At 44.8% G+C, this 144,179-nt stretch overlaps 1 protein-coding gene and 1 pseudogene across 2 annotated transcripts; one reads left to right on the top strand and one right to left on the bottom strand.

Annotated features, from left to right (window-relative positions):
- Window positions 1–11,552: 11,552 nt before the first annotated feature.
- On the bottom strand, window positions 11,553–55,009 carry NUP160 (nucleoporin 160). 2 transcript variants are annotated; one of them, XM_012096416.3, is made up of 36 exons: window positions 54,896–55,006; window positions 54,509–54,620; window positions 49,568–49,778; window positions 48,796–49,018; window positions 46,632–46,710; window positions 46,209–46,323; window positions 45,372–45,530; window positions 38,649–38,726; window positions 38,278–38,375; window positions 35,874–35,958; window positions 34,311–34,379; window positions 32,635–32,718; window positions 32,168–32,338; window positions 31,129–31,228; window positions 30,686–30,851; window positions 29,918–30,045; window positions 29,665–29,825; window positions 27,781–27,914; window positions 26,842–26,912; window positions 25,814–25,973; window positions 25,115–25,184; window positions 24,432–24,530; window positions 23,594–23,713; window positions 23,029–23,124; window positions 22,838–22,932; window positions 22,644–22,740; window positions 22,448–22,553; window positions 19,511–19,671; window positions 18,203–18,263; window positions 17,295–17,405; window positions 16,998–17,121; window positions 16,216–16,317; window positions 15,428–15,569; window positions 14,162–14,287; window positions 13,328–13,432; window positions 11,553–12,643 (listed from the first exon to the last, which is right to left on the bottom strand). In XM_012096416.3, exons 1-36 carry the CDS (start codon window positions 54,993–54,995, stop codon window positions 12,554–12,556), a joined length of 4,209 nt encoding a protein of 1,402 aa, XP_011951806.2. In that variant the 5' UTR covers window positions 54,996–55,006; the 3' UTR covers window positions 11,553–12,553. The 2 variants fall into 2 exon arrangements, with proteins under 2 accessions (XP_011951806.2, XP_060255558.1); XM_060399575.1 differs by having other exon boundaries at window positions 11,553–13,432; window positions 54,896–55,009.
- A 43-nt stretch (window positions 55,010–55,052) lies between these two features.
- On the top strand, window positions 55,053–71,358 carry LOC132657838 (protein enabled homolog; annotated as a pseudogene).
- The last annotated feature ends 72,821 nt before the right edge of the window (window positions 71,359–144,179 follow it).

Here is a 144,179-nt window from a genome sequence, read left to right on the forward strand (position 1 = left end):
TGCACTGGATGTTCGTTGCACCTAAAAGGCTCTTCATTGAGGAGTGAGGGCTTAGTTGTGGTATGTGGAATTTTAGTTCCCTGACCAGCGATCGAACCTGTGCCCCCTGAATTGAGAGTATGGAGTTTTATCTGCTGGACTGCCGGGGAAGTCCCTGTCACCAATTTTCTGGTTTCTTTCTTTTTTTCTCATTTATTTCTTAGGAGAAACATTGAAATATGATAGTTGTACATAAGGAGTTTTGAAGTCAAACATTTGGATATAACACCTTCCAGATATAATTGCTAGACTTCTGTTAACATCCCTAAACTTGTTTTTGCAACTGTTAAAATGTGTTAGTAACAGTACCCATAGGGTTGTTAATCATAATTTTAAGCTCTTTGCATTGGGCCAGGAACAAAATAAGCAATTATTATATAGTAGCTATTATTATTAATTAATTAATTCTGTCTGCCCTGGGTCTTCCATGCTGCATGCGGGCTTTCTTTAGCTGTGACGAGTGGGGGGTTACTTTCTGGTTGCCGTGCATGGGCTTCTCATAGCAATGGAGAATGGGCTCTAGGGCATGTGGGCTTCAGTGGTTGTGGACAGGCAGGCCCGGTTGCCCCTTGGCGTGTGGGATCCTCCCAGACAAAGGATTGAATCCTCGCCCCCTGTGTGAGCAGGCAAACTCCCCACCACTGGACCAACAGGGAGGCCCTCTGGTAGCTATTGCTAACGTTAATGAGCATTTTGTTTATACAAAAATCCAGATCCTGTTACAAAACTAGCTAGAACCAAGTTGAGATTATGAACTAAACCACAATGCATAGAAATGTGAAAGGCTGTTTTCCTTGGGGGAAATTCCCAATTCTGGAGGTGGCTGTTACTGTTTTTAACTAGGGGTCTCAATGCTGTCTGTCCAGAGAACCATCTGGAACAGCAGCAATTTTTTCAAGGGAGAGGGTGATGGGGATGGTTTAGGATGATTCAAATGTAGTATGTTTTGCATTTCTATGAGAATCTGAATGCTGCCACTGATCTGACAGGGAGCAGAGCTCAGGTGGTAATAACCACAGGAAGCCGCGGCTGAAAATACAGATGACGCTTCTTTTACTCACTGGCCACTCACCTCTGGCTGTACGGCCCGGTTCCTCACAGTCCACAGACCCAGACAGGTCTGTGACCTAGAGGTTGGGGATCCCTGATCCAGAGAACACTAAAGCAACATAAGAATCTGAATCAGTGGTGGGAATGCAGGGCTTATATCAGTTTTCTTTTTAAAAGCTCTTTAGATAATTTTAATGCTTAGCCAGGGTTGAGAACCACTGATTTTAGAGACATATTTTGCTGTTTTGGGCCTCAGAGAAGGTATTCGGAAGGGGGGGAGGTGTGGTTTCCCTAGTGGCATAAAAAGCCCACCTGCCAATGAGAGATTTGGATTCAAGGCTTTGGTCAGGAAGAAGACACTCCAGTATTCTTGCCTGGAGAATCCCACGGACAGAGGAGCCTGGTGGGCTATAGCCGATAGGGTTGCAAGGAGTGGGACGCGACTGAAGCGACTTAGTACGCAGGCACTCATGAAGGTATCAGGATCTGAAATAGGGATGGGCAAACCATGGTTAAATCAGGTTTACTTTTTAAAGGCTTAAACAAACAATAATATGTAAAAAGAGACCTGTGTAGACAACAAACCCTAAAATACTTATTATCTGGCTTTTTACGGGAGGGTTTGACTATGTCTCCAAACAGAGTGAATAAACATAGAGCTACTCCTTTTAAAGAAAAATCAGGCCTGATCCTTGATCTCCAAGGGCCTAACCACCTCACGAAATACTGAGGATGTTTTGGTTGTGGTGATGATATTGTTTCAGTAAAATCAAATTATGAGGAGTTACATTTGACAAGTAAAATACCCATTTTAAAATATATTTAGTTATAATCACAGTTGGTGGGCGATGCCTTACTCTATATTTGATGTTATTTCTTTTTTATTAATAATTTTAAAAAATTTGGTCTGCACTGGGTCTTCACTGCTGCAGGTGGGCTTTTGTTGCTGTGAGCAGGGGCTACTCTTCATTGTAGAGTTTTCATTCCAGTGGCTTCTCTTGCTGCAGAGCACGGGCGCTAGGGCACACAGGCTTCAGCAGTTGTGGCTCGGTAGTTGTGGTGCACAGGCTTAATTGCTCCGTGGCCTGTGGGATCTTCCTGGAACAGGGATCAAACCCATGGCCCCTGCATTGGTAGATTCTTTCCACTGTGCCACCAGGGAAACGATTTAATTTTGAAAGCTGACCTTCCTAATCCACGTTAAAACTCTAGCTTTTGGAACTTCAACAAGAGGTATGCTGCAGAAAGGGACTGTCCATAGAAGTCCCAGCTTCAGTTCATTTCAGTTCAGTTCAGTCGCTCAGTCGTGTCTGACTCTTTGCGACCCCATGGCCTATAGCACACCAGGTGTCCATTACCAGCTCCCGGAGCATACGCAAACTCATGTCCATTGACTTGGTGATGCCATCCAACCATCTCATCCTCTGTCATCCCCTTCTACTCCCACCTTCAATCTTTCCCAGCATCAGGGTCTTTTCCAATGAGTCAGCTCTTCGTATCAGGTGGCCTAAGTATTGGAGTTTCAGCTTGCACATCAGTCCTTCCGATGAACACCCAGGACTGATCTCCTTTAGGATGGACTGGTTGGATCTCCTTGCAGACCAAAGGACTCTCAAGAGTCTTCTCCAACACCACAGTTCAAAAACATCAATCCTTTGGCGCTCAGCTTTCTTTTTAGTCCAATTCTCACATCCATACATGACTACTGGAAAAACGATAGCTTTGACTAGATGGATCTTTGTTGGCAAAATAATGTTTCTGCTTTTTAATATGCTGTCTAGGTTGGTCATAGCTTTTCTTCTAAGGAGGAAGCATCTATTAATTTGATGGCTGCAGTCACCATCTGCAGTGATTTTAGAGCCCCCCAAAATAAAGTCTGTCACTGTTTCCATTGTTTCCCCATCTATTTTCCATGAAGTGATGGGACCAGATGCCATAATCTTAGTTTTCTGAATGTTGAGCTTTAAGCCAACTTTTTCACTCTCCTCTTTCACTTTCATCAAGAGGCTCTTTAGTTCTTCACTTTCTGCCATAAGACTGGTGTCATCTGCATATCTGAGGTGATTGATATTTCTCTCAGCAATCTTGAATCCAGCTTGTGCTTCAGCCAGCTCAGTTTCAGAAGCATAGAATAAAGTTTTAGGGTTGTGTGTGTTTATTCATCCAAGTTTTATTATATAAAAAATTTTATAAATAGAAATCTTTATTAAATGGAGACCAGAAGGGGAAGCTTTCACACCCTGTGATGATATCCCAATAGGAAGAAGATTCCTCTTCTTTCCTGGTAAGAACTCAGCTAATGAAAAGCCCTGTGCTCTTTATTTACTATAGTTCTCCCAACTTCTTTAGAAAAGCAGCTACGGAGTCTTCCTGGTGGTCCAGTGGTTAAGACTCTGCTCTCCCAATGTAGTGGGCAAATGTTCCATCCCTCGTCAGGGAACTAGATCCTACATGGTGCAACTTAAGATCCCCTGTGTTGCAACTAAGACCCAGCACAGCCCCGCCCCCTCAAAAAAAGTGGCGACTTCCCTTGCCCTGAGGGAACTTGCGCATGACTTGCCAAAGCTGTAATATCCTGAATTGCCAATTCTCTGATGCTTCAGAATAAACTCATCTTTGCTGGAGAAATAACAGGGCAGAATATTTGTTTTAGGTCAACAATTCCAACCGGGCATGTCTTGAGCAATTCAGTTCTGAGGATTAGCCCTAGGAGCTGGCATCAGACACCACAGGCCCAAGGGCTCAGGCTCCCAGAAAGCAGTGTCAGTCACTCAGTCATGTCCAACTCTTTGCAACCCCATGGACTGTAGCCCGCAGGGTTCCTCTGTCCGTGGGATTCTCCAGGCAAGAATACTGGAGTGGGTTTCCCTGCCCTCCTCTAGAGGATCTTCCTGACCCAGGGACCGAACCCAGGTCTCTTGCATTGCAGGCAGATTCTTTACCGTCTGAGCCACCAGGGAAGCCTTGGTGTCCCCAGAGCTGCCTTTACATTAGAGGTCAGCTTCAAGGGAGACCCCCATGCCACTTACACTTCTGGTTGGCTACATAATGAGGTTTCCATAACCACCTTAAATTTTATAATTCTCCAGAACCATTCATGGAACTCAGGAAAGCACTCTACTTATGATTTCAGTTTTACTACAAAGGATACAAGGCAAGGTCTGGGAGGGAGCACAGAGTTCCCACACTGCCGCTCTGTGAAGTCAGCACATCTCCCTCCGAGCGCATCATCTTCTCAGTCCAGGACGTTCTGTTGTCTTGCTGTCCAGTTTTTACTTGATTACACAGGTGTGGTTGATCGGCTTACTGGCCACTGTGGCTCAACTTAATCTCCAGCCCTCTGGTCCAGTCTTCCCAGGAGGTTGTGAAAGTGAATGTCATTCAGTCGTGTCCAACTCTTTGTGACCCCATGGACTATACAGTCCATGGAATTCTCCAAGCCAAAATACTGGAGTGGGTAGCTGTTCCCTTCTTTAGGGGATCTTCCCAACCCAGGTAACCCACATTGGAGGCAGATTCTTTACCAGCTGAGCCACCAGGGAAGCCCTCATTTTACTTACAAGTGAGAAGTTAAGTGAAGAAGAACTAAAGAGCCTCTTGATGAAGGTGAAAGAGGAGAGTGAAACAGTTGGCTTAAAACTCAACATTCAGAAAACTAAGATTATGGCATCTGGTCCCATCACTTCATGGCAAATAGATGGGAAAACAATGGAAAGTGAGAGACTTTTAATTTGGGGGCTCCAAAATCACTGCAGATGGTGAGTGCAGCCATGAAATTAAAAGACGCTTGCTCCTTGGCAGAAAAGCTATGACCAACCTAGACGGTATATTAAAAGGTAGGGACAGTACTTTGCCGACAAAGGTCTGTCTAGTCAAAGCTATGATTACTATTTCCAGTAGTCGTGTATGGATGTGAGAGTTGGACTATAAAGAAAGCTGAGTGCCAAAGAATTGATGCTTTTGAACTGTGGTGTTGGAGAAGACTCTTGAGAGTCCCTTGGACAGCAAGGAGATCCAACCAGTCCATCCTAAAGGAGATCAGTTCTGAATATTCATTGGAAGGACTGATGCGGAAGCTGAAACTCCAATCCTTTGGCCACCTGATGCGAAGAACTGACTCATTTGAAAAGACCTTGATGCTGGGAAAGATTGAAGGTGAGGGGGAGAAGGGGACGACAGAGGATGAGATGGTTGGGTGGCATCACCGACTCAATGGACATGAGTTTGAGTAAGCTCCAGGGAGTTGGTGATGGACAGGGAGGCCTGGCATGCTGCAGTCCGTGGAGCTGCAAAGAGTCGGACAGGACTGAGCGACTGAACTGAACTGAACTGAGCGGTTACGGATGATCAAGGGCTGACTCTCCTCTAGCAGCTTCCTTTGCTTAAGCAAAAGGGAAAAAGGGAAAGGAACACTCTCATACAGAGGCGGATGTCACCAGAGTGAACCCCGCCATTCTGGATGAGGCCACTTGGAAATATTAGCAAGCCTGAGGGGCTCAGAGACCTGCGTTGCTTGGGACAGGACTCAGGTAGTCAACATCTAGGAGCAGAGTCAGGAAACCTGCATTCAAGTCCTATCTACACTGTGCGTTGGTAGCAGAAGCGAGAGCAAGATGCTTTAGTCTGCTGACTCTCGCTTTGTTTATAAACGTGATCGTGCCTATCTCAAAGGATGCCGGCAAGATTTTTTTTTTTTTTGGAAGATACATTCCTGATTTATTATCTCCATATTCAAAAAGAATTTCAAAGTAACAAAATATTTCTATCCACCATAGAATCCAGAATAGGGCTGGGCTCTGGGGACCAAATTCTTTGTTCACAGGGTGGGCAGAACCCTCTGCCTCGAAACAATCTTTTGAGCTAATTCGGAGAAGGTAATGGCACCCCACTCCAGTACTCTTGCCTGGAAAATCCCATGGACAGAGGAACCTGGTAGGCTGTAGTCCATGGGGTCGCTAAGAGTCGCACACGACTGAGCAACTTCACTTTTACTTTTCACTTTCATGCTTTGGAGAAGGAAATGGCAACCCACTCCGGTGTTCTTGCCTGGAGAATCCCAGGGACGGTGGAGCCTGATGGGCTGCCATTTATGGGGTCGCACAGAGTCGGAAATGGCTGAGGCAACTTAGCAGCAGACTTAGCAGCAGCTTTCAGCTCTGAGTCCTGGTCACAGTCTTGAAATCACAGAAGGTTAGAGACTGGAATTACTCAGCCAGATGGATGAGTTTCTGGTTCAGACACGAGGAGAGGGTTTCTTGGAAGTGATCAATGAAGCCTCTGCAGCAGAAACAGAAGACTAGGGCAGAAGGCATGGGGGCCAAACCAGAGGGGCCTGGCACTGGCGGGGGCAGGGGCGGCGGTGAGGAGCCCTCTCAACATTTCCTTGTTTTCATCCGTGTGTCTCCACTCCGTAGAACAGGGGCTGCGTTCAGTCAGTAACCCTGATGTAAGAATGTTCTTCACATAGTTTCTCATAGAATTTAAAGACAGGGCCCAGTAGGACCCTTGATTGGATCCAGGAGAGATCCCATGATGCCAGGAGCTACACGCTTTCGATTACTGAGGTGGTCTGGCCAAAGGTCCCAGCTCCTGGAAGGCACAGTCACGTTGTCTTACAGGGACAGCCTAGGGATGGATCTGTACGATGACACTGGATTGGGGCCTGCAGACTCCACACTGCTCAGGCCACGAATCATAGCCCTTGACACTGTGGTCAAACAACACAAAGCGGACGCCCTTCTTGATGTTGGTGAATGCGTGCATGATCTGAAAGGAGAAACTGCCTGTCCGTGGCCGGACGGGAAAACGTTTATGGAAGAAATAATGCAAGATGGCATAGTCGGCATCTAAAAGCTTGACGACTAGCTGATACATCCGGTCACTGCCTTGTTGCTCTGTCCAGCGGCGACAGACAGAAATCCAAATCTTTCCACTATCCAGGAGTTCCCGCCACAGACCCGCCTCCTCCAGGTCCAAAATTTCTCCCTTGTACCAACACCTGTAGGCAGGACTGTAGCTCATCTCCCCAGAAGTCTGCAGCCTGACCCCCAGGTCTTCCTCTTCCTCCGAGCCATCGCTACAGCTCAGCATCATACAGTCCCAGAGGTCTTCTTTGCCAGGGGGGGTTCGAGGTGAGCTTGCGTCCTATGGGTCTGCGCTCGCAGAAGCGGCCCAGGATGCAGGGCCCGGGGGCGTCAGCAGGGGGCAGGCAGGTGCGGATGACGGGCCATAGGTAGGGGTGTTTCCAGGGCAGGATGCTCGCCACAGGTCCCAGCCGTCCACCACGTCTCGCCAGTGCCGGCACACCGGGCGGCAGTGCCGGAGCAGCATGCTTGGAGGCAGGTAGCTCAGCACCTTTCGGAGCATCTCGAAGGGCAGTTGGTTCAGGCCCGGAGCCTCCTGTGGTTCGTGGTGCGGAGCTGGGACGGGGGCGAGCAGGCCCCAGGAGGTTGAGGCCCCCATGGTCTCCTCGCCAGGCCCTGCGGCTGCTGCTGCCTGCATCTCAGCCAGTGCTCCTCACCAGTGGGCCTTCACCTTGCCTCACCTATGCTGGCAAGATTAAATGAGATGTTTGCAAACGTCCTAAAACTGGACACACACGGCACTCAGCAGGCCTTCAGTGAATGGTACCAATTATACGCTTGCTTTAGTGTTAAGAGTATATGAAACACAGAAGTCTTTTCAAGTTCTAAATAAGCAGGAAGCTAGTGGGGATAATGAGCAAAATGAATGCAGAGCTGGCTAGAATCAGAGGAGGGGATATGTAGGAAGTTTAGGAACCACCCAAGCTACTCTTTGTGCCTAGCTTTGATGGAACCTTGTGTGTGGCAGTAGAAAGAAAACTAAAGAGATCCTTTTAATTTTATCTTGGTCAAAACATTTTCAAGAAAATTTTATTTTTTGTGCAAAATCATTGAAGGAAAAACTAGACTTTGTTGAAAGAAACGAGAAACAGTTTTTAGGCTACTGAACATCATCAAATAAGCATCATCTTTCAAAAGCCCATGGAAAGTGTTTGGCTTTCATTTTGGTCTCAGCTAGCAAAGGTGACTGCTCTCTGTTGCAGGCAACCTCAGAAAGAGCGCACACCATTGAGATGCACTGAGCAACTCTGACGCTGGCTTTAAGTATCTATTTTGCTGGAAGGGAGAAGGGAGGGAAGGATGAAGGAGCAAAGTATGGAGTCAGGGGTCACCTGAGCCATTTCCCATACCTCTTCCCCAGACTCCAAAGCCTGTGATTACATTGGAGCATCTGCTAAACATCAAAAGTGAGGAAGAGTTTCGAACATTTTTCTGCTCCCAAAAAAATACTTTCCTCTCCTGAATGATCCCTATAATAACCTTAACTTTCTCTTTTGCCACTTTATGGAAATTGTCTCCATGGCAAAACTAAATTGTGCAATTCAACTCATATATGTAAGACTTGTTTTTCTCTCTGCCTGGTTCCCCTGGAAACCTGAGTTGTATCTGCATGTCTGATTTTCACCCTACCCCCATCAACTGGCATTCAAACATGACTCCTCTCAAAAGTCACTAGCATGCACCGATGTTTCACATGTCTGAACTGGGCATTTTAACTGCATACACCTAGAAAGTAAATAATCTTACTTTCACTTGGATTCAGAGGATGAGGAGGAAACCGGTCTGTGTTTCCACCAAGGTAGCCAAAGAACATTCACACAGAGACAAAGCGAGGGGGACTGGCCAGAGTGGAGCCAGTATTTGTAGAGAAGATGCGAGGCTACCTTACAGAATCCATGGGTCAGTAAATGACTGGGGACTCACTGTAACAGCTTCAGAAAATAAATAATGTGCTCCATCACCACCTACGCTGAAAGGCTGGTTGTTGGGCTGAAAGGCAGGAGGTTGGGCTGGCCCAAAGTTTTAACCCTATATTCACCATCACAGGATGGATCTCCCCAGGGACTATCCCTATCTTGAAGCTAGGTAAGGGGTCCCATTCAGAGTCACCTTATTAGCATAACAAAGATTTCTTTCACTCAGGGTTTCACAAGGATTTGTGAGCTGTTTGCCAGGAATGGGGACAAACACCAAATATATTTTTTGTTATATCACATTATTTGACCTTATGTGTTCCATGGAAGTTCATTTAAATCACGAAGCCTCATTTACTCAAAGAAATACCTTTTAGTCTATAGAAACTGGTATAGGTCATGTGAGCAATAAATTGATCTTTTGATGACGGCATTCTAAGCAGATACAGGTATATTCTTGTGGCTTAGGGTTAATGATGAGCTACTGATTATATTAAAAGTAATACAGGACTATCTTCGTTTTCAGGTACAAAGAGCTCTAAAGAGTAAAATAAACTTTAGAACTTTCTATAATATATACTATGTTCGAGCAGAAAAAAAGAAGTATTAATCAGGTTGAGGTAAATTAGGTTGTTACCTAGAATGTGTTCACTGATGGACAGCTTTGTAGAACAAATGAGCTTTGTTAGAGCACAAAAAGAATGGTTAGTATGAAACTGTGTGCTATATATATATTCTATTATCAATAGAAATGATGCTAAAAAAAAAAATGATGCTTGCTTCTATTGTCACAGGCCGGAAAAGTGTAACCTTGTCACATTTTGTTAAAATTTTTTAAGAACTATGAAGTTTTCTTTCAAGAGTCACATGTTTAATGGTGTATACCATACTAAGTGGCTTCAGCCATGTTGACTCTTTGCGACCCTATGAACTGTAGCCCACCAGGCTCCTCTGTCTGTGGGATTCTCCAGGCAAGAATACTGGAGAGGGTTGCCATGTCTTTCTCCAGGGGATCTTCCTGACTGAGGCATTGAACCTACATCTCTTATGTCTCCTGCACTGAAAGGTGGGTTCTTTACCCCTGGTATTTAATGGTAGTTAAGTCTCTTTAGAAACCTATATACAGGTCAGGAAGCAACAGTTAGAATTGGACATGGAACAACAGACTGGTTCCAAATAGGAAAAGGAGTATGTCACGGCTGTATATGGTCACCTTGCTTATTGAACTTCTATGCAGAGTACATCATGAGAAACGCTGGACTGGAAGAAACACAAGCTGGAATCAAGATTGCCGGGAGAAATATCAATCACCTCAGATATGCAGATGACACCACCCTTATGGCAGAAAGTGAAGAGGAACTAAAAAGCCTCTTGATGAAAGTGAAAGTGGAGAGTGAAAAAGTTGGCTTAAAGTTCAACATTCAGAAAATTAAGATCATGGCATCTGGTCCCATCACTTCATGGCAAATAGATGGGGAAATAGTGTCAGACTTAATTTTTTGGGACTCCAAAATCACTGCAGATGGTGACTGCAACCATGAAATTAAGAGGCTTACTCCTTGGAAGGAAAGTTATGAGCAACCTAGATAGCATATTAAAAAGCAGAGACATTACTTTGCCAACAAAGGTCCGGCTAGTCAAGGCTATGGTTTTTCCAGGGGTCATGTATGGATGTGAGAGTTGGACTGTGAAGAAAGCTGAGCGCCGAAGAATTGATGCTTTTGAACTGTGGTGTTGGAGAAGACTCTTGAGAGTCCTTTGGACTGCAGGAGATCCAACCAGTCCATCCTAAAGGAGATCAGTCCTGGGTGTTCTTTGGAAGGAATGATGCTAAAGCTGAAACTCGAGTACTTTGGCCACCTCATGCGAAGAGCTGACTCATTGGAAGACTCTGATGCTGGGAGGGATTGGGGGCAGGAGGAGAAGGGGATGACAGAGGATGAGATAGCTGGATGGCATCACCGACTCGATGGATGTGAGTCTGAGTGAACTCCGGGAGTCGGTGATGGACAGGGAGGCCTTGCGTGCTGCCATTCATGGGGTCGCAAAGAGTCGGACATGACTGAGCAACTGAACTGAACTGAACTGAAGTACTAAAAGAGAAGGGAGTCCTTTTAAAAACAATTTATAACCAGAAAACTGTCAGAGTTGGAAGAAACAAGGAGAGATGATGCTATCAATACATCACATGGTCCAGAATGCAAAACTGTGGACTCAAAGTGATGTGAGAAGTGAAGTGACAGAATGCACGCACCTTCTCTCTGCTCTGGGTGGAAATCGAAGTGAGGAAGATGGAAGAAAATGGACAGAGGAGCTGGTCAGTGTCTTATGAACTGCTACCATGGAAACCACTGCCTTGCTCTTCTATGCAAATGAGCAGCTTTCTGGAATGGGGCCAGTCTTGAGCTACTTCTCCAGAAATGGCTACAATAGCGTTTGATAGTTTTCAGACTGCAGGTTATCATCCATTAGTCACTCATGAAAATATAGTAAGTGAGGAAGCTTTCTCTCGGTTACGTATGTCTATGCAGGTCAAAACATATTCTTTGCTACAACTGGCAGTCGCATGTTTTTGGAGCTGCATAAACTGCATCAAACACTTCGCACTAATCATGGCAGAGATGAAGTGGAAAGAGAACCAGACACCGCAACATCTGCAATAACAGCACCACAGGGAAACCCACGCTGTCATTTAAAATATATAATGTGAATATGATATTGACAGTATAAAAGGTAAATGCTTATGAAAAACTCAAGGAAGGTCAAAGGGCATATAAGCAAGTACTATACAGATAGTTTCCTTAAAAGATACATTTTAATATACAGAATAAAATTCAAGAGTTTATTTTTTCACGTTTCCCCCAATTGGTGGCCATGAATGCCTCTAAATCTGACCAGGAGAGTTTATATTTTGGTCCAATACATTATTAGACTACTTGTATGATCAAGTCCGGCTTGATTATCATAAATCATAGTGGTTAATGGAATTTACCTGGAAAATATTATTTTCATAGATGATAAATTTTCAAGTTTTTTCTTAGCTAAGAGTTTATTCCACTTTAGCCTCAGAATCAGATTCAAGACATCTTCCTCAACAGCTGGTCATCATGTTAGGGTTAATTTAGGAAAATTATTTACTACTTTATTGAAGATCATAAAAAAAAAAAATTTCACAATAAATAATGAAAAGAGTATGCAAAATCATTAGCCTCTGTCTGCAATACAGAAAATACATGTCAATTCTGGACCAAAATAATTTCATTGAAATACAAAAAGCGATAGGGAAGAATGGAAGGATTTTCACTGACTGCTTTTGGTGGTCAGCTACAGCAAACCAACAACCCTCAGCGATTTTGGAAAGTGAAGGTGGGGTTTAATTTGCAGATAAAGAATGTCTTCGGTAGTTTAAAAAAATATAAACTCTAAAAAAGCTTGTGAATCATATAAAAAAGCAGCTGTCTGAGACCAAGGTTGAAACCCAGAAATCTGTGTGTTAGCACCACCAGCAAGCACAGGTCCTGTGACTCATCTTCATCGACTTTTCTCTCTTGTGCAGAATGCAGGCCGGACTGTTGTACATGTCATTTATCGGTGTAAAAGCCAGCCCGGAGTACAGGTTTCCTGTAGGGTAAAGTCTCAAGCCTGAAGAGGCACCAAGCGGTTACAAAGCCTGGGCAACCGTCCAGGTCACAAGTTCCGACGATACAACAAATCCCGTGTTGCCTTATCAACTTTTTGCTGGTAGTCCTCCAATTTGTCAAGTATTTTCTGGGACAGCTGTAGGAGAAAAGAAGGGAATTGTTAGAGAATAGGTCAAGGATTGAGAAAGACTAAAGTTGTCACTCTAATGTCACCAACCAGATGTCCCCTGATAAAGCTGTCAGCCACTGTGCCTCATGTAATCACCACTCAGTGCAGGAGTCTGCTCCGTGGCTCCACCGCTAGAACTGGACTTTCCTATTACATACAATACTCCAAACCTGTTTTCCTAATGAATTTCTAACTATGCAAATCACACCAGTATTTTTAATAAAAGTTTTATTAGCTCTTGTCCCAGGACCAGAAAACTTCTATGTGATTTAACTAATCATTTCGGAAAGGGGTAGAATTCCCTGGTGGCTCAGACGGTGGAGAGTCTGCCTGCAATCTGGGAGACCCAGGTTTGATCCCTGAGTTGGGAAGATCCCCTGGAGAAGGAAATGGCAACCCGCTCCAGTATTCTTGCCTGGAAAATCCCATGGATGGAGGAGCCTGGAAGGCTACAGTCCATGGGGTTGCAAAGAGTCAGACACAGCTGAGCGACTTCACTTTCACTTTTTCATAGAGGGGCTGGGCAGCACATGAAGGGCAATGCATGGCTTCGGCCCCTCTCTTAATCCCTGAGAACCAGAAGAGCAGGCTTTGTAACTGCTCGCGCAAGGGCTTATGGAATCTAGGGTGCCTCAGGAGAGGGCCGCTCACCGCGATGCTGTGACTGTTGGCAGTGTTCTCTCCCAGAGCCTGGAGGAGCTGATCGATGGCGGAGTACGGCAGCCACACCGCTGGAGCCGTGGCGGACAGCGGGAACTGAAAGGGAAAATACGGATCGTTTGAAGAAAGTCTGAAAAGTGGACCTTTTCTCCTGGGCAGTTACTTCCACAGGATTCAGCAACATGAACACTTTTTTTTCCACAGCAAGGAATTGTGTGTGTATGCGTGCAAGTGCATCCATGCACACACACACGTGTGCACACAGGTGCCTGACTGGACCCCTCCTCCCCAACTCTTCAACTGGGGAACTAGTGCTTTTCTTAGTTAAGTCAAATGTATATTTTTAAATTCATGTCATCTTTTATCTGGAGAAGGCAATGGCACCCCACTCCAGTACTCTGGCCTGGAAAATCCCATGGATGGAGGAGCCTGGTGGGCTGCAGTCCATGGGGTCGCTAAGAGTTGGATACGACTGAGTGACTTCACTTTCACTTTTCGCTTTCATGCACTGGGAGAAGGAAATGGCAACCCACTCCAGTGTTCTTGCCTGGAGATTCCCAGGGACGGGGGAGCCTGGTGGGCTGCTGTCTATGGGGTCGCACAGGGTTGGATACGACTGAAGTGACTTAGCAGCAGCAGCATCTTTTATCTTAAAGCAGGCCTAAGGCCAACTAAGGATAAACACACTCAACTAAAGTTTTCTCTAAATTGTTAATGAATGATACTGTTTCCAGTCTGAAATTTAAATTCAAGTTATCTGGAAAAACCTTTGGAAAAAGCAAGTGTGATAATATAGAATTAAAGGAAACGTGGAGACAAGCCTACCTCAATCCCAAAGTACTGATGTCCTTTTCCCAGTACAGCGTCCACATATTCTGAAACCAACTCCACAGCTTCTTCTAAAAGGTCATAGTTTAAGTACAGACGGAGCAACTCAGCTGCATCAACTTTCTGTAAAAAGTCAGTGGTCAAAAACATGTAGCGGTTTCCATCTAACCGGGCACTGTCCAAAGGATGGTGAGTGTCCGATTCCCTGGCACTGATGCTTTTCTTTATAAATAGCCAAACACCATGGTTTGCTTATCTTGGCATGAGGGCTGGATTCCCAAGAGCCTAGTCACCTCCGGGCACCTTGCGAGGCCCTTCTTCACCTGTTCTTTGATCTAAGACACATTTTCATTCTCTCCTACTTTGTTTTGACAGTGGTAAAAGTCAACAAAGCTTCCCAGAAATGCTGAGCACCAGAGACAACATAGTCACATTAATTCTAAGAAACACATGAAGAATCACCAACTTTCAACGCTTGCATTATATTTGTAGTAAACTCAGGGTGAGAGAGAAATGAATACAGCCTCAGTTAGGAAGGTTCTCCTAATTACCCCAATTATGCTTTCTACATTCTGATTTGATCACCATCTTAACCATTACCAACTTAGCTGCCTTCTCTACTTTCTAACTTAAGAAAACAGATTAACTTTCTTGATTTTAAGCTTTGTATTCTTTTTTTTTTTTTCCTATTCTTCCCAGTGTATTTCAGAAATAGGAGTCCTCAAATTTAGGCATGCATCAAATCAAATTAGGACCTTAAAATGCGTATCCTGGATCTTAACTCCAGGCAATTTGATTCTAGAAGTCTTGGATAGAACCCAAGAATCAAATATTTCAAAGAAGCCTACCATCCAAATAATTTAATGCAGGCGGCCCGAGAACCCAGTTTTGACAAAACCCGAGAGAAACCCTGTTGCAGTATTTGAAAACTATTCCACCCACTGCTGTGATTTCTTGAGTAATGAATAGTAAATAGTGTCCCACATTAACTCTTTGTTCTAAAATAGATACTCATTGTTCACTGGGCACACCAGCACATACTAACTTAGTCACCAACCCAGAGAACTTTAAATCTCACACCCAGTACTTCAAAGGGACTGAAACAAGCTGTTTTTAAAGTTTTTAGCTAAGATTAAGAAGCAATAAGTATCTGTCAGTATATTTCCATAAATCATCACTCTTTTTCTTTTTAATCATCTCATAAAGTTATTCTGGACGATAAGGACCAGGTTCCTACTCTCTACAAGCTAAGGTACCACTTACCTTGTAACTGTTTATTAGCCAGTTAGGCAGAGGAACTCCATGAGATAAGAGCTTGTTTATTACACAGTGGTGATATAAGTTATTCTGGACTTTGTACCTTTCCAGGTAAGCTGATAATAGCCGCCAGGCTTCATCTGTAGCACTTGATGAAAAGAGAGGACTTATGAGTTCCAGATTCTTAATAGGTAATTACAGTACCATTCAAAACATGTATTTACAAGGAAAACAATCCTTAGACGTAACGAATCGACAATACAGCTACACGATAACTAACATTATCAGGGCCAATGTGACTTAGAGGTAGCATTAAAAAATAGATGACTTGGATTTTTGTATTTCCCAACAACCACATATGAACTCAACAATTTACTTTACTTATTTGTTCCAGAGTTCTAAAACAATGAAATTGGCTCAGACCCGTTTCCAACCCTGACCAAGCCTTAGAATCATGTAGAAGTTCTGATTTAGAAGATTAGGGTGATGTTTTGTAATCTGCATCTTGATAGTAATTCTGGTGTGAATTTAGGGGCTGAAAAATAGTATCAAAGGACTTCATCACTGTAAAATGCTATAATTCTAAAAAAGGACATCGTAATTGTAAAATGCTATAATTCTAAAGTGCTAAGCTGCATAATACAAATTATAAATGCAATTCGGGGAAGGGAAGGGTGCTGAGGGTTGTTAGAGAAGGATTCCAAAGACACTTGGAGCACACTCAGGCAGCCACTTATTGGGTGCACCGGGGAAGGATGTGGAGGTGAGCCCTTGCAGGGCTGGTAGGGCTATACCTAGACTCTTTAGTGGTGATGACTGACGAAAGCTGGTTGGCTGCTAGCCAGGCCCAGGCTTCTGCTTGCGCTGCCTCTCCTCCAAACTGCAATTTGATGCATCTGAAAGGAGAATGGTTCCACACATGGTAAATCAATTTGCTGAAATGCACATTATGTTGCTACTAAACCTGGAGATAGGATGACAACTTTAGCTCCAACCTATTACTGAATTCCCTGCTGGGATATTGGCTTTCCCTCTCCTCACAGTCACATAACTGGACGACCTGTAAGGCCATTAAGAAGTGTTCAGAGATCATTTACTTACAAGAGAAAACTGATGATGAACAATTCTGAAAGTTTATTTCGAACTCACAGACAACTTGACCAATATTTAGCTATGACGTAACATCAGTAAGAAGCACTTTTAAACAATGTGTGGGCCAAGAGATGCCCTAAAGGACTGAAGAGAACACACGTCTTGTCTAAGTGGACACACAGGCTACCTACTGTCATGCGGGCATGCGGGCTTGGCAATGCCAGATTTGATTTCTCGAAAGACGCTATAAACCAAGATTAACACCCCTTGCCCACACAAAAACCTCAGTCAACTACCAAAAAAAAAAATCCAGACGACACAAAAACTTCTTTAGAGTTGGCTTATAAGTTGGCTTGTGTGATCACTGCTTCATACTAAGCAACAGTGAAGTAAATAGAAAATTAAGAATATTTTAGAAATTTAAGACTAGGAAATCAGACTATGTTAGGAAGTTAAGACTATAGAAAAGCAATTTTATACATACTTGAAAGCAAGTCCTTCAAAGACTGGCGTTAAGGGAAGCTTGAAAGTCTGACACAGTGATACAGCAGTGTCAAAAAGGCCAGCCTGAACCAGGAGAGTGACCATCTCCTCTGCGGATGAACTTCCTGTGGAAGTGGAAACGAGCTATTTATTGCAACCACTGGACATGCCAGTGAACTGAACCCAAAGACCGTGCCCTTGGTGAATGCCCAGAATAACGACGACACACTCCACACCCACATGGCACACTATGTCTGCTGCCCGGGCCTGAAACGCACTGTTGGTGCCGAATGCCCACCTGCGACAGCAGCCGCCGAGGGGTCGTGCTGAGCCAGGGTGAGGCGAATGCGGGCCAAGGAGCACTCCTTCTCCAGATCTTCCAGTTCCAGGATTTCAATCTGTCTATTCGCTATAAGCCAAAGGAAAACACTGTCAATTCCCAGAGCACAAAGGAAGTGCCTGTTAGACAAACGCAACCCGTCAGCTTCCACTAAACACTAAGTCACTGTCCGTTTAATTTTAGGAAGATATGGTGAAAACAAGGGGCTCAATAAAACAAACAACCCTGCTTCACTCTAGAGCCGAGTCAAGTCAAAGCATTCTAATAACAGCTTCAGGGAGGCGCTTGCAAGGAATTAACTCTTACAACTGTGAAATACTGTCATCTTTATCAGTAAGGAACATGCCCAAAGTGAGAGGCAGGATTAAAGCCGAGTGTGTCCAACTCTAGAGCCCGGGCTCTTTAAGGAAGGGAATCGTGGTCCAAGACTCTGCTCCCACTGCGGGGGATGGGGGTTCAACCCCTGGTTGGAAAACTCAGAGACTACTTGCCTCGAGGCACCATCACGGAGAAAAGGAAAAAAAGAGAAGGGAAATCATGCCTCTATAGAGACACTAAAGGAACCTAATTTAAAAAAGTATACTAAGCTGACTTGAACACGACAAGCAACAAACACACACACACCCCTTTTTAAGGATTTTCATTTCACACACAGGCATACAAAGTTTTCGAAGGGCAGCCAGACAGAATACTGATAAGATATTTTACCATATGTTAACAAAGTAACTACCATACATATACAGTATACTATACTATGATTGTTCATACTATAATAAGTACCATATAAAAAACAAGTAAATATAAATACAACTAGTGTAACAATTAAGTGCCATTCAGTGAAAGTCAGCCTGAGATCCCCGACTCACTTGGGGCAGCTGTGCATTCTCCATCATGATTCCTTTTAGGGGATGCTCCAGGGCGGTCATACTGAAAAGACAAAGCAAGAGATTTAACTGTGAAAAATCAGTATTTTATTTTAACATCATTAACTGTGATCCAGGGCTTTCATGCTTAAATTTTCCCAGCGTAAATTATGTCTATTTCAACTAGCACAGCTCTTCTCACAAAGTTACTGGAACCTCTAGACAAAGAAACACGGCTCACTTAGCTAAAATTGTACTGAGTCCAAAGACACTGATTTGATGTCCATATAAACCATCTGACCTTCTTCGGTTTACAAAATTACATTCTTCACTCATAACCCTGGAAAACAGAACTATGCAGAAACTATACAAGTAACTGGGAGTACCCCAACAGCATGATAAAACAAATGACCCTCACTTATTAAATGACATACTTATTAAAACTCAAGGTTCACCTCCTTTAAAACAGTAACAATACATTAAATTAACAAAAATGAATGAAATAAAAACAGCTAGCATTTACTGAGCACTTTCTGCAGGCCAGGCACTGTCACTATTCTACGCAATCTTACATGGGTTATCTCATTTAATACCCAAATAATCCTGTAAGGTAGATATCATTATCATCATCATTCCTGTTTTATGCAAGAGGCTAACTGGACAATACAAGATACAGTAATTTGCCTGAAGTCAGGCTGTCTAATTCCAAAACCACTCTGTAATATTGTTTCAGATTATCTGATGATTTTGAACTGTGGTGTTGGTGAAGACTCTTGAGAGTCCCTTGGACTACAAGGAGATCAAACCAGTCAATCCTAAAGGAAACCAACCCTGAATATTCATTGGAAGGACTGATGGTGAAGTTGAAGCTCCAATACTTTGGCTACCTGATGCAAAGAGCTGACTCACTGAAAAGACCCTGATGCTGGGAAAGATTGAAGGTGAGAGGAGAAGGGGACGACAGAGGATGAGATGGTAGGATGACATCACCGACTCAATGGACATGAGTTTGAGCAAGCTCCGGGAGATAGTAAAGGACAGAGGAGCCAAGCATTCTGCAGTCCATGGGATCGCAAAGAGTCTGACATCACTTAGCAACTAAACAACCATACTTATTCCTACAGTAATTCTGAACTTGGAAACCAAAGGGGGTAGTAACATAAGACAAATGAATCACTGCAAAAAATAGATTAAGTTCACAAATATCCCAGAGGAAGTTTTAAATGAAATGAAGCAAAATGAGGTATTTTCAAAAGACCAAACAAAATAAGTTAAATTATCCCCAACTTCCGGCATACAAAATTTTCATACCACTGCACCAGATGCTGGCTGAACAATCCACGCGTATTCTGGGCGAATAAGTCGTAAGCAATTAATGGCAGCCAGATAACAGTTGCCTTGCTTCTCAAGTCCCCGGATAGTTCGAACCTCTCTGCCAAGACGCATTCCATACTCAAACATCACTGTGCCAGCTATGAGGCAATAACAGATACGAGGATTTCAAACATGTGTCTCTTTAGAGACACAGAGAAAATCTGTCACATTTACCAAATGTTAAAATTTAAGAAAAAAAATCAAGTTTAACTTAAAACAACAAAAAATCACATGTTGCCAAGAATGTGGACAAATTGGAACCCTTGTGTTGTGCTGGAGGGAATATAAATTGGTATAGCCACTAAGGAAAACAGTTCTTCAAAAAATCAGAATTAGTTTATAATTCACCAATTCTACTTTTGGGTGTATAAACCACCCCCTCCCCCTAAAAAAACCAACTGAAAGCAGAGTCTTAAAGAATTATTTGTATATCCCTGTTCATTGGAGTGTTATTCATAACAAACAAAAGATGGAAACACCCAAGGTTCCATCAAAATTGTTATCAATACATCCATACAATAGAGTATCGTAAATTCTGATGGATGCTACAAGATGGATGAATCTGAAGATGTTATGCTAAGTGAAATAGGCCAGTCATGAAAAGTCAAATGCTAGAGGATTCTGGTAGCCAAATCTGTTGACAGAGAGTGGAATGGTGGTTGCCAGGAGATGGGGAAGGAGGGAATGAGAAGCTGATGTTTAAGGAGTATAGTTTCCGTCTGGCAAGGTGAAAAGAATTCTGGAGACTGGCTACACGGTCAGGTGAAGGTGCTTAGCACTACTAAACATGTAAAACAGTTAAGATAGTAGTTTCTATTACATGTACTTTACAATCCCCAAGAAAGGCAGGAAAAAAAAAAAGTTCTGAAAACATCTAAAATGTTACTTTTCAAGTTTAGATACCACATACCCAGGTAGCACAGAACACTAGCTTGGAGAACTAGTTTCAACTCTGTGGTCACCTATCACCACCCAGGATCTGAGTGTCTGTTCAAGGTCATAAACTCTTTTTTTTTTTTTTTTTTCTGGCCGAGTCATACAGCACGTGGGATCTTTGCTCCCCGACCAGGGATTGAACATGCGTCCCCGTGTTGGAAGCTCGGAGTCTTAACCACTGGATTGCCATTGAAGACCCCCAAGATCATACTCTCATCATTGTTTTGAGACAGCATGGGACTCCAGAAACTAAACAGATTTTAAAATTCTCTTTCAGTTTTCAAACCAAATCAGACTGTTTTTCATCCCAACAAATACTTTTGAGTGCCTGGAATACGTAAGACGTTTTTGTCAGAAAAACAGCTTTGCTCCAGAAAGATCTGGACATTAGTCCAGCTAAACTGGTCTTAATCGGGTGGATGTAATGGATGCTGTCATTGTGAAAGCAGTGAGAGATCTTGAATCGTCTATACCACCTTTCTTGTATTAGTCAATGAACACGCAAACATGTTTTACCATTAGGAATATTAAGAACAGGCCTATGAACTATTTCCATCTATTCTTTCCAATAAGAATAGAAATCAATAAGAAAATCAATAAGAAAAAAAAAAAAATTCCTGAGTGAAAATAGTACAAAAATGCTAGTGGTTCCAAAGGGTAACCACAACGATTATCTTGTAAAATATGATCTTAAAACAGCCATGTAATCCTTTAATTTTAGCTGACCTGATAAAGATCTCATTGTCACCAAATAAATCCAAATTCAGAAACATTCTACAAAACTGATTGGCCTGTCCTCTTCAAACACCGACACTTGTCAGTGTCATCAAAGGCAAAGTAGGGCTGATAGAATGCTCTGGATTAAAGGAGACTAAACCGACAGGACAATTAAATCCAAGACATCATTCCAGATCAGGAGGTGAGGACACTATGAGGAAAATGTACTACCCGTGTTTGGCGATATTTAAACATGAACAGCACGTCGGAGAAGAGCACTACATCTACATTTAGTTCACAAAATCAGTTATTTTCTCAGTTTGCGATTATATAAGAAAATGTCCTTGAAAAGCATCTGAAGTGTCTATGCATTGAGTCATGATGTCTACAACTTACTCTCTAAAGGGTCAGCACAAGGAATAGAAAAGAAAGGCCAAAGGCTTCCCTTGTGACTCATCGCTAGAGAACCTGCCTGCCAATGAAGGAGACACAGGTTTGATCTCTGGTCTGGGAAGATCCCACAAGCCACGGAGCAGTTTGAAGCCTGTGCGCCACAGCTACTGAGCCTGTGCTCTAGCCGTGCTCCACAGCGAGAGGAGCCCAAACACCGCAGCCAGAGCGTATCTGCTGCTCACCGTAATTGTAGAAAATCGGAGGGCTCAGCACAGCAATAAATAAATAAATTAGTAAATCAACAACAACAAAAAGAAAGCAGAAAGGCCAAAGACAAAATTGTACAGTAACTTAAAAACCAGCCACAAAAATTCAACGTGCCTTTAGTGAAATAAAATTTCTTTTAAAATTAGAAGAAAGATACACATAGAACGCCATCTCAATGGAAATGCTTCAAGAACTTTCTAAAATGGGAGAAATATCTTTTTTTTTTTTGGCTGCACCGACCAGCTTATGGGGATCTTAGTTCCCTGAACAGGGATTGAACCCGGGACCTTTGCAGTAAAAGCATGGAGTCCTAATAACCACTGGACCGCCAGGGAATTCTGGCAGAGAAGTGTCTATCTTTAAGATTAACAGGTAATCTACAAAGAGGTGAAGAAAATCTTGAACTTAAACATAAGTTCCCCAAATGCTTGTAGAGAACACTTGTCCGCTGGTAAAAATAAGGTAAAAATTACATAAGTCAAACAGATAATACATTTTTGTAAAGCATGAAACAACTGATTAGGCTGCCTCCCACAAAGACGACATGCTTCAAGTGCTCACCCTTCCGGTAATTGTGACGATAGATGTGAAAGGCATACAGAAGCTCATAGTAATTGTGAGTCATAAGGTCCACAGCTCTTGCCCGTGATTCAATTATTCCCACCACCTAAAGGAGGGGAAGCAGTCAGATATCAACGTTAGCCGTCACGACAACTACCAGAACCACATCCAGCCATCAGTGGGTAAATAAGATGACCTCATTATGCAGATTCACATAGGGAAACTCCACGAGGTCCTGAAGTTGGGAACGTTCACAAAGAACTACCACCAGCTGCCGCAGGCAATCCAACTGCCTGGAAGGAAAGAAAGGGGTACGAGTGTACACTTTCCTTGTGGATTACACAGGGCTGGTAAAATGCCTCCTCTAAGTAAGACTGTGGGTTTGATTACCTGCTGGAATCAGGAATTTGGGTCAACGCTTCATAGGCTTGGCTATTGTGCCCTAAATCCAAATGATGTTTGAAGATGCACGTCCTTAAGGTGGCCTAAGTATCAAATGTCGGGGAAAAAAGAACAGAAATCAGAACACCATACCCATGAGGAAGCTCCAGGGTAATAAACAGGACACAGTTAGTCCTCACCTGACTTTTCCAGTCATCACCTGCTTCAGTTATTGCTGATGTGGCCAACTGAATAACCAGTTCAGGCAAACCTACGACATCCAGCAGACGCAAGACCTAGGGAGAAATATGAGGGCACTTCAGGTTGGATACAATTCACTTTATTTCATGTTTCAGCTTCCCCGGCGAGCCAGTGCCTAAGACTCCACCCGCCAACGCAGAAGACAGACTCGATCCCTGGCCCAGGAAGACCCCACATGCAGCTAAGCCACTGAGGCACAACCACAGCCCGCGCCCCTGCAGCCTGCGCGCTGCTACAAGAGGAGCCGCTGCGGTGGGAAGCCCGAGCACCGCAAGCACAGGGGCCCCTGCTCGACGCAGCTGGAGCGCCCTCGAGCAGCTAGAGACCCGGCGGGGTCGGAACTGCAAGACGCTGAGTGCAGCTCCTCGTGCTGCAGAGTAGGTCCTCGTCTACCTAGTTTATATATCAAGTGTATATGCTAACCCCACACTCATTTATCTGCCTCCCTGCCCCTGTTACATGTTTACCCAGTGTGGTGTAAGAAGGACCAAACCATGCCAGAACCTTGTCATAATATTGCAGCCGGGGGGTGGACACAATCTCTCCATCCTCTGAACGGATCAAGCGATCTAAGAATTCCTCTTTGCCCACTTCGGATGCTGCCTGGCAGAAACATTCCAGAGCCTGAAGGAATAGAAGGATACAAAATGACTTATAATAGATTGTTCCACTTCCAGATAATATGAGCCAAGAGTTCTTATACCGAGAAAAGCCGAAAAAAAGAAAGAAAATTATTTAAGTAAGTAAATGACTGCATTTACTGTTTGTTGTATCTAAATTCTCTGATGCATTATTTAATATTTTAATTTATCTAACTTTTTAATTTAATGTTGCTAATTACAAAGTAAACTTTAAGAGGATATTTGATGGATACCAGTGATATAGCAACTATAGCACCATGTTAATTTTTGTAGAATCTGAGTGGGGGATTTAGTATGAAAGTCTTTGGACTTTTATGTCTGAAAGTTTACATAACAGGATGTCAGGGAAAAAAATTAGAAATGTAAACTACCATAATGGGAAAAAAAAAACCAGCATAAAAAAACATGCTATAAAAACAATGTATCTGAGAAATATTTTCGTCACAAAAATGTATCCCTATAAGCACTGCACAGGGGCAGGAGGGTTTTAAAGTATTCTTCTTCATATTTTCCTGTGTCCTAAACAATCTGTAAAGTACATGAAGCTAAATGGTCCCCACGGGTAGATCATGCCCCTTGCTGGCACTGTTAGTCTTCTTTACCCTTATCTGGAGGATTCTAGGCCTCCAATCCCCTCCCTGAGATGGAAACTGAGTGTCCTCCTTGCTCTAAAGTCTGCTCATCTTTCAGATGCAGTTTACCTTCTGTCCCTCTCCCGTAACCAGGTAACATCGTCCCAGCATAAATCGGCAGGAACCAACGTTGACTTGACACCAGGGATGCAGCAACTGAATATAATCCTTAAAGGCAAAAAGGTGGTTTCTGATTAGAAGATAAATGTCCCTTAAGGAGATATTCATTTCCATGTTCTTCAGAGGGAGAGAAGATAGTGGTCATTCAACACAAAAGCTGTATTTCCAGAAAGCATCTGGAGGTTAAAAGCAAACCCTGTTAATCCATTCTTAAATTATTAATAAGTTCTTAGACACGCTAAGAAAGCAAACTGGACTCTAATAACACTATCACACGAAAACAAACACACTTTCCATCTTGGCAATCTTCCAACTTTTGGTATTTACTGGCTCAACTGACTAGATTCCAGTGAAGGATTTATATGAAGACAATGATACGTTTTCTTTCTATAAAGAGATCCCAATAGAGAGAATTAACAAAAAAGTACTTCATAAAACACTGTGTTAGGAATGATACTGCCAAGAATGAAGTAAAGAAAATCTCTCTGGTGTATGTTTCCATGTAATCCAGTGTAAATTAATGTGGGTCTTATCAGCCCAATTAAAATTCAAGAAACATTTACAAAGAAAAAAGTTCCAGAAATCCCCTTCTTTACAAAAATAACTGTCCTGAAATGTTCAACGGTACTCACCTGCAATTGTACATACTGACAATTTCCCATCAAACATTCTAGAAAGAGACAACCAGGATTGCTAGGCCATCTAGTCATTGGTTAAGGCAACTGTTTACTGTTTTGGTAAAGCTTAAATATACACACTGAGCACCCAAACTCCATGAAATGGCTTAATTTTTAAAAAGAAGGTAAATAGAAGGTGGTACAACACATGTTCTTCCTACACAACTATGTAGCTTTAATATTAAACACAGTGGAAAGGTTATACACTAGGAGCCTGGCCACCTGCATTAGAATGCAACCAGCTAAGAACTAAGGCATGTATCTCACCTCTTGGTGCTCACTTCTGATTTTAGCTAGGATATTGCCCAAGCATACTAGGCCAATGGATACTCAGTACCTAACACAGGGCTTGGCATACAAAGCCATTCAATAAATATTTGATAAATGTATGCTTTAAAAGCAACCTAGGTATTAACTGTATGTGCACCAATAAAATGTGGCTCAACCCCTGAGCAAAAAAAAAATTAAAAAAAAAAAAAAAAAAAAAAGGGATACCTGAAAATAACTATCATTTCTCGTTGGGATGGGGAGGGGGAGGGTGGTAAACATCCAACCTCATTAAAATTTTTCATTACACAGGCAGAATATTCCTGAATCTTAGACTATCTGGATAGAAAAAAACCCCTCTCAATTAGCTTTTAAATGAAAGGATACAAGAGCTGCAATAAATAATTGGTAACTGCAGTGATCATCTCTGGCCAGTTCAATCCAGTTTGGCTTAGAGGCGCCTTTGGTTGAGAGAACAGATGAGATATAATGTGTTTTCTTGCAACTTCTTGGAAGAATAATTCCACAATTGTCTGAGGGCTAGATACTTAAAAATAAAAAGTTTTAACAGTCACCAATTTGTGACAGTAGTATCAATTTTCAATTAAGACAGCCTACCAATTCATTTTACGCCTGTCACAAAGAACATTATTTAAAAACGTAAAACGCATCACTGGTATAATCAATGGCAATATAAATAAAAGCAATCTGTAAACTATGAAGTACTATACAAATACAATAAAAGAGCCACTAAATTAACATGACAGTCACGCCATTCCTCTCAAAGTGTTTCCAATAAACATAGTCCTAAGAGTCTAAATTTTATACCAAAACACAGAATAAACTCTCCAGAATGGTTCTCAAGCATGAGAGAGGACTCCTTTTGAATATCTGCTGATGGAGACAAGATTACAAAAGCTATACGAACTTAGTAAATTAAAAAAATGATTAACCACTGGGGGTACACACACACACACCACACACACACACACACACACCCACACCCACACACACAGCTTCCCAGGTGGCTCAGTGGTAGAGAATCTGCCTGCCAATACCAGAGAGATGGATTCAGTCCTTGGGTTGGGAAGATCCCCTGGAGAAGGGAATGACAACCTACCCTAATATTCTTGCCTGGGAAATCCCATGGACAGAGGAGCCTGGGGGGTCACAGAGAGTTGGACATGATTGGGGACACACGTGTGCATATATACAGGCAACACTCTTCATTTCTGTCTGATCTGATACTACTTGTCACAACCAGAGAGGTCTCAGGACACAGCTTGCTCACACCCTCTCAAACTGAAAGCACAGCCGAGGCACCTTTGCTAAAGCAAGGCGGCAAAAGACCACCTTAATGGACACTCAATAAATGCCAAACTTAAAATCAAATGCACACACAGTCCAATCCTTACCAAACTTATTTGTCGTTAAAGCACCAGAGTCAGTTAGTTCCAGTACTGATAAATGTTGAAGATTAGACTCCCTGTGAGGAAAGGGGGAAAAACCAAAAAAGCTCAATAAATTTTCCTATGCTAACATTACTTCAACCAGTTAGCTGATTAAAACGCTGTCAGTTTCACTAATAAACTGCACATGACTGCGCCACTGAGAGCACAGAAGTGTCTGGAAAGTGAGCTGTGGCTTAGATTATTTCCCATCATGTCACCCCGCGATCCTTCACGAAGCCAGGGCAAAAATTGCTTAGGCCTCCATGCCATGAAAAGACTTCCCTGTCCTTTTAAGCAAAGTGGCTTATCTAACTGAAGTGTCAGTCTGTTAGGCACACGTTAAATTTTCTTTCTTACTTTGGTTATAAAGAATCTCAGTCTACTCTTGATAATTAGCATATTTTCGTACGTGGCCTAACTTTCTCTGTGACCTCAACTTAAAAAAAAATTATTTATTTTTAACTGAAGGATAATTGCTTTACAATATTGTGCTGGCTTCTGCCACAGGTCAACATGAATCAACCACAGGCACAGAAATGTCCCCTCCCTCCCGGTTCTCCCTCCATCCCACCCTCCCAGGTTGTCACAGAGCACCAGGTTGAGCTCCGAGTCATACAGCAAAGTGACCTCATCTTCTTCTTTCGCTTTCCACAGGATTTGTCTCTACATTATCCATACACACATATAATAATAATACATATTTATTGCTTTCATTCTTCTTGTATCATTTTCATTCTTATAACTTGCCTCTAACCTTTAGATAATGGAGCTATCTGAAAGCTCTGAGCGTCACAGGCATATCCTGCTGCAGCACAATATTCAATTTGCTTTTCTATTAGACAGTGGAAAAGAATCATCAAGCTCACAATTTATTTCTAAAATAATCAGAACACGGAAACTCACAAGGTGTCAACTGGAACATCAGTTGCCAAGCACTGACTTCCCCACTTAATGAGGTAATAAGATAAGAGCAGGGGAGCTGTTCGATGCAGTAGGTCTTGCTGGGCTTGAAAGAGCTGGCCAGCTCCCAAGATTACCTGTATGTCATGGGTGGGTGGGTGAGACAGGAAATAGTATTTAGTAAGGATAACCCTTAGGTTCAGGTGGCGGTGAAATAACACAGTTACAAAGGGCATACGTAAAAGCGACACACCCATTGCGTTTGGGGTAGCAGGCAGCAAAAGGATCTACCCACTTATCAGCGCAAAATAACAAAAACAGCTCACCAGGCCACAGGAGCTGATGGCGAAAAAGAAAACGGTAACAGACTGCTTAACTTTCACCAAGAAGAGGAACAGGGAAATCTAAGACATTTCTTAATCTTCTTGTTTTGGGTAAAATAAATACGAGCATTAGAGGAAAGCTTGACAAGAATATCAGTAGCCTTAAAAACGTGTGTCGCTTTGGGACTTCCCTATTGGTCTGGTGGTTAAGACTCCACGCTTCTACTTTAGGGGCATGGGTTCAATCCCTGGTCAGGGAACAGACCCCAAAGGTACCGGCTATGACTGGATGCAGCCAAATAAATAAATATTAAAATACAATACAAACTCAAAAAACAAAACCACAAAGGGAATTCCATGGTGGTGCAGTGGCTGGGACTTGGGCTTTCACTGCCAAAGCCTGGGTTCAGTCCCTGATCAAGCAACTAAGATCCCATGAGCTGTGAGGCAAAGAGACAGACAACTTTCAGGAAAGGGTCCTGCTTCTCCTTGGTGGTCCTAAACCAATCATCTTCCAGAATGTTTTCTCCTTATCTTTTACCAGAAATTCTGCCATTAGCCATGTACTTGAGTTAATGAATTCTGATTTAAAAAGTATAAACATCCCCGGGAGCTCCAAAGGGCTTTCAGTTTATTTATATATCAATATGAATTAGTTTAATCAGATAGCTTCCTTGTCAGGCTCAGATGAGTGTTTGGAAGGAATGATGCTAAAGCTGAAACTCCAGTACTTTGGCCGCCTCATGCGAAGAGTTGACTCACTGGAAAAGACTTTGATGCTGGGAGGGATTGGGGGCAGGAGAAGAAGGGGACGACAGAGGATGAGATGGCTGGATGGCATCACTGACTCGATGAACGCGAGTCTGAGTGAACTCCGGGAGTCGGTGATGGACAGGGAGGCTTGGCGTGCTGCGATTCATGGGGTCGCAAAGAGTCAGACATGACTGAGTGACTGAACTGAACTGAACTGAACTGATGGTGGGAAGACAGGTTAACTCTGGAATGTGAAACGTTCAAGGCGGGGAGGAGGGGGAGAGACAAGCACAGCAGTCTGGCAACACAAGGCTGGTGGCTAAAAGGCGAGGATGGACAGGGAGGCAGAGTACGGAGCTGGGGGACCCCAAAACCAACAGCAATTTCAAAACGGCTTAGGGCAAATCCTGCACTGGAGAAAGAGAGAAGTTCTTTTTCTCTTTCTTCCTCTCTCCTCCGTCCTAAATGGTACCCTGTGATCACATCCAGAGCTGTACTAATACTACTACATTTTGGGAGCGCCATCCTAGAAAATTATCTCACCATGATATACACAAAGGTTAAGAGTAAAACAACCTGCTTCATGTACATTCTTCCCCCCCACCTCATGTACATTCTTAATCTGCAATTTAGGCTCACTCATTCTTAAATCAGCCTGCATTCACAGAGGACCCGCGAAGGGCCAAGCACGTGGGACAGAGCAGTGAACAAAGACACACGTCTCTGTGCTCTGGGGCTGATGCTCCGCCACGTGCCTGCAGGTCAAGTCCAGATTTCAGATTTGACGAGCTCTCCCTCAAGCAGTACTTACAGCATCCCCTAGCCTCATTAGTAGCTGCTGTAAGATCAAAAGGTCTCGGCAGATGAGGAAGCGTGTGCTGGCAATTTTACACACACTTCTGCACACGATATGTCCTGATGTGCTACTACCGTAGAGCTGAGAAAGATTCATTCGAATATTCAAAGGCTGAGCTGTAAATTAAAAAATAAGAATTGATTTAAAAATTTAACTGCATTCCTGTTTTCTCTGAATCAGAAGGTGCACTTGCTGCTTTGTCATTTACCTGGATTGAATCCCTTTTCCATTTCTACTTCCGTTTCATAATCCATCTCCCGTATTAGAAGTCCGATGGCATGGATTGGGTTCCTAATCTCCTGCAGCTTACTACAGATATCCTCCATCACATTGTCTCTATAAGGAAGTTAAAAAACCATTACTTCTGAGAATGTACGTGATAGACTGTTTACGCCCCTGTAAGGTAAATGCTCTATGAAACAGGAAAACCAGCCATGTCACACAGGAGTGACGTAATCACTCTGGTATACAAGTTACTTTCATGCCATGTAGCAAAGTTTCCTTCATTTTTTTCCAGAAATGACAGACAAAATGTATTAGAGGAAAATACATTTACATTTTAGAATTTACAGCTCAGTTCCCTGGTGGCTCAGATGGTAAAAGCATCTGCCTACAATGTGGGAGACCCGGGTTCGATCCCTGGGTTGGGAAGATTCCTTGGAAAAGGAAATGGCAACCCACTCCAGGACAGAGGAGCTTGGCAGGCTACAGTCCATGGGGTCGCAAAGAGCCAGACATGACTGAGCGACTTCACATCATGGTTAACAGCTAGACTTTAATTCATGAGTCTTGTTTCCAGACTTGAATTCATGCGTTAGATTTTCTGTTTAAAAGCTGAAAACAGCTACTTAGACTCGTGACAACTCACTTTAAGCCACTGCTTTGTACATATCTGAATTATATTCAAACCTGATATTGACACTAAGAATTGCTAAATTTCCATTAGGAAATGGACTTTACCCTAAATTCTCCTTACACATCAATAGTGATCAAATCTTCCAGAATCTGTTCTGCAGCCTTTTCTGGAGACTGTAGGTTGTAACAGCTCATTTCCATCATTACTGACATATCCATAGTTACTGACTCTCCAATCAGCCGGAGGCATTTTATGAGACACACGACATCCCGAGCAACATCCACGTCTGTAAGTGAGAGAAAGGCGACGTTCATGTCTCAGGTCAATGAAGAGCTGCTAGTTAATATCATACTAAAAAAAATATTAATAATATATGACAGATAGCTATCTGAAGTCCTGGAGATGCTTAGGCCTCCTCAGTTTGTTTTTTTTTTTAATGTACAATGAGGTACACTGACCAGGAAAGGTCACAGTGGCCATCAATGTTTTTTGTATCTGTTTGAATGAAAGCATAGGACTTAAGGAGAAAGGAGCTTGAATGTGGACCTAATAATCACTCTTACCATCAGATATGGTTGTCTCATCCTCTGTCAAAAGACTCTCATCAGGGAGGAGATACAAATGATCCACTAAGGAGGAAGGCACAAGGAAAGACAGGTACCCCTGCAAATACAAAGCTTCCAGTTATATTAGTTTTTTCAGTGAGTGTTTAAGGGTATAAAATAGTTGAGACCTGAATCTTATCATGAAGAGACCCCAGACAAATCCAAACTGAAGGACACTCTACCAAATAACAGGTGTAGCCTTCAAAGAGGGTCAACGTCAGGGCTTCCCTTAAGAATCTGCCTTGCGATGCAGGGCACGAGGGCTTGATTCATGGTTGGGGAACTAAGATCCCACATGGCCCGGAGCAGCTAAGCCCCCTCACCACAACTAGGGAGTACGCATGCGGCAACGGAAGACCCCACTGGACGCACCTAAGACCAGATGCAGCCAAATAAAGAAACAGTTTAAAAAGTTAGTGTCACGAAAGACAGAGAAAGGCCGAGAACAGTTGGAGGTTAAGTAAAGAAACATGACAAGTCAACATATGCAAGATCTTGAACTGGATCCCAGATCAAGGAAGAAAAATCCTAAGCACAACTGGTAAAATCTGAATATAAACCAACATCAAACTGCCTGATCTTTAAATTGTGCTGCAGTTATGAAAGAATGCCGCTGTGCTTAGATACACGCTAAAATGTGTCAGGATCAAGGGGCATGATATTTACAACTAACTCTCTAGTGGCTCAAGAAGAAAGGCAAACGAAAGTTAATAAATGGTGAATCTGGGTGAAGGGGATATAGAAATGCTTCATGCTATTCTCGTAACTTTCAAAGAGGGAATCACTTCAATGTAAAAGGTGAACAAGATGCAGAAAAGGGTAAATAGTGCAGAAGACTATTTAAACACAAATTAACTATAATTCTGAGGATGCCCTCTGCCCTGCAAGAGAAAACCCACCAAAGTCCTAAAAGCTAACTACAGTATACAACAGACATTGCATTCTGAAAGGCCCACTGAACAGCCTACAGGAGCTCTGTGTGTTTCCGCTCTCTTACTTTCTTCAACAGGCACACCATGTTTGTGTGTGGATTCAAATGCAGGGCAAGAGGATGAGAAAGGGCTTCTTGATACTGAAGACAGCAGGCATAGAACTTGCACCAGAATTCCTGCTGTAAATTTCGGAACTCTTCCTGGGAAAATTCATACTCTGTTACACTTCCTTGGAGCTGGCAAAGAGAAAAAAAGGAAAAAAGAAACTCTTGATACCATTTCAGATATTTTCTTCCACCAAACATAAATGTTTATATCACTTTATTAAACCATAGGGAAGTGAATATTCCTTAAACTATAGGGAAGTATAAATGCCATAGACTGTTAAATTTGTATCTAATTCTTTAATGAAAAGGTTTAGAAATTTATATTTCTTAGCAACAAGGTCCAGTGAACAATTTGAACAATTTCTTGGTACCAATCTGCCCCACAGTGAGATGAAAGAAACTGTCTTTCTTTAACCAAACCTCACCTCACTTTCAACAGCTAAAGTAACTTCTTTCTTTAGTTCCATCCAGGAAAGGTCTAAATTCCTCTCAGTTCCTCGACAGAAAATCTGAAGAGAGAAACAAAGAGACACTTTAGAGCACCACACAACACTGAAGACTAACTGAAAAATACTCCAGGAGACGCTGAGGCAATATATAACAACACAGTAGACACTGGACATGCCTGAAAGAGCACAGTTACTCTTAACATTGTGCAAATAACTTCTAACCGTGAGATCATAGGAAGATGAAATAGTTTCTGTAGTCCAGGATAAACTATAAAAACTCATGAGCCTGCAAGAATTATAAAATGAAACAGAACATCTACTGCTCAGCTGGAGGGGAAATGTAAGATGATGCCAAATACAGACATCCTGACAGGCGCAAAGGTGAGCGAGAGCAGTGGTGGAGGTAGGCCACTCTACTGGGAAAGACTCTCCTAAGGTAAAGCTTGTGATCGGCGCCTTACTGATCATTCAGGATCTCAGTCTGCAAGAGACACCATGAGAAATTGTACATCTGACTACTGTTAACAAGAAGGGCTGATGAGATGAAAGAAATAATGCCTTAGAAGTAAGTGATTGTGTCATCCTGGAGTTTTATTAGAGAGAAAAAAGAAAACATAGAACAGCCACATATTCAAGAATGTATCCAGGAGAAAAGTCAAGGATCTGGAAACCACATCACCTGGGAGAAAGTTAAGGGACTGGGTGTACTGAGCCTGGAGAAAGATAACATGGAAAATGCTTAAAATACTTGAAGAGTTGCTTTATAGAAAAGAGCCGTGTTCTGGGAAGCTCCCAAAGAAAGATGCCACCTAAATGATGCAGGATTAAATCTGATCTAATACTAGGATGGACTTTTCTTTGGCTGTACCACGCGGCTTGGGGGACTTTAGTTCCCCAAACAGGGATTGAACCTGGGCCCCAAGAGTGAAGGTGCCAAGTCCTAACCACAGGACTGCCAGGGAATACCCTGGGATAAACTTTCAGATGGCACAGTTCTGAGTGGTAAGTCACACAGGAGGAGCTGAGATAACTTGTCCCTGGAGGCAGAGACAACTAGAAGCTGACTAGCTGTCTGTCAGAGAAGCCTCAGAAGGTATTTCTGCTTTGTGTGGGAGGTCAGATCAGGAGATTCTAAGGGATTTTTAAATTCTATGAGTGATTATTTCAAATTCATGAAGCTAAGTGGCAATTTAACAAAGTCTAAGTGACTTGCATCTCTTATACCCTGTAGCTTTGAAGCTTAGATTTTTTTTTTTTAGAGTTTTCTTGAACCTGAACCAAGTCAGACCTTTGCTGTACTAACAAAAGGGTAAAAACCGTACCAGCAAACCTATGCAAGAAAACATTCAAAAGTTCTCTCTAGTATAGAGAGTATACGCAGTGTAGTAAGGTGTGTCTTCACAACAGTGTAGGAGCAGTTTCTCCTGCACTAGCGTCACGCTTCACTAGTCAGTGGGAAAGTGCCCTTAATCCTCTCTCCACATTGGGACTCTTGGTATTCTTATGGAAAGAACATTAAAAAAAATTACAACAGCATTTATAAACATCCGTATATACAACTGCAAAACTATGTTGGGGTTAGTACATGCAAAACAACAAAAATTAATAGTAATCATTAACTATATAATAATAGCAAATATTTTTTCACTGACCTGTAAAGCTTTACATAAAGCTGCATTAATGAATCGCCCTGGTGTAAAAAGACTCTGCAAATACATCTCCTGTTAGAATATTGAAGCAAGAATTAGCATCATTCTAAAAAAGATAAAATTAGGAAAAATTTGAATGAAGCATCCAACACATTAAAACCAAAGTCTGTATTTCTATTATGTGAACGTAGAAATTCTGCCCTCTGCATAGAGCAGAGTGGCGGAGCAGTCATGAATTTTCACCCTGAGACTGAAGCCTCTAGTGTTCTGGACCAACTGGATGTACTACACTGAGAATGTAGTACATTCTCATGGAGCACTTCAGTGGGTCAGCTTATCAAACGCCAATCTGAAAAGTGAAGAGTTCCTATCTAGGTTATTAGTCATAAACGCCAGTACGAGAACAATTAAACAAAGCTAGTTTCACCATCCACAAAAGGCCTCATGCATGGTTCACATATGAAAAGGAAAGGAATCAATAAGAATAGGCATTATATATATAAAAAAGAAACTGCAATAAGCTCTAATAAATGGGGAAATGAAGTAGGGAGAACAACATGGAAAGTCTCACACTAATTATTTTGATCAAATTTTATGAACCAGATTTGCCAATAAGTAGCAAACTTGGTTGACCTTTATTCAAGTTTCCTTCCTTCCTTCCACTGAGGTTCTGAGGGACATTTATAAAATGACAAACATGGAGAAAAACAAGAATTTTTAAAAATCAGCATGTGATTTTGAATTCTAGACGAAAGTTAAATGCCAATAAACTCCTGGGATTAAAAATATAGCAATATTCAAAATGGGTTTCCCAATCCTACAAAGAGTCAACGTCTTAGACCCAGAGCCCATAATCTTTAAGCTCATTTTAACAGTAAAGAATCAAGTTTTTCTTCTGTTTACCTTGAGGATGTCCCTGAAAACCAGGGAGCCTGGCCCGTTTTGTTCTCTACTGCATTGCCTTTTACAGCTGTGTTCTTCATAGCATATACCTCTGTCAGAATTTGTTTCTAGTTTTTATGCATCTATTCACACGGTTAGTATAGTGGACACCCATGGTCTGTGCCTGCCCAGAATCCATTTCCCTTTCTTTTACTAACAAACCCCTTACCTTTCTCTGAAGAATCACTCCTCTTCTACCCACACCCAGCTGAACTTCACCTTCCACAATAAGAAGGTCCAGGCTGGACATGTTGCCCACGCCAAGCCAGAATATTCTATCATTCTGATCAAGCGACCATGCCAGGCCAGGGTCGACTCCACGACCTAGTACAGAAGTGCTCTCTTTTCTGAACAAGCTTGTGCTTGTTCAACAATAAACCCAAAAAGGAGGGAAAGCAGAATAGAGACAAAGGAGAAATGAAGCCCGAAAGGCATTATTCCAGCCCTGGCTGAAACCAGGTAACTGAACTTCTCAGCAGCACAAGCCAATACGTTCAGCTTAAGGCAGTTTGAGGTGGGTTTCTTTCATCTGCAGCTTAAAGAGTTCTGCTAATACAACTGGTTCTTCTCAAACTGATGATCAGGGTAAATCATCTCTTTATATAAAACTTCAGCGTCACTTACTCTGGGGTCTTGATCATCTCTGATGACGATTTCTTCCTCCGGCAGAGGCTGCATGAAAACTGGACTCCACTGACCTGCAACATTACTACAGAGAAAAAAGTCCATCAGTCTACCTAAAGATGATGAATAAAAATGAAGCTTATGCGGTTAGCAATATCTGGGCAGGAAGGGTCCCACTGCTGACCTCTGCAACTACTGCTTGATGAATTCTGTTTTTTTTCTGGCTGCGCCAGGCAACATGTGGAATTTCCCTGACCAGGGACTGAACCCGTGCACCCTGCAGTGACAGCATGGAATCCTAACCACTGGACCACCACGGAAGTCCTCGATCAATTCTATTTAAAATAGTTTCCAAAAAAAAAAAGAAACGTATTCATAGCAGAGTCTGGATTATAGAAGTGCTCCTACTTCTTTTGATGGGCATCTTCCTGAATTAAAACTCTAAACACAAATCTACAAATAACAGCTAACTTTCATTCTACATTTACCACACGTGACACCTTCTGCAGGTGTAATTCTGGATATACTTCACGTATGTGCTTAGTCGCTCAGTCCTGTCCAACTCTCTGTGACCCCATGGACTGTAGCCTGCCAGGCTCCTCTGTCCATGGGGATTCTTCAGGCCAGGATACAGCAGAGGGTAGCCTTTCCTTTCTCCAGGGGATCTTCCCAACCCAGGGATCGAACCCAGGTCTCCTGAATTGCAGGTGGATTCTTTACCATCTGAGCCACCAGGGAAGTCCAAGAATACTGGAGTGGGTAGCCTATCCCTTCTCCAGGGTACGTTCCCGACTCAGGAATCAAACTGGGGTCTCCTGCATTGAAGGCAAATTCTTTATCAGCTCAGCTACCAGAGAATCCCACACTTCATTTATACCTTATGATAATTCTTTGAAGGATACACTGCCCTCATTTTAAGATGTCTAAGGTGAGGTTTAGGGTATCTCACAGCTAATAAGGTGGGGAACCAGGTTTCAAACTCACCCAACACTGGATTCTTTGCCTTTTTAACCCAGTTGCCTGGATGCCATCTATAAGGAGTACTCTCTGCTTTCTGAGGTGTGGTTCAGGGTCAAGCTGGGGGCAACCACTCCTAGAATTCTAATCTAGAATATGGGTTTCATAAGGGACCCCTTGGGTACAATTACTTTATAGTTGACTCTTGAACAACATGGGGGGTTTACAGGCGCCGACCCTCGAAAACCCAGGTACAGCTTATTCAGGGAACTGTAGATCCCACAGTACTAGAGTAACTGCTATGAGAAAAATCGATGTATTAAGTGGACCTCCCAGTTTAGAATCCACACTGTTCAAGGGGCAACTGTAGTTCCAGGAGCATCAAAATATGATCCAGGGAATCCTTCATACGTTTCAGGAATTACACAAGTGTCTGATTCAAAACTGGTTCTTAAATGTGTTTTGTAACTGTTAAAAATCTTAAAATGCGTATTATGTAAATAAAAGGGTTTCCCGATCAAAAAACGAAGTTTGAGAAGCGCTGCTGTTGTAGAATCTACTTTTTACCTTAGGGTGAGGACACTGAGACCTCAAAGGGGCTGCAGTGACTTTTGGAAGTTGCGGGTATCAGAAATGGAGTTTGCTTAAAAACAATGGAAATGTGCAGATTACAAGTATTTGGGACCTTGCTCGCTCCCCAGCCTTCTTGGAGGCTGCCCTTGGCTGGGGGCATCCCACACTTAAGGCAGAAGACGGTGAACATGAAAAAGTCGCTAGAGTTGCTCAACTCTAGGCTCCAACCCGTCATGAAAAGTGGAAAGTGGGTGCTGGGGTACAAGCAAACGCTGCCAACGATAGACAAAGCAAAGCGAAACTGGCCATCCTTGCCAAGCACCCAGCCTCGGGGAAATCTGAAGTACAGTGTTAGGCCGTATGAGCCAGAACAGGCCTCCATCGCTGCAGGGGTGTTAACACGGAACATATTAGCCAGAACAGGCCTCCATCGCTGCAGGGGTGTTAACACGGAACTGGCAACGCACGTGGGAGATACCAGAGCATGCACACTGGCCGCCACGGGTGCATCCAGGTCGTGCCAGAGCAGACTGGTAAAAAGTCAATCATGCACAGCTTTTCTTTAATAAAGCCAGCCAGAGCTTGTTTGAAAAACAAACAAAAAAAGAAGTTTTTTGGATATGTGCTATCTCTCCCGATAAAGATGGTATACATGTATATTTCTGTGTGTCATTCCAACTCTAAGAATCCTTTTTCTGTCCTAAAACCGCAAGGTAAGGACGCAAAATGAAATAGAAGGTCTATCAGAAGGCAGGCAACCCTAGGGCCGAACCCTTTAAATGCACACATTTGACTTTAGCCTACACAATGAGCTCCCTTCTCTAAGCGTGACTTTGCCTGGGGCAAGGCAGGAGGACAGAGGAGAGGGACGCACTGTTCAAAGTTGATGTATTTCACAGCCGTCTGGTTCTCGGCGTCGTGCCACAGGGCCCAGATATCCGTAGAGGTTAAGGCAAAGTCAATCAGTGTCTCCTGGAAGGAAATGCAGGGAGAAAACAAACAAATACAGGTTAGAATAAGACAGAAAGGGTACTACTTTACGGTGAGTTACACTCATATAAGCAGAGGTAAAACATGGAAACAAAAGATGGTGCCACGTGAACCAGGTGAAATCCAAATCAAATTTTGTTTGGACCAAGTTTCATTAAATAATCCACTTTAAGATTACAATCCCATTACAACAGGTAAGTTAGCCAATACTTCTTTCCTGTACTTGAGTGATATGCAAAGCATGATTCAACCTACCTGAGAAGTGAACAGTGAGGAGATGTGATCTAGGCTATAGCGGTTATTCTCAGCGCTCACCAACTGGAAAACGCAGAACTGATAAAACACAAGTTGCTAAGTTAATACCTGAAATAACCAACATGCCATTTTTCTAAGCAAGTAAGAGTTATTAGCATTCAAAAACCAATTTTTAAAAAATATGTGTGGTAAAATATATGTAGCACTTACCATCTTAACTATTTTCAATTGGACAGCTTAGTAGTATTAAGTACATTTATACTTGTGCAACCAATCTCCAAAGCTTTTTTTTGTTTTTCAAAACAGAAACCCTGTGTTCATTAAATCCCCCATTCCCACCCCCCCCCCCACCCCGCCCAGCTCCTGGCGACCAGCATCCTACTGCCTATCCCTAGGATCTTGACTCCTCAACATAATGGCACCTGTCTTTTAGGGGCTGTATTTTTACTTAGGAGGACAATATCCTCAAGGTTTACCCACACTGCAGCATGTGTCAGAATTTCTTTCCTTTTAAAGTTGAATAACATTCCGTTTTATGTAAATACCACATCTTGTTTATCCATTCGGTCATCGACGGAGACTTAGGTTGCTTCCATTTTGCGGCTGTTGGGAATATTGTTGCTAAGAATGTGGGTGTACAAATATCAAGACCCTAGTTTGAATTCTTCTGGGTTTATATCCAGAAGAGGAATTGCTTGGTCATACGGAAATTGAGGAGTTGCCAAGCTGTACCCCATGGTGGCTGTAGCCTTTTACATCCCCACCAGTAATGTACAAGGGTTTCAATGTCTCCACATCCTCCCTAACACTTGATATTTACTATTTCCCCCCGCCATGGTAGCTATCCTTGGGTATGAAGTGGAATCTATGGTCAGAAACCTATTTTTAATGCTTTTACCAAAAATAATTTAAAACATACACATGATAGAAATCAACTCGAGTCAATCTTCCCTACAAACAAAAACCTATAAAATAATTCATGTTTCATATTTAACTGTACTGCCAAAACAAAGAAGATGTCAAACTCAAAAATAATATTTAATGAACATTAGTTTAAATAATTTCTTGACAAAGAAGATATACTATAAACTACTAAGAGTGATGATTCTATCCTGGTAACATAAACAACTATTCACAAGAAGCTTAAAAAAAAATACATAGTGATTCCCTTTGAGAGAAAAACAGACTGTACAAAGCATGAGAAAAATATGTGGTGGCCACATTCATTCCCGCCTCCAGCTACATTTTACCAGCTACATATCTCAAAGCACTACTGAGACATGAATCAACTTAGTAGGTCTCAACCAGCATTTAAGAAAAAAAAAAGATTAAGAGCTTATTAGCTCATCACCCATGGTGAATATGTTTCATGAAAACTGTTTTCTGTTATATGTCCATCGCCACATAACGGTGTCCAGATGGCCATGTAAACCATTTGCTGTTCTTCCAGCCAAAAAGCTGGGAAAACGCTGGTCCAGTACAGCGCTTCTCAAACCACCTGTCGTAAAGGAACAAAGGGACGCTTTTTTTTTTAAATTTTTTAACCTGCTCCAGACTAATATTCTTTTTTTGGAGGGGGACGGGGGGCACGGGCAGGGGCTCCACTGGGTGGCATGTGGGAATCCTAATCCCCCGAGCGGGGACTGAACCTGCGTACTCTGCAGTGGAATCATGGGGTCTTAAATCGCTGGACCGCTAGAGAAGCCCCTCAGACCGATTCTTTCATGACATACAGAAACCACGCATGTCTGCGGCAACATCAAATCACTTATGCTTCCATTCTCAGTTTCTGTACTTATTTTATTGTAAACTAGTAACAAACAATTTGTGGCCCAAGACCATTCCACAGACCACATCACAGGTCTGTGGCACTTCTGTTTGAGATTTTTATTAGTGTCCTAGACGGAAACCATTACTATTACTGTGTAGTGGCTAAGTCCTGTGCAACTGGTTTTCGACCCCATGGACTATAGTCCACCAGGCTCCTGTGTCCATGGGATTTCCCAGGCAAGAATACTGGAGCGGGTTGCCATTTTTTCCTCCAGGGCATCTTCCAAACCCAAGGATCAAACCCATGTCTCCTGCATTGCAGGCAGATTCTTAAGCATTGAGCCCAAGGAAGCCCAGATGGAAATACATATGGCATAATATAACACTGAGGACATGATGCTGAGAATGATTAAATTAAGGCACTTAACAGAATTAGTGTCCAAAGAACCAAAAGAAAACCAAGAAGAAACAAATGAAACTAACAGGAATGGATGTAAACTACTACAGAGATTAAAAAGGCCAAACAGGGCTTCCGTGGTGGTCCAGTGGTTAAGAATCTGCTTTGCAATGCAAGGGACACCGGCTCGATCCCTGGTCCAGGAAGATCCTAGAGGCCTCAGAGGAATGGAGACTGCTCCACAACAAGAGATGCCATCCCAACAAGAAGCCCACACATCGCAACCAAGAGTGGCCCCAACTCACCCCAACTAAAAGAAAGCTGTTGTGCAGCAACAAAGACCCACCACAACCAATAAACAAATCTGGAAAAAACAAAACCAAACTTCAAATGTGCAGGTTAGGGAGAAAAAAACATTCTGAAGAGCAGTTTTTGTTTAGAAAAAAAAACAACAAAAAACGACCTCAACCTCATTATACTCTGAATAGGCACACCAGCATTACATGGCTGCTAAAAATGAAGTGTATATGATTTTAGGCTTCATTAATAAACCTTAATGCTTAAACCAAAGCAGGTAATAGCTCTGCTCAATTTGACCCTAATTCTAGAATAACACATCCTATCTCAGTGTAATCTTTAGAGCACAGGTTCTCAAAATGTGGTCTGCAGACACCTAGAGGTCCCCAAGACTAATTTCAGGGGGTCAGTGAGGTCAAAATTCTTCACAGTAATTCTACATTATTTGCCCTTTTCATTGTGTTAATATTTGCACGGATAATGCAAAAAAGCAACAGTGGGTCAAACTACTGATGCCCTAATGTCACAGTGGCACCAACCTGAACACTCTTTCATGATAAAAACTCAACAAGCTAGGAATAGACAGGAACTTCCTCAACACAAAAATACACAGCTAACATCATACTCAGTGGTGAAACACCCAAAGCTTTCTCTCTTAAACTGGAAATGGAGGGTGTCAACTCTTGTCACTTCTATTCAACACTATACTGGAGGATCTGTTCAAGGAAATTAAGACAAAAAAAGAAAAGGCATACAAACTGGAAAGGAAGTAATAAAACTATCTTTATTTGCAGGTGTTTCTGTCCTATAAATAGGAAGTCCCAAGGATTCCACTATAACACTACCAGAACTAAAAAGAGTTCAGTATATATAAAATCAATATAAAAAAGTGAATTATATTTCTATAAACCTGCAATGAGGAACCAGAAATGAAATTAAAATAACTTTACTTACAATAGTATCAAAAGGAATAAAATACATAGGAATAAGTTGATTAAAAAAACCCCACAAAACCTGTATCATGAAAACTATAAAACATTAAATGGAAAAGCATCCCGTGTTCATGAAGCAGAAACCTTAATACTGCTAAGATGGCAATGCTTTTCAGTATGATCTCGAGTTACCAAATCTCTATCAAGAGTCTGTGAAGTAGCAATAAACATACATGTCGGTCTCTGGCTCCTGACACCGAGCTCCTAAAACCCCTGCCATCTTCTGAGTGGTGACAGAGGCGCTGGGAACATCTTTTGTTATAGTAGCTGGTCTTTGACCCTGGTTTCCAGCACAGACTCCTAAATCCCTGTGCATTTCCTGAGTGACAGGAACACCTTTTGCTCCAAGAGCTGACTCCTGGATAGCTTCAGGATGGCAACTGGTCACCAGAAAGAGGAAGCCTGAATACAATCTTGCAACTTTCAGCCCAGACCCCTATTTTCTAGAAAGGGAAGAAAGGCCACTGGATCAATAATCTATCATGCCTATGTGATGAGGCCTCCGTAAGAAGCCCTATCCCTCTGGGGTGTGGGGAGCGCCCAGGCTGGGGAACACATCCGTGTGCTGGGATGGTGGTGTGCCTCAAGACCCTTCTGGACCTCACCCCACCTACGTCTTCAGCATTTACTGTATAATAAACCAGTAACCGTGAGGGCTTCCCTGAGTTCTGTGGGCCATCCGAACAAATTACTGAGCCCAGGGAGCGGGGGGCATGAATCAAGAACCCAAGGACAAATGACTTCTCTTGTGGTCCAGGGTTGAGACTGTTTCCAATGCAGGGGGCGTGAGTCTGATCCCTGGTCAGGGAACTAAGATTCCGCAAGTGAGGCAGTTTGGCCAAAAAGGTAAAAAATGAAACAAAACAAAAAAAAGAACCCAAGGAGGTAAGAATAAGAGTCTCCGTATTGGGCAGCAGCCTGGCTTCAGGCGATGAGCGTGAGCAGGGCGAGGGGGCGTCCACCTATGTGGAAGGCCTGGGGCAGGGTGTAAACTCATGCAGGGCGAGGAGGGTCCACACGGAGAGACAGCCCGCACTGGAGACTAGAGCCCAAGGAGGCGAGGAGGGTGTCCACTGCACGGGGGTGGACCAGCGCAGCGTCAGCGCCCGAGGGGGCGGGGAGGGCATCCACGTGAAAGGGCACCCTGGAGCGGGGCCGCTCTCGTCTAGTCGCTCAGTCGTGCCTGACACACGGACTGCAGCACGCTGGCCTCCTCTGTCCTTCACTGTCTCCCGGAGTTTGCTGATGGACTGGGACACCAGAGCCCAACAGGACTGAGGAGGGGACCCAGACAGCTCAGCACCCAGCATGGGGAATCAGAGCTCCAGTGGAGGAGGAGGACAAACCCAACCTTGCTGGAATGTCACTAGGATTAAATGGATGGTATGTGTGGTGTGTGAGTCCAGAGGAAGCACACAGTCCACACATCTGCTGTTAATGTACATAAAGGGCCCGGCACCGTGCCAAACACAATATCCAACAATCTACTTATTTATTTGGCTGTGCCACAGGGCTTAGTTCTTGTTGCTTTCTGCCATAAGGGTGGTGTCATCTGCATATCTGAGGTGACTGATATTTCTCCCAGCAATCCTGATTCCAGCTTGGGCTTCATCCAGCCCAGTGCTTCCCATGATGTACTCTGCATATAAGTTAAATAAGCAGGGTGACAATGTACAGCCTTGACGTACTCCTTTCCCGATTTGATTCATTTGGACCGGTTCCAAATGAATAAAGAACCGTTGTTCCATGTCCAGTTCTAACTGTTGCTTCCTGACCTGCATACAGATCTCTCAGGAGGCAGGTAAGGTGGCCTGGTACTCCCATCTTTTTAAGAATTTTCCACAGTCTGTTGTGATCTACACAGTCAAAGGCTTTAGTATAGTCAATAAAGCAGAAGTAAATGTTTTTCTGGAACTCTCTTGCTTTTTCCATGAATCAGTGAATGCTGGCAATTTGATCTCTGGTTCCTCTGCCTTTCTAAATCCAGCTTGAACATCTGGAATTTCATGGTTCATGTACTGCTGAAGCTGGCTTGGAGAATTTTAAGCATTACTTTACTAGCATGTGAGATGAGTGCAATTGTGCGGTAGTTTGAACATTCTTTGGCATTGCCTTTCTTAGGGATAGGAATGAAAACCGACCTTTTCCAGTCCTGTGGTCACTGCTGAGTTTTCCAAATTTGCTGGCATATTGAGTGCAGCACTTTCACAGCATCATCTTTCAGGATTTGAAATAGCTCAACTGGAATTCCATCATCTTCACTAGCTTTGTTCGTAGTGATGCTAAGGCCCACTTGACTTCACATTCTAGGATGTCTGGCTCTAGATGAGTGATCACACCATCATGATTATCTGGGTTGTGAAGATCTTTTTTGTACAATTCTTCTGTGTATTCTTGCCACCTCTTCTTAATATCTTCTGCTTCTGTTAGGTCCATACCATTTCTGTCCTTTACTGTGCCCAACTCTAATCTTCTTGAAGAGATCTCTAATCTTTCCCATTCTATTGTTTTCCTCTATTTCTTTCAATTGATCACTGAAGAAGGCTTTCTTATCTCTCCTTGCTATTCTTTGGAACTCTGCATTCAAATGGTTATATCTTTCCTTTTCTCCTTTGCTTTTAGCTTCTCTTCTTTTCTCAGCTCTTTGTAAGGCCTCCTTGGGCAACCCTTATACCACTGTATTGTATCCTAAATACCTCATCGACATACAACAGCTAATGTTTGAATGATGAGCAAAATCATTTCGTAAAATTAACTTCCCCTGCACTACTTAATAACACCTACATCCCGTTCACAACTCCATTTTTTTCACTCAGACTTTCAAACTAGCTCTTTCTTGTTTAGTTTTGGTTAACCTTTCCTTCCACGGACTTCCCTTGTGGCTCAGCTGGTAAAGAATCCACCTGCAATGTGGGAGACCTGGGTTCGATCCCTGGAGAAGGGAAAAGTTGCCCACTCTAGTATTCTGGCCTAGAGAATTCCAAGGACTGTATAGTCCATGGGGTTGCAGTCGGACACGACTGAGCGACTTTCGCTTCACTTTCCTCCCACATTCCTTTAAACTCCCTTTCATCCTGAATTTTCCTTTCAGATCTTTCAATTCACACAGTAGCACAAAAAGTGGAAACATTTTTTTTTTGTGGAAACAATGCAAGATACATTTAGAGGCTGATGTGAGAAGCTGAAAAGAGGCTCGATGAGCCTGCTGCTGCTGCTCCACGCCAGCACACACAGAATAACGCGATACATGTCTCAGCTGCCTCATACCTGTCCTCGCTTTGGTGCGTGCAGGTATACTCCCAGGTAGAGCCCCATGGAAGGGGAATAAGCAAGTCGCAGTTTGTGTCCAGTCCCAGCAGTGAGCCGGAGATCTTTATTTACGGGGACGAACTCCAGCATGTCAGCCACCATCAGGCACATTTGGTCCTGTCAAGAAAAGATTTAGTAAGTGGTATTAAAAAACATTCAAGATGGAAAAAAAACCTCCTTCCCTTTTTAAAGAATGCGTATCCATCATATCTAGCACCGTATGTAATTTATCTGCTGAAGGGCCCTAAGGTTTGTTTTTTTTTAAAGGGCTGAGATGAAAACATTTCTTTGGTCTGATAGATAAAATCATTAGCTATTTTGTATTCAAAGGTTGAATAGTATTTTACCAACTTGCATTTTATTTTTTTAAGTTTTTATTTAAAAAAAAAAAAAAAAAGGTTTTGGCCACACTGTGTGGCATGTGGGATCTCAGTTCTCCAACCAGGGATCCAACATGCACCCCCTGCATAGGGAGCACAGGATCCTAGACACTGGACCCCCAGCGGAAGTCTCTCAACTTGCGTTTTAAAACCGCATTTGTCCTGAAGTGAAGCGTATACTTTGTACGACTTCAGCCTTTCTGTAGGACTTAATTTCCCAAAATAAAAATACGAAAATTCCGGGGAGAAACGTAGGAAAAATAAAGTTAACTGAAACTGCTGAATCTGGAAACAGCCCATCATTTCCTAAGTAAGAGATCTGCTCATCTTTACGAGAGGAAACAAGACTTATTTCAACTTCTCTACAATCCGCAACCCTACTGTAACTTACAGCAACTATCAGTGTAGCATTTACCTTGTAAGACCACATTCGTAGTTTATGATCTTGACACAGAGCAAAGATGAAGGCATTGTGCTCGACACAATGCACAGCAAGGCTCAGGGGACGATCTGAAGGCCCCTGGTCCCCTCTGAAAACGGAAGGCTGAGCATTAGCGTTTTATTGGCGCCAATTACCCGATCATCAGAGTTTGCAATTTAAGAGACAAAATAAAATGTACACTCTTAATGGAAGGAGCAAGAGTTTCCAGGCTGGAACACAGCACACTTTCTATCTGACTTGTGTCCAGTTACTGGAGTGCGGTGTTGTGTAGACCCTTCTCCTTTCCAGCATGACGTTTATTTGTCTTAGAGTCAGACTGGAAGCACTAATCACCGCTGACCAGGGCAAAGGCTCACACTCTTGGGCCCTCTGATTCACCGGCTAGAGACCACTCACCTGATAGCTGTGGGCATCCAGCCTATGAGCAGGCGCTGCATCACTGAACTTTGTTTCAGCTCCACGATTGACACCACCCCTGCAAGACGGAAAACAGGCCAGTGATACCCAAGGCACCCTGTGACCATACTTGGCGAAACCCAAAGACAAGAGTATGCAACCGTGAACAAGGAATTTATAACGGGTGAGCTTTCTATACCAAGGAAGCCTTAGGCTGTACCTTTTCCATAGATATCTCCTAACTAAAATATTCTGAATCATTACTGGATCAAGAGCAACAGCAGTTTTATATTCTGAGGGGAAATTTTTGCCATTTACAAATGGTAACCCATGTGGCTGCTCAGAAGCAGCACTTCATTCTTTCCAAAAGCAACCATCAGTACCTTTCCTGTGCTAGGCACAGTTCTAGATGCGAGAGATACAGCAGAAAATACAAGTGAAAACAGTCTTGCCCTCCTGGAACTTAACAGTCCACTCAGAGGAAGGGGGAAGCAGACAGTTAACAAAGTAAACAGAATGCATTAAGTGGAGAAAAAGAAAACACAGAAAGGGTACAGTGAGTGCGGGGAGGGGGTGGCGTGCGTTACAATTTTAAAAAGTGGTCAGATCACCCACTGAGAAAGGACCTAAAGGAACTGAGAGAATGAGCCACAGTGGTAGCTGGGGACAGACTATTCCCACCAAAGCCCTGGAATCCAGACTGCAGGGAGAAATATCAACAACCTGAGATATGCAGATGCCACCACCCTTATGGCAGAAAGCGAAGAAGAGCCTCTTGATGAAGGTGAAAGAAGAGAGTGAAAAAGCTGGCTTAAAATTCAACATTCAAAAAACTAAGATCATGGCATCCGGTGCCATCACTTCATGGCAAACAGATGGGGAAACAATGGAAACAGTGACAGACTTTATTTTCTTGGGCTCCAAAATCACTGAGGACAGTGACTGCAGCCATGAAGTTAAAAGACGCTTGCTCCTTGGAAGAAAAGCTATGACCAACCTAGACAGCATGTTAAAAACCAGAGACATTACTGTGCTGACAAAGGTCTGTACAGTCAGAGCTATAGTTCTTCCAGTAGTCATCCGTGGATTTGCGAATGGAACGTAAAGAAGACAGAGCACTGAAGAACTGAAGCTTTTTAACTGTGCTGGAGAAGACTCTTGAGAGCCCCTTGGATGATCAAAGGAGATCAAACCAGTCAATCCTAAAGGAAATCAATCCTAAATATTCATCAGAAGGACTGATGCTCAAAGTGAAGCTCCAATCCTTTGGCCACCAGATATGAAGAGCTGACTCACTGGAAAACACCCTGACGCTGGGAAAGATTGAAGGCAGAAGGGGACAACAGAGGACGAGACAGTTGGATGGCATCACTGACTCAATGGAAATGAGTGTGAGCAAGCACCGGAAGATGGTGAAGGACCGGGAAGCCTGGTGTGCTGCAGTCCACTGGGTTGCAAAGAGTCGGACACAACTGAGCGATTGAACACCACCAAAGCCCTTAGGCAGGTGTGCCTGGTATGTTCAAGGAACTGCCAGAAGACATGTGGCAGGTTTGGAGGAGGGGAGAAAGAATGAGAAGATGCAGTTAGAGAGGCAGCAGGGCGTCGCCCTAAGGACGCTTATGGCGTTTATTGGAGTGAGATGAAGAACAGCCCCGCCCTGAGGGCTTCGAGCAGTGGAATGGCATGACTCAACGGAGGCATGACTTCTCCGTCTGCCTGAGAAGTTTCTGCAGAGGGCTAAGGACAGATCTGGAAAGATAATTAGGAAGCAAACGCGATAGTTCAGGTAAGAGAAGGTGGTAACTTGGAGCATGGTAGCAGCACTGAGCTTCCTTGTTTCAGTTAAACTTATTTTAGTCACAGCACCTCAAACTGAAAACAGACATCAGGCAACTCATCTCTACTAAAGGCCTTAGAATAGGCCACCTTATAGCCACCTGTTTTCCTATATTCCAGTAAGCTGCAGTTCCTCATTCACCGTATAAAATCCCACCCTCTTGGGAAAAACTGTGAAGTGTTAGGGACTCATTAGGAAAGTAATAATGAATTTAGGATGGTTTGGAAGCAGTTCCTGCACTGGATAACGGCCCTGGACTTCTAACATCTGTCTTAATGCCAGTATCTGTTTGAAATTAAATCCATGTTGCATTCCCGTTCTTACCAGGTACGTCATAAGGAGGTAGTTTAAGAACAAAGATCCCCCCAGAGGCAGATGGCAGAGCAAACAGAGCCTCCCCATCATTGCTCAGCCAGGCTGCTGAGGCGGCAGAACCAGGGGAGAGGCCAGGCACTGACGGGATCAACTGATAGTTGCAAGGATCCCTAAAATCAACTTTTCCAATGTCAGTGAATATTGACTGCATCTGACTTTCGATTGCCAACTCCTGTGGAGAAATGAAAAAGAAAAATCTGTTAAAAACAAAATAAATGAATTTTGCTCAGTTCCTCCCAATTGCTATCAATGTTTTTAAAGTAAAAAATTGTTGAGTTGAAAAAAGAAGCTGTTCTTTTTAATAAAACTATTTTTGCAACTTAGAATGTATTTGATCATTTTAAATAGTAACTAGGAAAGTATGAGGCTTCCCCAGCAGTTCCTCGGTAAAGAATCTGCCTGCAATTCAGGAGATGTGGGGTCGTTCCCTGGGTGGAGAAGATCCCCTGGAGGTGGAAGTGGCAACCCGCTCCAGTAATTCCATGGACAGAAGAGCCTGGGCAATTCCACGGACAGAGGAGCCTGGCGGGCTATATTCCATAGGGTCGCAAATGAGCCGATCATGACTTAGCGACTAAACAACAATGCCAGCACGGAAGTGTGCTTGGTTAGGGCTAGCCAGGAATCCATCCTTTCTTCAGTTCCAAAGGACACTGCTCTAATACTAAATTTGCGACCAAGTAATCTGAGAAATAAAGGACATTATACTTAACCAACTTACACTCCTATACATCCGGGAAGGGTGTGGTAAAAGCAATCTATGCACGGTCTGATTGGTCAATATCAAGATCATCACATGATTCTGAGTCTCAGAGACATGAACTCCTCCGGGTAGAAGGACGCAGTTTTGGAATTTGAGGCGAACTGCATTATTCAACAGATTTATGTCCAGTGACTCTTCCACCAGCTCCAATGTATCTCCAGAGGTTTTCCTATTAAAAAGAGACATTTGTAAAAAACAACAAAAAAAAGAGTTTACACTTTTCTTTCTGATTGTTGCATGGAAATGTATGACAATAGTTTTCAGGTGAACTCTAATTCAAAAATTTTGGATAAGCAAACTCAAATCAATTCTGACATTCCAAACCACATTGTATAGTCTACAAAACACAGCATTATATACAATTCAACTATTATTATATGATTCTCTGTTAAATGGAGACATTTCCAAACTTGATAGTATGTTTAGAACAAAGTGTTAAGTCGCTTTAGTTAGTTCTGACTCTTTGTAACCCTATGGACTGCAGCCCTCCAGGCTCCTCTGTCCACGGGATTCTCCAGGCAAGAATACTGGAGTGGGTTGCCATGCCCTGCTCCAGGGGGAATCTTCCCGACCCAGGGACTGAACACAGGTCTATCTTATCTCCCCCATTGGCAGACGGGTTCTTTACCACTAGCACCACCTGGGAAACCTTTAGAACAATAGTCAATTCAATTAAACTCCACTAGGATTAAAATTCACACCACACACTCACAACTTATAGTGTAACATGGCCTCTACATATAATCACTATAGCCATCAAACTACAGTGATCTTATAAGTCCCTTCTAAAGCTTCCTCCTGCTAGGAAGCAGGAAGAGACTCCTGCTCACGTATACCTCTGCTATGCGGTAGCTTCAGAACCACAGACAGCACCATGCTGGCCGTGTCCTAACCAGATCTCATCTACTGCACTACCCGATTCTCCTCTCTGTCAGCGGGTTTCCACCTACAGGATCTAACGCTTCATGATCTGAGGTGGAGCTGATGTCACAATAACCAAGGTCACCGCAGATGTAATGTGCCTGAATCGTCCTGAAACCAGTCCCCCCACCCCAGATCTGTGGGAAAATTGTCTTCTGTGAAACTGGTCCTTGGTGCCAAGAAGCTTGCGGACCACTGCTATGGGCGATCACCTTTGGTTTAACAGCTTTGACTGACGATGATTTCTAAATCTGTATCTTCTTCAGCCCACACTCTCCACTCACCTCCTAACTACTGCCTCAAACTTGCACTTGTACATCAGGGATCTCAAACTACACCTGTCCGAAACAGAATTCCTGGACCCAGCAAACCAGGAAAACATCTGCTTCACCTCCACTTCTTTCCCAACTCATGGATGGCGTCTCTGTAACTTCCAGTTGCTCATGCCAAAAACATGGGGTTCACCCTTGAATTTTTCCTTTCTATATACCCTACATCTGATCCAACACTAAATTCTAACAAAATAGTTTTAAAGCATATCCACTATTAGAAGATTTCTCACAGCCTCTAACAATACCAAACTCATTGTAAGCCGCCACCATCGTTTGTGTGGATTGTGGCACCAACCTCTAATTGGCCTCCCTGCTCCCATCCCTTCCTACTACACTCTGTTCTCAACACAGCAGACAAGCACCTTTTAAAAACACTGTTATTCATAATACTTCTTCACTTAAAACCCTCCTCTCACTTAAAGTAAAAGTCACAGCCTTGAAATAACTGACAAAGCCCTAATCTGCCCCTTGGCTACCTTATTCCTCCATCCTTCATTCTCTCAAGAGGCAGACTTCTGGCCCTTTCCCATTCTTTGAAAACAACACACAAGCTCCTGTCTCGGGATTTTTGCCCTTTTTCTTCAAAGACTCTACCTGAAATCTCACCCCCTGGGTACCCTTATTTCCTCTGCTCAAATGTTAACTTATCACTGGGTCTTGCCCAACTACCCTATGTGAAATATTAAACATAATAATTCCCCTTCTCCCTTCCCTGTTCTCCATTCCACATATCACCTGATGAACTACTGTTTTTTGGGGTTACTGTTATTGATCAGCTTCTGCTGAGAGCAAGGACTGTCTGCTTTATTCCCTGCTATGTTCCCAGTCCCTAAACATTCACTGGAACACATTGTGTGTCTGCAAAGTCACTTCAGTCTGACTCTTTGCAACCCAAAGCCCTACAGAGCTTGCCAGGATCCTCTGTCCCTGGGATTCTCCAGGCAAGAATACTGCAGTGGGTTGCCATGCCCTCCTCTAGGGGATTTTCCTGACCTAGGGATCGAACTCACATCTCTTGTATCCTCTGTACTGGCAGGGAGATTCTTTAGCACTGGTGTCGGAACATATTAGGCACTCAAAAATATTTCTGAAATCAATGAGATTTGCACCTCTAACACAGGTCTTTCTTCTGAACCTATAAATTTCAATGCCTACTTGACACTGTCAAAATGCAACTACACAGACACTTTAATAGCACGGCTAAAAGAACTACTTAACACCCGTCCAAAACCCATCTTCTACATCTCAGAAGACGGCAATCCTTCTGCAGGATATCTGGTCAGTCACACCAAAAGACGGGAACTTGTCCTTGCTCCCTCCTTTTCCCTTACCATCCTTTATCCCATTGTCAGTCTATCACCTGGTCCTAATGAAGCTACCCTCTAAGTGTATCTCGAATCCATCTATCTCTGTTTTTCTAGCTACTCCCACAGCTGAGTCACCAACATGTTGAGAGGGTAACAGGCATGAAGGCCAGCGGTCTCCAAACGGAGGAAATAGCCTGCAAGTGTCAGACATTTTTATCTCTCTTAAGCGGCAGAAGGAAGCAGGAGGAAACAAACTATCGATATTTTTTCCTTCTCTATACACATTTAAAAGGAGGTTTCCCTTAAAATACTGTGTTGCCATAATGACACCTGGTTTCACCTGAAGTTAACTATTCTCAAACCTAGAGACAACCAATGCCTTTTTCTTATGGAAATGTTTATCTTAAGCTATGTTAACATACTATGCATCTACCCCAAACTCTATCTTCAAGTTGGTTCCACCTCTTGGCTCAGAACCTCCTTGACAAACCAGTATGTTATACTCAGATACTGTTCCTCTAATCTATGTAAATGAAACTATTTGTATGGTGATCTGCCCTTCTTCAAGATTCAAGTTAATCATTTTATGGCCCAGGATGAACCATTTGGTGCCAAGATTATCCCAAAATGCATCTTATGGGTGAGGGGCCTGGTGCCATTCTGAGTTTCAAGACATTCCTTTCTTTCATTAACAGAATGCTGCTGCTGCTGCTAAGTCGCTTCAGTCGTGTCCAACTCTGTGTGACCCCATAGACGGCAGCTCACCAGGCTCCCCCGTCCTGGGATTCTCCAGGCAAGAACACTGGAGTGGGTTGCCATTTCCTTCTCCAATGCATGAAAGTGAAAAGTGAAAGTGAAGTCGTTCAGTCGTGTCCGACTCCTAGCGACCCCATGGACTGCAGCCCACCAGGCTCCTCCGTCCATGGGATTTTCCAGGCAAGAGTACTGGAGTGGGTTATATAACATTCAGCTGAAGACTAACAGGGGGGTACTCTTTCTGAACCCTTCTGATGCCTATGTCAGAAGCATTCTCTATCTCCTTTATACTATAATAAAACTTTATTACACAAAAGCTCTGAGCGATCAAACCTCGTCTCTGGCCCTGGATTGAATTCTTCTCCTCCGGGGGCCAAGAATCCCAGCATCTTTGTGTGATTTAACAACCTTTCAATGTCTTACTTGGTCCATCATAAAAGCAAACTGTTCTTTTGTATTTTACCCATCCATCCCAAATCTATTTTACACAAAGCAGAATGATTATTTTAAAATGTGATTTTGATCATGCTTATAGACTTTCAGTGACTGCTCAACATACTCAGGATAAAATTCACATATCTTGGGGCTTCCCTGGTAGTCTAGTGGTTAAGAATCTGCTTGCCAAGTCTCGGGACATCAGCTCGATCCCTGGCCTAGGAAGACTCCATATGCTATGCAGTAGCTAAGGCCACGCTCTAGAGCCTGTGCTCTGCAACGAGAAGCTGCCGTAATGAGAAGCCCATGCACCAGAGCAGAGACCAAGCACAGCCTGAGGTCCTTCATGATGAGTCCACCCTAGCTACTAGTCTCAGCATCGCTCACGTCCTTTTCCATTTTGCCATTTGCAGTTAAGCCGCATAGATCTTTAGTCAGTTCCTCAAACCTGTCAAATTCTTTTCACCTCATGGATTTTGGAGACAGTGATCCCACTTGCTCAAATGCTCTCTCCCACAACACCTTGCTTGGCTAACCTTTCACCCTTCCAATCTCAGGTTAAATGTGACTTACTTTAGGCCTCTCCAGCCCCACCAATAACACTTGGTCTTCCCATTAGCCTCTCAAAACCCTATTCTTCTCCTCTGAGGCAAGAATGAAAAATCTGTATTGATATACCTATGCATGAACATTAGCTTGATGCCTTTTTTCTTCTCAAAACTGCCCCATGAAAGGTAGGTCCACGTCTCTTACACTGCCACACCTTGCATGATGAAAACGGTGATTGTTTTTGTTAGTCATTTTGTCCCCAGGACACCTAGCAGTGCCTGACAAGTAAAGGCTCAAACACATAGGATGAATGTAAAGCACTACAAATACATAACGGGCTCATGTTTAAAAACTGGTCTTTGGGGCTTTAGCCCCTATGCTACATTTCTTCTGCTTTTAGTGTTGCCTGATAGGGTAACTCTTCCAGAACTCTGGGTGTCCTTAATTCTCCACTGATTAAGACAGAAATAGAAAGCAGTCTTTTTTTCTTTTCCTGTCTACAACCACTCGGAAAATGAATGACATCTCAGGGCCAGACAGGAAAATTCAGCCGCCGAACGACCCGACCTTCCAGAGGGCTTGCCAAACACAGCACTCACCAATGAATGAATCTGTTTCTGGTGACGGAGAACAACTTGCCACTTTCCACATAGTAGAAGCCTCCCGCGCTCTCACTGCATTTCACGGCTCCGGCCGCTGCATTTGCAGTTCCTGTAAAAGGTGAGTGGTCAGCCTGCACACGTGGTTCTCTGGGCATGACACGGACCGAGGTCGCTGAGAAAGCAGAGGAGGACGGACTGACAGTCCATACAGAATGAAAGGGGAGGGAAGAGGAGGCAGCAGGACACTAAGGTAGCTCTGATTCCTGTGCTAACAGGCATGTGGGCTCAGAAGGGTAACGGGGGGGCGGGGGTTGGGATGGAGAAATCCACAGGGGAGGCCCGAGGGGAAGGTTCGGATCGCGCTCTGCTGGGATGCTGCCGTACCAATGCCGCAGACGGTGAACTCCCGAAAGTGCCTGGGCCTTTCGCGCTCAGCGCCGACGAGCTCCACGAAGCTCCGTTCCACGGCTCCCGCCGCCGCCATCTTCCCGCGCCGCCGCGAGGCCCGACGGGACACCAGCAGGGCCGGGCGAGTGTCGTCACTTCCGGAGGGCGGGGCAGGCGGGCAGGTGGAGAAGTCCGGAGAGGTCGGGGGCGGCCGGATCCTGCGTTGAGGTGTCCATCGAGTTAGCTGGAGATCAGGTGCGCAGGGAGGGAGCCGAGGGAGAAAGGGCTAGGGGAAGCCTGCGGACTCCACCTGAGGAAACCTTTGCGTGGCCGGCTAGGACGCCCCAAGCGGCGGCGCCATATTTCCCGGCGGCCTCGGGGCAGGGGGCGTGGCCGGGTTTGTTTCCATTTTAAAAACGCCGCGCGGGACGCAGGTCTCAGCCTGCCGGGAGGGGCGAGGTCCCGGGAGGCCCGGCAGACGGGCGCCCTCTACTGGGTTTCGAGCTTGCGGTCATCTCTCCCTGAGTCGTGGTATCTGTCAGTGCATCTCCGCTCTGTCTCCTTTTATTCACCCACCCTTAAGCGAGCCTTGGGGATGGGATGGTGGGTGATGGGGGCGGGGGCAGTGAAGGGCAGAGTGTCCTTTTGTGTTGGAATTTTTCCGAGAGACTGTATACGAGTATTTTTGTATAATGAACTGTAATGTATTCTGGTATTCACCCATCTGGAATGGGTGAATTTAACTCAGATGACCATTATATCTACTACTATGGGCAGGAATCCGTTAGAAGAAATGGAATAGCCATCATGGTCAACGAAAGAGTCCGAAATGCAGTACTTGGATGCAATCTCAAAAACGACAGAATGATCTCTGTTCGTTTCCAAGGCAAACCATTCAATATCACAGTAATCCAAGCCTATGCCCCAACCAGTAACGCTGAAGAAGCTGAAGTTGAATGGTTCTATGAAGACCTACAAGACCTTTTAGAACTAACACCTGCAAAAGATGTCCTTTTTATTATAGGGGACTGGAATGCAAAAGTAGGAAGTCAAGAAACACCTGGAGTAACAGGCAAATTTGGCCTTGGAGTATGGAATGAAGCAGGGCAAAGGCTAATAGAGTTTTGCTAAGAGAATGCACTGGTCATAGCAAACACCCTCTTCCAATAACACAAGACAAGACTCTACACATGGACATCACCAGATGGTCAATACCGAAATCAGATTGATTATATTCTTTGCAGCCAAAGATGGAGAACCTCTATACAGTCAGCAAAAACAAGACCGGGAGCTGACTGTGGCTCAGATCATGAACTCCTTATTGCCAAATTCAGACTTAAATTGAAGAAAGTGGAGAAAACCACTAGACCACTCAGGTATGACCTAAATCAAATCCCTTATGATTATACAGTGGAAATGAGAAATAGATTTAAGGGACTAGATCTGATAGAGTGCCTGATGAACTATGGACAGAGGTTCGTGACATTGTACAGAAGACGGGACTCAAGACCATCCCCATGGAAAAGAAATGCAAAAAAGCAAAATGGCTGTCTGAGGATGCCTTACGAATACCTGTGGAAAGAAGAGAAACGAAAAGCAAAGGAAAAAAGGAAAGATATAAGCCTCTGAATGCAGAGTTCCAAAGAATAGCAAGGAGAGATAAGAAAGCCTTCCTCAGTGATCAATGCAAAGAAATAGAGGAAAGCAACAGAATGGAAAAGGCTAGAGATCTCCTCAAGAAAATTAGAGATACCAAGGGAACATTTCATGCAAAGATGGGCTTGATAAAGGACAGAAATGGTATGGAACTAAGCAGAAGATATTAAGAAGAGGTGGCAAGAATACACAGAAGAACTGTACAAAATAGAGCTTCATGACCCAGATAATCATGATGGTGTGATCACTCACCTAGAGCCAGACATCCTGGAATGTGAAGTCAAGTGGGCCTTAGAAAGCATCACTATGAACAAAGCTAGTGAAGGTGATAGAATTCCAGTTGAGCTATTTCAAATCCTGAAAGATGATGCTGTGAAAGTGCTGCACTCAATATGCCAGCAAATTTGGAAAACTCAGCATTGGCCACAGGACTGGAAAAGATCAGTTTTCATCCCAATCCCAAAGAAAGGCAATGCCAAAGAATGTTCAAACTACCGCACAATTGCACTCATCTCACACGCTAGTAAAGTAATGCTCAAAATTCTCCAAGCCAGGCTTCAGCAGTACGTGAATTGTGAACTTCCAGATGTTCAAGCTGGTTTTTAAAAAGGGAGAGGAACCAGAAATCAAACTGCCAACATCCACTGGATCATGGAAAAAGCAAGAGAGTTCCAGAAAAACATCTATTTCTGCTTTATTGACTAAGCCAAAGCCTTTGACTGTGTGGATCACAATAAACTGTGGAAAATTCTGAAAGAGATGGGAATAGCAGACCACCTGACCTGCCTCTTGAGAAACCTATATGCAGGTCAGGAAGCAACAGTTAGAACTGGACATGGAACAACAGGCTGGTTCCAAATAGGAAAAGGAGTGCATCAAGGCTGTATATTGTCACCCTGCTTATTTAACTTATATGCAGAGTACATCATGAGAAACACTGGGCCGGAAGAAGCACAAGCTGGAATTAAGATTGCTGGGAGAAATATCAATAACCTCAGATATGCAGATGACACCACCCTTATGGCAGAAAGTGAAGAGGAACTAAAAAGTCTCTTGTTGAAAGTGAAAGAGGAGAGTGAAAATGTTGGCTTAAAGTTCAACATTCAGACAACTAAGATCATGGCATCTGGTCCTGTCACTTCATGGGAACTAGATGGGGAAACAGTGGAAACAGTGTCAGACTTTAGTTTTTGGGCTCCGAAAGCACTGCAGATGGTGACTTCAGCCATGAAATTAAAAGATGTTTACTCCTTGGAAGGAAAGTTATGACCAACCTAGATAGCATATTCAAAAGCAGAGATATTACCTTGCTAACAAAGGTCCATCTAGTCAAGGCTATGGTTTTCCAGTGGTCATGTATAGATGTGGGAGCTGGACTGTGAAGAAAGCTGAGTGCAGAAGAATTGATGCTTTTGAACTGTGGTGTTGAAGAAGACTCTTGAGAGTCCCTTGGACTGCAAGGAGATCCAACCAGTCCATCCTAAAGGAGATCAGTCCTGGGTGTTCATGGGAAGGACTGGTGCTGAAGCTGAAACTCCAATACTTTGGCCACCTCTTGCAAAGAGTTGACTCATTGGAAAAGACTCTGATGCTGGGAGGGATTGAGGGCAGGAGGAGAAGGGGACGACAGAGGATGAGATGGCTGGATGGTATCACCGACTCGATGGACATGAGTTTGAGTGAACTCTGGGAGTTGGTGATGGACAGGGAGGCCTGGCGTGTTGCGATTCATGGGGTCGCAAAGAGTCGGACATGACTGAGCGACTGAACTGAACTGAATGTATTCAGGTAAACATTGGTGCTGCTCCCTGCTGGAATTACATAAATGCTGCTCACTTGCATAGGTGAAAGGAATTTGCAATTTCTTCCATTTGTGATTTGGGTGTTTGGAAGATACTCTGGCTTTAGTTGTATATAGGGCAGAGTAGGGGGCTTACCCAATGGCTCAGCAGTGAAGAATCCACCTGCAATACAAGGAGGTAAGGGTTCCATCCCTGGGTTGGGAAGATCCCTTGGAGGAGGACATGGCAACCCACTCCAGTATTCTTGCCTGGAGAATTCTATGGACAGAAGATCCTGATTTGCTGCAGTCTATAGGGTCACAATGGGGTAAGGTTGGCCATGGGGTCACAGTGGGGTAAGTCCATGGGGTCACAATGGGGTAAGGTTGTTCATGGCATCACAATGGGCTAAGTCCATGGGGTAAGGTCCACCTTACCTGTCTCCTGAGAAATCTGTATGCAGGTCAAGAAGCAGCAGTTAGAACCGGGCATGGAGCAAACAACTGGTTCAAAATTGGGGAAGGAATAGGTCAAGGTTTTGTTTTGTCATCCAGCTGATTTAACTTACATACAGAGCACATCATGCGAAACGCTGGGCTGGATGAAGCACAGGCTGGAATCAAGATTTCTGGGAGAAATATCAATAACCTCAGATTTGCAGATGACACCACCCTTATGGCAGAAAGCAAAGGAAAACTAAAGAGCCTCTTGATGAAAGTGAAAGAGGAGAGTGAAAAAGTTGGCTTAAAACTCAACATTAAAAAAATGAAGCTCATGGCATCTGGTCCCATCCGTTCATGGCAAATAGATGGGGAAACAATGGAAACAGTGACAGACTTTATTTTGGCAGGCTCCAAAATCACTGCAGATGGTGATTGCAGCCATGAAATTAAAAGACGCTTAGTCCTTGGAAGAAAAGCTATGACCAACTTAGATAGCATATTAGAAAGCAGAGACATTACTTTGCCAACAAAAGTCCATCTAGTCAAGGCTATGGTTTTTCCAGTAGTCATGTATGGATGTGAGAGTTGGACTGTGAAGAAAGCTGAGTGCCGAAGAATTGATGCATTTGAACGGTGGTGTTGGAGAAGACTCTTGAGAGTCCCTTGGACTGCAAGGAGATCCAACTAGTCCATCCTAAAGGAAATGAGTCCTGAATATTCATTGGAAGGGCTGATGCTGAAGCTGAAACTCCAATACTTTGGCCACCTCACGCGAACAGTTGACTCTGGATAAGACCCTGATGCTGGGAAAGGTTGAAGAAAGGAAGAGAAGGGGATGACAGAGAATAAGATGGTTGGATGGCATGACTGATTCAATGGACATGAGTTTCAGCAAGCTGTGGGAGTTGGTGATGGTCAGGGAAGCCTGGTGTGCTGCAGTCCGTGAGGTCGCAAAGAGTCAGACATGACAGCTGAGCTGAACTGATGGGGTCACAAGAGTCAGACAACTGAACACAGCACAGGGTAGAGTAGATGTTCAGTTTTGGAGGAAAATAGTCCTTTGCAGGGGGAAAAGGTATTTTTCCCCCCTACTAGTTAACATTTGTTAAGCACTTCTATTGTTTCTTGTTATTACCAGTGACCGCAGCCCTTCACTGGCATTCTGTATCTGCTAGTGAAATGGAGCAGGACCCTATGCTCCTTACCATACCCCCCCCGCCCCGCCCCCCCCCCCACCACTATGTCCCCTGCCTGCCTTTTGACTGTGGAAAACTTTAGTCAAAAAATAAGTTTAATCAGAGAATTGAGAAATGCAGAAACAAAGGAAAACAGTTAAAAGAGACTAAATAATAATGTAATCGTTAAGCACAGTCAAGGACCTTTAGTTCTTTCTTAAGGGCTATAGACGCTATTCTGAGCCGTATCCTGGGAGCTGTCTTACAGATACTAAAACACCAGGTGGAGAAGTTAGTGACGTGATGACCAGACCATACCCAGGACACGAGTTGCCACAATTCCAAGAACTGGCCACAAAGAAATGAGAACAAAGGGACCCTGGACCTGAAGATGAACTGTACTGAAAACAATCAAGATGACGCTGGTCAGAGCACTGATGGCCAATCTGAAGATGACTGTTGGAGGTGACTGTGCTGTTTCTGCATATAGCCACCGCCCCCCTCTGTCTATAAAAGCTCTCACCCTGTTCTTGTGGAGGGGGTGAGGGGAGTCAGCCTTTGGACAGATGTCTGCCACCCTCCCCCCACAGTTGCCAGCATCTGAAATAAAGCAAACTTTCCTTTCCACCAACCTGGCCTATTTGTTGTCTTTTGAGCGGCGAGCAGCTGGGCCCCACAAACCCCTTTCAGTAACGCCAGGACAGCCACTCTAGCAGTGCAGCCCCTCCAGCCCACCTGCAGTGCCCTGTTCCTGTCACCTTTCACTGCCTTTCCCTTCTTGCTCTTCAAACTTGTTTGCCAGGGGACTGAAAAGAGTCTTGGGAAACAAATTTGCTTTGGGAGAGAAGGAACCTGTTACCGCCTAATGCCATGGGGCCTAACTGTAGGGGCGGGGGGAGCATTCTGGGTGTGGTGTGGTTTATCTCCCTCCCCAGTCCCACTGGACTTAACTCTGAGGGCTGTGGAGGCAGAATGGGGGACTAGAATAGAAAGAGCCCAAGTTCATTACCAATTCTATGAACCATTGAGGGTTCACAGATGCTCCACTGAGACTGCTCTCACAGAGAGAGCCAGCATTGCCGCCCCCACCAAATAAATGACCCCAGAGCAGTTGTGCCCGTTTAAAGGCTTTCCAGAAATCTGGTGATCAAAAGGGTGGAATGAGTACCTGGCAAGAGCTGGTGTCTAGTGTAGGTGGTCCCCAAAGGAGACAAGCCTATCTAGTACAGCATCTCTTTTTTGGGGGGAGTATTTTAATCCCTTTTTAAAAAAAATTATTGAAGTATAGTTGATTTATAATGTGCTAATTTCTGATACACAACAAAGTGATTCAGTTATACATATGAAAAAGTGTTAATTGCTCAGTCATGTGTGACCCCACGGACTGTAACCCACCAGGCTCCTCTGTCCATGGCATTCTCCAGGCAGGAATACTGGAGTGGGTAGCTATTCCTTTCTCCAGAGGATCTTCCTGACCCAGGAATGGAACCTAGGTCTCTGGCATTGCAGGCGGATCCTTTACTGTCTGAACCACCAGGGAAGCTCATTTATTATAAGCTCATTCTTATTCTTTTCTGTTACGGTTTATCATAGGATATTGAATATAGTTCCCTGTGCTATACAGTAAGACATTGTTGTTTATTAGCAATTTTAAACAGTTGATAGAGTACTTGTACTGTTTAGAAATGGATTATTTCAGAAGCAGATTATTTCATGAATATAGAGATCCCCTGAGAACCGTCAGAAGTTTAAGGAACTCTTCAGCAGGGACTGAGTAGGTGGGGGCAGAAGTCAGTAGAATTTGTTCACTTTTTTAATGTGACTGTGCTTTTTACCCATGGGATGGGGAAACTTGAGTTTTGTGCTGTTTGGTAAGAATTTTCTATTGCTGATTAACAAATTACTGCAGATTTAGTGGCTTAAACAATACTCTGATCTCACAGTTCTATAGAAGTCCAACAAGGGTCTCATGGACCTAATATGATGTCTGTAGGGCTGTATTCTTTCTGGAGACAAAAAAGAGAATCTCTTTTCTTGTCTTTTCCAGCTTCTAGAGGTCAGCACATTCCTTGGCTGTCGACACCCTTCTTTCATCTTCAAAGCCAGCAATGTCATCTCTGTCTCTGATCTCCGAGAAAGGTTCTCTGCATCTAAGGACTCATGTGGTTAGGTTGAGCTCACCCAGATAATCCAGAGTAATCTCTGCATCTCTAAATACGTAAACTGAATCATGTCTGCAAGGTTCCTTTTGCCATGTCGGGTAGCATAATCACAGGTTCCAGGGGTTAGGGTGTGGACATCTCTCTTGGGAGGGGACATTATTTATAATTTTACTAATTATATCATGTTCTAATTTCATTCTCATCACTTCCTTTGTGAAGTAGTATTATCCCTGTAAGGTAGATGACTTTTCTGAAGCGCTTGTTAAAAATATAGTTTCCATCCATTGACATCACCTTAACCTGGAATTCAGTCTTAGCGTTGCTCACTAATATGGACAACCAGATGTAAAGTGCCTCCTTCTGAGATGTTATATGGGAGACCTTTTGTTTATGTCAATGACCTCTTTCTAGACCCAGAGATTCAAAGCCTCTGATCTTACACTATGGCCATTGGGTACTTCCAACAAGAAAGGCGCTTGGAGGGTGTCAACCGGGACCCAGAAGGACTCTGAGGGACTGCCACTATAAGCCCCAGGGATTCAAGTACTAACCAGGGTTTGGAAAGGTGGGTCCCTAAAGGCTCAACTCCAGCCCGCATGGACGACCCCTACCCTGTAATACTTTCTACGCCTACCCATCCCTCTTGGCTTCCCCTTTTTTATCCATCTCCTCCTCTTGGTTGTGCCCTGTGTAAAACAGGGCTTGTACCCACCACCAATCAAGAAAGGAATTGAAATGGGCATATGCTGAAGGCCAGTTGACAGTTGCAAGTTATATAACTATAGGCTCTGTTGTGCACACCTTCCCAATTCAGTCTATTATAATCAGATGTCTGTACGTATAGAATATTAGTGACCCCTTAGTGGGCTCCTAGCTGCCTACGTTTACTTGAGGAAGCCCCTGTGGTTAGTTTGCACTGTGTGCCCAGGGTGTATATGCAGGAGTTGGAAAAGTCTCTGTGGTTATTTTTGTAGCATATCTGTGAGCTCTCCTGGGTGTGTCTGGGATGGGGTTTAGAGATCGCATGCATCCTGTTGGCTAGGCTAGGCCACCCCTGTTGCTCATGCCTAACTGTCTTGATATAAAATGAAAGACACATTACCTCTAACGCATCTTTTGTTCTTTTGGCCACACTCCCAGGCTTGCAGGATTTTAGCCCCCCAACCAGAGATTGAACCTGGGCCCTCAGCAGTGAAAGCATGGAGTCCTAACCACTGGACCACCAGGGAATCTCCTGCAAGGCAGTTTTAAACAACTTTTTTTAAAATAAGTTTTTTGTTTGTGTATTTTTCGGCTGTGCTGAGTCTGTTCCTGTGTGGGCTTTCTCTGGTTGTGGTGCTCGGGCTTCTCATCACAGTGGTTTCTCTTGTTTCAGAGCACGGGCTCCAGGGCACACCGGCTTCAGTAGCTGTGGTTCTCAGCTGTAGAGCACAGGCTGGGTAGTTGTGGCACCTGGGCTTAGTTGTTCTCAGTCACATAGGATCTTCCCAGACCGGGGATCGAATCGGTGTCCCCTGCCCTGCAAGGCAGACTCTTAATCTCTGAACTACCATGGATGCCCCACAACTTTCTTAACATAGTCTTCACATACCGTAAAATCCCTGCCTCTAAACTGTGCCATTCAGTGACTTTGGGGTATTCATATAGTTGTGTAACAGTCGCCACAATCTCATCTGGGAACATTTTTACCACCCCTAAAAGTCATTGACCATTTCCGCCTCCTCAGCCCTTGGAAACTGCCAGTCCACTTATGTTTCTATAGATTTAGCTATACTACATTTATATATTTCTCCCGGCAATCTTGATTCCAGCTTGTAACTCATCCAGCCCGGCATTTCACATGATGTGCTCTGCATGTAAGTTAAATAAACAGGATGACAACAAACAGCCTTGTCATACTCCTTTCTCAATCCTGAATCAGTCGGTTGTTCCATACAAGGTTCTAACTCTTGCTTCTAAAGAACCTCTTGGTAAGGGTGAAGAATGAGAGTGAAAAACTGGCTTAAAACTCAGTATTAAAAAAACGAAGATCATGGCATTGGGTCTCATCACTTCATGACGGATAGAAGGGAAAAGATAGAAGCAGTGACAGAGTCCCTCTTCTTGGGCTCTAAAATCACTGTGGATGGTGGCTGCAGCCCTGAATTAGAAGACAGTTGCTTCTTGGCAGGAAAGCTATGACAAACGTAGACAATGTATTGAAAACATCACTTTGCCAACAAAGGCCCATATAGTTGAAAGGTTGTTGCTAAACCACGAAAGACGCCAGGATTCTTGGCCTCTGGAGAAGAATTCAATCCGGGGCCAGAGACAAGGCTTCATCGCCCAGAGCTTTGGTGTAATAATGTTTTATTAAAGTATAAAAGAGATAGAGATAGCTTCTGACACAGACATGAGAAGGGGGTTAGAAAGAGGGCCCCCCAACCCCCCGCTAGTCTTTTGCTGGATGTTATATAGCTACTAGCAGTCTGCTAATTAAAGAAAGGAAATGTCTCAAAACTCAGAGAATGGCACCAGCCCCCTCACCCACAAGATGCGTTTTGAGATAACCCTGGCACCAGGTGAGTCATCCTGGGCCATAAAACGATTGACGTGGTTGACACGAATCTTGAAGAAAAGCAGATTTCCATACAAATACATAGTTTCATTAACATGGATTAGGAGAACAATGCAGGAGTATCACATACTGGTTTGTCAAGTCGGTTCTGAGCCTTTAGGCGGAACCGGAACCAACTTGAAGACAATGTCTGGGGTAAATACACAGCACATTCACATAGCTTAAGACAAACATTTCCAGAAGAAAAATGCATTGGTTAGCTCAAGGTCTGAGAAAAGTTAAGTTCAGGTAGAACCAGGTGTCATTATGGCAACACAGAATTTTAAGAAAAACCTCTTTTTAAATTTGTATAGAGAAGGGGAAAAATGTAACACTAGTTTGTTTCCTCCTGCTGCTTAAGAGAGAGATAAGAAATGTCTGACACTTGCAGCCTATCTCCACCATTTGGAAACCCCTCGCCTTCCTGCCTGTTATCGTCTCATAGTCAAGGCTGTGGTCTTTCCAGTAGTCAGGTATGGATGTGAGAACTGGACTGTAAAGAAGGCGGAGCACCGAAGAATTGATGCTTTTGAGCTGAGGTTTTGGAGAAGACTCTTGAGTCCGCTGGACAGGGAGAAGATCAAACGAGTCAATCTTAAAGGGAATCAACCCTGAACGCTCCTTGGAAGGACTGATAAAGAAGCTGAAGCTCCAATCCTTTTGTCACCTGATGTGACGAGCTGACTTTTTGGAAAAGACCCTAAAGGTGGGAAAGATTAAAGGCTGGAGAGGAGGGCAACAGAGGCTGAAATGATTGGATGGCATCACTGATTCAATGGGCAAGAACTTGGGCAAACTCCAGGAGATGGTAAGGGACAGGGAGGCCTGGTGTGCTGCACTCCATGGGGTCTTGAAAAGTCTGACTTCGCAACTGAACAACATTATATACACACATACACACACACACATCAGTTGCTGGACGTTTGGGTTATTTGCACTTTTTGGCTATTATGAATAATGCTGCTATGACCATATGGAGTATTCTTATAATATATTTAATTCATACTGTGGCAGGCAGAATAATGCCCCCCCACCCCATATGTCTACTTCCATATCCCTGGAACCTGTGACCTTCCACGGCAGGACTTTGTACTACGTGTGAGTACAGTAAGGATCTAGAGATGGCAAGGTGAGCCTGGATCATGCAGGTGGGCCCTGTCTAATCACATAGTCCTTAAAAAGAGAACACGTCCCTGCTGAGGTTGGGAAGACGAGAGGACCGAAGAAAGGTCAGAGTTATTTGAAATGACTGGCATATAAAGGTGGAGACGGGGCCATGAGTGTGGTCAGTCTCCAGAGGCTGCGAAAAGCAGACACAGATTCTCCCCTCGAGTCACCAGAAAGGAGTGAAACCCTGCACACCCTGATGTTAGCTCGCTGAGTTTTGCTCTCAGCTAAAGGGAGCGGCCTGGCCTGTGGTTATGCCCCCTGCATCCAGTGAGTGGTCAGTGTGGGGAGTGTGAAGGTCTCACCTCCTGGGTTGGATCTGGAACGACCCTGAGGGACCGTCTCCACTCCAGGGCAGCGAGTGGAAATATCTGAGGCTCCAGCTTCTCTTTCTGTCCATCCCGCCTCTCTCTGTCCCTTCAAGGTGCTCGTTCTGAGAGCACTCTCTGGCAAATGTCCTGCATGTGGATCTCTGCCTCGGAGTGTCTTCTCTGGGAACCCTGCAGGAGACATCCACTCACACATCAGCTCTTGCCTGAAGATAAGCAGCCAGCTGGGAACCAGCAGGGAAAAAGTTGCAAAGGGAGGATCTTTTCTAAATGCCAAAATTGGTAATGCAATACTGGAAAGAACCTCAGCTGGATAGTAGAAGACCGGGGTTCAAGGTCTGGCTCTGTCCCAGCTCACCTCTTGTCACCTGGGAAGTCCCCCCAGGTCACTTGAGTGCCCCAGGGTCTCTGTCTCAGCTACTTAGGAGAGAGTGTTGTGCTCAATGACCTTCAAGCTCTTTCCTGGCACTAAAGCTCTAGCATCTGTGGTCTGAAAGTCAGACAGAGGCTGGATCTTCAGCTTCATCTCTCCTTAATTTCCAAGCTCAGAACTGAGCCCACTCCAGGCGCTCCCAGGGTTTGAGGACTGGCATGTCCTCCCTGAGTCAAAATTGACAACCTGTGACCTTTGTGCCACTTAGAACAGACAATGATAATTTCTTAGGTACTTGTCTATCACAGTGCTTTCCATACACTGCGTTTTCTCACTCCTATGATGTATACTTAAATTTTTTTAATGTATAAAAAAATAAAAAAAGATTTAAAATTTTGTTACATAGTAAATGGCTGAGCAGAAAAATTAAAAAATACTTAAAAAATAAGAATGTGTCATACAATCCACATGCCTATTTAATGTAGTCATGTTTCTTTCTTTATTTTTTTTTCCCAAAAAAAGTAGTTCTTTCAAAATGGTGAAGTGGAAAAACCTTGAGCTTAGCCTCTTCTCATGGACACACCAAAATCTCAACTAACTGCTGGACAGCCATCGATAAAAAAGGCTGGAGCCTGCCGAAGCAGATTGTCTACATCTAAAGGCATAAAGAAGTGGCAACAAGATGGTAGGAGGGTTGTACATGTATGATAATCAACCCCTTGTCACCCCTACCCACTGGAGAATAATTGTATTACAGACGCTCTCCCACAGGAGTGAGAGTCCTGAGGCCCACGTGAGGCTTCCTAACCCGAGGGTCTGGCATCGGGAAGAGCATTAGGATTTGAAGGCCAGCTGGGCTTAATTGCAGGAGCGCCACAGGGCCGGGGGAGACAGACTGAACTCTTAAAGGGATTGCACAAAATCTCACGTGCACTGGGATCGAGGACAAAAGCAATGATGTCATAGGAGCCTGGAGCAGACCTACCTGGTCTTGGTCTCCTGGGGTGGTGGGGCGCAGCTGTGGCTCCTGCTGGGGTCCAAAAGCTGGTGGCAGATATTTTGGGGGTTATTCTTCTGCATGAACTCTCCTTGAGGCAGGCATCTTGCTTGGGTCCTTAGCAGCAACACCTGGCTCCACTCAGCAGCCTGTAGGCTTCAGAGCCGGATGCCTCAGGCCAGACAACTACCCAGGCAGGAACACGGCTCTGCCCATTAGCAGACAGGTTGCCGAAAGACTTCCTGATCCCACAGTCACCTCTGGACATGACCCTAGACACCATCCTGCCTACCAGAGGGCCAGGACCCAGCTCCACCCACCCATCAGCGGGCATCAGCTCTCCACTAGGAAGCCTACACAGGCTTCTAGAGCAGCCTCTCACCCACCAGGGGGCAGAAACTAGAAGGAAGAAGGCTACAATCCAGCAGACTGTAGTCTGCAAATGCAGGCTAGACACTGCCCTGGGACCGCTGGCCCCTGGCCCTTGGGTGATGAGAGAGGAGGGCACTGCTGGGACCCATAGGACGTCTCCTACGGAAGGCTGCTTCTCCAAAGTTGAGAAACACAATTAACCCAAAATGAGGTGGCAGGGGAATCTGTTTCAGATGAAGGATCAAGATAAAACTCCAGAAAAACCAAGGGATGTGGGGATAGGCAGTCTACCGGAGGAGTTCAGACTAACAGTGGTAAAGGTGATCCAAGAACTAGGGAGAAAAATGGATGCAGAGATCCATAAGTTGGAAGGCTTTTTAAACAAAGAGAAAGTATAAACAACAGCCAAAACAATTGAACAATATACAGTGACTGGAATGAAACACACTGGAAGGAATCAGTAGTAGAGTAAATGAAGCAGCAGATTAGCGAGCTGGAAGACTGAGTAGGGGAACTCACTATTGTGGAGCAGAAAAAGAAAGGAGGACAGTTTAAGAAACCTCTGGACCAACAGTAAGCACCCTAAGATCCACATTATCGGGGTCTCAGAAGGAGAAGAGAGAGAGAGGGCCTGAGAAAATATTTGAAGAGAGAATAGCTGAAAACTTCCCTAACCTGGGAAAGAAAACAGTCACCCACAGGAAACACAGAGAGTTCAAACAGGATAAACCCACAGAAGAATACACCACGACATACTGTAATCAAAATGACAACAATTAAAAGTAGAAGATATTAAAAGCAACAGGGGAAAAGCAACCGATAACATACAAGGGAACTCCCATAAGGTTTTCAGCTGGTTTTTCAGCAAAAACTGCAGAGGAGAAGGGAGTGATATGATATGTTTAAAATAAAAACTAAACAATATCCGTCAGGCAAGAGCTGCTGTAAGGGTTTAAGATGATGCCAGTAAAAAGTGGATGCCAGCTGGCGGTTCTGCTGGGCTCAGCAGAGTTCATATATATCATCATACAGGCAGCAACACATTCGGAGTGGTGGGCAGGAAGATTCAGGACCATCATCAGATCAGGATAAATTGTATTGTTCCTAAAGGGTTGAAATACAATCAAGCTACTCAGACCTTCCACCCAGGGCGGGACGCTAGACAGGTGTAGGGTCTCAACTCTGGCAGCAAAGAAGATGCCAGTGTCTTCACAAGTGCCCTGATGCATGCCTTAGAAGTGTTGAATTCATAGGAAATGGCAAAATTCCCGACTACCTGCCCAAGTTCACAATGGCCCATCACAATTTGGAAATTCAAAGAAGGCAGCTACAAGCCCAGCAACCATAAAAGGAGCTGGCGTGGGAAAGGCTGGAGAGAGAAAGAAGGGAAAGGGCGAGATTGGAGAGGGAGAAGGGAGAAAGGGAGAGGCCAGGGAGGGAGCGACTGGAACAGGAGCAGCTGGAGAGAGAGAAGAGGGAACATCAGGATCACTGGAGCGGGCGAGGCTTCAGAGACTGGACCTGGTGAGGGGACGGTAACAGCGCAGGAGCAGCTAGAGAGGGCGCGAGAGCAGAGAATACCAAATGCCCCCGTCTCTGCCTTGGTGGAGAGTCCTCTGAACTCTGTGCTGGGGCCCTCCTCTGCTTCGGAGCCAGGCTTGCAGGCAGCTGCTCAGGGCATTGTCATGGGACCACCTGCACCCCAGCCACCCCTCCACTACCCCCCCAGGTCCTGCCCAGGCATCAGGGTCCTGCCCCCCTCCTCCCCCAGGGTCCCCTCCACCCACTGCACTTCCATCCTCAGGGCCTCCACCTCCTCCACCACCTCTTCCTAGTCAAATACCCCCTCCTCCTCCACCCCTCTTCCTGTTCCTCTGCTCCCTGCATCTGGATTCCTACCCCACCCCCCCCCCACCCCCACCCCCCGCCCAGGGATCACGGCTGAAGACAATCGCCCTTTAACTGGACTTGCAGCTGCAGTTGCTGGCCCGAAACTTAGCAGAGTGTCACGGATGGAGAAGGCCTCTTTCCAAGTGGAGGAAGTTTGGTAGGAATTCGGCCTCATCTAAAGGAGATATGGTCGTGGAAATGGACCCCTTCCTCTCGAGGGTACTGATTTAGAGGAAGAAATGAGTGCCCTGCTGGCCAGGAGGAAAAGAATTGCTGAAAAGGGATCAACAATAGAAACAGAACAAAAAGGGACAAAAATGAAGATTCAGAGCCTGTAACTTCTAAGGCCTCTTCAACCGTACACCTGAACCGACAAGAAAACCTTGGGAAAGAACAAATACAAGGAATGGCAGTAAGTCACCTGTTGTTTCCAGATGTGATTCTCCGAAGAAAAATCAGATCTTTTTGACCACAGGCCCTATGACTCATTACACAGACCAAACTCTGCACCCAGGTCACAGGGCAGTGCTGGCAGAGTCCAGACCGAGGGCCTGGACTAGGACAGATGAAGCAGGACATTTTAGATGAAATGAGAAAAGAATTAAGCCAAAAGAAAAGCTCAGTGATGCAATCAAGCCAGAAGTGAGCAAGTCAAATGTTGCCTAGAGAAACAAAGGAGAGATAGGACTTTAATCTGGAGAGAAAAAAAAAAAAAAAAAAAAAAAACCCTACAAAGAATACCAACAACAATGAAACCTTTACATTTTGTGAGCTGTAAGATGATGGAGACAAACAGTTGGAAAGGAGGGGAAAAAAACCAACATACTTTGAAAGCCTTCAGATGTTACTACTCTGGCTGTTTCTCTCCCAATTTGCTGCTTTTTTCCCCCTGACCTTTATAGCAAGATGGAAGACAATCGTATAGGAGTTCCTCTATCAGTTATGTAGAAAATACGAAACCCATCAGGTAAGATCACCGTGCAGTGAAATATTTTCATGTCAAGACAAAATCGCACATTTTCCATAATCCATTGCTAAAATAAAGAAGAGAGGGCTTCCCTGCCGGCTCAGTGGCTAAGAATCTGCCTGCCCTTGCGGGAGATATGGGTGCGATCCCTGGTCTGGGAAGATCCCAGCTGCCATGGAGCAACTAAGCCCATGTGCCACAACTATTGAAGCCCGAGTGCCCTACAGCCCTTGCTCTGCAACAAGAGAAGCCCCTGCTGCGGGAAGCCCCAGCAACCAGAGTTAAACCCCGCTCGCTGCAGCTGGACAGAAGCTTGAGCAGCAACAGAAACCCAGCACAGCCAAAAACAACACATAAAATTATTTTTAAAAAAGAAGAGAAAGACTTGAGAAGTTTTTTTCAGAGAACGTTGGTGAAGAATTTGGCAAGTTCCAACCACAACGAAGAATAGCCCCAACTTGCTGCAACTGGGAGAAGCCCACACATGGCAGCGAATACCCAGCACAGCCAGAAGTAAATAACTAACTAAATAAAAAAGAATTTCACAAGTTATACTGTTGTATTGTAAGTGGTTCAGGTTTGTCTCCCTGTCCTATTTGATGTTGCGATAATAATTGAGATCAGCCCTATGTAGGTTAAGATCATAAAACACAGAATAAGTGGAACTGTATATGCTTTCAGAGGGTGATATTTATAAGAAAGTGTCCTAAAAATGATTTGTCTGGAGTGAGGAATTTTAGAATGATAGGAAGTCTCTCAAGTTTAGTCCTCATGCAATTTCATAGATTCAAGCATGAAATTCGTCCAGAATTAAAAGGTTTAGATGCCTTCCTAAATTATTACAATGCTTTACCAAATTATGACTCCTGCAAATACGAACCAGTGGTCAAATGTAAAACAATATATTGTAGATTTGGGACGTCCCTGCTGGTCCAGTCGTTAATAATCGCCTTGCAATGCAGGGGACTAGGTTTCAATCCCTGGTCTGGGAGCTAAGATCCCACCTAAGCCTGTGAATCACAACGATTGAACCCGAGCACCTCAGCTAAGAAGCCTACCACTGCAGTGAAAGATCTGCCTGATGCGATGGGGACCTGATGCAGCAGAATAAATAAAAAAGTGTTTAAAAAGCATGTTGTAGCTTCATTGTAGGTTTTCAACCTTTTTTAGATTTATGCATGTGGACGTGTTTATAATCTAATTACAACCACCACAAATTTAGCTTTTTAAATTGTACACCGTAGTGCATGTCATACTAATATGTAGTGACCTTTTCAAGGCCTTCTCGTTGGTTACTTGCTAAGTCACGTCTGACTCTCTGCGACCCTGTGGGCTGCAGCACGCCAGGCTCTTCTGTCCTCCACTACCTCCCGGAGTTTGCTCAAATTCGTGTCCGTTGAGTCGGTGATGCTATCTAACCATCTCATCCTCTGCCACCCCTTTCTCCTTTCTCCTTTTCCCTTCAGTTTTTCCCAGGATCAGAGTCTTTTCCAATAAGCAGCTCTTCTGAGTTTAGACTATAGAGTGGTTGCAAAAATAGTGTTATATAAAGGGTTTCTGTACTCTTTTAATCCCTAATGTTAACATTTAACATAACCATAGTACAGTTACCAAAAATAGGGTTAAAAATGGTACAAAACTATAAAAACCAGGTGTTGGCAAGCTTTTACTGTAAAAGGCAAGATAGTAACTGTTTTAGATATTTGCCACTACTTTGTAACTCCACCATTATAGCACAAAAATAGCCATAGGCAATTTACAGCAAATGAGAGTATATCCAATCAAACTTTATTTCAAGAGCAGGTGGCAGACCAGATGAGATCCATGGGCTGTGTAGTGGGCTAACACCTGCAGAACTGCTTTTAAATTTTAAGTTGCAATACTAGTAAAAGTAACAATGATGATAGCAATTATGGTGACAGAAATCATTAAAGGGAAACCAGTGAGGGGCTGTGCACGCTTTTAATAAGTAAGATGAGACTTAGGTGGTAGGAAGAAGGACCTGGATACTCTGCTTATCACCATGTGTGTGCCTGTGTGTGTGCATGCGTGACTGTGTGGGCGCTCAGGTGTGTGTATGTAATCCAGTCCCTTTTCTTTGCAGCTTCTAAGATTAAAACGGGAGAATGCCTATATGCTGCAATGATAGAGTTTTTTGAAAATTTAGGAAATCAGAAAGTTTCCAGGCTCTTCAGTGTGATTTATGCTTGAGTTATTGTGTGCCTTATTTGCAGGCAGCAAGTGTCACTCAAAACTGAAGACTGAACACGAATGTTGAGTCCTTACGCTTTGGGTGTACTTCCTTTTTAGAGTTTTTGGTTCTCTGCTATTTTTACCGTATTGTGTCATTTAAATTTCCTACACGCTACCTTCATTTGTGCAGTTGAAGTAAAATTTCAATAACAAATATGGTTTTTAAATTGATGGGACATCCTCATTTCCCAGGAATCCAGGGATTATTGGGTTTTCCCCTATTTTTATCCATATTTTGTTTTTCTCTGTTCCCATCACATCTGTAGTTACCAAAACCAATCAACTGTGTAAAGATCAATTTAGTGGGAAACAAACTCTCATTTATGAAAGAATGTTCTGAGTCTTAGCAGAAAACATTGCTCTTATGTGGATCTCAATCTGGAATCCACAAATGCTAGTAAGTCGGGTTTTAAATGTTTTAAAGTTTAACCCACATTGACATCATAGGAAATCCACTGAGAAATGCTTTTCTAGGCTGAACACCTGTTTCCCCTCAGTCTCCCCCAACAGAGCGTGTGTATGTTACCGCCACGCGCGCTTAGTCGAGTCCCCCTCTTTGTGGCGCCCTGGACTGTAGCCCAGAGGGCTGCCCTGGCCACATGGGATTCTCCAGGCAGGAATACTGGAGCAGGTTGCCATCTCCTTCTCCAGGGGTTCTTCCCGACCGAGGGATCAAACCCAAGTCTCTTGCATCTCCTGCACTGACAGGTAGGTTCTTTACCTCTGGGCCATCTGGGAATCCCAGTGTACGTGTTAATTATCTTCATTTTACAATCACTGCTCTCCCACCGCTGTACCCAGATCACCTAAACTCTGCGTGTTGCATTCCGAATGTTCTTAGTTACATATTAACTGCAAAAGATTTTCTGCGTCAACCTGTCCCTTGAATTCTTTGGCTACTATTGAAGATGAAGTCCAAAGAACTCTTTTTTTCCCCCCAAAGAACTCTTAAATGACACTCCTCTGGGGGTGGTTATTTTTATAGAAATTAGCAACCGGCACCTGTACCTGTGCGGATCCCACCTGGGAGACACCTTGTAAAACTAAAGAATCATTTGATGCGACAGCCAACTCAGTGACTCAAAACCGAAGGTTAAGTTTAGAGAAACACGAGGATAAGAGGCAATCCTGGGGGAACTCACTCTAGGCAATCAATCATCGTGCCTCTATGTGTGCGTTGTGTGTGTCTGTGTGTGTGGAAGGCATAGGAGATTGATTCAGGACAGGCTGGCAGGGTCCCAGACAGCTCTCTTTTTCTGGGAGACGGTGATCTGAGGGAGCAGAATCTGGCAAGCGGCCAGTGAAGAGCAGCAGTAAAGAACCGGGGGGCATTTATATTCAGCCCCCTCTGGAGTTCAGGCTTCCCTGGTGGTTCAGCAATAAGGAATCCGCCTGCAATGCAGGAAGACCCCTGGAGGAGGGCCTGGCAACCCACTCCAGTGTTCTTGCCTGGAGAATCCCATGGGCAGAGGAGCCTGAGGGGCTACAGTCCATATGGTCGCAAAGTGTCGGACACGGCTGAAGCGACTTAGCACTCACAATGGAGTCAAGCCTGCCGCTTGGGGAATTCCCTGGCAGTCTAGTGGTTAGGACTCACCTCTCTCACTGCCAAGGGCTGGGATTCACGTACCAGCATCACAGGCTTGTGGGACTTCTTTGGGGCACGTAAGATGGAAACAGCTTACACACAACAGGACAGGAATCGTTTGGCTTGATTCAGGTGTAGCAGTTCAGCTGTCTCTCACACTGCAGGCACACAAGAGCAAGTCCGCCCTGGGTCCAGGGCAGTGACCAGACACCGCTGCCAGTGTCTCCTGGAGCATCCTTTCTGGCCTCAAACTGAGGCCGAGACTGTACCGGTTATCCAAATTTCATCACGAAGATTCTTACATCTTTGGATGATGGTTTTCATGTAACTTTTCAAAGTCCACAGCTAACATCTTTAACCCATTTCCAAGCTCCGTTTGTTCCTTTTAAACTTCAACCTGCAGCTCTCTTCTCATCTCCATAGATGCCGAAGAAAGACCCCGTATCACAGCGAGTCCTCCGAATTACAGTGAGCTGTCTCATTTTTCCTCCTATTTTCAACATTCATCAGAGCTCTCAGAACTTAAAAGTTCCTAATAAGTTGTTTGAAAGAATGACTGAAAGTGAATAAATGCACATATACATTCTTAGAAAACTTAAATATTCTTCTTGGTGTGGTTGTAACATAAACGGGGCTTCCCTGGTGGCTCAGCTGGTAAAGAACTCGCCTGCCAATGCAGGAAACGTGAGACATGGATTCGATCCCTGGGTCAGGAAGAGTCCCTGGAGAAAGAAATGGCAACCCGCTCCAGTGTTCTTGTCTGGAAAATTCTATGGACAGAGGAGCCTGGCAGGCTACCGTCCCTGTGTTGCGAAGCGTGAGACACGAAGGAAAACACGCATGTACACACATCGTTCAGTTCAGGTCAGTCGCTCAGTCGTGTCCGACTGCGACCCCATGAACCGCAGCTCGCCAGGCCTCCCTGTCCATCCCCAACTCCTGGAGTTCACTCAGACTCACATCCATCGAGTCGGTGATGCCATCCAGCCATCTCATCCTCGGTCGTCCCCTTCTCCTCCTGCCCCCAATCCCTCCCAGCATCAGAGTCTTTTCCAATGAGTCAACTCTTCACATGAGGTGGCCAAAGTACTGGACCTTCAGCTTTAGCATCATTCCTTCCAAAGAACACCCAGGACTGATCTCCTTTAGGATGGACTGATTGGATCTCCTTGCAGTCCAAGGGACTCTCAAGAGTCTTCTCCAACACCACAGTTCAAAAGCATCAGTTCTTCGGTGCTCAGCTTTCTTCACAGTCCAACTCTCACATCCATACATGACCACTGAAAAAACCATAGCCTTGACTAGACTGACCTTTGTTGGCAAAGTAATGTCTCTGCTTTTGAATATGCTATCTAGTTTGGTCATAACTTTCCTTCCAAGGAGTAACCATCTTTTAATTTCATGGCTGCAATCACCATCTGCAGTGATTTGGGAGGCCCCCAAAATAAAGTGTGACACTGTTTCCACTGTTTCCCCATCTATTTGCCATAAGTGATGGGACCGGATGCCATGATCTTAGTTTTCTGAATGTTGAGCTTTAAGCCACCTTTTTCACTCTCCTCTTTCACTTTCATACACACACACTAACTTAAACGGAATTATGCACACACTGACACACATATAGTAACTTAAAAGGAATTATGTTGCCATCTAGTGGTGAGGTGATGACTTCATTTAGAAATAAACTGCGCGCGCACGCACGCATACACACCACCCCAACACACACCCATCCACACACCCACCCACCCAGAGTAACTTAAATGGAATTATGGTGCCATCTAGTGGTGAAATAATCATTTCATTTAGAAATAAAATACGCGCGAGCACACACCCCCCCCCACACCCAAACACCCCCTCCCCACACAGAGTAACTTAAATGGAATTACGTTGCCATCTAGTGGTGAGGTGATGGGTTCATTTAGAAATAAAATGCAGAATGTTACTACGATTGTTGTTTATGCAGCATGTTTTATTTACAAATACTTTCATAGGAAAAATAGTTCTATTGTTTGACACTACTATCTTGCTTTACCTCGAGAATGCCTTGATTTGCCAGGTCACCACTAAATAGAACAGTATTGTAAATTGAACTTCAAAGCAGATATTCCTATACTAACCGAAAGCCTATTACTTCAAAGAAGAATTCAGTGGTTGAAATAAGCATGGGAGATGATGACAAAGTTCAACATATTTCTTTCCTGGAGAACTTTCCAGGGACATTAATATGATGGCGTGCTTTGTAAAACTCCAAGAGGGCCTTACGAGTGATGCGTTTCCAAGACTCTATGTTCTTTTCATTGGAAGGACTGACGCTGAAGCTGAAGCTCCAATCCTTTCACCACCTGATGCGAAGAGCCGACTCATTGGAAAAGACGCTGAACCTGGGAAAGATTGAGGGCAGGGGGAGAAGGGGGCGGCAGTGGATGAGGTGGTTGCACGGCATCACTGACTCAATGGACATGAGTTTGAGCAAGCTCCGGGAGACAGCGAAGGCCAGGGAAGCCTGGCGTGCTGCAGCCCATGGGTCGCAAAGAGTCGGACATGACTTAGTGGCTAAACAACAGCAGCACTCTTTACAAGGAACAACTCATTGGACCATTGTTCTATGGGAAAAAAATTGGGGGAAGCACTGCTGTATTTTCATGTTCCTCGTATATTAAAATATCCAGACTTTTCATTTTGTTGTGGTGGGCGTGGGGACTTCTTGTTTGTATGGAAGCATGTTTGGGCTTACTAAGGTATGGGAAAATTCACTAAGATTAATTTACTACATTTTATCAATAAAAGAAGAGTCTAAAAAAACCCCAAAACAACCTATTACTGCATATTGTCTTCCTGACTACAAAGCCTTTTTTGTCCTTCATGTCCATGTTCTAGACACAGTGAATTCAAGGCACATTGTAAGAAGTCAGTAGTCATGCCTTACATTTATAAGGATCTTAGTTAATTTTTTGGTAATAATTTCTTTAAAAATTAAAAAAAATATAACTTTATTTATTTTAATTGGAGGCTAATTACTTTACGATACTGTATTGGTTTTGCCATACAATGACATGAATCCGCCACGGGTGTACATGTGTTCCCCATCCTGACCCCCCCCCCCCCAACTCCCTCCCAGCACATTCCTCTGGGTCATCCCAGTGCACCAGCCCCGAGCATCCTGTATCATGCATCGAACCTGGACTGGCGATTCATTTCACATATGATAATATACATGTTTCAATGCCATTCTCCCAGATCATCCCACCCTCACCCTCTCCCACAGAGTCCAAAAGACTGTTCTATACATCTGTGTCTCTTTTGCTGTCTCGCATACAGGGTTATCATTACCATCTTTCTAAATTCCATATATATGCGTTAGTATACTGTATTGGTGTTTTTCTTTCTGGCTCACTTCACTCTGTATAATAGGCTCCAGTTTCATCCACCTCATTAGAACTGATTCAAATGTATTCTTTTTAACGGCTGAGTAATACTCCATTGTGTATATGTACCACAGCTTTCTTATCCATTCATCTGCTGATGGACATCTAGGTTGCTTCCATATTCTGGCTATTGTAAACAGTGCTGTGATGAACATTGGGGTACACATGTCTCTTTCAGTTCTGGTTTCCTTTTTTTTAAAAATTAACTTTATTCATTTTTGGCTGTGTTGGGTGTTTGTTGCTGGCATTTCTCTGGTTGTGGTGAGTGGTCTTCTCTTGTGCAGCTTGGGCTCTGGGGCTCGTGGGCTCGGGAGTTGCGGCTCCCAGGTTCTAGAGCGCAGGCTCAATAGTGGTGGTCCGCGGGCTTAGGTGCTCTGTGGCCCGTGGGCTCTTCCCAGATAAGGGATCGAACCTGTGTCTCCTGGATTTATAGGCAGATTCTTTACCAATGAGCCACCAGGGAAGCCTGGTAATCATTTCTTTGATTGATATTAGCATCATTTCACATTGACTACTTTTTACAAAATCTGCTTGGGTTCTAGGAATGTCGTTTCCTCCCATGCTTCCAATAATAGCTGTTAGAGATAGCAGGATGACTTGGGATATAACCACAATGCAAATGACTTGACATTTTCTATTTCTGCTCTTTTTTTTTTAAAATTACCTTTCACATACGTGTTGCCGGATTAATCATAGCAACTAAATTTCAAATTCCTGGCAGTAGCTTCATTTACCCTTTGTTTATTTAGACTTGCGGTCTTGATTGCACTGCTACTGCTGCTAGTCACTGGGCTTAGATCCCTTAGGGTACAGCTTTGTGCAGTCAGGGGTCTTGTCTGCCTCATTTTCTGTTGTATCACTGGTGCCTGGCAGGGTAACCAGCACTTCCTCAGTGTTCGTGAAGTATATGTGGACAGAATAAAACTTTCACACACTCTGCTTTTGAGAGTCTCCCGACTGCAGCCACGAAATTAAAAGACACTTACTCCTTGGAAGAAAAGCTATGACAAACCTAGACATCGTATTAACTAGACAGCATATTAAAAAGCAGAGATGTCACTTTGCTGACCAAGGTCTGTATAGTCAAAGCTATGGCTTTGCCAGTAGTCATGTACGAATGTGACAGCTGAACCATAGAGAAGGCTGAGCGCCAGAAAATTGATTCTTTCAATTTGTGTTGCTGGAGAAGACTCTTGAGAGTCCCTCGGACTGCAAGGAGATCCAACCAGTCCACCCTAAAAGGAAATCAATCCTGAATATTCATTGGAAGGACTGATGCTGAAGCTCCAATCCTTTGGCCACCTGATAACAAAGAGCCAACTCATTGGAAAAGACCCTCATGCTGTGAAAGATTGACTGCAAAAGGAGAAGAAAGTGGCAGAGGATGAAATGGTTAGATAGCATCAATGACTCAATGGACATGAGTTTGAGCACACTCCAGGAAATAGTGAAGGACGGGGAAGTCTGGTGTGCTGCAGTCCATGGGGTCACAAAAATCTGGTCATGACTTAGCAACTGAACAACAACAATGGTTTAATAGAGAGACAAAGGAGAAAGGACAGTAAAATATGCTAATTAATATAAAAGAGATATGTACTAAAAGGAGAAAGAGCATTCCAGGCAAAAAGTCTTAAAAAGCATGGAGAGAACTGGAGTAAGAAGGCTGGGGACCTTTTTCGAGAGCTTTTCCTTTCTTGCTGAGGAGTTTACAGTATCGTTATACATTATATAAGATAACTATACATTATCATTGTAGATTTGGTGTAATAATTTTATTGGCTCTCAAACCAAAATTTTGTAAATAGTTAAAAGAAAGTTTTTTTGAAAGGTTGATCTGATCCCAGTATAGAGAAACTTAATATTCGTGGGCTTTGTTGAAACACAGCAGACATCACTGTATGCTTTGTAACTCATGGGGAAGCCAGGCTGACATTGTAAGTTCTTAATAATTGCCCCAACATGCTGTCTAGAATTTTGAATTTCTCCCCAGGAAACCCCCAGAGCAGAGCCCTGCAGGAGAAGTTTCTTTTAAAAGCAAAATTGTGGAATAAGCGAAGTGTGTCGGTGACATCTCACTTCCTGTTTCATGATTTCTTTCTACCCAGTTAGGAAACCACCCTGATTCAGACACCAGGGCCTTCTGATGGCCTGTGAAAGCTTAGAGTTCCCACCCAGACCTGATCTTCCTGGGCTTTGGATTTATCCTTGGGGACTGTATGCCTTGGATTTTTTTTCACCTTTGCTAGAATGTTCCCCATAAATTTCAGTATGTTGTGATTCATTACATGCTTACTTAAATGTTAGTTTTATATCTTTGTAAGAGCTTGCATATATTATTTAATTCACAAAAATCAGGAAAAAAAGGCAAAATGAGCAAAACCTTGCTTGAACCATCTGTCCTGACTTTTGCTTTTATGAAGTGTGCTGTGCCTATTGAAACCAGCGCTGGAAATGATCTGATATGAATTCACCTGAGACTCTGATGATATAAAAGCTTGATAAATTGCCCTTCCCAGAGGTATGGGTCCTGCAACGCACATTGCCTTAACCCACGGAGCGTTGTCACTCTTTTCTCTCTTGCTCATCTTACTAATCAGTTGGAGGAGTCCTTTCCTACCTCACTGTTGTTTCGACATAGTCATTCAGACAGCTGCTACCAGTTGACAGGGATTGACATGTGATACATAATCAATTCACCATCTAATTCAAAGGGACGGTGGAACTGGAGGCATCAATAAGGAAGCAGATGTTTTGGCAGGCTCAACAGGGACAGTTTAGTCATCTCAGTAAAATTTGTTTAATATTGAGCTTCAAGACCAGGATCAAAGCTGCTTCAGTAAATGGGACTTTCCTGGTGGTCAAGGGGTTAGGGACTCGCCATGCAATTCAAGGTTTGATCCCTGATCTGGGAACCAAGATCTCATATGCTGTGGAGCCAGCAAGCCTGCAGGCCACAACTACTGGAACCTGTTCAGTCTGGAGCCCAAGTGCTACAACTAGGAAGTCCATGGGCCGTACAGAGTACTCCACATGAAGCAATGGAAATCATGGGGCTGCAACCAAGACCCAACATAGCCAAATACATAATCACGGGGCTGCAACTAAGACCCAACATGGCCAAATACATAATCATGGGGGCTGCAACTAAGACCCAACATAGCCAAATACATAATCATGGGGCTGCACCTAAGACCCAACATAGCCAAATACATAATCATGGGGGCTGCACCTAAGACCCAACATAGCCAAATACATAATCACGGGGCTGCAACTAAGACCCAACATAGCCAAATACATAATCACGGGGCTGCAACTAAGACCCAACATAGCCAAATACATAAATTTTTTTTTTTTTAAAGCTGATCCAGTAAAGAGTTTTACTCGCATGTACATGAAGCCCAGAGATGCTTTTTCCTGTAAAAGCACACAATCAAGAACCTAGAGATTCAGATTTCTAAGTATAGATTCTTATTTGAATCTAGATTCTTGCGAAGTTGCACCCACTCCAGATGCTGCATTCTCGTTCTGTCCTTCCCTAAAACCTCAGGGCTGTCCCTTCTTCTGTTGCTCCGAGATCACAGGCAGGGCCAACCAATCTACCCGTGTCTTTGCCTCTTCCACTACAAAATGCTGATGGCAGCTAATAACCATCAGAAGACACTGCCGTCCGTTTAATTTTTTCTTCTCTCATCTCCTTCTGTGAGCTCTCTAACTCGATCTCCTGTTCTATTCCTTTAAAGAGTCAAAAGGTTCAAACCATAAAAATAGAGTTTGAAGAAGTATGACCCCTTCCTCATTTTGCCTGCCAAGTTTCAATCTGGTGCAGGTGCTGACAGACGCTTATAGGCAAATAAAATAAGTCATTTCCATATCGCTAAGGGAGGACGCTCACTGACTTGAGTCAGGGTCAGGACTTTGATTAGAGGCTCTGGTTTGAGGTCAGAGGCCAGTGCTTTTCTAAATCCCAGACTTGAGTATTGTTTTAACTAGCTTTTGTCATCACCCAAATCCTGCAAGAATGTCTGGAAATTAAATAAGTCAGAAATGGATGGCTGTAATCTTGGGCCTGGCAGAGCTTCCACAGGCAGCCACACCGCACCCAGTAACTGTTTATATTTCTCCTGCGTCCTCTAGGATCCTGCTTACGCATCAGTTTCTATTGAGTAACAGTGTGCGGAGCCAAGTCAGGAACGGTCAAGTTCCTTGTCTGCCTTCTTGGTCTGGTCCTGACACCGGCCCCCAACAATGCCAGGCTCGGGAACTATTTGTTTCTGAACTCCAGCCAAGAAGTCTAACAATTCTCTCCCTTCCTCTCCATCGCCCTCTTCATCCTTACCCATGCCAAGTCTGGGATTTTTTTCTTGTCTAGAGACTATATAGGCAAGGAAATGAACTTTCTTGGGACATGACAGACCACTTAGCAGAGAATGTGCCCTTTGTTCCCATTTAAATGCCTTTTCCTTAAATGACGTTTCTTAGGCTTCTGCAGATATATCCGCACTTAGCTGCTTAATTTCTACAGGGTACCTGTCAGACGCTAAGAAGTAGGTGCTGGAATTCCAGTTTTGTTTTTTTCTGATCAGGAAGCAGTGGCTCAGAAAGGAAAACTGATATGCCCAAGGACTTAGTCAAGCACTTCTGTTAGTTGTGTCTGAGTCCATTCTTTAATTTTATTTAAAAATCCTTTCAGCTTCCAGCGACCACGTCCAAAACAAAGGAAGCAAACACTTACTTACAGAAAAAGACACAGGTCTGAGTGTTGACTCCAATTCCACCATGAGTCAGAAAATTTAATTTCATCTGGACACACCCAAGGACAGCCCAGCACAGATAAGAGTCAACAGGGAAACGGGTTCTGCTTCCCACTGTTCACTTGCCACTTGACCTTGGGCAAGTCACTTCAGGCCTCTGGACCCCAGGTTCCTCATCAGTAAAGCAGGGCAGCTGAGTTTCACGAAGCCTTTGGTTTCCTTTCAGCTTCAAGAAGCCTTGTTGCTCAGTCGCTCAGTCATGTCCGACGCTTTGCAACCCCCCGGGCAGCATGCCAGGTTTCCCTGTCTTTCACTATTTCCTGAAGTTTGCTCAAACTCATGTACAGTAAGTCAATGATGCCATCCAGCAATCCCATCCTCGGTCCCCCCCTTCTCCTCCTACCCTCAGTCTTTCCTAGCATCAGCGTCTTTTCCAATCAGTCACACAGGAAAAAGCTGAAATGAAGACATAAGGCTAAGGAGACATCTCTAAGAAGCTGGCAAAGCATCTACACATAAAAAGCACTTTAAAAGAATAATCTCTGGGGGAAAAAAAAGAATAATCTCTGGTAAGTAAAAATACGTGTTCATTTTGACTCAGCAGTTTCACTTTGGGGGCTTTATCCTAAGGAAAGAATCAGAGGTGTGCTTCAAGGTACAAGAATGACTATCACAGCGTTTGTTTGTTTGTTTAACAAAGTTTTAATTTCAGGATAGTTTTAGATTTAACAGAGAAGTTGCACAGGTCGTGCAGTTGTTGTTTCAGCCACTAAGTCGTGTTCCGACTCCTTGCAGCCCCATGGACTGTAGCCCGCCAGGTTCCTCTGTCCATGGGATTCTCCAGACGAGGATACTGGAGTGTGTTGCCATTTCCTTCTCCAAGATAGTGCAGAGAGTTCCCATATACTCCTCCTCGCCCATTTCCTTTACTATTAACAACTTACATTAGTATCTAGGATACATTTATCACAACTAATGAACTAATACCGATGCATTAGTAACGAAAATCCATCCTTTAACCATAGTTCCCTGCTTTTACTTTATTGCTTTTTCCTGTTCCAGGATTCTGTCCAGAACACCACATAACATTCAGTTGTCACAGCTCCCTAGGTTCCCTAAGATGGTGGGAGATTCTCTGATTTTTCCTGATTTTTGATGATCTTGTTAGTTTTGAGGAGCGCCGGTCAGCTGTTTTGCAGAATGTCTCAATTTGGGTTGGTCTGATTTCATTAAAAACAGAAGAATCCTGAAGAGACCAAGTTTCCTGGGAGAAGGTCCCAGACGCGAGCCGCCTTTCTCGTTACATTTCATCAGGGGTACCAGCTGTCCACCCAACGTTCACCCATGATGTTGATCAGGTAGCAGGTGGTATTGCCAGGTCTCACCACGCTATTTTGCTTTGGTTGTGCCACATGTGGGATCTTAGTTCCCGGAGCAGGGATTGAACCCAGCCAGCCCCTCTGCAGTGAAAGTGCGGAGTCTAACCACTGGATCACCAAGGAATCCCCTCACCATGGTATTTTTAAATAATAAACCTTTTCAATAATAGGACTGTAGTCTTCCTGAGGGCAGGGACTCCGCCTGTTTCACTCACCACAATGCACCCAGTGCCAAGAATAGTTCTGGTACATAGAACACGCAGTTCAACAGGTCGAATTGGTTGAATGAGAAGAGATCTATTTAAATAAATGAATTTATGCATAAGACAGCATAAGTGTAGCAGTCATCATAAGTGTTTGGTGATATGGATAAATGCTAGTGATAAATTCAGTGAACAAATAGGTTAAAAGCAGTCACTATACATTGTATTTTTATAAAGTGTGCACACCTGTGTGTGGGTAGAGGATTAGACTACTATTGTCAAAATGTTAACCAGGGTCATTAGTTACTGCTGGGTGGAAGGATTAGGGGGATTTAAATTTTCTGCCTTGTTCAATATTTCCCAAAATTTAAATGATAAAAATGAAGTTTTTCTGGAAATCAGAAAGAAGCATACCACAAAAAATGGAGAGAAGTTTAAACCTTCAGAAAGATCCTGGAGCAAGAAAAACAGATGTTCCAATACAATGCCCGGCAACCACATTATTTAGTCATGTATCAGTATCTGTGAAGGAACTGAAATTGATGGTGCAGTGCGTAGAGGGTGTTGTCCTCAAAATTCTGCAGTTTCTAGGAAACTAGGCACCATCTGTTTCTGATTTAGGGCATTAGAGTTGCAAGATCATGCGCTGTATCTTTGTTACTCTCAGAACAAATTGTTTAAAGTTAAAAAAATAAAAAGAAAAGCAGCAAAGAGCACAGAACACCAGAGTGAATGGCGCTCTTGTCTCGGTTGCTTTCTTCTCCCTGGGGCTTTGCATTTTAAAAACACATGTTGTGGTTTCTCTATGATCGTCTTCCCACTTCCTGTGATGTATCTCCCTTACTGTAAATATCCTTTCGTAGAGTCATGCTTTTCTTGTGTCTCCCAGGCATTCTGTCTTGCTTCATATTCACTAAACTTTCTCCAAGCTTCCACTGTGTATTTTTTTCTAATTTGTATGAGTCCGATGGTATTCATTTTATTCTCCAACAAGATTTTTAGAACCCTGGTTTCAAAGCCTAGTTCCGTCTTGTATTAGCTGTGTGATTTGGAGAAAGGCGCTTAACCTCCCTGAGTCTCCCCCTTGGAAACTGGGGGATGATATTACGCGCGCATTGGGTGTGTTGCAAGGATGGAATGGGATTTGGTGAAACTGTAGAGGACCTATCCCAGTGCTAGTCAGAAACAGGGCCCTTAACCGTGGGTGTCTGTTACTTCCTCTCCCCTTTCTGTGCGTGCTCTGTACTGTGTCTCTCGCCTCTTTCTAAAACACATACTAAAGGATCAAGTCCAAACTTAGGCTTTCAGAGTCCTTTTCAGATGAGCCCTAATCCGTCTCATGGGCCTCAGTGTCTTCCAGCAGTGTTCTGTATCCCCGCGTATCCCCGTGTTCTGTAACTCCAGGCACACTGGCTGTTGCCTAAATGCATGGCACTCTTTCTTCTCTGCTCGCCTTTACATATGCTGTTTTCTGGGTCTGGAAGTCTTTTGTGCTCCTACCTCAGAAATGGTCTTTGTGAAGCCTCTGACAGCTTGAGGCCCCTACGCTCCCCTCCGACCACAGTCATTTGCTCAGAACTTTATCACCGCAACTCCTTATTCAAGTGTCTCTGTCTGTCACTCACTCATGCAGTGAAGTCATCCAGCCCCTATGATGTGCCGGGCCCCGAGACTGCAGCCTCTATTAACAGCTGAATTATAGGTTCCATAAGTACAGGGGTCTTGTCTGATTTCTCCTTCCCCAGGGTTTAGCACAGGAGAAAAGCAAACGCTCAGCGCTTGTTTGTTCAATATCGAATAAAATTAAAGCATTTCGCTTTCAATCATCAAATCGAAACTGTAATGCTGCCCAGTACTTCCTGGTTTGCCTTTTAAAGGCAAAGATAAAAGACACATATTTTCTTTTACATGTAACATATTGTTACGCTTTAAAAAAAAAAAAATACAACAATTCCAGGGGGCTCAGAACTATTCCCTTGCTTTGAATGCTTTCCATCTGGAAAAGTTTAGCTAATTAAACCAAAGACTGCAGATGAGTTGGCCCCATTTATCTCCAAGGGATGAAATCTTTTTCTCTCCAGAGATTCTTCCTCAGACAAATACCAAGGGTCAATGTTATTTTTAGTAACATATAGTTTTGAAAGTCTTAAAAAAATTTTTTTTTTCAATTTCTAAGTTTGGTAACACATACTTTAAAAAAATCTTTTCATAAAAAAATATAAAATTTACTAATAAACCCTAGCCTGTACAGAAGCATTTCTATCAACTCTGGATTATGTTGAATTACTATAGTGGAGGTTAAGTTAGCCATTAATCTACTAACCAGAAGTTAGAAAAAAATGCTTTCTCTTTCCTTTTTTTTTTGGTAAATGCAGGATGCCTATTGGTGATGATACTCTGTGCAGACTGAGTGTGGTTCAGAGAAAGCTATTCTCACCCTTCATTTTGAGGGATTTTCAATCTTTGATGATGTTTTGTCACTATTCCTGTGTTTCAATTCTTGTCCCTACCCTGTCCCCTTCTCCGTCTTCTCCTAATCTACAGACACATATGAGCCTTGCTTTCTTGAATGAATTTGGGTTCTCGTACAGCCTACAGGACAATTATGAAAATCATGTGCCAATTACATGCTGATTTCTTTGAGGTTCAAAGTGAAAACGCTATAACTTCACACTAACAATGATTAAGAAATGGCCACAAAAGCTGAGTTTTATTGATATAAATTAAAAAAAGAATTTTTTTTCCAACTGAAAATAATTTGTCCATCTCCTGGACATGAGATTTAAACCAATGGGCCCTGATAGGAAAGAGCTACATCAGGTTTTAGTGAAAAAGATACTGTGCAAACTTTGATACTGAATAAACCAAATTTCAGGGCTAATACTGCCATCTTCGCCAGGCAATGTCAGCATGCACAGTGGATTCAACAGAATTTCATAAAAACGAAAAACCAGTAAAGAAAGTCAGTGCGGGCCCAAGAACCTGTGGAAGTTCATCTGGCCCCCTGTGAGCGAGGCCCTCTTTCACACTCCTGCCTGGGGCTGCCCCCCAGCCTTTCTCAAGGCTGACCACCTCCTTCCCCATTCTTCTTCTGTGGGAACAAAAAGGCCCCCCCAAAGCCAAAGGCTCGGGTGGGGGATGGCCATTGAATTTCGTTTCCTTTTGAATTTATCTGCTATTTATCCTGACTGTGCGGGGTCCCTGCCCACGGGCTTTCTCCAGGTGCAGCGCTCAGGCTTCTCATTGCAGCGGCCTCTCGTTGCAGAGCCTGGCTCTAGGGTGCGCAGGCTTCAGCAGCTGCGCACAGACCTAGTTGCCCTTGGCGCGTGCAGTCTTCCCAGGCCAGGGACTGAGCCCGTGTTCCCTGCCTCGGAAGGTGGATTCTTAACCACTGGACCAGCAGGGAAGTCCTGGCTGTGGAATTCAGATGACTGAGTTTAATGAAACAGAAGGTTCTGTGGTCATCACAACCCCAGAAGTAGATTGGATCTAAGCCTTCGCTGCTGAGCAGTCTGACACTTCTGTTGCTGTTCAGTCACTAAGTCGTGTCCAACTCTTTGCTACCCCACGGACGGCAGCACGCCAGGCTCCTCTGTCCTCCACTATCTCCCCAAGTTTGCTCAAATTCATGTACATTGAGTCAACCATGCTGCCTAATCATCTCATCCTCTCTGGCATTTTACAGGGTTCCAAAAGCCTGAGGGCCAGCACCAGGTATTCATTTCTCTTCTCTCAGGCCCTCCTGAGAGAGGTCATTCCATCCATCCTTCACCCCTGGGTGGTGTCGGAGGAGGTTACCCCAGTTTTGTAGACTCAGGTAGAATTATCAGTGCTTCTATCTTGGGCTTTGGTGTTGTAAGGAGGATCCAGGCCACCCTTCACTATGCTTTGAGAAAGATGTTATCAGGATACTCTGATGATCCATGGGATACTCCATAGTTTTAGAACAATTATGCTGGGCCTGTGCAGTTGGTGTGCTTATCCCTTAGGGACCCCGTGCATTTTGTGATTCATCATTTTCCTCTCTTGTGTTGAACACCAGGAGGCTCTGAGCCAACTTTTGTCTCAGTGACAGCAAAGACTCCATGTCTTGCATCTTAATTATACCTTTGCTTTCCCTCATGTTTCTTCTTTCAAATTTATTTGATATTCCTGTAAGTGTTTGCTTCCCTGGTGGCTCAGATAGTAAAGAATTTGCCTGCAATGCAGGAGACCCAGGTTAGATCCCTCGGTCAGGAAGATCCCCTGCAGAAGGGAATGGCAGCCCACTCCAGTATGCTTGCCTGGAGAATTCTGTGGACAGAGGAACCTGGCGGGCTACAGTCCATAGGTTCTCAAAGAGTTGAACAGGAGTGAGTGACTAACGCTTTCATAGTGTTTGCATTTTTATAAGCAGCCTTAAAGTCTTCTTGAAAGAAAATAGGTGGCAGATTAATAAGAAAATAAACATTTCTGGGTAGGAAAATTCAGAGACAATGAGTTCTTTCAGGCAACAGACCTTGATAGGATTTAGGACTGCTGCAGTTTGCTATGGATTATGTTAAAAAGAGTCAACGCCCCTTTCAGCACCATTGCATTGCGTATAGTATGGATAAATATGACCATCAACATATGAATTACAGCCTCGGGTCAGTGAATGAATGGAAAAGCAGGGATATAGGAGGAGAATGTCTTTTTTAAGTTGGTTGTTGAAAAAGATGAGATTCTTTTGCAGGAGGAAAAACTCAAGTGACCCAAAGGAAGTGATTCACAGGGGACGAAGACAGAGAGTGGTGGCAGAAGGCTAAGGATGGTGACCCAGAGGGAAGCGGGAAGTGCCAGGCAGAAGCTAGGAAAAAATACAAATAAATAAATCCACATTTGTCGAAAGGCGGGTACAGAAGCCGTCCAAACCAGGGTCACAAGCTCCCAGCAAAGTAGCTAGAATTTCTGCTGATGAATTGAAGGAAATTTGCAATAAGGAAAAATACACCCATCTGAAAAGAAATCCAGTTCATAAGGTCAGCCCAACCCAAAGCAACATCAGTGAACAGGAATTTCATTCTCTGAACAATGCCAATCTTGGCGCTACTGTGGCCGACTCATTCTTTCTAAGGGTGCACAGTTCATACCTATTTTTGTCCCGAAAATTCTACAGAGAACTTTTGAAAAGAGGCCTGCACAGTTAGGAACCCTCAAATAAACTGTGTGATTGTGCTTCCTTGTTCAGCTGCAGGGTGGCACACATCCCCTTTAACACGCTGGCAATTCCCAGCTTCACTAAAACCGCACAGATGGGCACGGCGAAACCACCAGTTACCTTGTACACAGGAAGTCTCTCAGGGAAGGGAGGCAGAGTCGCATGGTGATATTTTACATGGAGCTGCTCATAGCCTCTGTGTTAGCCGCTCAGTCATGTCTGACTCTCTCCGACCCCATGGATGTGTAGACTTACAGGCTCCTCTGTCCGTGGAATTCTCCAGGCAAGAATACTTGAGTGGGTGGCCATTCTCTTTTCCAGAGGATCTTCCTGACCCAGGGATCAAATCCAGGTCTCCTGCATTGCAGACAGATTCTTTGCCATCTGAGCCACCACAGAAGGCCTTATAAGGACAGTAACTAATACCACCCTCAAGGATATGATGGTCGTAATAATATCACTTGCCCATACTGACGTGGTGCTTACTATGTACTGGACCCGGTGCTAAGCATTTATACATATTAACTCATTTAACTTAATCCTCATAACAGGTAGTCACGTAAGATGGCCCTAGAGAGGCTTTCCCATTTTCAGAATGTCTGAGTATGTACGTCTTATTGCCATACACTAGGTCAAGGTTTCCCCTGAACTTGAATATTTATGAGCTCCTTCAGATTCCTTGGGCAAGTGGGTAAGGAGGTACCAGATGGCCTGCTCACTGAGTCCCTCCTCTGTGCCTGGGGTGTGCTAGGTGTACGTTACATTGTACCAAGTCTCTTCAGTCGGGTCTGACTCTTTGCGACCCCATGGGCTGTAGCCCACCAGGCTCCTCTGTCCATGGGATGCTCCAGGCAAGAATACTGGAGTGGGTTGCCACACCCTCCTCCAGAGGATCTTCCCGACCCAGGGATCGAACCCGTGTCTCTGATGTCTCCTGCATTGGCAGGCGGGGTCTGAACCACTAACACAACCTGGGAACCCACACATTACATCATCAAATCCTTGAAACAAGCCTTTGAGGTGGTTTCTGTTATTAACCCCATTTTATATTCGCAGGAACTAAGTCAGAAGGATAATTTACACTCAGTGTCTACGTTAGATCTAGTAAGTCAAGACTGAGAGCGTCACTGGATTTGGCCATGTGGAAGCTGCAGAATGCTGTAGGGTCCCCAGCAGGTAGAAGAGCGAACGGGTGGTGAAGGAGAAAGATGACTTGAGAAGCTTGGCTGTGCTCAAGAGGGGAGAAGTGTTATTTATTGAATGTTCACTGTGTCTGACATCATGAGATGCCAGGGTGAAGCAGAAGAGCCAACAGATATGGGCTTCTGTCCTCAGGTGACTGACAGTCCAGCAAAGAGAGACGGTCCACAGATTTATTCAACTTCAACTTGGTAAGTGCTAAAAACACAAGTGGAGGGTGGTGTGTGCCTATTACAGCAAGATGGCACCTGAGGACGGGCAGGGAGGAGGCATCTCTGAGGAAGTGACGCTCGAGTGGATGACGATTTCGTATCCCCCGTGGGTCCGCCTTCAGGAAGCGAACACCCCGGCCCTGCTGGCATGGGCACTTGAGTCCCCATGGGAATTTCTCATTGTTGTGTGCCAGCTCCGTCACCTGGCTTCTAGAACCAGCATATGCAAATGGAGTCGTTTATATGCAAATGGAGTCATCTATGTGTGCTCAAAGTATCCTGGCCACACCCTAAAGTAGGGACTGAGCCTCCCTGACTAAAGTAGCCCCAAACAACCCCAGAGAAGCACTTCGCTCACACTCCCAAACCAGCCTGCCTCTGCAGTCTGCCTCTCCTTCCTCTTTGACCCTGGCTACCGTTTGTCTAAATCCCCCGCTGGTGAGGCTAGCTGATGGCCAAGGTTAGAGGGTCTGAATGTGAGAATACCCACGTGTGTCCCGGGGCCTTCGCCCCAGGCTTCTAGCACCGCCGGTCACCCGGGTGAGGAGCAGGGCTGGGTCTGGGTGGAGGTACTGAGGTGCAGAGTGCACTGGCCACACCCTGGAGCAGTGATGCCTGAGCTCATAGTCTCCCATTCAAGTTTTCCGTCTCCTTTCTGTCCTGTTCAATTCCAGTTCAAGGGCCAGATGGGAGGTCGACATATGACCTTGGGCACGTTACTTAACCTCCTTGTGCCTCAATTTCCTCCTCTGGAATATGGAGATAATGAAAGTACCTATTTCAGGGAATTCCCCGGTGGTCCGGGGGCTAGGACTTGGTGCTTTCATTGCCCAGGTTCAATCCCTGGTTGAGGAACTAAGATTCTACAACCCGCGTGGTGTGGTCAAACAAACAGCACCTGTTTCAGACTAAGTGAGAAAATTCATATAAAGTACCTTGCATAGTGGCTAGCACATAGTAGGTACCGGATAAGTGTTAGCTTTTATTATTACTATTACGATTATGCTTTGGAGAGTTCTGTTATATTGTGCTTGAGTCTTAGCTCAGCTAGCCTGAGCCTACTATTTAAAGTTTACTGATGGGCATCCCTGGTGGCCTAGTGGTTAAGAGTCTGCCTGCCAATGCAGGAGACACGGGTTTGATCCCAGGTCTGGGAAGATCCCACATGCTGTGGAGCAACTTATCAGCTACTGAAGCCCACACGCCTACAGCCCATGAGCCCTAACTACTGAGCCCACAGGCCTAGAGCCTGCGCTCTGCAACTGGAGAAAGCCCGTGTGCAGCAGCGGAGACCCTGCACAAAAAAGAAACAAAAGTAAATAAATAAATCCTGAAAAAAAACACAAAGCGTACTGTTGAATAAATTGGCGTTTTACTTTTATCCATCAGTCTTACAAACTTAGCTAAAGTACATCTGACCCTAAGGGCTGAAGTGGAAGCTGACAAGCTCTGGATTCGGAACGACAAGGCGGAGGACAGCCTTGGCTTGGGACACACGCGCCAGAGGCATGAGGCTTCTTGGAAGTCAGCTTGCTGCCCTCCCTGGATACGCCCAACCTCTCCATTGTTTTTCCATTTGAAACTCTGGCATTCTAAGGCCACCCTTGCTTTTTATATTCCAACCAGAAAAGAATGTGTTTTTAAACATAGTAGTACCTACATGTCAAAGGTTTCTAACTGTCTCAAGAGTTTGGGGAGATCTTTTTCTTTCGTTATTTTTGAAGAAAAATTCACACCTTAAGCTGCTGATCAGCCCAACTGCAAGCATTACTGTCATTTTCTGTTGGAGTATAATTGCTTTACAATGCTGTTAGTTTGTGTGGTGCAACAAAGTGAATCAGCTATTTGTATACATATATCTCTTCCCTTTTGGACCTCCTCCCACCCCCCATCCCACCCCTGTAGGTCATCACAGGGCATATGTGGAGTCTAGAAAAACGCTTCAGATAAACCTATTTGCAGGGCAGGATAGAGACCCAGACATAGAGAACAGACATGTGGGACAGTCGGGGACGGGGAGGGTGGGATGAACTGGGAGAGTAGCTTTGACATATATACACTGCTGCTGCGGCTGCTAAGTCACTCCAGTCGTGTCTGACTCTGTGCGACCCCGTAGACGGCAGCCCACCACGCATCAAATAGCAAGCTAGTGGCAAGCTGCTGTGCAGCACAGGGAACTCCGTTCAGTGCTCTGGGAGATCGTTGTTTCCCCCCCACTCTCTTGCTTGACTTGGTGGGCCTCCTATTGTCTTCCTTAGCGAGGCAGCGCAGTGCTGGGCACCAGAAAAGGCCCAGGGAAAACCCTCTGCCAAAATGCAAAAACCAGAGGAAAAAATAAAGCGATGATTTTGGAGCAGACTGGCATCCACTGTGAGCCCAGTCTGCCATATTTACTTTTTCTTAATCTAAAATAACAGAGATAACGCACACAATAGACTAACTTGCCACTTTTCCCTTATCTTTTTTCCCTTTGTGAACCTAAGACATCATGTTCTTTCATACAATCCCTCAAAAAAAAAAAAAAAAAGAAGAAGAAAAAAGCCTTTGGCCATTCCACTCCCTGCTGCCCATGGAGAAGGACAGGCTCTATCTGATATTTCAGCTGGAAGGCAGGGTGGCAGATTCTTTCCAATGGGGTGGCGACTTCCTCCCTACTTTCAGAACACACCCCTTCCCAAAAATACGCCCTCCAGGGCGAGCAGCACAAAGGGAGCTCTCGGCGTCAGCAAATGCCCACATCCCTTCCTTTTCCTTTTACACCCAGTGGCCTGAGAATGGCATGAGAGTTTGGGGAATCCGCACCACAAAGGTGTGTGTAGCCCCTTTGGGCCTGGAAGTGGCCTCGTTCTCCTCTCTTACCCTTCTGGTCCGTCTTCCAAACCATCGAGGGGGTTTGGTTCCTAAGTCATGTCTGACTCCTGGCAACCCCATGGCCTGCAGCTCTCCAGAATCCTCTATCCATGGGATTTCCCAGGCAAGAATACTGGAGTGGGTTGACATCTTCTCCAGGGGATCTTCCCGAATCAAGGATTGCACCTGTATCTCCTGCATTGCAGGCAGATTCTTCACCGACTGAACTGCCAGGGAAGCCCGTCATCGTGATTGTCCTAAAACCCAAATCTGATCATTCCATCTACTTAAGAACTTGCTATGGCCTTTTGGCCCAAAGCAAGCATTCTCAAGGTCCAGCCAAGGCATGGGCCTGTGCACAGTTGACTGAAAGAATAGTCTTAAAATTTTTTTCTTTTTTACTTTTTGGTGGTGCCACGCAGCATGTGGATCCTAGTCCCCCGATCAGAGACAGAACCCATGCCCCTTGCATTAAGAGCATGCATAGTCTTAACCATCAGACCATCAGGGCAGTCACAGAATGATCACATTTAAGATGTAGTTTCTGAAGTTTGGGATAAGACCTGGGAATTTGTAGATGTTAGCTTGAATTCTTTAGATTGTAAGTGACAAAAAGTCATCTCAAACTAGTTTAGGTCAAAAAAGGAATCCGTTATTTCCTAGGGCGTTCAGGGGATAAAACTATCTCCATTATATCTGGGGGATTTTAATCTATTGGCATGACTGAGTGACGGCATGGAGAGGTCGGTGTCTTTGAAAGAGTTTATTACTTACATTTCCTGAGAGCAAAGGCCCTTGCCATGCAGGGCCACCTAGGGAAGCACGAGCTTTGCCAGGAGGCAGGAAGAGGTGAACCACAGCCCTGATTGGGGCTTTTGCAGGAAAGGCAAGGCGGGTAGAGTAAACAGCTTAGGACTGGCTAGTTTGAATGATTCTTCTGGGCTTTGGGGCACAGCAGCTCTTCCTAGATGTCTGATTTCTGGCCCTGTGTTGATCTGGGTTGGGGAAACAATGGCTTGGTGTGTATGAGTTAGTTAAAGGAGGTGATTTCAGAGTATGAGTTCTAGATCTCAGAGGAGATGTAAACAACTTCAGCTGTCTGAAGGTGAAGGTGAAGTCGCTCAGTCGTGTCCGACTCTTTGCGACCCCGTGGACTGTAGCCTACCAGGCTCCTCCGTCCATGGGATTCTCCAGGCAAGAATACTGGAGTGGATTGCCATTTCCTTCTTCAGGGGATCTTCCCGACCCAGGGATCGAAGCCAGGCCTCCTGCATTGGAGGCAGATGCTTTAACCAATGGATGCCAAATAGACAAATATAGAATCTAAAAAAACAGGAAAACAACAGAATGGGAAAGACTAGAGGTCTCTTCTCTAGGCCGTCCTGCGCCAGCGCAGCCACCGCTCCTTGGATGTCGGGTTGCTCCTCCTGGCCGCTGCCCCTGGCCTCAGGCGCCGCCCCTGGCCTCGGACACAGGGTGGCTCCTCTCGGCCGTCGCCCCTGACCTCGGACGCGGGGTAGCTCCTCTCGGCCAGACGACAGAGGATGAGATGGCTGGATGGCATCAGTGACTCGATGGACTTGAATTTGAGTGAACTCAGGGAGTTGGTGATGGACAGGGAGGCCTGGCGTGCTGTGATTCATGGGGTCACAAAGAGTCAGACACGACTGAGCAACTGAACTGAACTGAACTGAGATCTCTTCAAGAAAATTACAGATACCAAGGGAACATTTCATGCAAAGATGGGCTTGATAAAGGACAGAAATGGTATGGACCTAATAGAAGCAGAAGATATTAAGAAGAGGTGGCATGAATACACGGAAGAAATGTACAAAAAAGATCTTCAAGACCAAGATAATCACGATGGTGTGATCACTCACCTAGAGCCAGACATCTTGGAATGTGAAGTCAAGTGGGCCTTAGAAAGCATCACTATGAACACAGCTAGTGGAGGTGATGGAATTCCAGTTGAGCTATTTCAAATCCTGAAAGATGATGCTGTGAAAGTGTTGCACTCAATACGCCAGCAAATTTGGAAAACTCAGCAGTGGCCACAGGACTGGAAAAGGTCAGTTTTCATTCCAATCCCAAAGAAAGGCAATGCCAAAGAACGCTCAAACTACTGCACAATTGCACTCATCTCACACGCTAGTAAAGTAATGCTCAAAATTCTCCAAGCCAGGCTTCAGCAATACGTGAACCATGAACTTCCAGATGTTCAGGCTGGTTTTAGAAGAGGCAGAGGAACCAGAGATCAAATTGCCAGCATCCATTGATTCATGGAAAAAGCAAGAGAGTTCCAGAAAAACATCTATTTCTGCTTTACTGACTATGCCAAAGCCTTTGACTGTGTGGATCACAATAAACTGTGGAAAATTCTGAGAGAGATGGGAATAGCAGACCACCTGACCTGCCTCTTGAGAAACCTATATGCAGGTCAGGAAGCAACAGTTAGAACTGGACATGGAACAACAGACTGGTTCCATATAGGAAAAGGAGTATGTCAAGGCTGTATATTATCACCCTGCTTATTGACCTTATATGCAGAGTACATGATGAGAAACACTGGGCTGGAAGAAGCACAAGCTGGAATCAAGATTGCTGGGAGAAATATCAATAACCTCAGATATGCAGATGACACCACTCTTATGGCAGAAAGTGAAGAGGAACTAAAAGCCTCTTGTTGAAAGTGAAAGAGGAGAGTAAAAAAGTTGGCTTAGACCTCAACATTCAGACAACTAAGATCATGGCATCTGGTCCTGTCACTTCATGGGAAATAGATGGGGAAACAGTGGAAACAGTGGCTGACTTTATTTTTCTGGGCTCCAAAATCACTGCAGATGATGATTGCAGCTATGAAATTAAAAGATGCTTACTCCTTGGAAGGAAAGTTATGACCAACCTAGATAGCATATTCAAAAGCAGAGATATTACTTTGCCAACAAAGGTCCATCTAGTCAAGGCTATGGTTTTCCAGTGGTCATGTATGGATGTGGGAGTTGGACTGTGAAGAAAGCTGAGTGCCGAAGAATTGATGCTTTTGAACTGTGGTGTTGGAGAAGACTCTTGAGAGTCCCTTGGACTGCAAGGAGATCCAACCAGTCCATCCTAAAGGAGATCAGTCCTGGGTGTTCATTGGAAGGACTGATGCTGAAGCTGAAACCTCAATACTTTGGCCACCTCATGGGAGGAGTTGACTCATTGGAAAAGAGCCTGATGCTGGGAGGGACTGGGGGCAGGAGGAGAAGGGGATGACAGAGGATGAGATGGCTGGATGGCATCACCGACTCGATGGACATGAGTCTGGGTGAACTCCGAGGGTTGGTGATGGACAGGGAGGCCTGGCGTGCTGCCATTCACGACTGAGCGACTGAACCGAACTGAACTGAAGAAAACACAGGACAAGAGCTGGCTTCAGGAGGGATGGATCTAGAGTGGTGTGGTCTACAAAGCTGCCACTAGCCACGTGTGACTGGCAAGCACTTCAAAATGTGGTTAGTCGAATTGAAATGGGATGTGAAGTACAGGCTGGCTTTCAAAGAGCATAAAAAAGAAAACCATCTCATTAGTGATCTTATAGATTGATGATACATTGAAGTAAAATTTTGGAAATATTGAATTAAATAAAACATAGCTTGGAAATTCATTTCCTTTGCTTCCTTTTACTTTTCCTAACATGGATGCTAGGAACTGAAGATTGCATATGGCAGCTTGTACTTTGGAGTAGGGAATGGCTACCCACTCCAGTATTCTTGTCTGAAAAGTTCCATGGACAGAGGAGTCTGGCATGCTACAGTCCATGGGGTCACAAAGAGTCCAGCACGACTGGGCACAGCACAGCTTGTATTTATGGCCTACACTGTATTTCTATTGAACAGCATTGATCAAGATCAAGTGATGTCCTCTCTGTCTCCCTCTCTCTTTCCGTAATTCAACTCTGCTCCCTTCTGATATATTTGGAGTTCATTCTCTCTGACTGTCAACTATCTTTCCCTGTGCGTCCATGGGAAAATGACTGATGGAAGCTCCCGGCTTATAGAATTCCAGCTTCCTAATGCCTTCGAAGACAGGCTTTCTTCCACTGTTCATACCTTAGTCTCTGAGAGAAAGACTCACTGGCTTGCTGATGTCATATTCTAATCCCCCTAGAATGCTTCTGTCCAGGGAAAATTTCCTGTATCAACCACTTAGTTCTCGTGAGATGTAGTTTGTATCCCCTCATCCCTGAGCTTTGACACGTACCAGTCCGTCAGCCTGGAATACATTTCCTTCTCTCCTGCCTGGCCAATTTCTAATTCAGCTAGATTCTTCATGATCTAGCTGAAATGTGAAGCTCTGAATCTCAATCATAACACTCATTTCTTGTTTTTCCTTCTTTTCATTCTTTTGATGTGGGCCATTTTTGAAATCTTTGTTGAATTTGTTAAAATATTGCTTCTGTTTTTTTTTTTTTTTTTGATGGTTAGGCATGTGGTCTCCTAGCTCCCTCACCAGAGATTGAACCTGCACCCCCTGCATTGGAAGGCAAAGTCTTCACCACTTATTGCTTTTAATTTTTTGCTTTCCTGTCTCCTCCACTGACCTTTAGCCCCTCAAAGGCAGGCTCTGTCTTCTATTCTTTCATTTGGCCCCAACAGAAGAGTGGGCACTCAACAAACATTAGTGAAACGAAGGTGAGCTTGTTCATTGCAAGCAGCGGGCAAAAGACAAAGGTTAGTTACCTACTTTATATTCTGTACTGGCTTTGTATTGCTGTGTAGTGAACTACCACAAATCTAGAGGCTTAAAACAACACATTTATTGTCTCATAGTCCTGTGTTTCAGGAATCTGGCATGGTTTATTTGGGTCATTTGCTCAGGATCTCAGTAATCAACATGGTAGTTGATCTCCATAGTCTAATCTGCAGACTCCATTAGGGAAGAATTAATTTTCAAGATCATTCAGGTGGTTGGTTAAATTCATCTCCTTTTGATTGCATGATCCAGGTTTCTGTTTCCTTGTTGGCTGTAAACTGGGGCTACCCTTTTTCTTTCTATCAAAATTAATTTTTATTTTTAATTGGAGGATAATTGCTTTACAATATTGTGTTGGTTTCTGCCATACATCAACATGAATCAGCCATAGGTATATTTATGTGCCCTCCCTCTTGAATGCCCCTCCCTGGACGTTCCTCCCTTCCTACTCTTTACTAGAGGTTGCCCACAATTCCTTAGTGTGTGACTTTCCCCATAAGCTCTCTCACAGGGAGTCCCCTGGTGGGCCAGTGGTTAGGACTTGGTACTTTCACTGCCAGGACCTAGGTTCAGCCCCTGGTTGGGGGAGCTACGGTCCTGCAAGTTGCCATCTCAAACATGGCAGCTTATTTTTTCCAAGCCCGTTACAGACAGTGAGTCTCTCTAGCACGTGCTTTCGGGGTGGAACATGTACACAACTGTAACTCTAACCACATTTTTAGTTCTACTGGGTACAAGCACGTCACAGGTCCTATCCACACCTAGGGCATGTCCTCCACAATTAGCAATGTGAGTAATGAGAGTCTGCTGTGTACCAGAAACTACACCAGGCACTTTTCATTCAGTATTTCATTTAATCCTCAGATCACCTTAGGAGATGAATACTGTGAAAGCTGTTTTAAGACTTGGAAATTGAAGCTAAAAGAAATTGGTTTTGACTTGTTCAAGGTCCTCTCCCACACTCCTGCCACCAATACACGGCAAAGCTGGGATTCAAAGTCAGGTCTAATCTCAGAGGAACCTTCTGCCCTTTCCACCTCAACTTTTAAGTAGTTTGCCCCAGAAATGTTTAAAAAATCACCCTCTTCTTCCTCTTTCTCAAGGGTCACAACAGAAATAGGAAATGCATATTCTTTGCTTCTTGGGTTCATATTTTTAATCACAATCAGAATGAAGTCTTCCTGCTAAGAGAGACGGTTCAGATAGAAGCTGGTCATACTAGGAAACATTATGTTGCAGAATTAGGGCAGGCTGCCAAAGCAGGGAATGAGACCTGACCTGGATTTTCTCGATGCTGTTTGACAGTAATTATATAATACCTCATAGTTACATACTGCATTATCAATTGTTGTCTCATTTGATTCTCAGTGTCCCTGTGGGTCAACCAGGACAGAGATTTTGTGTAGTATATATATATGTTTTTTTGTTTGTGTTAATTTACCTATTTTAATTTTCGGCTGCGTTGGGTCTTAGTTGCAGCGTGTGGGTTTTCTCTAGCTGTGGCAGGCGGGCTCCGGAGCACCCGGGCTCTGTATGTGGTTGTGGTGAGCTGGCCTAGTAGTATGATCTGAGTTCCCAGACCAGGGATTGAACCTTTGTCCCCTGCCTTGAAAGGTGGGTTCTTAACCACTGGACACTAGGGAAGTCCCCGTCCATTTTCATTAAAAATATATGTGTGTTTGTTTATTTTTATTTTTGACTGTGCTGGGCCTTCATTGCTGTGCAGGCTTCCCCTTGCAGTGGTTTCTCTTGATGCGGAGCACGGGCGCTAGTCCCGAGGCTTGTGGGATCCTTCTGGATGTGGGATCGAACCCATGTCTTCTGCATTGACAGGTGAGTTTTTTTTTTTTTTTTTTTTTTTACCACTGAGCCACCAGGGAAGCCCCAACTCCATATTCTTAAATCTTCTCCTTAAACAGGATTTTAGATGGCTGCTTAATATTTAATGCAATGGATCTATTCTTCCTTACTCTAAAATGTTTCCTTAATTTTAGCTATTTAGGTTTCTCCTTGTTTTTCACCGTTATAGAAAGTATTGTGAGAAGCATCTCTGATGGTCAAAAATGTCCTCTCATTAGGACAGAGTGCCGGATAAGGGATGGCAGATGACAGCCTTAAGGGTCTCAGTGTACATAGAGATATGATTATAACCCCCATCTTTCAGGCACGGAAACAGTCTTAGAGTGTGACTTGCCCGGGTTCACATGGCTCATAAATGTACAGTGGAGCCTTGGATCCAAATGTTCTGCTTCCAAGACGAAGCTCTTCCTTACAACCAGCTACTCATAGTGTGGAGCAGCAGCATTGGCAGACTCGGGGAGAAGGTCATGTTGTTGTTCCGTCCCTCAGTGGTGTCTGACTCTGCAACCCCATGGACTGCAGCCCGCCAGGCTTCCCTTATCCTTCACTATTTCCCGGAATTTTCTCAAACTCAGGTTCATGGAGTCAGTGATGCTATCTAACCACTGCATCCTCTGCCACCCTCTTCTCCTGTTTCCTTCAATCTTTCCCAGCATCAGGGTCTTTTCCAGTGAGTCAGCTCTTCCCATCAGTTGGCCAAAGTATTGGAGCTTCAGCATCAGTCCTTCCAATGAATATTCAGGACTGATTTCCTTTAGGATGGACTGGTTGGATCTCTTTGCAGTTGAAGGGACTCTCACGAGTCTTCTCCAGCGCCACAGTTCAAAAGCATCAATTCTTCGGTGCTCAGCCTTCTCTATGGTCCAGCTCTCATGTTGGTACATGACTACTGGAAAAACCATCGCTTTGACCACATAAACCTTTGTCAGCAAAATGATGTTTCTGCTTTTTAATATGCTGTCTAGGTTTGTCACAGCTTTTCTTCCAAGGACCCAGTGTCTTTTAATTTTATGGCTGCAATCACTGTTCTCAGTGATTTTGGAGCCCAGGAAAATAAAGTCTGTTACTGTTTCCATTGTTTCCCTATCTACATGCCATGAAGTGATGGGACCAGATGCCATGATCTTAGATTTTTGAATGCTGAATTTTAAGCCAGCTTTTTCACTCTCCTCTTTCACCCTCATCAAGAGGCTGTTTACTTCTTCTTTACTTTCTGCCATTAGAGTGGTATCATTTGCATATCTGGGGTTGTTATTTCTCCCAGCAATCTTGATTCCAGCTTGTGATTCATCCAGCCTTGCATTTTGCATGATGCATCTCCATGTAAGTTAAATAAGCAGGGTGACAATATGCAGCCTTGACGTACTCCTTTCCCAATTTTAAACCAGTCCTGTTGTTCCATGTCCAGTTCTAACTGTTGCTTCTTGACCTGCATACAGGTAAGGTGGTCTGGTATTCCTATCTCTTTAAGAATTTTCCAGTTTGTTGTGATCCACACAGTCAAAGGCTTTAGCATAGTCAAGGAAGCAGAAGATGTGTTTTTGAAATCCCTCGCTCTCTCTATGATCCAACGGATGTTGCCAATTTAACCTCTGGTTCTTCTGCCTTTTCTAAATCCAGCTTGTACATCTGGAAGTTCTCGGTTCATGTACTGTTGAAGCCTAGCTCGAAGGATTTTGAGCATTACTTTGCTAGCATGTGAAATGAATGTAATTGTGCGGTAGTTTGAACACTATCATTGCCTTTCTTTGGGACTGGAATGAAAACTGACCTTTTCCAGTCCTGTGGCCACTGCTGAGTTTTCCAAATTTGCTGACATACTGAGTGCAGCACTTCAACAGCATTACCTTTTAGGATCTGAAAGAGCTCAGCTGGAATTCTATTATATCTGCTAGCTTTGTTCGTGGTCATGCTTCCCAAGGCCCAGTTGACTTTGCACTCCAGGACGTCTAGCTCTAGGTGAGTGACCACACCATGGTGGTTTTCCGGGTCATGAAGATCTTTTATGTACAGTTCTTCTGTGTATTCTTGCCACCTCTACTGAATTTCTTCTTCTGTTAGGTCCTTGCTGTTTCCGTCTTTTATGGTGCCCATCCTTGCATGAAATGTCACCTTGGTGTCTGCAATTTTCTTGAAGAGATCGCTAGTCTTTCCCATTCTATTGTTTTTCTCTATCTCTTTGCTTTGTTCACTGAAGGCTTTCTTGTCTCTCCTTGCTATTCTCTGGAACTCTGCATTCAAATGGGTATATCTTCCCTTTTCTCCCTTGTCTTTTGCTTCTCTTCTTTTCTTAGCTGTCTGTAAGGCCTCCATAGACAACCACTTTGCCTCCCTGCATTTCTTTTTCTTTGGGATGGTTCTGGTCACTGCCTCCTGTACAATGTTACAAACCTCAGTCCATAGTTTTTCAGGCAGACCTAATCTCTCGAATCTATTCATCACCTCCACTGTATAATCATAAGGGATTTGATTTAGGTCACACCTGAATGGCCTAGTGGTTTTCCCTACTTTCTTCCATTTAAGCCTGAATTTTGCAATAAGGAGTTCATGATCTGAGCCACAGTCAGCTCCCAGTCTTGTTTTTGCTGACTGTATAAAGCTTCTCCATCTTTGGCTGCAAAGAATATAATCAGTCTGATTTGGTGTTGACCATCTGGTGATGTCCATGTGTAGAGTCTTCTCTTGTGTTGTTGGAAGAGGGTGCTTGCTATTATCAGTGCGTTCTCTTGACAAAACTCTATTAGCCTTTGCCCTGCTTCATTCTGTACTCCAAGGCCAAATTTGCCTACTATTCCAGGTATCTCTTGACTTTTTACTTTTGCATTCTAGTCCCCTATGATGAAAAGGACATCTTTTTTTTTGGTGTTAGTTCTCGAAGGTCTCATACGTCTTCATAGAACTATTCATTTTTATCTTCTTCAGCATTAGTGGTAGGGGCATATACTTGGATTATCATGATGTTGACTGGTTTGCCTTGGAAATGAACAGAGATCATTCCATCATTTTTGAGATTGCACCCAAGCACTGCATTTCAGACTCTTGTTGACTATCAGGGCTACTCTATTTCTTTTAAGGGATTCTTGCCCACAGTAGTAGATGAAATGGTATCTGAATTAAATTCACATATTCCCATCTATTTTAGTTCATTGATTCCTAAAATATCAACGTTCACTCTTTCCATCTCCTGCTTGACCACTTCCAATTTACCTTGATTCATGGACCTGACATTCCAGGTTCCCATGTAATATTGTTCTTTATAGCATTGGACTTTACTTTTACCACCAGACACGCCCACAACTGAGTGTCATTTCCACTTTGGCCCAGCTGCTTCATTCTCTCTGCAGCTATTAGTAATTGCCCTCCACTCTTCCCCAGTAGCATACTGGGCACCTTCTGACCTGGAAGGCTCATCTTCTGGTGCTATTTCTTTTTGCCTTTTCATACTGTCCATGGGATTCTCTTGGCAAGAACACTGGAGTATCCTCCAGTGGACAGTCTTTTGTCAGGCCCTATCTAAGATTTTGTGAATCAGAACCTGCATTTGCATGATCCTGAGATGCTTATACATACATTAAGTTTGAAAGTGATGCTTACAACACACCCTCTCCTATAATCCTGTGAAAAGCTTTAAAATGAAGCATAACACCAGTTTCTCCTCAGCTTTGAGATGTCTCACATTTCCGCAAGGGCTGTTTGCAGTGTGCCCTTGAAGGGATTTGTTCATTTCCTTGTAAACCATCAGATTCTTTTTAAAAAACATTTATTTATTTGTTTGGCTGAAGCGGGTTGTAGCTGCAGCACTTGGAGTCTCTGCTGCAGCACGCAGGATCTTTCTATTTGTGGTGTGTGGGATATCGCTCCCTGGCCAGGTACCGTACCTGGGCCCCTGCATTGGGCTTGCGGAGTCTTAGCCACTGGATCACCAGGGAAGTCCCAAAACATCGGAAATCTTTAACTCCATATTATCCCTGGATATGGCCACACTCTCCTGCTCAGAACCATACAAAACAGCACTCTGGATACTTTTCAGGAAGTACCAGGGTGAAGGAGAAAGGGCACGACACCAGGAGTCCTGGTCCAGATTCCATAATTAACAAGCTGGGTGACTCTGGAGAGCCTCTGAATCTTTCTTTATTGATTTAGATACAGTGATGAGAACAGGCTTTGTACATCATAAAGCCTTGGGTGCATCTGGTTGGGAGCCTGTATTTAGACATCATCTTCCTTGTGAGGGAAACGATGGTTTTTAGATGATCCTTGGGGCAAACATTCCGAGGACCAAATCCTTCCGAGAAAGTCTATTTTATGTAGGGTTCCGCCTGTGCTCCCCAAGAGTACAATGACAGGGGGATTATATAATGAGTCAAATCAGAATGAGTGAGAGTGAGAGCTTGGGGTAACTGATCTTCAAAGTCCCTTTAAAATCTAAAAACATACGCTCTTCTCCCATTTCAATACAAAAAAAGAATGAGAATTCTAGCATCAGCTGGTTATTTTATGCAACTACCTGCTTTCAGGAAAGAGAGAAACTATTCTATTCTTTAAAAATTTGGATTTACTTCAAGTCTCATTCCTGAGATTTAAATATGTCTTCTTGTATGTGATTCAATTAATTTCACTCGCCTTAAGCACACTGAGCAGAGAGCAGGCTCAGGTCTTCCCAATCAGATGTAATTAGTGAAGTCACTGATCTCTGGGCTGTTTTCCTTTTTCCTCTCCACGTGTTGCCTTTCTTGGAGGAAGGAAGTTAAAAGCTTTACATAGTCTCTCTGTTTTGTGACCACATTTCTCAAACTTAAGAGTTGAGCATCGTGATGACTAAATAAGAGGTCTGATTCAGCTTCTTGGAAAAACACATAGTTAAAGGAATTCATGTGTCACACGCAGCAGATTAAAAAAAAAAAAAAGGTCAATGATCGCTATTAACCCTGAACATCACAGTCATGTCCACAGAAAAAGGAATCATATTTTTGAGACTAAAATCTAAAACTTCCCTTTTGTTTTAATGTATTATATAATCTGTTTTCTTATGATAATTCAGATTATATTTTTTTTCTTCGAGCTCCTTGGATGTGCGGGGGTGGGGGTGGGGTGGGGGTGTTAAATTGAGCTTTTTGATATTGAGAGGTCAGTATTCCTAAAATCTCCAGGTTCTGAGAGGGGGAAGCAAGGGGATCAGAGACTGTTTTGATTACTTTCAACAGCGGGATATTTGCACAAGCATCTATTACTTAATACTCCTTAATAGGTGCGGATGGGAAACTAACTGCTCATTCATTTTCCACGTATTTGGTAAAAGCTTATGTGTCAGACACACCTAGAGATCCCAGGTGAAAAACATAGTACCTGCCCTCAAGGGGCTTCGAGTACAGTGGTATACTGGGTGTTGGCATAAGGGTGCCCGCAGGGTACTACAGAGACGCCAAGGACAGAACAGAACATCCTTCCGAAGAGGCTGGGAAAAAAACTACCTGTAAGAGGAGTCCCGTGGGCTGAGGAGGAGATAGTGAGGGGGACGAGGGAGGGAAGGGCGTTCCATTCAGAGGGAACAGCAGAGGCAGGGGGAAAAAAAGCAAAGTGCAGAGGCAGCCGAAAGCACACCGACGGATGAGGTACGGCTCGATGGCGGCAGATATGCAGACGATCAAGAAAGATGCGGGCGACACCGGCAGGACCCGATGTAGCACCTGCTGAAATAACCCCGGGCAGGCCGAGCCAACGTCTTCACTGTATAAGACTTCAGAGACTGGAGTTACTTCACCGGCACTTTAGAAATAATACCTGTTAGGAGGGAACTTGAGTTTGGAGAGGGCAGCATATCAAAAATCCTTTGGTTGGAACTCCCCCGGCGGTCCAGTGGTTAAGACCACACTTCCTATGCAAGCGGTGCAGGTTTTATCCCTGGTGAGGTTACTGAGATTCCATATTCTGTGCAGCACAGACAAGAAAGTATATTAAAAAAAAATAAGGGGGAAAGAGAAAGAAAGAAAGAAAGAAATTCATTGGCATTATTCCAGAAGTAGAGATTATATTCTTACTTTGCCTAGACTTACTTTTTCCTTCTTTGTATTTTTCTTTTTCTTTCCCCCTTTGAGAGCAACTGCTTCAATCTCTCTTTGGAAGAAAATAGAGCCTCAGCACAGGCAATGTTTGATTCAGGGCTCATTTGATCTGGTTGATTCAGGAAACAGATGCATCCTCTTGGTCTCTGCACAAATTGTTGGGGTTTCTTTTTTTCTTGGTTTCACCAAAGCCAGATCTATGTCTCGATCAGCACAGAGGAAAAAAGTAATTACCGAAGTATTAGTGTGATTATTATTTCCTGATATGAACTGCTGCACTCTTTACTAGTTTCTGGTTCTCTCCCTAGGCTGGAGTCAGAACATTTAAAAACAAACTCTCCTTGGGCAAAGCCTGTACTAATTATTTTTCAACTTTGTTTGCATTAGAGAACTCTTAGAACATTTAATGAAAGAGATAAACCCTCTTCTCAGAAAAATTCATTTTTTTGCACCTACGCAGCACAACAACAGTTTCAAGAAATTCACAAACTTCCTGATGCCCCTGGGATCCTCGAGGAAGCTTAGACCCTGGTTATAAACCTATGGTCTGTACAGTCAAGAATAAAATGGAAGAATGGCTTTTAAAAATTGGATTGTGACTGTTGTCTGTTAATTCTGGCAGGACGTTCCCAGTTTATTCTGGGAAGTCAGAATAAACCTAAATAGCATTGGCCATAGCTGCTCAAGCCTGTGCCACAGCCTTGATTCAGTGGGTGGAACTCAGCTTCCTCAATGTCCCCACCTCCATGCCAACCCAAACACAAGCGAAGGTCCCAGAGGAGCAGGGGGAGCCGGAAATCACTTGAGACTTCTAATTTTCTAAAATTATCACTCCAGACTTTTAGTTTCCTAAAGTTGTCTCCCCGGCCTTGGAGTTAAAAGAAGACCTGGTTTTAATCTTAGTGCTATCGCTTTCTATTTATGTAGTCTTGCCAAGTCATTTACATTTTTCGAGTATCAGCTTCCTCATCTGTAAAATGGGGACAATTTTAACACCTACCTGTCACCGCTGTTCTGAGGGCTGAGAGAGATAACAAGTATGAACGAAGCTACCAGACATTTGACTCATAGATGGTGCTTGACAAACGTTAACTGAAATTGAATTCTTCTAGGGCAGAGTAAGACCTTTTAGAGACTCCTTGGTACTGAAAAAATTATGGTGGAGGACTTCCAGTTTCCTGTCTGGCTCGTAAGGAGCTTAGCAGTTGCTGCTCTGTCATAACAGCGAGTAAAAAGCTGAACAAACTGAAAAAGAAAAAAAAACAAACTTGTCTTAGATCTGTCAGAGAAATGAGGTCCCAGGGCAAGTCACCAGACAGATGAGGGGATACAGAGAATCACAACTTCCGGGAGCAGAAACCACCCTGCTGCGCGTGCGCGCTCCGCCGTGTCCGACTCCTCGACCCCACGGACCGTAGCCCGCCAGGCCGCTCTGTTCATGGGATTCTCCAGGCGAGAATACCGGGGCGGGTTGCCAGTTCCTCCTCTCGGGGATCTTCCCAACCCAGGAATGGAAACTGCATCTCCTGTGTCTCTTTCTTCGGCAGGTGGATTCTTTGCCACTGAGAGACCTGGGAAGCCCAATAGTGGAAAGACCTGAAAAATTGCAGGAAGGTCAGTGAGGATAGGTCTGAGGGTTAAGAGCTCCAGGGGGACCCAGTGATAAGGGGGCCTCCGCACTTTCGTACCAAGGTTCCTCCCAGTGAATCTTGGAGAAAAGTACTCGGAAGTCCAGCAGGTGGAGGGGGAAAAGGAACCACTTTGAAATATGCTAGAGCGTTCTGTTCTTAGCAAAACCTGCTCTCAGGAGAAATTATTTCATCAGAATTTAACCTACTGGGGTTTTACCAGAACCTAACTTACCTTGGGGAAAGGAAATACCTAACTCTAGCCTCCTCTAGCCTCCCATGTGGGAAAAGGACATACATAACTCCAGTCCCTCCAACTATCCTGGCCTAACTAAGGTGGGGGAGGGGGTGGGTGTTTAAAGCATTGGTGAAGCTCTCAGTCCATGGCCACGTGGGGTTTGTACCAGGCATGCAAGGTTGTTTCAGTATTTGAAAATCAGTTAATGTAATCCATCTCGTGAACAGACTACAGAAGAAAAATCACATTATTATATGAATAGATGGAGGAAAAGCCTTTGACAAAATCCAACACTTGTTCACAATAAAAACTCTTGGCAACTAGGAACAGAGAGGAACTTCCTCAACTTACTAAAGAACATCTACAAAACCCTCCATCTAGTATACTGAATGGTTAGAAACTAGAAGAATTTCCACTAAAATCAGGAATAAGATGGGGATGTCCCTTTCACCTATGTTTTTCAAAATCATACTGTAAGTCCTAGTTAATTCAGTAAGACAAAAAAAGAAAAAGGAAATAAAAGGCATACAGCTTGGGAAGGAAGAAATAAAACTGAGTTTTCTCCTGTCTGTTTCTCCTCCTGAGAAACCTGTATGAAGGTCAGGAAGCAACAGTTAGAACTGGACATGGAACAACAGACTTGTTCCAAATGGGAAAAAGAATACGTCAAGGCTGCATATTTTCACCCTGCTTATTGAACTTATATGCAGAGTACATCATGAGAAACGCTGGGCTGGAAGAAGCACAAGCTGGAATTAAGATTGCTGGGAGAAATATCAATCACCTCAGATATGCAGATGACACCACCCTTATGGCAGAAAGTGAAGAGGAACTAAAAGCCTCTTGTTGAAAGTGAAGGAGGAGAGTGAAAAAGTTGGCTTGAAGCTCAACATTCAGAAAACTAAGATCATGGCATCCAGTCCCATCACTTGATGGCAAATGGATGGGGAAACAGTGGAAACTGTGGCTGACTTTATTTTTCTGGGCTCCAAAATCACTGCAGATGGTGATTTCAGCCATGAAATTAAAAGATACTTACTCCTTGGAAGGAAAGTTATGACCAACCTAGATAGCATATTCAAAAGCAGAGATATTACTTTGTCAACAAAGGTCCATCTAGACAAGGCTATGGTTTTTCCAGTAGTCATGTATGGATGTGAGAGTTGGACTATAAAGAAAGCTGAGCACAGAAGAATTGATGCTTTTAACTGTGGTGTTGAAGAAGACTCTTGAGAGTCCCTTGGACTAAAAGGAGATCCAGCCAGTCCATCCTAAAGATCAGTCCTGGGTGTTCATTGAAGGGACTGATGTTGAAGCTGAAACTCCAATACTTTGGCCACCTGATGTGAAGAGCTGACTCACTGGAAAAGACCCTGATGCTGAGAGGGATTGGGGACAGGAGGAGAAAGGGACGACAGAGGATGAGATGGCTGGATGGCATCACCGACTCGATGGACATGGGTTTAGGTAGACTCCGGCAGTTGGTGATGGACAGGGAGGCCTGGCATGCTGCGCTTCATGGGGTCACAAAGAGTTGGACACGACTGAGCGACTGAACTGAACTGAACTGACATAATTACGTAGAAAATCTGAAAGAATTGAGCAAAAAACTCATCAAACTAGTAAGTGATTATAGCAAGATCACAGAAAGACATGGAGGAAACACATGCATAGTACTAAGTGGAAGAAGCCAGTCTAAAAAGGTTACATAGTATGGTTCCAACTGTATGACATTCAGGGAAAGGCACGACTATGCAGACAGTGAAAGGACTGCCAGGGGTTGCAGGCAGAAGAGGAAGGAATAGGCAGAAGGCAGAGAACTTTCCGAGATAGTGAACTGTTCTGTGCTGTACTGCAGCGGTGGATACATGCCGTTATGTGTGTGTCCAAACCCATAGATTATAAAACCTCGAGTGGGTGAGCGAGTGAAAGTCACTCGGTCGTGTCCGTCCGACTCTTTGCAACCCCATACAACACCGAGAGTGAACCCTAACGCAAACCGTGGGCTTTAAGTGGCTAAGATGGTCAGTCCAGGTTGACTGACTGTAACAAACGTACCCCGCTCGTGTGGGGGTGTTGATGGTGGGCAAGGTTGTGCTTGTGTGAGGACAGGGGGGCATATGGGAACTCTGCACTTTCCACTCAACTGTGAACCTAAAACTGCTCTAAAAAGTAAAGTTTATTCATTTTTAAAAAAGCAAAAAAAAAAAAAAAATTGTGGTATACCTCCACTCCTACAAGTAATTTGAACTAAGAACAATATATGATAAACCTCAGGGAAATATTATCTTTTTCTTATGATGGCATCAGAGGTTTTTGTTATTATTATTTTTTTATTAAACATTCCTTTTTTTTGGCCAAACCATGCAACTTGTGGAGTCTCAGTTCCCTGACCAGGGATTGAACCTGGGCCACAGCAGTGAGAGTCTGCAATCCTGACTACTAGGCCGCTAGGGAGCTCTCCAGAGCGATTTTTTTTTTTTTGAAATCAGGCATTTATAAACAGGAAAGCATACATTAATTACGTAAAAATTGTTTTCAAATAGTAGAGTGAGTCTCCAGGTTGTCGTTAGCAGGGGCAAAGGAGAGGAGGGACAGCAGTGTGGACGTTCCTCCTAGTGGGTACGAAGGTGGAATTGTGGCTCCCCAGAATTCTTTTACTTATTTTTAAACTGCATTTGCTTGCTTTCGGCTGCGCTGGGCTTTCCCTGCTGCGCGCGGTCTTTCTCTAGCTGCAGCGAGTCCAGGCTGCTCTCGTAGCAATGCATGGCTTATTGCAGTGGCTTCTCTTGCTGGGGAGCTCAGGGCCTCCAGGTGCCCAGGCGTCAGCAGTGATTCCTGGGCTCCAGGGAGCGTAGGCTCAGTAGCTGTGGTACAGGGACCTTGTTGCCCCGAGGCATGTGGGATTGAACCCTGGCCAGGGATCGATTTTTAAAAAACCATCGAATTCTTTTGTGTGTGTGTGTGTGTGTGTGTGTGTGTGTGTGTGTGTGCCTGCCTTCCTGGTATTGTAGGAGCATGCTTCATCTTCCAGCTGGGTAACCCAAGCACTGAATTTCCCAAGTACACAGCTCAAGGTCATAATCAAGGAGAGCAGGAAGGAAGAATCTTGCGCGGGTGTGGGCATCGTTGTCAGGGTCAGAGACACCACAACAGTTTCCTCCGAGGGTTCGTGAGCAGCACTCCCGCCCGGGGGTCACTCTCCCGGTCAGGCCGCCTCTTTCCTTTTCAGCCACACAGCTGGATCAGAAGTACTCAGACAACCCTGTGTGTGGCCCACCCCCAAGATGCGTCGGTCACCTTACTTCTCAGATGGCCTTTCTCTTTCTAAAGCAGAACCGAAATTTCACCTGGGCAGTCAGCTTGAGCAACCACAGAACTTTCATTTCCTTGTTACCGCAGGGAGAAAGTTCCGAACATTATTATTTCACCAAAAGAAACTGAGTCCTGGGGGAGGAGAGGCTGGATGCTTAGCTCACACCTGTGGTCCCTAACCCAGAAAATGACTGAATCGCCTGGGGGAACTTGTGATGATGAAGTTCCTGGCTTCACCTGAGAGCTGCTCTGGGCACGTAATTTCTTATGTGCTCAAGTGTTTCTGGTGATCTTCCAGGCTTGGGATCCACTGGGGTAGAGAAATAAAGCTACCTGTCCTTTCCTGCCCAAGAGTATTCAGTCTTCCCTAAACTGGTCCCTCGTTTCATGCTTTATCATCTTTAATCACATCTCCCTCTCACTGCTCCTTCCCGTAATTTTTGCACATTCCTTTGATATGTCAGTTATATGATATCTCATGTGATTTTTTTTTCCCTTGACCAGTTGAGCTCCTTATGGCAGAGATCAGGCCTTATTCATCTCTGTGTTTCCTGTTCCCAAGGTTGCCACGTATAGTTGAGCAGGTCATTCACCATGCAGAGGAGCTTAGTGTGAGGGTAAGTGGGGTTGAATGTGGTTCTGAAATCTAGCCAGACCCACCAGGTCACGAGCCCTGATTTTGACCTCTGACCATCTAGAGGACAGATGCTTTTTCTCATAAGAACTAAGGTGCTCTGTAGGCTATTGCTGGCCCTGTCTGCCCCGATTAATTGCATCACAGTAGTATTGCAAAACTTAGTATATGCTGGGCACCTTCCAAGAAAGGCCCAGAATTTAGTGTTTTTGGTAAAGAGTAGGTGATTAAATGGTATTTGTTAAATTGAATTAAAAGCCTTCTTGGGGTTTCCCTGGTTTAGTGGTAAAGAATCGGCCTGCCAATGCAGGAGACACAGGTTAGATCCCTGGTCCGGGAAGATCCCACGTGTCTCAGAGCAACTAAGCCCGTGCGCCACAACTATTGAGCCTGTGCTCGAAAGCCCAGGGGCTGCAGCTACTGAAGCCCATGTGCCCAGAGCCTGTGGTCTGCAACGACAGAAGCCTCTGCAACGCGAAGCCTGTGCACGGCAGTGAAGAGTAGCCGCTGCTCGCTGCCGCTAGAGAAAAAGCCCTTGCGGCAAGGAAGACGCAGCATAACCTAAAAGAAAATATATAAAATAATTTTTAAAAGCCTTTTTGCTCATCTCTGTCTCTTGTAATCTTCTTGTTCTTTAAGGCCCTGCCGAATATTACTTCTAGGTGAGGTCTTCCTTCAGCCTCAGTTCATTGCTCCAGTGTATTCCTGCTTGGAGACACGACAGCACCTGTTTTATATCGAGAACGGCACTTGCTGTGGTCTTACATCGGAGTGGGAGTCTCCCACTACCCAGTGAGCCCTTCCTAGGCAAGGGCTACCTTATTCAGCTCCTAGATCCTAGACATCATAAAGAGGGTTTATTAAGTGAAGGAACACCCCACCCCCAAAGTGGCCCTTTAGACTTGGGGTTTCACTGGATCACATAAAGATGCAGAGGCTTTCGACTGCCCTGGCGGTCCAGTGGTTAAGATTCTGTGTTTCTCCCAAAAAGGATGTGGGTTGAATCCCTGGTCTGGGAACTAAGATCCCACGTGCCATGCAGCACGGCTGAAAAAATAAAAAATACGGGAGCTTTCATCCCTATCACCTGAAACTGGAGGAAAAATTTCAGAAATTAGTGTTAATTCAACTGATTATATACATGTGTGAATATGTGTATATTACCTGTAAGTATTTATGAGCTTCCCTGATAGTTCAGTTGGTAAAGAATCCACCTCCAATGCAGGAGACCCTAGTTTGATTCCTAGGTCGGGAAGAGCCCCTGGAGAAGGGATAGGCTACCCACTCCAGTATTCCTGGGCTTCCCTTGTGGCTCAGCTGGTAAAGAATCCGCCTGAAATGCGGGAGACCTGGGTTCAGTCTCTGGGTTGGGAAGATCCCCTGGAGAAGGGAAAGGTTACCCACTCCAGTATTCTGGCCTGGAGAATTCCATGGACTGTATAGTCCCTGGGGTCTCAAAGAGTCAGACACAACTGAGTGACTTTCACTTCACTTCACTCATATGCATGTAAATGTGTGTACATACACGTGCATATTAACATCAGCTTTGTGGGTAGCACTGGGCCAAGTTAAATAGTTGATTGGTAGACAGTTCTACTGGTTGCTCATGCTCTAATGGTATTTGAGTATATATATTAGGTTACAGCTGTGTGTCAGAAGTCTGAATTTTGGTTTCATTGATACAGTAGACAGTTCTGGAGTTGCCCCCTGTCTGAGATTTAAAAATGAGCCCTGACCTAAGCTGATCTTTCTCTGGTTTTCCAGGAGAGAGGCGCTGAAGGTCATGTCTATAATTGCATGAGTTCCTCCTCATTGACCTACACGGATCCTGAGATGTACAGATAACGTGGAACGGGAGAGTAGAAAGTGAAATGTACCCAATTCTGGTCAAACTCGGGGACAGTCTTAGGAAAGCTCAGTGTCCACTTTTGGCTCATCTTTATTGATGAGATCAATTTGACTGAGGCATACAGGGCTCTGGAAGTCAAAAAAAGTTCAGGATTCTTCTGTTTTTTTGTAGCTCCTGATAAATGAAAATTGAAGGGTTAATAGGGTAGCAGAGATGTGCCTACAAACGGGTCTCTCTGCTCAGGCTGAGCGTCCTTGCATACGAGGCGTTCTGCCAAAGAGTCTGGATACAGCCTTGAGTTTAATGGTCCCTTGCAAACGAGGGAGCATTCCCTTCTTGAGATAAGAGGGAGATGAGGGCTTTGTGCAGACTCTGCAGTAGACAGAGATTTCACTCCCCTTTGCTGTACGATAACATGTATGCACCTGCACTGTACTGAAAAGGCTTATTCTTACAGTCTGGAATTCTGCCTAAGGAGGGCTTTATAATAATAAACGGCAATTAGTTTGCCCAGTTCTGTTCCTCTGGCCAGAGTGGTGTCCTGTCTGTCTCTTGTGTGTCTTGTATGTTCTGTGTCATTTCACTCGTAGTAACCAACAGAAAATATGTAGACAGTATAAAGAAGTGTAATATACTCTGTGGTACATTTAATATATAAAATATTTACATTAAAAAATTAATATTTTACCCCCTGTCCCTTGGACTGCAAGGAGATGAAACCCATCAGTCCTAAAGGAAATCAGTCCTGAATATTCACTGGAAGGACTGATGCTGAAGCTGAGACTCCAGTACTTTGGCCACCGGATGCAAAGAGCTGACTCATTGGAAAAGTCCCTGATGCTGGGAAAGACTGAGGGCAGGAGGAGAAAGGGACAACAGGATGAGATGGTTCGATGGACATGAGTTTGAGCAAGCTCTGGGAGTTGGTGATGGACAGGGAAGCCTGGTGTGCTGCAGTCCATGGGATCCCAAAGAGTTGGAGATGACTGGACGACTGGACTGAACTGAACCCCCCAAAATGTAACTTTGTAATGTTATTCACAAGTTATGGCAGAAGTTCTAAAGCAATATTAATTCAAAGTAGACTCTAAATGCCACAGCCCAAAATCAAGTGTAATTCCACTGATGTAGCACAGTAGTCAGAGAAGGCAATGGCAACCCACTCCAGTGTTCTTGCCTGGAGAATCCCAGGGGCAGGGGAGCCTGGTGGACTGCCGTCTATGGGGTCGCACAGAGTCGGACATGACTGAAGCGACTCAGCAGCAGCAGCAGCAGCAGCAGCACAGTAGTTCTAAATGTAAGTTCCTTCGTGTGTGCTTGCGTGCTAAGTTGCTTCAGTCATGTCCAACTCTGTGCAACCCCATGAACAGGCTCCCCTGTCCGTGGGATTCTCCAGGCAAGAATACTGGAGTGGGCTGCCATGCCCTCTGCCAGCGGATCTTCCCGACCCAGGGATCGAACCTGCGTCTCTTATATCTCCTGCATTGGTGGGTGGGTTCTTCACCACTAGCGTCACGTGGGAAGCCTGTAAGTTCTTTTGTAGATGATGCCAAAAGTGAATGAGTCTTTGTCAGTGTAGGGATTTGGATTAGATGGCTCTCATCTGTTCCCCCAACTTGCCTAGCCTCCAAGGGAGAACTTAGGGCCTACTCTAGGCCTGTTTATCGAACTGATGCATGCTGAAGGTGCCAGGCATAGGGTCTCACGCTGGTGGATTCAAGCTGCCACGAGGACATCAAAAAGGGTGCACTGGATGGAGAGGAAAGGGCTGGGTGAATGGAAACCCTGACCATTCAATGCGCACGTTTTCTTGGTCTTCCACTAGAGCTGAAAAGTAAGGAGAACTCATTTCAAATTCAGGCACAGTTGGGAAGGTACAGCGTTGGTCTTAGAGAGTCAGTTTGACTTTGGGGTCAGGTCCAGTGCACCCAACTGCATTCTTGGATAGCCTCCTCTCAAGTTAGATGTTACATACAGAGAATGGAATGGGCCATGGCTATAGGCTAGAGTTAATAAGGGCAGTTTTCCAGCAAATCAAGTCCTTGTTTATGCACAATATTTCCTCCTTTGGATATGAAGTCATGTGCTTTCCTGGGGCCCTAAGTCTACCAGGAGAGGAAGGGACACACGGCAAATTTTGAGGTCAAGTAGATGAAGAAAGGGCTTCCCTGGTGGCTCAGTGGTAAAGAATCCGCCTGCCAAGCGGGAGGCACAGGTTCGATCCCCGGGTCGGAAAGATCCCCTGGAGAAGGAAATGTAACCCACTCCAGTATTCTTGCCAGGGGAATCCCACAGACAGAGGAGCCTGGTGGGCTGCAGTTTATGGGGTCACAAAAGAGTCAGACATGACCTGGTGATTAAACAGCAGCAACAAGATGGAGAGAACCCCTGTCAGTGGGAGAATTTGCAGAATTGTCATCTTGGGTATGGAGAAGGCAATGGCACCCCACTCCAGAGCTCTTGCCTGGAAAATCCCATGGATGGAGGACCCTGGTAGGCTGAAGTCCATGGGGTCGCACAGAGTTGGACACGACTGAAGCGACTTAGCAGCAGCAGCAGCATCTTGGGTAGCCCTAGGCTGAATCTGGATCCTGGTATCAGACTGACCCATGACCCTGGCCAAAGATAAAAATCAAGGGGAAGACAAGTTAAATTTATATTGCGGACTGGGTTTAGCAAGCTTCCTCTATAAAAGGCCAGAAATATTATGTTAAGCTCTGTGTGCGATACAGTCTCTGTTGCAGTTATTCAACTCTGCCATTGTAGCATGAAATCAAGTGAATGCGTGTAGCCGTGCTCCAGGGAAACGGTCTTTCCTAAAACAGGCGGCAGCAGGCTTGGCTCACGGACCATAGCTTGCTAACTCTTACTCCAAACTATCACAGACAAAACACTGCACCTTCAAGAAATCTGTTGTCGTTTAATCACTAAGTCACGTCTGACTCCTTTGCAGCCCCATGGACTGTAACCCGCCAGGCCCCTCTGTCCATGGGATTTCCCAGGCAAGAATCCTGGAGTGGGGATGCCATTTTCTTCTCCAGGGGATCTTCCTGACCCAGGCGTCTCCTGCATTGCAAGTGGGGCCTTTACCACTGCGCCACCGAGGAAGCCCTTCAAGAAATATCAAGTCTAAAATATGATCGAAAAGTAAAATGTCAAAGAGCAACATTGACTCCATAAAAGGGACCCCTAGATTAAGTGGGCTTGAGTCTCAGATCTATTATTTACAAGCTATGTTGCTTTGGGAAAAACACATAACTTCTCTCATCTTCAAACTTCTTATTTGTAATATTGAGATTGTAAAACCAGCTCTGCCTACCCTAGGAATATTGTGATGCTCAAATGAACTCTAATGCATCAGCAGAAAGAAACATTAATTTGTACTAGTACAGAATTGCAGAAACACCTCATTCAATCTTTAGTACCTGCCCCATATTGGCACTCAGAATTTATGAATTTTATAAACGAGACAGATAAAATATTTCCGTCTTTCAAATCAAAGTGATAGTATTTGAATAGCCTGGACAAATAGAAGCCTGAAGTGAAATGATTGGAAACTAGGTCAGGAACCATTTAAATATTGGAGTTTAGCTACATTTGGAGAGCGTTCCTGGACCCACTTGCCTAAATGACTTTGGACACGTAGAGAAGAGCTCCCACCAGAATATTAGACACACATTTCCAACTGCACTGAGATATATTGGAAGCGTTCCATAATCAAGGGAGGGTTTTCCCTCAGGCCTTTAAACATTTCTCATCAGTAATATCTTCATCGCAAGAGAATCCTGTCTGAGTATCCCAGAGACAGCCACTAGTTTCGACACTGTATCCCGTGGTTGGATATGGCCACTGCACAAACTTCTCAGACTCATGATACCAGCTTGTTAAGCAAGACAGGGGTCCGTTCGGTGTATTACAGACATGTCATTGCCAAAATAAAGGCTCTAGATAACAATCTGTCATGAATACTACTGATGCCAATAAAAAGAAAATGAAGCAAAACCCTTTTCATGCTTGCATGTTACGGTTGTATGCTGCTGCTGCTACTGCTAAGTCGCTTCAGTCGCGTCCGACTCTGTGCAACCCCATAGATGGCAGCCCACCAGGCTTCCACCATCCCTGGGATTCTCCAGGCAAGAACACTGGAGTGGGTTGCCATTTCCTAGTCCCGTTTGTCTTTCCATTTTGGAGGCAACAGTGAATGGTGGAAAGAGTGTGAGATTTGGAGTTAACCAGACTTGTGTTAAGATCATAATGACAGCATGTTAGTTTTGTGGTCTTGCGCGGTTTACTTAATCTCAGTTGTTTTTTTTAAAGAATTCATGTATTCATTTTTGGCTGCACTGGGTCTTTCTTGCTCTGCGTGGCCTCCTCTCTAGTTGCAGTGTGCGGGTTTTCCATTGCGGCGGTGTCTCTTGTTGCAGAGCACAGACCCTTAGGGCACGCGGGCTGCAGTAGTTGCAGTACGCCAGCTCAGTAGTTGTGACACTCGGGCTTAGGTGCCCCTCGGCACGTGGAAGCTTCCCAGGCCAGGGACTGAACCTGTGTCCCCTACATTGGCAGGCGGACTCTCATCCACTGTACCACCAGGGAACGTCTGCGTAATCTCAGTTTTACGTCTCAAGGCTATTGTGAGAATAAGACAAATCACTGTAAATAAAAGTACCCAGCAAGTGCTGCTGGGGTCCCTTCTCCAGGGGGAGTGGAGAAACATTCTGAGATGTGGGAGTTGTTGTGGGCTGGGTAGCCTCCCTCAGAGGGGGCTGTGACCATGGGCTTCTTCCAGCGTTTTGCCTTTTGCTCATCACATGCTGGATCAGTGAAGATGAGAAACATTCCTGAGAGTGGATAAAAAGCATTCAGGGTATGATGTGGGGGAAAGTTCCTGGACAATCTTAAAAGAAAGACTAATGGGCAAGAAGAGAGGCCCTGGGTGACCACCCCAGGGAAAGAAGCCACCACTAATGACCCTATTGTTTCCTTTCAACATTTCCCTCTTTAGCTTCTAGAATGAGGGTTTTTCTGCAGCGAATGCAATGCAGTCGCTTTGGGTGGTGATTTGAGAGTGTGGTTTACCGGCTGGGAGAGTAGGCTTGAGAATTAGACGGCCTGCTGGGCAGGTTAGTTGGTTTCTCTGAGGCTCCACTTCCTTATTCCTGAGGATGACTGTCTTCATTCTCTACTCTGTAGTTTTTTCTTGCCTTCTGGCTTCTGCTTACACAGAGCTGCTTTCTGCTCATCACTGCAGTTCACTCAGGGCTGTAAGGCTAATTAGTGGGGTCTCTAGGAAGAACTTTTCACTTTGGAAGCTGCCAGACAGCCTATGGTTGCCTGCCTATTGGTCAGTTGCCCACCCCAGGACCAGTCAGCATGGCCAGCAGGGAGACAGTGTAGGCACGGTTGCAGAAAGTAACTCGGGGTTGGCTGCTTAGCCAGGGACGTGGACATGGCCATTCTCACCAAGGATTGTGGGTATGATGTAACCATGACTGATGCCCAGGACACAGAGGTGAGACACAGAGTTTAAAGCAAGGTAGACAGTGCCAGGGCTTCCCAGGTGACTCAGTGGAGAAGAATCCACCTGCCAAGGCAAGAGATGCAGGAGACCTGGGTTTGATCCCTGGGTCGGGAAGATCCCCTGGAGAAGGAAACGGCAACCCACTCCAGTATTCTTGCCTGGGAAAGCCCACGGACAGAGGAGCCTGGCGGGCTACAGTCCACGGGGTTGCAGAGAGTCAAACATGACTAAGCGCACACAGAATGAACAGACAGTGGAGTAACTGCAACATTACTAGAAGAAATGCTGAGAAAGAGCTGTACAAGGTCAGAGGAGAAGGAACCTACTTTCTAGTTAGGAGAGTCAGGGAAAGGCTCCATGGAAGAAAGGGGCTCCAGAGCGTCTATTTCCCCAAGGCAGTCAGGGGTCATCCCTGGACTTGAAGGCAGGGGTCAGTCGTACCCCAAACTTCATGACTGGAACTTAAGGGAGTTCTTGCAATGAATGCGCCCCATCCCTCCCCCAACCCTGGCCACAAGCGTTGATTAAAGGATGGGGGTATGAAGAAAGTCAGGCCTGTCACGAACAATGAAATCTACCAGGAAACAGATGTTCGTCTTCTCCGCCAAACGTGACGTGGAAGCGTGTGGTCTCAGAAGACCCTGGCAGCTATCTTACGGGCACGAGGGGAGAGACTTCTGAGAACAGAACCCTCACTGGGGAAGTAGAGCTGGGAGATAGACACAGATAAATAGAGACAGAGAGAAAGAGGGACAGAGAGAGAGAGGAACTGGGTCTTGGACCCAGCCTTTTGGGAACATCTGGGGAGCGGGGGGAAATAGTGAACAACAGGATTCACTGAGAGCCCCGGGGAGCCCCAGCGCAGGGATGTCAGCACTGGAAAGGCGGAGTGGGAAGGGAGCGTCCATGTCTGAAGCGGGGATGAGAGGCGTTTTTTCCCTTCTATAGGCAATAGGAAGATACTATGATATGAGCAGGGCTGTGGATAAATCAGTCAGCAATGTGAGTGAAATAGGTAGAAACGGTGAGAGGCTGCAAGTGGAGGAGCCATTGAGAGTTTATTGTAACAAGTTACCCCCAGGCAGCACAGTGGTGAAGAACCTGCCTACCCCAGGAGACGCAAGAGACACAGTCCATGGGGTCGCAAAGAGTCGGACACTACTGAGCATACACACACACACACAGCAAGTGCAGTGTGGCTGGAGAGAGGAGGAAAGAGAGCAAAAAGAAGATTCAGGCGGTCGGCGTGAGATTCTGCCACTTTCTAAAGGCTGCCTGAGCAGAGGGGGGCGCCACGCACAACGCTGGAGGTGCCGCTTACCGCAGCTCCTGGAAGGGCTCCTCCAGGGCAGCAGGGCATCACCACAAAAGACGGATGGAAGCGATTAGACAACCGATTAGATGACCGATCTTCTGAGGTCAGATTTCTGTCCCAACGCACATGGATCGTGACACAACTTTCCAACCTTGAGAAACCGCCTGTGGTGTTGACTCGTCCGCATACTTCAGGAGCTATTTATAGAGGGAGCGAGCCAAATATCTGTGAAAGGGGTGGCACAAAACACGCACACCAGTTTGCTGAGATTAGAACTTTTCTTTCTAGCTGCGTGACTCTGGTGAATCGCTCTCTCTGAGCTGCAGTTTACTTACCTTAAAAAAGAAAAAGAAGAAGAAGAAAGATAAAATTCCTTCCTGGGATGGGAATCCTCACCTCATGATCTCACAGGAAAACTATTTGCCAGTTCCTAATGAATAAAATGGAGAAGGCAATGGCACCCCACTCCAGTACTCTTGCCTGGAAAAGCCCATGGACAGAGGAGCCTGGTAGGCTGCAGTCCATGGGGTCACTAAGAGCCGGACACGACTGAGCGACTTCACTTTCACTTTTCACTTTCATGCATTGGAGAAGGAAATGGCAACCCACTCCAGTGTTCTTGCCTGGAGAATCCCAGGGATGGGGGAGCCTGGTGGGCTGCCGTCTATGGGGTGGCACAGAGTCGGACATGACTGAAGCGACTTAGCAGTAGCAGCAGCAACGAATAAAAGGTAAAATAGATAAAAATATGAAAAATAACCCATTAAAGGTAATTGTGTTTCAAACCTCCCTTCCTTTTTCTCCCCCGTCTTTTCCGGGCGTGCTTTGTGTTGACAGGCTGCCAACCCGCGGGCACTCTCTGCGTCGTCACAGCTTGTTTGATAGGGTTCCTACAGCTTTCATGATTAAATCCGTAGATTCTGGTACCATCTCCATCACAGAACTGGGACAGCCTCTCTTTGCCTTGTGTTCTGTAACCGTGGAATAACTAAAACACAGTATTTGATTATGATAATTTGCTTGAGAAGCTAAAAAAAGTATCCTTGATTTGTATTAGTTGGGGGAGGGGGAGGGCGGTGCTCCACAGCAAGGGACTGTGCGTGTGGCAAGCACTGTGATTGACATCTCCAGAGCAGGGGGCCACTTCGTGGAGCACAGCCTTGATGTGGCCAGGGGGCTTGCATAACTCAGTGAAGCTATGAGCCTTGCTGGGCAGCGCCACTCAAGACCGATGGGTCAGAGTGAAGAGCTCTGACAAAACGCGGCCCACTGGAGGAAGGAATGGCACACTGCTCCGGTATTCTTGCCAGGAGGACCCCGTAAACGGTGTGAAGAGGTACAAAGGTGCGGCACTGGAGGATGAGCCTCCCTGAAGGTCAGAGGGTGTCGTTTGCTACTGGGGAAGAGCAGAAGGCAGCTACTAATACCTCCAGTGAGAAGGAAGCAGCTGGGCCCAAGTGGAAACAACACTCAGCTGTGGAAGTTAGAGAGCATCACCTACCTGATGGTCAGAAATCTGAGCAAACTCAGGGAGATAATAATGAAGGACAGGGGAGCCTTGGCGTGCTGCAGTCCATGGGGTCGCAAAGAATGACTGAGCGACTGGACAACAGCCGAGAGCAGGGGGATAACAGGGATGGCTAAAATGCAAGGGAGAGTGAGGCGGGCCCTAGAAGAAGCATAGGTGGGGCTCTGTGGCCAGGGGAAAGCCACTGTGATGGATCCGATGTCATAGATCAGTCAGCAGTCCCGCCACTTCTCCACTGCTTCTTGCTGAAGGCTTACATGTGCTAAGTGTTTGTACTATTTTGTTCAATTCTCAAAATAATGCTCGTAAAGCATTATTATTGTCCTAAGTGAGCATAATCTGTCAAGTGGACTGATGAGGAGACGGAAGGTTATGTCACTTGACCAAGGTCACGAAGACGAGTGAGTGACACGGCAAGGGCTTGAATCTGTACTTTAGAAACCCTAGAGCCCACGGGTTTAACTCTTGCCCCAGATTACCCATGTTGAGATTTCCTGGGAAGAGCTCTCTTATCTTTTCTTTTATAGGCACGTGATTTATATCACCCATCTGGAATGGGATGGAGTGAAAAAAGGGGATTCGGGAACTATTGTCTCTTCAAGATTACTCAGCTCTTTGATTTCTCCCCTGGGAGCCACGCTGACTGTCAGCTAGAAGGTGCTGGAAAAAATTAGATTGCTCCAGTGTGTTCACGTGTATGCAATTTATCATTCCTAAAGATAAGGCCTAAAGAGACCTCACTGCATTACATTTCCTCCAATAAATAGAAGCAGAAGGGCATCTGTTTAGCATTTGAGACATGCCCCTGGCTCCCTTTGGTTAAAAGAGGAAACTAAGTATTAAAACATAGTAGTCGAAGGAATGACTCCCTCTGGGCTGGCTTGCTCTCTGCTCTGAGTATGGGCCTCAGAGGCGATAATTGAAATTGGGGGCTGCCAGGAAAGGATGCCTTTGCTCTTGATTAATTGGGAAGACTAAAGATATCCCGAGGAGAGGGCTTGGGTTCCCTTCTAGGGTCTAACCTTCCTAGATCTGGATCTGAAGCTTAGAAAAAGTGCTGAGAATCTATCAGAGGGTGAGACAGGAGAGGCTATCTCCTTCATGCTGTGCTGTGCTTGGTCGCTTAGTCATGTCTGACTCCGTGTGACCCCATGGTCTGTTGCCCGCCAGGCTCCTCTGTCCATGGGGATTCTCCAGGTGAGAATACTTGAGTGGGTTGCCATGCTCTCCTCTAGGACATCTTCCCAACCCAGGGATCGAACCCAGGTCTCCCACATTGCAGGCAGATTCTTTACCAGCTGAGCCACCAGGGAAGCCCAAGAATACTGGAGTGGGAGGCCTATTCTTTTTCCAGGGGAACTTTCCGATCCAGGAATTGAACTGGGGTCTCCCGCATTGCAGGCGGATTCTTTACCGGCTGAGCTACCTTCATACGTTTCTTTAACTGTTGAGGACACTGACGCCCAGTGCGCTGGATACTGCCGATTGCCCCTCCAGACCTTCTCTTCACCCTTTTCCGCTCTGTGCTGCATCCTGGGAGGCTGCCCTGGATGTACGGTATGACTGGGTTCCCTTATTCTCAAGTCTCTGGTTTGATTAGGCCAAAGGAAAGCACCCACAGATCCAAGGGCAGGAGGAAATCAAAGCAAAGGTATTTAAAAAAAAAACAAACATTTCCTATTTATTCATCTGGCTGCACCAGGTCTTAGTTGCAGAACGCAGGCTCTCTAGTTGCAGCATGTGGGATCTAGTTCCCTGACCAGGGATCGAACCCAGGCCCCTCCATTGGGAGTGTAGAGTCTCAGCCACTGGACCACAATGCTAGGGTGCCCTGAATGGGCTGCACCCCTCCTCTGAGGGTCACAGCCTCCCATCTGGTGGCCTCTCAATGCAGCTGCTGCCTCTGATCCTGGTGACTGCTTCTCCTTTTGCTCTTTCATGGCCAAGCAGAAGTAAAGCCTCCTTGGGGCCACTAACCTTGAGATACCCACTATTCATTCACGCACATATCTTTGTAAATAGCCCTGTTATTATACTCTAATCGGATTACCCAGTTTGGATGTGCCATCTGTTGCCTGGTGGGACCCTGACTGATACACCCAGAGAGCTTTAATGACTTGCCCGAGGTCTCAGGAGGATTTGATTATGTACCGGTATGTGTTAATGAGAAGGCATAACACTGGCCTTTCATATAGTTTATGAAGCACATTCATAACCATAATCTTGGGTGCAGGAAAGGCATTAAACTTTCCACTTAGAGACTAGGAAATTGAATCTCAGAGAAGAGGAGGGGTTTCCCACAGCTGGTAAACATCAGAGTCATCCTCAAAGCCTATGCACGGGCTCTGCCGGTCACACTGTGGCTTGTCCACAGGTCAGGGCTGAACCTCTGATTCTTCACTAGCACAACTCCATAAGGAGCATCAGGGAAACACACAGGCCCAGAGTCCCATTTTCCAGGCCCAGAGCTAATGATATTACCTAATGATATTACCTACACAGTCTAACAAGTTGTGGGGTCAGTGAAGTCAGTGAAGTCAGTGAAGTGAAGTGAAGTCGCTCAGTCGTGTCTGACTCTTTGCCATCCCGTGGACTGTAGCCCACCAGGCTCCTCTGTCCATGGGATTCTCCAGGCAAGAATACTGGAGTGGGTTGCCGTTTCCTTCTCCAGAGGATCTTCCCAACCCAGGGATTGAACCCAGGTCTCCCGCATTGTAGGCAGACACTTTACCATCTGATCCACCAGGGCAGTCAGTGGTATCATCCCTATTTTATAAAATTCATTTTATTTTACTTTAAAAATTTATTTATTATTTTTGGCTGGGCTGGGTCTTCCTTGCTGCGCAGGCTTTTCTCTAGTTGCGGGGAGTGGCAGCTCTTCTCTTGGTGCTAAGCGGGGGCTGTAGGGCATGTGGTGTGTGGGCTCAGGGGTTGCGGTTCCCGGGCTCTAAAGCGAGTTGGGGTGCGCAGGCTTAGGTGCTCTGCGGCTTGTGGGATCCTCCTGGACTTCGATTGAACCCGTGTCTTCTGCGCTAGCAGGCAGATTCTTTACCACAGAGCCACCAGGGAAGCCTCACCCTTATTTCATAGATGAGGAAAGAGAGGCTCAGAAAGCTGAATATCGTACTCAAAGTCATGCAGCTGGGAGGTCCCCAGAGTTTGAACCCAGGCCTGTCTGCCTGCTCTTGCCACCACCCCCGCCACCTCTTTCTACAGAGATGTGGCTTTCTGAAGGTCCTGCGGCCTGCAAGCCTGGCACAACCGTTGTATTTTTTCTCATCAAACCAGACCCAGCCTGGCCTTCATACTAACCCTGGGACCTTAGCCTGGCTTTCCTGTTGGGCAACCAAAGAGGCTTTTGTGGATAAATCATGATAGAAAATGGAGTGGGGCTGATTAACAGGGAGAGATAACGAGGCGAGGCCAGGCCAGCCCTTTGTCTGAGACAGCCTGGGAAAAATGCAGCCAGGGCCTGGACTGCCTCTCTGGTTCCTGCTGAGAGGGTAGGGGTGCCAGAGGCAGTTCTTCAGTTTTGACAAGCAACCCCGCCAGCCGGGCTAAAGGGTCCACCTAGCCTATCAACTTAGTAGCAAAAAAAAATTTCCTAGGACCCACTAGCTTTCATGACATAAAAGCAGAGTCAGGCTGATGTTGGTGGAGCAGTGCCCTGGGGTCACCTACTCTCTGCTGCTGCTGCTGCTAAGTCGCTTTAGTCATGTCCGACTCTGTGCAACCCCTTAGACGGCAGCCCACCAGGGTCCCCCGTCCCTGGGATTCTCCAGGCAAGAACACTGGAGTGGGTTGCCATTGCCTTTTCCAGGGCATCACCTACTCTCTGAGTGGCCTTAAAGGCTCACTTCCCCAGGTTGGGCCCCAGGGACCTTATCTGAAACCTGGAGGAGATGGGTGAATCCAGTGTTCCGCCACTGTCTTCCCGATTTATCCTTTGTGAGTTTGGGAGTCTGGGGGACAATGTGAGCCTTCCGAGACCTCCCCGTTCACGCCTTGGCAGGACACCCAGGAAGTACCATCGATAGATTTGCCTCAGTCAGTTCACATTTTCCCTACTGACTCACATCCACAAACAGCTGCCCCAAACCAGGCAGTGGCCTGTGGTCATGGAGGGCACGGGACCAGACTCAAGACTTTATCTGTAGGGTGACCACTCTGCAGAGGTTTCACCAGCCGGCAAACCTCGAGGAGTGTCTGTTACCGTCTTGGGAAGTAGTGTAGCTCAAGAGCTGGTCCTGCTCCCCCTACGTTTCAACGTTGCAAAGCAGACCCTGCAGTGCTAAACGACTTTCCCAGGACATCCAGTTCCCTGGTACTGGAATGGGGCCTCCCCCATGCACCGTACTGTTATCACCCAGGAAAATCATTCCTGCGCTTGATGAGAGTCTTTGTTTGAAGTTACTGCTTTGAAGTTTAAACAGACACGCTAAACATCCAGCGTAGGGGGGAAAACATAGAAAATGTAGATAAGCAAAGGGAAGAAAATGAAATGGGGTGATTCGATGTCCTGCCGTTTTGGCTTAAGCAGTCCTGGGACTTTGTAAGCTGAACTGGAGTCTGGCTTAGAACCCAGCAGAGACTGAACTTCTTGTTCTTGTTGGCAGGTTCACGGGCTAGTGGCCACTCTGCTTTCTGTTTTGGGAGGGCCCTTGGCCAGAGTGTTCTGAGTGCTCACCCCAAGCCAGGCAATGAAGCAATCACCAGTAGACAGAGAAAGGGAAAGTGTTTCTCTTGGTTGAGTGAGGAGGTGGCTCCTTGGTGATACAGCGCAGAGGGTGGGGTGGTCCCCAAGAGAAGTGAGTAAATCTAGAGAGACATTTGCTCTGTGGGAAGATCTGCTTCCCTCTAACGCCCATGTATAGGGGGTGGCCCTCCTTTCACAGTTTCTAAGAAATAGCTGCTTCCAGATAATTTTGGCTGAAGACTGCACTTTCCATGAGCAATTAAATAAACTCTGTTCAAGGCTTAAGACTTAGAATTTCAGATTGTCTGAGCCCAGAAGGACCTTGCAGCCTATTTAGTCCCAACCAGCTTATTTAACACATGGGGAAACTGAGGTTTAGAGCTATAAACTGGCTCACTGCATGTCATATGGTAAATTATCGGCAGTGCCATGCCTAACACTTAGGTCTTCTTGTTTCATTCTTTTTGCCAAACGTTAATTTCAGACACATGGGAAATGAGTTCTCAGCCCGTGTAGCGAGTTAGGGTTTACATATAAGTAATTAGTAGCCTTAGTTCCATTAAACAATGATACGTGTGTGTTAGTTGCTCTGGCATGTCTGGCTCTTTGTGACCCTATGGACTGCAGCCCGCCAGGCTCCTCTGTCCTTGGGATTCTCCAGGCAAGAATATGGGAGTGGGTAGCCATTTCCTTCTCCAGGGCATGTTTCCAACCCAGGAATTGAACCTGGGTCTCCTGATTGCAGGCAGATTCTTTACCATCTGAGCCACCAGGGAAACCCTATGAATGTGATAATAATGAGCTGAAATTTATCCAGAGCTTGTCAGATGCTAGCCATTTTATAGTCATGATCTCACTTCATGTCCATGGTAACCTATAAAGGAGATGTTGTTACTCCAAGTGATTCACATGAGAATACGGAAACTTAAGGGATGGCGTTACTGGCCCAAAGTCACACAGTGAGCAGATGGCTGAGAGCAGATTAGAACTTAAGTCTGATGTCTCCACCTCCCTAGAGTAACATAAAATGATCCTGCAAAGTTTGGTCTGAAATGAGACATGACTTTCAAGCGTCATTTTTCTTCATATCTGAATGTGTTAGTAAATCTATACGGGAGTGTGCTCAATGGTTTAAAGAAGTAGTTCTCAAGCTCTAGTGGGCATCAGAGGGCTTCCCAGGGGGCACTACTGGTAAAGAACTCACCTGCCAGTGCAGGAGACTTAAAAGAGTGAAGCTGATCCCTGGGTGGGGAAGATCCTCTGGAAGAGGGCATGGCAACCCATTCCAATATTCTTGCCTGGAGAATCCCACGGACAGAAGAGCCTGGTGGGTACTGTCTATAGGGTTTCAAAGAGTCAGACACGACTGAAGCAACTTAGCGCACACCCAGTTGGGCACCTAAGAGACCTTCTGAAAACCTGGACTGCTGGCCTCTCCCCCAGAGTTCCTAATCCACTATATGTCTGGGGTGTGGCCAGTAGATAGGGAATTTTAGCAAGTTTCCAGATGATGCTGATAGTGCTCATCTGGGGACCACATATAGAGAGTCATTGATTTAAAGGAATCACTAAAAGATTTTTTGTCAGCTGCATTTTCTTGCACTAGGTCTCATTTTCCACATAAATACTCAGTAACAAAGCTACTACATCTCACTGAAAGAGTAATTTGTCAGGAGATACAAGAAATGACATTATTGTTTGATTTCCCAACTTCCCCTCAAAAGAGTTGGTGAGGGGTCTTCAGTTGGGATGAATTGTCAGGAAGGCTAAAGATTTAGGCTAAAAAGCACAGGAAATGAAGTGTTAGTCACTCAGTCGTGTCCGACTCTTTGCAGTCCCATGGACTGTAGCCCGCCAGGCTTCTCTGTCCATGGAATTATCCAGCAAGAATCCTGGAGTGGGGTGCCATTTCCTTCTCAGGGGGATCTTCCCCACCCAGGGATCGAACAGAGTCTTCTGCATTGCAGGCGAGTCGTTTATTGTCTGAGCCACCAGGGAAGCCCGAAAGACACAGGCTGCAGCAGCAAAAACAAGTAACTTCAGGCATTTCTTCGGTCCGTGAGGGAGTCTTTTTTTCTTTCTTCAGTTTTTTGGCGGTGCCCGGCAGCAGGTGGGATCTTATTTCCCCAACCAGGTATCACATCAGTACCCCCTGCTTTGGAAGCAGGCAGTCTTCACCGCCAGACCTAGGAGCCACTGAAAGAGTCTTCATAAGATTGACAGTCCCGAGGGAGAGATTGTGACTGGCTGAGCTCAGGTCACATGCCCATTCCTGAGCCAATCACTGTGGCCAGAGAAAGGGGATGTTCTGATTGGCCAGACCTGCCTCGCAGGCCTGCTCCTGAAGCAGGAAGTAACGTGGACCTCTGGAAATGAATTCCATCCAGGTGCAGAGCCTTGAAGAGGAGTTGGCAGTGGTCCCCCCTGCAGGAAGCCTGGGGATGAGGACACAAGAAAGAAGGGTAAATGGATGGCAGGTGCCACACCCACCCAGCTTTCTAGTTGCCAAGCAACCTTTTACCTACTTTCTTTCCCCCAGAGTTTTCCTAGCGCAAGGGCTGACTCTTCTGTAGATGGAAGAGGGCCAAACCCAGGAAGCCTTGAGTGAAGTGGAAAGAGATCTAGGCGAGAGATTGGGATTTTAGTCCTGTTCTGCCACGAACTTCCTTCCCTCTGTGAGTCTGATTTCCTGTCAGCTGTAAAATGAGGAGATGGATAGGAGCTCTGTGGGTGCTTGCAACTCTAATAGGCTGTGGTTCTGGGTAGTGTCTTAGGCAGTGGGGCTCTCCCAGTGGCCTCTCTGTTTCTCAGAAATGAAGGCAGCAGTGAGCAGTCCCCGGCATGAAATGACCCAGCTTTCTAGAAAGAGTTTTGGCTTTGGCATCAGACAGACTGACTCCTCAATTACCTGTGTGACCTAGGAAAATTAGATTAACCTCTCTGAACCTCCTTATATAAAGTAATATTAATAATAATTGCTGCCTAGTCTCTAATGTTGTCCAGAGATTGAGAAAGTGGATGTGAAAGTGCTCTGTGAGCCCCCAAGCGCCATGCAGATGGAGGATTTATCCACCCAAGGCTCTTGCCTCCTAGGCCAGTTCTGGGACCCAGCGCTCTGAGAAAAAGTTAGTGACCACATTCGGTGAGCATGAGCCCGTCCATGGGCACAAGCCTGCTCCTTATAGGGCATTTGTCCTCAACCTTGTTATTCTGCCCATGAATACCATACCAGGTCATAAATTGAGGCAAATGGGAGGCTGGAATGGGGGTAGAAGGAGGAGGCCACTGGTCATTCCAGATTTCTCAGGGAGAGTCTGTCCTGGAGTCTCAGCTGGGGGCCCAGGACCCAGTGACTCACAGGAAGTAGGAAGCCTGGCCCCACCCTTCTCTTCTGAGCATCCTGTCCCTCTGAGTGGGCTTTGGACAAAGCCTCCCTCTCACTTGTCTAGTGGGGACTGAGTTAGCCATCTCTACTCTGTGATATCTCACAGTCATCTCAAATTAATGTTCAGAATCAGTTTCTTAATCTCAGTGCCCACCCCCAAATCTGTTTTCTGCTGATTTTGTAAACGTCATTTACAGCCATTGAGTCTACCATGTAAGATACCTGTTGGTCATGCCCCTTTACTCCCATCCCCCAAATCCATCATCAAATCCTGTCTAGTCCCCTTTTAAAGTATATTTATATTTACACTGATTTCCACCCTACCCCCTACCCCCATTCTCACCACTAACACCTATCTGAAACACTGCCATCTCTTACCAGCAACTGCCTCCTAACTATTTCTCATGTGGGGTCTCCTGCCCCACTTCATTCCAGTGAAATGGGACATATATCAGCTACAGTGAACTTGCCAGAATGCGAATCTGATGGTGTTGCTATCCCTCTTACTAGTCCTCAAAGACTCCCCAGTGCCTTTGGAGTGGAAGCCAAGTTCCCCAGTGGGGTCTATCAAGTCCTGCAGGAACTGGCCCCTGCTCACTTCTCCAGCACCAGCCCCTCTCTTCCTCACCCTCTCTCTTGTTCTCTGGCCTTTGTCCAGTTCATCAACAGGCCAGGAACGTCCTTTCACAGGCTCTTCCCTCTTTTCTTCACACAGAGCCGCTTCTGTTCATCTTCCAGGCCTCAGCCAAAGGTCACATTTTCAGAGAGGCCTCCTCTAATGACTATCCCAGCCCCTTTACCCCTCCTCATTGCCCACCAGTTCTTATCTCTTAGCGGTGTGTTTCCTCTGTAGCACTTATTGCAATTCATACCCATGATTGTGTTCATTTAGTTACTTATTGCCTAGCTCCATGCACTGTAAGCTCATGAGTCAGGGGAAGTGCCTTCCTATTGTATGTCTAGCACCTATTTGTTCAATAAATATTTCTGGAAAGAAAGGACTAGTGCAAACACTTAGAGGTCTTGCCCTTCTGTTTTCTTCAGAAGATTTCCCTCAGAGGTGTTATGGTGTGAACCAGTAATTCTTGGCACCCTGTGGAAGCCAGGAATAGAAGTGCTGGCAATGTCTGGTTGTACGCAAGTTGTTGAAGTGGCCTGTCCCTTGACCTTGACCTTGCCCTTCTCCTCCTGCCTGTCCACTCTTGCAAGTACCTGGACCCTCAAGCTCTCCTAAAATGGCTTTCAGGAAAGGATCTGATAAACCCAGGTTTACTGGTAAACGAGAACATGCTCATAGGAAATTGGACTTCCCAGGTGGCACAGTGGTAAAGAACCTGCCTGCCTGCCAATGCAGGAGACTCAAGAGATGGGGGTTTGATCCCTGGGTCAGAAAGATCCCCTGGAGTAGGAAATGGCAACCCACTCCAATATTGTTGCCTGGGAAATCCCATGGACAGAGGAGTCTGGCGGGCTACAGTCCATGGGGTCGCGAAGAGTCAGACACGACTGAGTGAGCACGCACGCATGCAGGAACAGACAGTATGTATTTTACAGCAAACAATAAGCCAGAACCCTGAGATGGCAAGGACTTTTCTGACACTTCCTGCAGAACTGATGACATTCACTTGTGGGGTCCAGTACAAAACGAAAATGTGGGCTGCTTGTTAAGCACTTATTAAGAATTCCAAGATGTCGGTAGCAGAGCATTGAACCAAGGGCAGGCGTCCTTCTAAGTGCGGGTTGCACACCCATGAAAATGGCCGTGCGTGCTCGCTGCCTCCAGGGGCAGCCCAGGAGACCAGTTTGGATTCTCTGAGCTGGCCCTGATCTTTCTGGATGCTGTGGCTTCTAAGAGACCCTTTTCCCATCAGCTCAAGAGTGATCCTAACTCTAGACGGCAACTCTGTCTCTTGGTAGCCAGAATACACCAGGCCCACGAGAGGCTGCTGCCACCTCTTTACCCCAGATTTCCCCCAGACGCCATGGTTTCAACTAAGCTGGTTGATTGAGAGCAGAGCCAAGTTTATTTTCTCTTATCTAGTAGTTTAAGGAAGCAGGAAGGTCGTTTTTGTCAAACTCCCTGGAAGGTAAATACGATGACGCGCTTGCGTTCTGTGCACACGGACACACTGGCATGCAGGGGGTTTCTGTTGTCAGCGCAGGCCACTGTCTGCTTGTCCTTCACACACCTCCTGTGAGCGAGTGAGACAGCTCCCTCAGGGGCCCAGCCTTCAGGAATTTAGCCTTATTTTAGTGGTAGGGAGAGGTAGGGAGAGGAATAGTGAGGGCAGGCCCAGGGTTGAGCCTGTGGATGAAAATGGGAGGCAGACTGGTTTACGTTTCCTGAAAGCCCCCAAGGGAAACTCTGAACTGCAGCCCTCAGTTGATTCAATCAATCTATATTTTAAATAAATGCAGTTATCAGTTTGATTGACTTTATTTTTGAATAGGTAATACACTCTTATGGTTCAAAACTCAAAAGTTACAGACAGGTTTACGGTGAAAATTCTTCCTTGTTCCCAACTAGTCCATCTTGCCTTCCTGTAGGTTGTTCCTATATTGATAGCTAGTTTTTTGGTACCCTGGTAGGAATGTTATTTGCATAAACAAGAAAATACAAATACACGGCCTCTCTCTCTCTTTTTTTTCTCCCCACCATTAAATAGCGTATTTTAACACTGTCCTGTACTTTGCTATTTAAGATTAGATTCAGGAAAATATGAAAACTCTAACTTAAAAAGATATGTGTTCATAGCTTCACTATTTGCGATAGCCAATATATGGAAGCAACCTAAATGTTCACTGACAGAGGAACGGATAGAGAAGATATGGTGCACACATACAGCGGAGCACTGCTCAGCCATAGGAAGGAGTGAAGTCATGCCAATGCAGCGATCTGGGTGGACCTAGAAAGTATCGTACCACGTGAGGTAAGTCAGAGAAAGGCAAATACGATAGCGCTTATATGTGGCATCAAAACAAATGATGCAAATAAACTTTTTTACGAAACAGAAATGGACTCTTAGACATAGAAAACAAATTTAAGGTTACTAAAGGGGAATGATGCTAAAGCTGAAACTCCAGTACTTTGGCCACCTCATGCGAAGAGTTGACTCATTGGAAAAGACTGATGCTGGGAGGGATTGGGGGCAGGAGGAGAAGGGGACAACTGAGGATGAGATGGCTGGATGGCATCACTGACTTGATGGACGTGAGTCTGAGTGAACTCCGGGAGTTGGTGATGGACAGGGAGGCCTGGCGTGCTGCGATTCATGGGGTTGCAAAGAGTCGGACACGACTGAGCGACTGGACTGAACTGAACTGAAAGGGGAAGGAGAGGACAGAGATAAATGGGGAGCTTAGGATGAACAGATACACTATGTAAAATAGGTTAACAACAAGGACCTACCACATAGCACAGGGAATACTGTTTTCAATATCCTGTAATAGGATCCAAAAAGGAATGTATGGATATATATCTGAATCACTTTGCTGTACACCTGGAACTATCAAAACATTGTAAATCAACTATGATTAAAAAAAAATCTAGATTCAGGAAATCCTTCTGTATTAGTTCACAAAGAGCGTCATTGTTCTTTCACAGGTATTTGAGGTATCCTCGTTTACCTAAATGTCTATAACCAAGTAGACATTTAGGTTTTCCCAGTCTTTTGTGTGTGATGGATTACTTTGATAACTGAGGTTCAGCGATTCTCTTGGTTCTTTTAAGGAAAATAAAAATAAGATTCACTCTCCTGATCTCATTTACAGTCACTGTGAGTGCCTTTGTAGGCATGTGCCTTTGTGACTTTGTTGGGTACTACTATTCAGCCCTCTGTGGACTTCCACAAATACTTATTGGGTGCCCACTTCAGCCAACACTGTTGCAAAACCCGGGGCAGGGGTGGGGGGTGTGGGGGGGCAGGTTTACTGCAGTGCCCTGACAGATCCTGCGCTTCTGACAATACAGTCTTACTTGTGGGCCAGTGATCAACTGGAACCCAGATGAATGAATAAGAGAATTTCAGATAGTGATCAATGCTGTGGGGAAAAAAGTCAAACCCAGGAGGTGTGATGGAGCATGTGCAAAGAACCACTGAGATGGGGACCAAGCACGACTGCTCTTGGATATCTGAACTGTGCTTGGAAGAGGTTCCAAGAAGTTCCAGAAGAGAGAGGTGAAAACAAACGCAGCACTGATCCATGTTGTGTGTGGAGCTCTTTCAGGCGTTCCCCATCCCCTGGTTCCCTAAAGAGCAGGAATGCGTTTCTTGGGGTGGAGAGGCTGGAGGCCTTCTCTTCTCTCTCTCTTTTTGCAACAGAGAACATACTCTTCAACTGTGCTCTCCAAGGAAGGTTGCCTCTCACAGTGAAGCAGACAGACCGTGCTGGGATAATATCCCTTCCATCCAGGGATGATTTTTTTTTATTCTTTCCTTATTTTAGGGTGCGCTGGGTCTTTGTTGCTGTGCAGACTTTTCTCCAGTTGTGGCGAGCGGGGGCTGCTCTCTTGCTGCATAGCACAGGCCCTCGGGCATGTAGTGCGTGGGCTCAGTACTTGCAGTTCCCAGGCTCTAGTGCTTAGTCGCTAGTCGTGTCCAACTCTTTGTGACCCCAAGGACTGTAGCCTGCCAGGCACCTCTGTCCATGGGGATTCTCCAAGCAAGAAGACTGGAGTGGGTTGCCATGCCCTCCTCCAAGGGGTCTTCCCAACCCAGGGATCACACCCAGGTCTCCCGCACTGCGGGTGGATTCTTTACCATCTGAGCCACCAGGGAGGGCAGAACCATTGTAGGGCATGAGCTTACTTGCTCTGCAGCATGTGGGACCCTCCCAGATCAGGGTTTGAACCTGTGTTTCCTGCATTGGTAGGTGGATTCTTCATCATTAAGCCACCAGGGAGGCCCCATTTGGGGATGATATTAAAAACCTTTGAACCAACTGTACCAGCATTGACCAATCAGGCAAAAGCTGGTTGCTTTACAAATGGCTCTCCCACTCCCGCCTCTCCAGTTCCCTTCCTCCTGTGGCAAAGCAGGCAGCTCCTTATCGTTTCTGCTTTAAGGTCGGGGCGGGCATCCTCTTTATTCCCTACAAGGCCCTTTAGGGTAGAAGCCTTGACAGCCGTACCTGCTTCTGTCTCCCCCAGACCTTTGTCCCTAGGAGAACCCTGACTCACGCATGCTGTCCGGGGGGCGAAAGGGCTGCCCTGGATTGTGAAGCGACGTCACGTCCATAAGTGGGTGAGCTGGTGATGTCTGGGGGCGGTGATCGGCACGTTGTTACTCGAAGCTGTAAGGAAACAATTGCTGGGCTTGTAGTTGTTCTGGCGGACCTGTTTCCCTTCCGTGTCAGCAGTCTCTCGTTTTCTATTTTGAGTCCAATTTCACCGGAACGATTAAACAAAGGGGAAATCATCATCATAAAAACAAAACAAACAACAACCGTTAAGTGCAGAGGCACAGGTAGAAACGAGCGTGTGGGGTTGAGGGGAAGGTGATAAAATTACAGTCCGCATCCTGGTGATCGGGAAGCCGGGACACGAGCCGAAGCAAGAGCGGATACACAGCAGGACCACATGGCAGTCTTTGGTGAAGAGCTGTAAGAAGGGGGGGCTGAAGTCCACGTACTTCCTCCCTGGGAACTGGTCAACTGTCCTGACTTGTAAGAGGGAAGCCAAAATTGCTCCAGAGTTTTCTTGTTGTTGTTGCTGTTGTTCCTGGAAAGAGGCATGAACAGAAATTCCAGCCGAAGGGCCTGTAGCCGCCTCCCCTCCCCCATGCGCTGGGCTGGGGGTGCCGCCCCCCTCCCCGAAGAGGAGGAACCCCTGTGTGCATTCCATTCCCAGGGCAGGGGGAGACAGGGTCTGCCCTCCCTCGTTCCTCGCCTTGGTGGAGGAGGAGGCTGACCACGGACACTCCCACTGCAGAGAGTCTGGGTCCCCAGTGGGTCACAGGGTGTCATGGCAGGGGGTATGGATATCTCCAAGGGGAAGAGGCCTGAAAGGGGCAGGAACGCACAGCACCCAAGGGAGATCTCGGAGCCTAAACTGGCCTAGGGCAGGGGCTGAGGGAAGGAGAAAGAGGCTTGGCTGCTTCTGCGGAAGCGAGCCTTTCTGGTCAGTGGCCCAAGTTCTTGCTTTGACACCATGGACCCCCATACTGGGGATAGCCACTTGCCCATGTGGCTCTTGAGCGCTTGCAGTGTGGCTGGTCCAAGCGGAGATGTGTTGTTGGTTTAAAATACACCCTGAATGTCCAAGGCTTTGTATGGAAAAAGAACTTAAAATATCTCAATAATTAGTACATGTTGAGGGACTTCCCTGGGGGTCCAGTGGCTAAGACTCTTCACTCCCAATGCAGGGGACTTGGGGTCGATCCCTGGTCAGGGAATGAAATCCCACATGCTTCAACCACGTGCCACAACTAAGTCTCAGTGCAGTGAAATAAGCAAATAAATACTAAAAAAAATAATTATTACATGTTGAAATGACAGCGTTTGGATTATTGAGTTAAAGTGCATCATTAAAACTCGCTTCACCTGTTCATTTGCTGCTGCTTTTAATGAGGCTACTGGTAAATTTAAACTCACATACGTGGTTTCTGTGCATTCCACAGTGGCTGTGCCACTCTTGGGAGTGTTTGTGTCTGAGGAGTCTCTTGGCAAGGAGTCTGGTGCTGTTTAAACCAGGTGCGCTGAGTTGCTATGTGAACCTGGGCAATTTAATCTCTTTACGCCTCGGTTTTACCATTTGTAAAATGGGGCTAATATGTGTGTTCACCTCATGAGGAAATTTTAAGGAGTGACAGAATGCATATAAGTGGCTAAATCCAGCGTCTGAAACCACTGTAACTATTAACAACTGCCTATTTACATCATTTTTGTTTATCCTATTGTTGAATTAATCTTCCCTCAAATGTTCTGAACTCCATTCTCCCCTTCTTTTTAAAAATATTTATTTACTTAAATATTTTGGGTCTTAGCTGTGGCATGAAGGATCTAGTTCCCTGACCAGGGATCGAACCCAGAAACCCGAGTTGGGAGCGGCGTCTTAGCCACTGGACCATGAGGGAAGTCCCTCCGTTTCCCTTTAATCAAACTCTCAAGAATAGTGGTAGAAAGTAGAACTTTCTTCTGTAATTGAAATGTTCTAAGTTTGCACTGCCCAATACAATAGCTACTAGCCCCTTGTGGCCATTGAACACTTGATAAGTGGTTAGTACAGCAGCTAAAGAGCTAACTTTTACATTTTATTTCATTTTAATTAATCTAAATTTATGTTTAAATAGCCTTGCGGAGCTCACAGCTACCATTTTGGACCTGGAAGCTCTAGAAACTAGAAGTGATGGGAATAAAAAAATTTTCTTTTAATGAAAATGGGAGAATTTTAAATACAGTACTTTTTTTTTTTTTGCCTTCTAGCTATTGTTTAAATAAATGCAGTATTTTAAAAGTGTTCTTTACAGATATAAACTTACTATATCTGATTTGGAACACCAGAATATATTATATGAAATTTGATTTGCTTATAAAGTATTGGGATGTTTAAATATATGAAAATCCTTAACGAAAAGGGATATCTTTTCCCTTTACTTTCTTTCTGCTCCTCCACTTTCTCCTTCCTCTAACCCTCTTACTTCTTAAAATTCAGTTTTTCTGCTTCTTTTCCTAGTTTTTTTTTTTTTTTTTTCCTTTTTTTTGGCTGCCTGGCGTATTGGACATGGGGATCTTAGTTCCCTGACCAGGGATTGAACCTGTGCCCTCTGCAGTGGACGTGGGGAGTCTGAACCATTGGACTGCCAGGGAAGTCTCATTTCCTGTTTTTCTTTTCTTTCTGGGGCTAGAGCTGAGAGCAGCCTCAGTGGATGGACGGTTGACAGGGAGAAAACCGCCTCGATCCCCTTCTCCTCTGGTGTCCATCTCAGTGCTGGGAGAGGGCTGCTGGTTTCGCTATTCATTAGATTCAGGTAGCACAGAGCAAGGCAGGACACTCCAATTGTAAAATCATGAGTTTTTGAGCTGGGACGTTCCTTTGAGATCGTGTGGTCCAGTCCCTTCATTTTATAAATAAGGAAATAAAAGCCCAGAGAAGGGAAGTGACGACCAAAACCCAGGCCTCCTGACCCTGAGCCCTCTGCTTGTTTTGTAACTCACAGTGGACAGCTCACATGTTTTTCCAGTTCTTTTTCTTAAAAACAAAAGTGATTAAAACTCAACTACACTAAACCAAACCAGACTTTTAAATTTTGTTTATCTACTACTAAAGCTTTTAGATGGAGCTCAGTAAAAAATTTTTGGTCTTGATACATGGGAAAAGAATTAAAGACGTACTTTGAGTGTCTTTTGAATGAAGAATGACTCTGTTCTAGTAATGTTTTAAGATGTTGCATCATGTTTAAAATCCTTGTAAACAAAATGACTGACTATTGCCTGGCAATATTGTAATTTATTCAATATTTTGTGACTTTGCTTTTTTAGAAAAACAGCCGGTGCTTGCATGTTGGTGGGAAGCTACTAACCAAAGTAATAGCAAGGGTTTTCATCTCATTTTCTAAGCCACTAACCAAAGCATACCAAGGCATTTTTCATACTAAACAGTCATCCGATATGGAAAGCAATCTTTCGCAAATGACATGCAAAATAACTAAATTTAGTGGAGTTTGCATAAGAGTGCCTGTTTTTCCTAGCAATTAGACAATAGTGTACTCAGTGGTTAGATGCTAAAGGTTTAGAGCAAAATCCTTGCTGACACCTAGAAGCTATTTGAGCCTGGGCAAGTCAACTAACTTTTCTGAGTCTCTTTCTTCATCTTATAAAATGAAGTTCATAATAGTATTGACCTCAAAGAGTAGCTGTTAGAATTTAAAGAGAATGCATGTAAAGCTTATAGTATAGTACTTGACAGATAGTAAGCTTTCAATAAATCATTATTGTCATTTGCTTATTGCATATTACTATTATGAAATAATGTGAGCTTTGCAAGTTAAGTGCTTATGCAAAAGAAAATTATTTTAATGATTATATATGGATATTTCGAAAACAATATAATTACTAAAAATACCTCGGATTATTTAAAGGAAATATTGAAAATAAAGAAAAATGTGGGAAAAATTAAGATCACCCATAACGTCACCATTCAAACGCAACCACTGACACATTTTTTTAGTCTATTTCTTTAATTTCTTTTCCTAGACATAAGTGTAGTTTTTTCTTATATATATAATTTTTGAAAAGGTGTATTAATTAGTGTAGTTTGGCTGTGGTGGGTCTTTGTTACTGTGCACGGGCTTCCTCTGGTGTGGCGAGTGGGGGCCGTTCTTCACTGCGGTGTGCGGGCTTCTCGTTGCAGCGGCTCCTCTTGTTGAGGAGCACAGGATCCAGGCATTCGGGCTTCAGTAGTGGTGGCTCATGGCCCCAGTGGCTCCAGGGCGTTTGGATCGAACCGGTATCCCTTGTATTGCAAGGCAGATTTTGAACCACTGGGCCACCAGGGAGCCCTTCTGTATAGCATTTGAAAACTGGCTCTCAGGCAGGACTCCTCTAGTGATCCAGTGGTTAGGACTGTGCCCTTCCAAGGCAGGGGCTGCCCATCTGATCCTTGCAGAGGGGAACTGGATTCCACCTGCCTTGCAATGGCCAAAAAAAAAAAAAAATTGGGATCTCAGTCGGTAACGTTACTTCATCATCTTCACGTTGTTTGTTGGAAGAAATTTATAGGCCGTTCAGAGTGAGCCCGTGAGACTTCATGTGGATCCTCCTCCTGCTGAGAGTCCTTCCCTTCTTCCAATCTATCCTGCTGCTGCTGCTGCTGCTAAGTCGCTTCAGTCGTGTCCGACTCTGTGCAACCCCATAGACAATCTATCCTATCTTATAGTATTTATATGGATCTCTGTAATTTGTCTAATACTCTTTTTTGAGTTAGCAGAGTAGAAATCAATGACTCAATCCCGATTCCGCATGAGAAGCACCTGGAGAGTTTTTTAAAACCTTCTATAGTATGCAAGCAATACCCCAATATAATAAAAATGCCTAGGGGTGGGGCTTGGTACTTTTCAAAGCTCAAGTGATTGTTTATGCAGATAAACAAATAAATACACAATTATAATAATTTCTAATATATCATTATTGCATATCCTTCCTAAACGTATTGATGTTTTATTTTTAAAACTCAAAACTACCCCAAACTTTCGTGATGTTATTGCCAAAAATGCATAACCTGAATTTAATTGTTAGGAAACATTTGACAGAACCAAATAGAAGAATATTCTACAAAATACCTGGCCTGTGGTCTTCAAAAATGTCAATGTCTTGAGAGAGGAAGAAAAAATTTGAAACTATTCCAGAGTAAATAAAACTATAGACAGCGCAGCCAAAGGTAAAATGGGATGCAAGAATCTGTTCTGCTCTAAGGAAACTGTTGAGATAATGAGAAATCTGAACAAAGTCTGAAGATGTTATACTATCGCATGATCATCAATAAAATATTTAGGGATAAAAGGGCTTATCTTGTCTGTAGTTTACTCTCAAATGATTCAGAAATAATATGTATGTATTATATATATATGTGTGTGTGTGTGCATGTGTGTGCATGTGCAGAGAGAGAGAAAATAATAAGACAAATGTGATCAGTTGTAAATATCTAGGGAATCTGGGTGAGGATATAATGTATTTCTTGTGTTATCCTTCCAACTCTTTTGTAACTCTGGGATTACCTTAACATAGATACTTTTTTTTTAAACCCTAAAACTTTTACAAAGTTCTAAAAATGGAAGAGAATAGGGACAGAATTTAAAAATGCAAAGAAACCATTTTTGGCTGTTTTAAAAATAATCCATAGCTATAGGGAAAGCGATCTTCCTTACGAAGAGGCAGTTGTCAGAATAAAGGTGAAGGAGTTCTGGGCTTCTGTTTAAGCATCTGCTGATTTCAGGTTCCAGCAAGTATCCTGGCAGAGTACCTCCGATAGAGGGCGGTGCAACATTATGAAGAATAAACCACGTACCATGGGTTTTGGACAACGTTACTTCAAGTGGATTCTAAAGTGTTTTCAAATAGAGGCACCTAGAATCTTAGAGCTGAATCTGTCTGCATCCCATTTTACAGATGCATAAACTGAGACTCAAAGAGGGGAAGAAACTTGCCCAAAGTCGTAGCCACCAGTAGCACGAGTGCCTTGCAAAGAATAGCCACAGCTATGATTAATGGAAGCCTTACTCTGCCAGGCATGGTAGCTAGTGAGCACTTCACGTGCGTTATTCATTCAGCCACACCTCCACCCCATCTCTCTCTTTTTTCCCTCCAGCTATGTAGCTGAGGCTCAGAGAAGTCAGTAACTTCCCTGACGGATGGCGCCAGTGAAGGGCTGTGCTTGTAGCTAACGTGGCATATTCTGTGCTCCAGTTTTGCTGGTGTGCCCACCCTACCCTTGATGCCAGTCTCCTCATAGGGGAAGGAGGACACAGCCATCAGAAGAGGAATTTATCTCAGCTTCTACTCACACACACACACACACACACACACACACATGCACACAAGGATCCAGAGATCTAGTGAAGAAAGAGTCCTAGGACTGAAGAAAGCAGAAAAGGAAGGTGCCATTGAAATAGTGGGGCGTCAGTGGCATGTGGGAATGGGTGGTTTCCGAGATGGTGAGGAGAGGGCAGAGTGGCGGTGGAGAGAAGATGAAGGGGATGCACACAGGCTTGCTGGGAAGGCATGAGTCTAATATGTTGGCTCCTCCTGTCTCTGCTACCCTGCACACTAAGTTGTTTCAGTCGTGTCCGACTCTTTGTGACCCCGTGGACCACCAGGCTCCTCTGTCCATGGGGATTCTCCAGGCAAGAATCCTGGAGTGGGCTGCCATGCCCGCCTCCAGAGGCTCTTCTGACCCAGGGATCCAACCCCATCCTCATCTCTTCTGTCTCCTGCACTGGCGGGCAGGTTCTTTACCTCTAGCGCCGCCTGGAGAGTCCAGTGTCCCCTCCAGTGAATCTGTCGTTAGATGGCTTAGATGGATGGTGTTAGCTCTACACCCAGAAGCACCTGTGCTCCCGAGACTTCGCTCCGTCTGCACTGCCTCGCCCTGGCTCAGGCTGCATCACCCCTCACCTTGACTTTCCAAAAGCCTCTGAGCTGGTCCCCTTGCTTCTTCTCTTGTGCTATCCATAACCCACACTCCACACGACAGCCAGTCATGCAGCAATCATGTCACTCTCCTATGAACATCTTCTGGCAGCTTCCCATGCACTCAGAATAAAATCCAAAGGTCTCACCAGGCTCTACGTGAAAGGGCCCCTGCCTCCCTCTCTGAGCTCATCTGCTACTAACCTCCTCCTGGCCTCATGTTCCTTTAGCCATACTGGCCTTTGTTCCACCCTGAGCACTCGAAAAGTTTGTTGCCATCTGTAGGGCCTTTGCACTTGTTTTCACTTTTGCCTGGAACAGTCTTCACAGGTCTGCACGTGGCTGTCCTTTTCTTCTTCCTCAGTTCAGTTCAGTCGCTCAGTCGTGTCTGACTCTTTGCGACCTCATGAATTGCAGCATGCCAGGCCTCCCTGTCCATCCCCAACTCCCGGAGTTCACCCAAACTCATGTGCATTGAGTCGGTGATGCCATCCAGCCATCTCATCCTCTGTCATCCCCTTCTCCTCCTGCCCCCAGTCCCTCCCAGCATCAGGGTCTTTCCCAATGAGTCAACTCTTCACACGAGGTGGCCAAAGCATTGGAGTTTCAGCTTCAGCATCAGTCCTTCCAATGAACACCCCGGTCTGGTCTCCTTTAGAATGGACTGGTTGGATCTTCTTGTAGTCCAAGGGACTCTCAAGAGTCTTCTCCAACACCACAGTTCAAAAGCATCAATTCTTCGGCACTCAGCTTTCTTCACAGTCCAACTCTCACACCCATACATGACCACTGGAAAAACCATAGCCTTGACTAGACGGACCTTTGTTGGCAAAGTAATATCTCTGCTTTTGAATATGCTATCTAGGTTGATCATAACTTTCCTTCCAAGGAGTAAGCATCTTTTAATTTCATGGCTGCAATCACCATCTGCAGTGATTTTGGAGCCCCTAAAAATAAAGTGTGACACTGTTTCCACTGTTTCCCCATCTATTTGCCATGAAGTGATGGGACCAGATGCCATGATCTTAGTTTTCTGAATGTTGAGCTTTAAGCCAACTTTTTCATTCTCCTCTTTCACTTTCATCAAGAGGCTTTTTATTTCCTCTTCACTTTCTGCCATAAAGGTGGTGTCATCTGCATATCTGAGGTGATTGATATTTCTCCCGGCAATCTTGATTCCAGCTTGTGCTTCTTCCAGCCTAGCGTTTCTCATGATGCATAGAAGTTAAATAAGCAGGGTGACAATATACAGCCTTGATGTACTCCTTTTCCTATTTGGAGCCAGTCTGTTGTTCCATGTCCCTCAAACCTTCCCTAAATGTGGCCCCACAGGGAGAACTTCCTGATGACAGGATGGAAGGGAGTCCCACCGCCTGTCTATCACTGCATCCTGCCTTGTTGGTGCTATTGTTATCAAAGCATCAGTAACATTATCCTTATCCTTATCT

Source organism: Ovis aries, chromosome 15, assembly GCF_016772045.2.
Source record: "Ovis aries strain OAR_USU_Benz2616 breed Rambouillet chromosome 15, ARS-UI_Ramb_v3.0, whole genome shotgun sequence".
Taxonomy (NCBI): Eukaryota; Metazoa; Chordata; class Mammalia; order Artiodactyla; family Bovidae; genus Ovis; species Ovis aries.

What these genes read in the sequence shown, in the direction of transcription:
- NUP160 (XM_060399575.1), bottom strand. Translation starts at nt 54,995, where the DNA reads ATGGCGGCGGCGGGAGCCGTGGAACGGAGCTTCGTGGAGCTCGTCGGC. An exon ending in TTACGGGAGAGGGACAGAAG is followed by an intron (nt 23,714 to 24,431) that starts GTAAACTGCATC and finishes CTATTCCTTCAG; the next exon opens with GCTCTGGAATGTTTCTGCCA. An exon ending in GGCTGCAATATTATGACAAG is followed by an intron (nt 23,125 to 23,593) that starts GTTCTGGCATGG and finishes ATTTCTCCCTAG; the next exon opens with GTCTTGCGTCTGCTGGATGT.